This window comes from Gigantopelta aegis, chromosome 13 (assembly GCF_016097555.1).
Source record: "Gigantopelta aegis isolate Gae_Host chromosome 13, Gae_host_genome, whole genome shotgun sequence".
NCBI classification, from domain to species: domain Eukaryota; kingdom Metazoa; phylum Mollusca; class Gastropoda; order Neomphalida; family Peltospiridae; genus Gigantopelta; species Gigantopelta aegis.
The window spans coordinates 15,989,522-16,133,700 of record NC_054711.1 but is presented as its reverse complement, the minus strand read 5'-3'; the positions used below and the strand labels follow the sequence as shown (position 1 = coordinate 16,133,700).

General features: G+C 38.9%; 3 protein-coding genes and 1 long non-coding RNA gene across 5 annotated transcripts in view; 2 read left to right on the top strand and 2 right to left on the bottom strand.

Annotated features, from left to right (window-relative positions):
- Positions 1-27,761, top strand: part of LOC121387731 (photoreceptor ankyrin repeat protein-like) — a 41,235-nt gene extending 13,474 nt beyond the window's left edge. The window contains exons 3-4 of the mRNA XM_041518928.1: positions 20,089-20,229; positions 26,282-27,761. Coding sequence (XP_041374862.1) covers positions 20,089-20,229; positions 26,282-26,811 — 671 coding nt within the window. The 3' untranslated portion in view covers positions 26,812-27,761. The remainder of the gene's footprint in view (positions 1-20,088; positions 20,230-26,281) is intronic.
- An 18,882-nt stretch (positions 27,762-46,643) lies between these two features.
- Positions 46,644-74,020, bottom strand: LOC121387722 (tubulin polyglutamylase complex subunit 1-like). 2 transcript variants are annotated; one of them, XR_005959864.1, is made up of 10 exons: positions 73,937-74,020; positions 72,731-72,821; positions 70,072-70,208; positions 68,224-68,299; positions 66,183-66,298; positions 64,290-64,425; positions 61,411-61,468; positions 59,475-59,555; positions 55,965-56,102; positions 46,644-47,390 (listed from the first exon to the last, which is right to left on the bottom strand). XR_005959864.1 is itself a non-coding variant. In XM_041518915.1 (9 exons), the coding sequence occupies exons 1-9, from the start codon at positions 74,001-74,003 to the stop codon at positions 56,085-56,087; spliced, it is 780 nt and encodes a 259-aa protein (XP_041374849.1). In that variant the 5' UTR covers positions 74,004-74,020; the 3' UTR covers positions 55,925-56,084. The 2 variants fall into 2 exon arrangements, 1 of the variants encoding a protein (XP_041374849.1); XM_041518915.1 differs by lacking the exon at positions 46,644-47,390 and having other exon boundaries at positions 55,925-56,102.
- Positions 74,021-78,460: 4,440 nt separating this feature from the next.
- On the bottom strand, positions 78,461-106,593 carry LOC121387170 (transcription initiation factor TFIID subunit 5-like). The gene is made up of 19 exons (XM_041518195.1): positions 106,498-106,593; positions 103,989-104,101; positions 102,942-103,020; positions 101,251-101,329; positions 100,112-100,235; positions 99,563-99,681; positions 98,165-98,242; positions 96,950-97,053; positions 95,582-95,673; positions 94,294-94,413; positions 92,073-92,218; positions 91,274-91,411; positions 90,172-90,253; positions 89,027-89,138; positions 85,805-85,918; positions 84,738-84,792; positions 83,575-83,697; positions 82,488-82,584; positions 78,461-80,874 (listed from the first exon to the last, which is right to left on the bottom strand). Exons 1-19 carry the CDS (start codon positions 106,591-106,593, stop codon positions 80,757-80,759), a joined length of 1,989 nt encoding a protein of 662 aa, XP_041374129.1. The 3' UTR covers positions 78,461-80,756.
- Positions 106,594-108,150: 1,557 nt separating this feature from the next.
- LOC121387440 lies at positions 108,151-116,039 on the top strand. The gene is made up of 4 exons (XR_005959820.1): positions 108,151-108,218; positions 108,340-108,365; positions 111,432-111,487; positions 115,441-116,039. It is a non-coding gene; the product is annotated as an uncharacterized LOC121387440 (long non-coding RNA).
- The last annotated feature ends 28,140 nt before the right edge of the window (positions 116,040-144,179 follow it).

The following is a 144,179-nucleotide window of genomic DNA, read 5'->3' as shown; positions in this document are numbered from 1 at the left end:
AATTGCCACCTCAAAAACATCTAAAACCAGATGGGGAAACGAAACAAAGAATATATGTTTTACATCCGTATTCACGTACATTTAAAATATATTGTATGTATAGAGAATGTTACATAAGTGGCCGTTAGATACCATTCATCTTATAATTGGCTGTTTAAATGTGTGTTGCCTTATATAGTATACGTGAAAGTGAGTTGGATACCTTATTAAGCAACGAGTTGTAAGATAAATTGTATCTAACGGACAAGAATATAGTATTGTATTTCTTACTTATACCTCACTTCCGGTTTTGTGGCCATGGTTTCGCCTCGGAGGCCCCACGTCTAAAACTGAAGAGATAGCCACCAATATACTTCGTAAAGTATGGATATAACTGTTGCATATCATGACAAACTAAAGTTTTAATACATTTATATTTACGTAATTTATTATCATTATAACAAAACCCCAACTCTTTATCATATAAAGTTAGCAAAACGTGTCAATGACATTTTTAAAAGAGATTGTTTTGTTGCTGTTGTAATATATTCAGATTAACTGGTGTCACAAAGGCGGTGGTATGTGCTATCCTTTCTGTGGGGTGATGCATGTAAAATATCCCTTTGCTGCTAATTGAAAAGAGTAGCCTATGTATTGGCGAGAGCGGGTTTCCTCTCTCATTATGTGTGTGGTCCTTAAGCATATGTCCGACGCCATATAACCGTAAATAAAACATGTTGAGTGCGTTGTTAAAAAAGCATTTCCTTCTACGCGCGTGTGTGCGCGTATGTGTGTGTACACGCGCGCGCACGCACACTTGTATATATAATGTGTTTCTGGTTATTTCATATGTTTGTAGTAGACCAAACTGGATTTTACCATATACAGAATCTCACATTCTAAATACGAAAATGCATTTAATGTGTAATTTTCGTTATTAAAAAGGTTCTTGTTAATCATATTTTACTTCATGCTACGCTTATTACATAACATACATGTATTCTAATTTGAATGCTTCCACTGATATGTTTTTAACCAAATTGCCAATACATCAAACTAGAAAAGAAGACATATGAAGACTATTAAGTTTAACAGAATCAAAAACGAAATCGTAGAAGGTTGACAATAAACAAACATTCAGTTTACGTCACAAGGGAGGGCGTAATTCGGAAATACAAAAAAAATCTGAAGATTTCTTTATTTAAAATAGTTTTTAAAATAATAATAGAAAGAAAAAGAAGACAAAGATAGGATTACAGCTTCACAAACACCGCGATATTATATTGATGTGTGTGTTGCATTAGTTATAAGTATCGTAATGGAAAATGTCGACTTTCTATCAAAGTCGGCGCTAAATTATCGAATTTATGTATAACGTGCAGTAATCTCCATATGGTATATGGACGGGACGTAGCCCAGTGGTAAAGCGCTCGCATGATGCGCTGTCAGTCTAGGATCGATCCCCGTCGAGAAATAGACAAACTGGCCCACTTCTCGTTCCAACCAGTGCACCAGGAGAGGTATATCAAGAGCCGTGGTATGTGCTGTCCTGTCTATGGGATGGTGCATATGAAATATCCCTAGCTACAAATGGAAAAATGGAGCGGGTTTCCTTTCAAAGACTATATGTCAAAATTACCAAATGTTTCACATCCACTAGACGATGATTAATAAATAAATGTTCTCTTGTGCGGTCGTTAAACAAAATGAACTTGTTTTATTATTGTGTTGTTGAATAACAACGAAATAAGTAAATATTCAACACAAATGTATTTTTGTGTATGCCTTTTTTCCGCGTATTAGATCAATCTCTGTGACGTAGGTTGACAGGTATAATTCGGTCATGAAATATCGAGCATAAATGTACATTTTTACCATGTATTTTCATTATTCTATCCACGATATTAGTTATAATCCATGTAAAATGCGTAGTGATTCGTTTGAAACCCTCTATTCAGTAGCTATTTGGTGGTAATCGGTGGTGTCGTGGTTAAGCCATCGGACATAAGGCTGGTAGGTACCGGCTCCAACCCAAAGCAAGTTTTAACGACTCAGTGGGTAGGTGTAAGACCACTACACCCTCGTTTCTCTCACTAACCACTAACAATTAACCCACTGTCCTGGACAGACAGCCCAGATAGCTGAGGTATGTGCCCAGAACAGCGTGATTGAACCTTAATTGGATAAAAACACGAAAATAAGTTGAAATGAAATGAAAATTGTTGTTATCCAGCTTTACGTTCATTTTCTTTTCTAGAATATGAATATTTAATATCTGTATACTTTCCTATTCAATGTATTTTTAGCCGTCCCATTGTTAGTGATAACTCAGTATGGATTTTTTGCATACATTAATTTCGTATATAATATTTATTTATTTTTTCTCTCTTCCAAACACCAAACCAAATTTTACATAATTAGATCAAAGGGAATCTCGAATGTATTTATTGATATTTTGCATTGTAATTCAAATATTTTTTATAGGTTATATATATATATATATATATATATATATATATATATATGTATATATATATATACTGAATGACGTAAATAACGCAATGGATATTCATCGAATATTTTCTTATTAAAGGGACATTCCTGAGTTTGATGCAACTTTTAAGGTGTTATCAACTAACAGAGCCTTTTTAATGATTGTAATTATATCAAATATATTTTTCTGGATAAAATATTAGTGGCTGTATATTAAACGTGTTTCTGATCGTTCCAATAGTTTACTAGGTTTAATTTCATTTTATTTCCTAAAATATTATTTTTTTGTACGTACGAAATTATTTGAAAACAGAATCCAGTTTGGGCTTGTTACAAATATTAAGACGACCAGAAACACATTGAATATACAGACACTGATATTCTAAACAAGAAAACATATTTAATATGTAAGTTTAATCGTAGAAATATTTTATTAGTCGGAAACATCTTACAATGCAGCAAACTTTAAAATGTTGTATTATATAATATTATATTAAGCATGCGGACAAATATGATTTTGTTAACGACTGTAAATAAAAAAGGATATTGTTCAAATCGGAAAAACAAAATGATTAAGATGTGTTTCAAACACAAAAAAAAACACACAAAAAAACACACAAAAAAACCCTCACACAACTTGATTTTACTGCAACAACAGAGTTTGAACTTTTCTGAACATTTCTTATTGTGGTATATTAAAGAAAGTCAGAAAAAAACCCCATACATTTCATTTCATTTCAACTTATTTTCGTGCTTATATCCAATTAATGTTCAACCTCAGCTATCTGGGCAGTCTGTCCAGGACAGTGGGTTAGTGGTTAGTTGGTTAGTGGTTAGTGAGAGAGAAGAGGGTATAGTGGTCTTACACCTACCCACTGAGTCGTTAAAACTTGATCTAGGTGGGAGCCGGTACCGGGCTGCGAACCCTGTACCTACCAGCCTTATGACCGATGGCTTAAACAAAAAAACACACAAAAAAACCCAAAATAAAACAGCCAACAACAACAACAACACAAAACAAAACACAAAAAACACACCAAAAAACACACCATAAAACCGGTTGCATTTATAGGGAGACAGGTACAGGGAACGATGTTCATATTAGTGGTGTTCCAATGGTGGATAATAATCGAAAATTGATCGGATTGTTACCAATTTGTAATTTCACCGCATGCATACTATATAAGATCTGATATTTCTATAAGAGATTATTCAGTGAAATACCATTGCGTTATTTATGTTTCTCAGTGTATTACCCAGATGTATGGCGTGCAATAAAATTAATCTGCTGTATATTTTGATGGACTGCAAACTCGGAAATAAAGCCATTAAAATACAGCAGTGTTCCATTAGAAAACTGAAACCACACAATGCTAATGACACCGTGTTATTGTTTGGGGGCGGGATTTACCTCAGTCGGTTAAGCGCTCGTCGGAGGTGTTTACGTCGCAGGATCAAACCACATCGGTGGATCCATTCAATTGATCCGGGTTTTTTATTATTATTTTATTTTTTATATGTTCTTGTTCCAACCAGTGTACCACAACTGGTCAAAGACCAAAGGCCGTGGTATGTACTTTCTTGTCTATGGGAAACTGCATATAAAATATATCTTGCTGCTAATGAAAAAGTGTAGCGGGTTTCCTCTGAGTCAGAATTACCAAATGTTTGATATCCAACAGCCGATGATTAATTAATCAATGTGCTCTAGTGGTGTCGTTAAACAAAACAAACGTTAACTGTTATTGCTTAGTAATGCAGTCATAAGGCTGGTAGATACTGGGTTCCAATCCCGGTGACAAACTACTAAATGTCTGACATCCTGTAGCCGATGATTCATTAAATAATGCGCTCTAGTAGTGTCGTTAAACATAATAAATTAAGGGATCTTTTATACGCACCATCCCACAGACAGGACAGCACATACGACGGCCTTTGGTATACCAGTCGCGGTGTAATAATGAATAGATACGCAAACTTGTACGGAGACACATGAATGAAATTTACTCAACCTATTTGCATAGAAAGTGATTGCTGCGGATTACGCATTATGTATGCGTATTCATATTCGTATCCATACGTAGTGCGGGCAAATGAAATTTGCGACTAAATGTGTGACGTCAGTGATCGTGTGCGAGTTGGGGTTGGGTTTTTTAAAACTTTTTTTTTCTTTTCAATTTTTGTTTTTTTTAAACTTTTTTTTCTTTTCAATTTTTTTTTCGTTTTTGTTTTTTTCTTCTTCTTCTTTTCTATTTACGGCTGCGGTTCTAATTCTAATAAATACGTGACGTAGATCTTCCCATTTATATTTTATTGTTAAGGATCCTTGGGGAAACCATTGCTTGCTACAAATGACAGCAACTTTATTGCCAGCAAATACAACTTCTTTTAGATTCTTTAAATATGTGTGAACATGTTTAATCTGCAGTTAGTACTGAATGGTAGAACTACTTTAAGCGGTAAAGCACTAGCTTCATGCGCGGTCGGTCTAGGATCGATCCCCGCCGGTGGGCCCATTTGGGCTATATCTCGTTCCAGCCAGTGCACCACGACTGGTATATCAAAGGCCGTGGTATGTGCTATCTTGTCTGTGGGATGGTGCATATAAAATTATCCCTTGCTAGTAATGGGAAAATGTAGCAGGTTTCCTCTCTAAGACTATATGTCAAAATTACGAAATTTTTGACATCCAATAGCAGATGATTAATAATTCAATGTGATCTAGTGATATTGTTAAACTACTTTAAATGATACTTCACACATATGATCTAGTGGTGTCGTTAAACAAAACAAACTAACTTTAAGAAACAAATATCCTTGCCACGCACCTGCCATTTGCCATCAGCACCGGCCTCGGCGGTGTCGTAGTGAAGCCATCGGACATACGGCTGGTAGATACTGGGTTCGCAGCCGTGTACCGGCTCCTACCCCCGAGTTTTAATGACTCAGTGGGTAGGTATAAGACACCTACACCCTCTTCTCTCTTATTAACCACTAACCACTAACAACTAACAACTAACCCATTGTCTTTGACAGACAACCCAGATAGCTGATATGTGTGCCCAAGACAGCGTGCTTGAAACTTTATTGGATATAAAGCACGGAAATATGTTAAAATTAATTAATGCCATCAGCTTTTGCTGTGGGCTTAGTCTGACAACTTCGGAGAGTGTTCAGAAGTTACTTCAGGCATTGTTAAGAGACACTTGTAACCACCTACTATGCTCCCCTACTACCGGCGGTCGTTAGTTAGTGCCGTGGGCCAGACAAGCTTTATTAGCGGCGGAGGACGAGGTTGTCAGGTGGTGAAGGGAAGGAAGTACACATTCTGTTGTTATTTATTAAATAAGGAAGACGCAGTTGGACGTGCGTAACATAAAAACAGAAACGTTTACTGTGCCAAGCTTTTACTTTTTATCTTTACTAGTAGTTAATTATTTAACCACATGCAATTTAGCAATGACGTTTCACCAATGCCAATGGCACAGTTTCAAGCAGAACTTGGACAGACGCCAAGTTGTAGTCTCGGTTATTTTAGACACTAGTTCGAAGAAGGAAGGAAATGTTATATTTAACGACGCATTCAACACATTTTATTTACGGTTATATGGCGTCGGACATATGGTTAAGGACCGCACGGATATTGAGAGAGGAAACCCGCTGTCGCCATTTCATGGGCTACTCTTTCCGATTAGCAGCAAGGGATCTTTTACCATCCCACAGACAGGATAATACATACCACGGCCTTTGATATACCAGTCGTGGTGCACTGGAGTGAGAAACAGCCCAATGGGGCCACCGACGGGAATCGATCCCAGACCGACCGCGCATCAAGCGAGCGCTTTACCGCTGGGTTACGCCCGCCCAGACACTAGCCCGAGCGCACTCTTTGCTCTACGTCACCACAAGAAAGTAAGGGTTTGTTTCGCATAGTGACGTCGGGTTTCTTCTTGTAGCGTTTGTACTGGTTAATAACATGTAAGTTTAATATCATGACTGGACTCGAGAATAATCAAACTAAAGCTCTGTGGCATCTGATTAAGGAAAACAATGTTTATTTTAAACACAGTAGCTGGCTACCATTTTGTTGTCTGAGATTGCCAAAGTATTACACACATTCCTCTCTGCCCCTACCTTACAGCATATCAATAAAGGGAAGGTTAAAGGTGACTCGAGCTATTTAGACACTTGCCGAAATATAAGTTTGGAAGGGTTGCGTTTAAAACCCGATAATACCGACAAAAAAAGGTAACGGGTTTGATTAGTTTAATCTGTCACACGGACGAAAAGAGGTAACGGGTTTGATTACTTGAATCTGTCACACGGACGAAAAGAGGTAACGGGTTTGATTAGTTGAATCTGTCACACAAACGAAAAGAGGTAACGGGTTTGATTAGTTGAATCTGTCACACAGACGAAAAGAGGTAACGGATTTGATTGGTTGAATCTGTCACACAGACGAAAAGAGGTAACGGGTTTGATTAGTTGAATCTGTCACACAGACGAAAAGAGGTAACGGGTTTGATTAGTTGAATCTGTCACACAGACGAAAAGAGGTAACGGGTTTGATTAGTTGAATCTGTCACACAGACGAAAAAAGGTAACGGATTTGATTGGTTGAATCTGTCACACAGACGAAAAGAGGTAACGGATTTGATTGGTTGAATCTGTCACACAGACGAAAAAAGGTAATAATTTTGATTGGGTGAATCCTAGGACTGATTACCGTTATTTATATTTCATTTAATTTAACAACTTTACTGACAGAGTTGTTTCCCTTCCTCTTCCTCTTTCTTCTCCTTTTCCTCCTTTCTTTTCTCCTCCCTTCCTTTCTTTATTATCGTCTTTTCTCTCTCTAACCCTATCTCTATCTATTCCCCTCTGTATCTATCTCCCCTCTTTCCCTCTCTCCTCCATCCCTCTCTCTCTCTCTCTCTCTCTCTCTCTCTCTCTCTCTCTCTCTCTCTCTCTCTCTCTCTCTCTCTCTCTCCCCCCCCCCTTCTGTGGGGCGTGACGTAGCTCAGTGGTAAAACGCTCGCTTACTGCGCGGTTGGTGTGGAATCGATCCCCGTCTGTGGGCTCATTGCGCTATTTCTCGTCCCAACCAATGCACCACGACTGGTACACAGAAGGCTGTGTTATGTGCTGTCCTGTCTGTGGGATGATGCATAGGCCTATAAAAGATCCCTTGTTTCTAATGGGGAAAAGTAGCGGGTTTCCTCTCTAAGACTATATGTCAAAATTACCAAATATTTGACATCTGATAACCATTGATTAATAAATCAATGTTATCCAGCGGTGTTAAACAAAACAAACTTTAACCCCCCCCCCCCTCTCTCTCTCTCTCTCTCTCTCTCTCTCTCTCTCTCTCTCTCTCTCTCTCTCTCTCTCTCTCTCTCTCTCTCTCTCTCTCTTTCTCACCACCTCCTTCTGTCTACCTACTCACACCTCCACACTCATCTGGGATAGAGCCGGTAATAAGATTCGAACGCATTACCTACAAACCTTAAACCCCAAGACGAAAGCTGTACGCCACCGAGACCGGTGGAATTTGACAGAGCTGCTCATCAAATAACTACAAGCTGTGAGCAGATCTCATCAGTTTCATCCCTCGGGAATCTCCGCCAACAAGTCGACCAGTGACGGAGAAAATTAAATTTCGGGAAGTTACGTGAAGCATATTTATTTTAATTACCCTGAGACATTTCTGGCCGGATTCTCGTACCGACGGCTCATTATCTTTAACTAATAGTCTAGCACAGGGCATGCGATATCACGGAAGTTCACGAACGTGGAAAGAAAAGTAATGTCACGTGTCTAATTACTAACGCTTTGGTGATTTAAATTAGCCTCTGCTGACGGTATATTTATAGACAAATGTCACATTTATAGACGTCATTTCGTATTTAAAATAGGCCGTGAAGTCTAATTTATAAAACTGCGTTCTGCATTCAACATGACTGAGTAGAGAACGAATTTATAGACGTCAATTCGCATTTAACATGACCTGAGCAGACGACGAATTTATAGAATTTGTTTCGCATTAAAACAAAAGTTGATTTAAATTTGGTACGGTGTTATTATATTTAATTAAAGCTATGCTGACAACTCTGGTTTTCATATCAAATACCCATGCTGACATTAAATTCAGTCGCTCACTAAACTGTTTTTTGCGCCTAACGTTAAACAAATGTTATATGGTAGAAGACGATGGTACCAGTCAAATTGTTCGCGAGCGCTCGGCTTCCTGAACACGCTTCTGTTGCTGACGAAACATTCATAGACACCGTTACGAACCGAAACAATATGACATTGTGTAAATAAAACATCCCCCCACCCCCACCCACCCCCCCCCCACCCCAACGACACCACTAGAGCAAATTGATGTATTAATCATCGGCCATAAGATGTCAAACATTTGGTAGTTTTCACACATCTTCTTAGAGAGGAAACCCACTACATTTTTCCATTAGTAGCAAGAGATCTTTTATATGTACCATCTCACAGACATGCCACGACCTTTGATATAACATTCCAAAGACCCCTTTCCAAATTTAGAATGTGTTTACTTCAGTAGACAATGGTCTAAGACGATCGAGGTGGAAGGCGGGGGTGGGGGAGGGGGGGGGGGGGGGCTTGGGTGTTCATTAAAACTGTAATCGTGTTTTGCATTAGCAGACTTTTATAGCATAGAAAGATGATATTGTGAGTTTATTAAAACCATAATTGGGTTTTGCATTAGAAGCCAATGTTAATGGAAGCGAATGGGAGAGATTCTGTATAGTTTCGTAGTGTTGTGGCTGTGTGTTGCACCAGAAAACTGTGTTATATAGAACTGACGGACAAGACTGCAACTATTCGTAAACGTATAACTGTTAAAGTTAAGGTTTCTTCTCTTTAGCGACACCACTAGAGTACAGCGCAGGCCCACATGGACGGTATCTTGAGTTGGGAGCACCATGGCATTGGCTAGTAGAGGGTTGGGGCAGTCTCTAATGGGGTTTGGGGTGGCACAAGCCATATTTTATTTAAACAGAGAAACAAGAAATCAAATATTTCATAATTTGTTAAGCGTGACCTTGTCCTCTACATTGTTCCATTAACAGAAAGAGATCCTTTATATGCACATTCCCACAGACAGGAGGACACACTCAACACATTTTATTTACAGTTACTAGTATATGGCGTCAGACATATGGCTAAGGACCACACATATATACTAGAGAGAGGAAACCCGCTGTCGCCACTTCATAGGCTACTCTTTTTCGATTAGCAGCAAGGGATCTTTTATATGCACCATCCCACAGACAGGATAGTACACACCACGGCCTTTGTTACAGCAGTTGTGGAGCACCGGCTGGAACGAAAAATAACCCAATGAGCCCACCGACGGGGATCGATCCTAGATCGATGTCACATCAAGCGGCCACCGTACCACTGCGATACGCCCAGACAGGACTGCATGTGCAACCGACCCCTGAGGTAATTCGATCTCACGACGCAAAGAACCTCAGGCGATCGCTCTAGATACCAACTGAGTTAGATCCCGCCACAGAGGAAGTACTGTCTTATTTATGCTGCATAATTTATATTCTATTTCGGAAATACGACACCCTCAAGATATTTAGAGAAGATTCCTTCCCCCTCCCCCGAGTTGTCCAGCCCGTCCGCCTATGCAGAACTTTCTAAGTGCGCAAATGAACTGCCTACAGCCATAGAATTTTTCCCATTAAGACCAAACCAAGCGAAAATGTAGAGCTTTCTGGCCATTATTTATTTTATCGATTGGTTTGTGATACTGTGACTGATAATGGAGGAATGCCCGACAGGCTAGACTATCTGAGAATCAACCCAGTGCCAAATATAGTGTCTCTCTGCTGAGTTTAATTATTCGGTGCCAGGTGATTAAGAAGTCCCGTGCACTTGTAAGATTATGTACAATGTCTTCATTGACCATTGACTTTAAGGCTCGTAGGCATTGGGTTCGTGTCACTGTATCGGTTTCTACCTTGTGTTATTTATTTTATTTTATTTAAAAATGTTGAGGGGGGATGGGTGGGTTGGTTAACTGCACCACTAGATCACATTGATTAATTAATGATCGGTTAGTGGATGTTAACTATTTGCTAATTCCGACACAGTTTTCAGAGGAAGCCTGGTTAATGTTTGCTTTGTATTAGCAAGGGATCTTTTATATGCATTTTTCCACAGACAGGACAACACATACCACAGTTTTTTTTATTATAGCCCAGTTAGTTAGAGAAGTATAAGGCCATTACACAGAGGCGCTTCTCTCCTCTCTGTCTCTGTCTCTCTCGCTCTGTCTCTGTCTCTCTCTTCGTATGTCTGTCGCTCTCTCTGTCTATGTGTGTCTCTCTCTCTCTGTGTCTCTCTCTCTCTCTCTCTCTCTCTCTCTCTCTCTCTCTCTCTCTCTCTCTCCTCTTCGTCTCTCTTTCTCTGTCTACTCTCCTCTCTCTCTCTCTCTCTGTTCCGTTGTCCGTCTCTCCTTCCATCCGCTTACCTTTTTTCTGTCTATCTTTTACCTGTTCCTCTCCCTCCTCCTCTCCCTGGCTCTGTCTTCCTGTTGTATCTCTCTCCCATCTCTCTCTCTCTTCCCTTCTCTCTCTCTGCTCTTCTTTTGTCCGCTTCCAGCCCTTACCTTTTCTTTCTTTTTCTCTGCATCCTTTTCCGCGTGTATTTCTCTACCTGTCTTCTATTGCCTTTTATCTTTCTTTTTTCTCTGCATCTTTTCCGCGTGATAGCAAGGGATCTTTTATATGCATTTTTTCCGACAGACAGGACAACACCATGACCCAGTCCCCCCTTTGATTATAGCCCAGTTCGTTGGAGAAGTCTAAGGGCCCTTACACAGAGGCGCTTCCTTCCTCTCTTCTCTCCTGTCTCTGTCTCTGTCTCGTATCTCTCCCTGTGTCCTCCTGTCTTGTGTGTGTCATCTCTCTCTCTCTCTCTCGCTAAAAAAAAATCTCTCTCTATCTCTCTCTCTCCTCTCTCTCTCTCTCCTCTCATCTCTCTCTCCCTCTGGCACTCCTCTCTCCTTGTCCTCTTTCTCTCTCCCTCTCTCTGTGGTCCAATCCCCGTCCCCTCTCTTTCATGTTTTTCTCATAAATATTGTCGGAATTGTATAAATAGTATACGCACTTTCTAGATCATAATTATATACCTAGATTTCGCCTCTGCGCTCGATTCTTCCACTTCATCTAAAGATGTCCCCAGGTGCTATTAGCTACCTCTTAAATCAGTAATTACGAACCACATGGATTTGCTAGCACTTCAGGTAATTTGATTTATCAGTTCTTCTATATGATTCCTTTCTACCACGTGTGCCTATGTCGCCTGACCGTGTATTAGCCAGGGATCTTTTATAATCATTACACAGATAGAGAGAGAGACAGACCCGAGACCACATAGAGACAGAGGAGAGTTAGAGAGAGGTTAGAGAGAGAAGAGAGAGAGGAGCGGCCAGAGAGCGACGAGATGCGAGTGAGTGAGAGTCTCTCTGTGCTCTGTATCTCTGTGATCTCCTGGACCTCACGTGGGTGGTCTCTCTCTTTCTCTGGGTAAAATCTAAGTCTCTCAGAAGCAAAAACTCGACTCTAAACGTCTCATCTCTCTCCAAATCTCTCGAGTTCTACTCTCATACTCTCATTCAAGCAGAGTAGCCCATGAAGTCTCGGACAGCGGGTTTCTCTCTCTCAATCTGTCTGGTCCTAACTCAATGTCTCTGATCGCCAATATCTCCGTATGTTTTTCTCAATAGAATGTTTGAGTGCGGAATCGTATAGAAGTAGGATACGCACTTTCTAGATTCTTTAAATTCAAGGCATATGTTTCTGGCATTTCAGCGCTCGATTTGTTGGGAATTCTGTCCTTCAAATTAAGATCGTTCCCCAGTGTGCTTGGCCTTAATATGTCTTCACATCAGAAACATAAAAAAAAAACCTTTTTTGGGCAGAACATACTAAACAGGGAGTTTATCTTTATCATTTTCTTATATGAATTCTTCGTATATGCATACGTAAAATGTGTGTTTGTTTACCTGTACATTTATGTGCGTATATGTGTTTGTGTATAACTGTGTGCAAATGTTTGTTGTGGAGCATATGAGTTAGAAGAGAGAGACGAGAGAGAGAGCGAGAGAGAGAGCGAGAGAGAGAGAGAGAGAGATAGAGAGAGAGAGAGAGAGAGAGATGATAGAGGAGAGAGACAGAGAGACGAGGATAGCGAGAGACAGAGAGAAGAGAAGAGAGACAGAGAGGAAGAAGAAGAGCGACAGAGAGAAAAGACAGATATATGAGAGGGAGAGCAGAGAGAGACACAGAGACACAGAAAGACCAGAGACACCGAGAGAACGCTGTGGGGAAGGAAAGGTTGGGAATATGTTGCCGCTGGGCTCCATATGCTTCTCCTAACGATAAACACGCAAGGAGTCCCTTTTATAATATACACTTTCCAACCGACTGGTACATTGCCTTAATTAAAAGGGTGTGCGTTGGCCTATCGTACTGGTGGAGGCGGGTGGGTGTGGGGGCGGGGGTGGTATGTCCTCTCTCTCTTCTCTCTCTCTCTTCTCTCCTCTCTCTCCTCTCCTCTCTATCTCGCTCTCTCCTCTATCCTGTGTGTGTGTTGTGGGTGTGGTGTTATCTCAATCCATAGTGTGGGGGCGATCGATCCTACAACCAATCAATTTCCGCAAAGAGTACATCCCACCCCCATAGCTTTTTTTTTTTTGCTTCGCTCGTTTTACTTCAGTGTCCAGTAGCGTTTTAAATGAACCCCTGAGTGGTGTTTTTTCTGAACTAATTATAGAACCCGTTCATAAAATGAAGAATGAAGAAAACAATTTTCCTTATTACTTGGAAACCACAGGGACATTGTCGCACGCGAAAACGTTGTCTAAGCTTTATGCAAATGCCCTCTACTCCCACTCCCACTCCAACTCCCACTCCCCAAGCGTGAAAATATATTATCAAAAATATTTTTTGCTATTTGTTCACGTTATTAATAGGGTGCTCGTTACAAATAATAATAATAATAATAATAATAATAGTAATAACAATATGAAATAATAATAATAATAATAATAATAATATAAAATAATAATAGTAGTAACAATATAAAATAATAATATATAATATATAATAATAATAATAACAATTTTATTATAATAATAATAAAAACACTAATAATAATATAAAATAATAATAATAACACCCCCACCCTCGTCCACATCCCACCCTCGTCTACACCCCACCCTCGTCCACACTTCACCCTCGTCCACACCTCACCCTCGTCCACACACCCACCCTCGTCCACACCCCCACTTGTTTGACCAAGACTATTCCTACCATTGCATTGAAGGCTGGTAGGTACTGGGTTCATATCCTGGTACAGTCTTCAACACAGAATGGTCAGATTAGCACAGAGGCGTACACTATTAAAACAATGTCTTTCTTAAGCCAAGTTTCCGCAAAATCTGCAGCTGGGTGCCAACCGACGCAGACCAAAGAAAATATGTACGGAAAGGGGACAGATGGGCGGCGTCGTACAGGTCCATCCAGGGCTTGATCCAGGATTTTGTAAAGGGGGTGGTGGTCATGAAAGTAAAAGAAAACGTTAACGTTTGTTTTATTTAACGTCACCACTAGAGCACATTGATTACTAATCATCGGCTATTGGACGTCAACCATTTGATCATTCTGACATAGTCATAGAGGAAAACCGCTAAATTGTTTCCCATTATTAGCAAGGGATCTTTTATATGCACCATCCCACAGACAGGATAGCACATACCACGGCCTTTGATATAGATAAAAAAAACAAAGGCAGTTTGAGTATGTAGAAAGCAAATGTCTCGAGTTTACAAAGGGAGTTAGATCTGTAGAACGGTTCTGGAGTATGCTCACCAGAACATTTTAAAATAAAGGTGCTCAGAGACGCGTTTTCTGAAGAAAAAAAATCAATGGTAAAGCGTCCGCTTGATTCGCTATCGGTGTTGGATCGATCCCCGTCGATAGATCCATTGGGCTATTTCTCGTTCCAGCCAGTGCTCCACAACTGGTGTAACAAAGGCCGTGGTGTGTACTATTCTGTCTGTGGGATGGTGCATATAAAATATCCCATGTTGCTAATCGAAAGAGTAGCCCATGAAGTGGCGACAGCGGGTTTCCTCTCTCAATATCTGTGTGGTCCTTAACCATATGTCTGACGCCATATAACCGTCAATAAAATGTGTTGAGTGCGTCGTTAAATAAAACATCTCCTGCCTTCTGGAAAATTTAGTGTTGTATAGTTCATACTTAAATTTAAAAAACAAACAAAAACAAACAAAAAACAACAACAAAAACCCCCAAACAAAACCATCATTAAAAAAGGCAGGGGCGGGAGGTCACCTGTGACCCACCCCTCTGGATCCGCCAGTCTGCGACAATGTTTCGACAAATGTTTTCTTTGATATACGTCAGTCTGCGTTGTTCGTTGATCTGCTGCAGATTTTATGAAAACCAGTGCGGATAAATAAAGAGTTACGTGTTTGAACTTCGAGTGGATGAAAAGACGAAAAGAAATTAAATGAATTAAATCTATCATTCTTAGTAATGTGGAAAAAATCTTTAAAGAAGCCACCAAAAAGCGTGTGATGAATGTTAAGTGCATGTTTTAGAAAAAAAAAGATATGTATAACGAAGCGAGGAAAGAACTCTTTCGCGAAGTAATCTCCCTTTGATAGGCAGGTAGATTATGGAAGACTTATAAGCACCAGGCCAACTTAATCTCTGGATTTTTTTCTTGCTTAAATTCGAAGCTAGAAAATAAAATATAGAGCGAATTAAATTAAAAAGGATGAAATTAAAAAAAAAAAAAAAAAAAACTCAAACCAAGAGGAAAAAATGGCCCATTGATTTTTTAAAGCCAAGGTCATATCTAACATGATAAAGGAATGGAAGATGATTAACTAACAGAAAAAAACATATTAAAAAATATCTCTTTGATGTGTGTTTTAAAATCAAAACAAATAACAAACCGACAGAAGCTATTGTATTATATGTTTTTAATACATTGGTAGTCCAGGGGCCCGTTCCACAAATCGATCTTAGCACTAAGATCACCTGAGTGCATAAGGTAGCTGTGCACTTAAGGTGATCTTAGGGCTAAGGTCGCTTTGTGGAACGGGGCCCAGAAAGTGAACTTTTATTAAAAATTGAATTGCTACGTGGAATTGTCGAGGTTAATATTGCACAGAGAAATAGACAGAAGCTATTTTATTATATGTTATTTACTACATTGGTATTATTTAAGACCGGAAATTGAAAGTCCAGAAAGTGAACTTTTATTAAAATTGAATTGCTACGTGGAATTGTCGAGGTTGCACAAAGAGACAGACAGAAACTATTTTATCAGATGTTATTTACTACATTGATATTATTTAGAATCAAAGTCCAAAAAAATTCAGCCTCTTCTTCGTTGTCCTTTGATTAACTCTACGGAGTTATTCTTTGAGTAAATTCTTCCAAATTTGAACGTAATCCTCGACAAGAATGAACCACGGATGCAATCACTTCCAAGTCCCTTTGCGCTTAACGTATTTATCCGCGAGGACTGGCAAGTGTAAACATAATGAGCCTCTTATCACCTAGGTCCAACTGAAAGATGAAATTACAACACAAGGCAGTCAAAGAGATTTACCATGAATATCCCAGGACTAACACGAGAAATGGGAAAAAAGGACGGCTGTTCTTGAAGTGAGAAAATTCCTTTGAAGACATACGTCTGGGAAATCAATAAGGGAGAGCATTATTGAAAATGACAAGGATTCAGGGACTAATTCTTGCGGCTCCGCGGCAAATAAAATCCTCAGTTTTCAATGGACATTGTCTCGTCAAAGTCATAAAGACGTGAGAAGGTCTTCACAAATCGCTTTGATATGTTAGTAACTAATTGCGAGGGTCTGTCGCGGTAATACTGTATTTTAAAATGTACTTTAAGCCTCCATTTGGCCTCATCATTTGCTAATGTTACCACATAAGACACAAATGGAGTTTTAATAAACTAGGGTGTTTGGAACATTGCTTGAACATCGATTGTATATAATCAAAGACAATTTTAATAATAAAAAATAAGTTTGTTTTGTTTAACGACACCACTAGAGCACATTAATAATCGGCTATTGGAGGTCAAACATTTTGTCATTTTTGACATAGTGTCTTAGAGAGGAAACCCGCTACATATTTCCATTATTAGCAAAGGGACTTGTATATGCACCATCTTACAGGTAGGGTAGCACATACCACGGCCTTTGATATACTAGTCGTTGTGCACTGGCTGGAATGAAAAACATTAAAGGGACATTCCTGAGTTTGCTACACTGTAAGATGTTTCTGACTAATAAAATATTTCTACGATTAAAGTTACATATTAAACATATTTTCTTGTTTAGAATATCAGTGTCTGTATATGCAATGTGTTTCTGGTCGTCTTAATATTTGTAAGAAGCCCAAAGTGGATTTCGTACGTACGAAAAAATTTATTTTAGGAAATAAAATGAAATTTAACCTAGTACAAATATTAGAACGATCAGAAATACGTTTAATACAGAGCCAGTAATATTTGATGCCGAAAAATATATTTGATGTGTAATTACAATCGTTAAAAAATCATTGTTAGGCGATAACATCTTTAACATTGCAGCAAACTCAGGAATGTCCCTTTAAGCCTCAATAGGGCCTCAATATTTGCTAATGCAAACACACACATACGCACAACTGTAGTTTGAATAAACTAGGATGTTTGGAACATTGCTTGAACGTCGATTGGGTATAATCAAAGAACATTTTAATAAATCCCCATCATTATGATTGTCGACGTCTCATAATAATATATCGTTTTAATGTTTCATTTACGGTACAAACACGCTGTATTGAAATCTCAGTGTCTGGTGTGTGTGTGTGTGTGTGTGTGTGTGTGTGTGTGTGTGTGTGTGTGTGTATTTAGGTGTGTGTGTGTGTGTTTAGGTGTGTGTGTGTTTAGGTGTGTGTGTTTAGGTGTGTGTGTGTGTGTGTGTGTGTATGTGTGTATGTGTGTGTGTGTGTATGTGTGTGTTTTGTGTGTGTGTGTGGTGTTAGGTGTGTGTGTGTGTATTTAGGTGTGTGTGTGTTTAGGTGTGTGTGTGTGTGTTTAGGTGTGTGTGTGTGTTTAGGTGTGTGTGTATGTTTAGGTGTGTGTGTGTGTGTGTGTAAATGTGTGTCTGTGTGTGTACATGTGTGTGTACATATTTGGTGTGTATGTGTGTGTGTGCGTCCGTCCGTCCGTGCGTGTGCGTTAGAGATAAAGATAGAGAGGGAAGTGGAGAGGAAAGTGAATGAGTGAAGCACAAGAGGAGAGGGAGTGGTGAGGGTGGAAGAAAACAAAGATAGAGAGGAAACCCGATGCTGCCACACACGCTACTCCTCCTAACAGCAGTAGATCTTCTATATGCACTTCCCCTTAGACAGTACAGTACATATCATGAGTCATGACCTTCAAAGTTCCAGTCGTGGAGCACTGCTATGTGTTTTAATCTTCTATTTCGAGGTCACGCAAACGTTGTATGTATCCTCCGTGACATCAGTTGCAAAGCAAAGAAAACTACGTTAAATAAATATATATATATATGTATATATGGTGTGTGTGTGTGTGTGTGTGTGTGTGTGTGTGTGTGTGTGTGTGTGTGTTGTTTCAACCCTTGCTTACAAAAAACAACAATCAAACAAACAAAAAACAAAACAAAACAAAACTATAAAAAACCCAACAACAACACAAAAATGTTACTATTTTCAGGCCATACAGACATTGTATGAATCCTTCGTAAGTACAGAGGCATCGAAATCCACCTTTGAAAAAAACAAAGGAAAAAAAAGCCGACCTTTGATATACTAGCCGTGTGACACTGATATATGTTATGGGCCCATTGGGCTATTTCTCGTTCCATCCAGTGCACCATGATTTGAATTTCAAAGGCCGTGGTATGTGCTATCCTGTCTGTTGGAAAGTGCATACAAAAGATCCCTTGCTGCTTATGAAAACAATGTTGCAGTCCTCTCTAAGACTATACATCAAAATTAAAACATTACCAAATGTAGCGCGTCTCTCTCTTTCAATATTTTCAACTCTCTCTCTCTCTCTCTCTCTCTCTCTCTCTCTCTCTCTCTCTCTCTCTCTCTCTCTCTCTCTCTCTCTCTCTCTCTCTCTCTCTCATTATGCATTATATTCTCTTGAGTGTGTAGCTTTAATTATGTATTGTTTATGTATATACAATAATACGATGTACAGTAATGATTCAAGGCACCCAACCTTGACCTTGCTCATGTTTCTAGGGGCAATAAGCAAATTAAAAAAAAAAAAACCAAATGTTTGAAACCCAATAGCTGATGATTAATAAATCTATGTGCTCTAGTGGTGTCGTATAACAAAACAAACGTTAAAGGGACATTCCTGAGTTTACTGCATTGTAAGATGTTTCCAAATGATAAAATATTTCTACGATTAAACTTACATATTAAATATATTTTCGTGTTTAGAATATCAGTAAAGTTTGTTTTATTTAACGACGCCGCTAGAGCACATTGATTTTTATCTTATCATCGGCTATTGGACGTCAAACATATGGTCATTCTGACACTGTTTTTAGAGGAAACCCGCTGTCGCCACATAGGCTACTCTTTTTACGACAGGCAGCAAGGGATCTTTTATTTGCGCTTCCCACAGGCAGGATAGCACAAACCATGGACCTTTGTTGAACCAGTTATGGATCACTGGTCGGTGCAAGTGGTTTACACCTACCCATTGAGTCTTGCGGTGCACTCACTCAGGGTTTGGAGTCGGTATCTCGATTAGAATATCAGTGTCTGTATATTCAATGTGTTGCTGGTCGTCTTAATATTTGTAAGAAGCCTAAACTGGAATTTATCTTCAAATAATTTCGTACGTACGAAACAAAAAATAGGAAATAAAATGAAATTTAACCTAGTACAAATATTAGAACGATCAGAAACACCTTTAATATACAGCCACTAATACTGTATGCAAAAAAATTCGATATGTAATTACAATCGTTAAAAAGTCTCTGTTAGTCGATAACAACTTAAAAATTGCAGCAAACTCAGGAATGTCCCTTTTTAAGTTCACGGTTGTGTTTAAGCGGGATTTCTTTACCTCTGATTCTGGCACATGTATTTTCTGTCCAGCGATGCTAACAATGTTATTAGTGTGATTGGCTCAGACTGGCTCCTCGTGGTTGGTAGATTTGGGCGCTGTGTTTGGAATATCATTTCCCTGACGCTGGCCGTGTTCTTGATGGCCCTTTTCTAATATATATGTCGCAAAAGCAGATCTAGGGGGGACAGGGGCTCGACCCCCTTTAATTTTGCAACACTTATAATTTTATAATATATTAATTTTTATTTTTTACGATCCCCCCACCAAACCTCCCCCAAAGTTCCCTTGGCATTCCGCGTCTTGTCATTGGGACCTCTCCTAAATGGATTATCTGGATCCGCTACTGATGTGCATGTTATGTTTGGAACCTTGCTTTTTAAAAGCATGATATTTATCTTCTATTTCCAGGTCATTCTGACGTTGTTCGAATCTTACTCCAGGACTACAAGGGAATCAAAATCGATCATGCAAACAAACTCGGCTTCACAGCGCTGATGAAAGCGGCGATCCAAGGACGAACAGACTGCGCGCGGCTTCTTCTTTACGCTGGTCAGTATACTGACCACAGGGTCAAGGTCGAGGTCAAGGTTTAGGTCACAGTTTTAACAATAAATGTACAATTCGTTTTGATAAAAAAAAAAGGTAAAAATAAAATTTAAAAAAATGGCTGGGTTCCTAGTAGTGCAGGGCGCACATTAAGTCATTACCTTTCTTAAAGTGCAGGTTGAGCTGCTTTCCACTATTTAGCAAATTTAAAATGGCGGGCAAATGTTTTATGTTATCGTTGGAAGATTTGTTGTGCTAATAATAACGCAAGTACTCAGTCGGGATTTAGTGAGTACGGTAGGTTATACATTTTTTTGGTTTGTGTGTTCATTTGTTGCACTGTTTCGGTTGAGCAACGATTGAAACATGGTGTCACAAGTTTTGAATACCAGCTTAATATTCAGACGTCGAAAGAACCAAAACTGTCTACGTCCCTTTGGACTAGGTTCGTAGTGAAACTGTCTACGTCCCTTTGGACTAGGTTCGTAATAAAACTGTCCAGAAATGGTGTGATCGGAATCTGTTACAATGTCGGGGGCGGGACGTAGCCCAGTGGTGAAACGTTCGCTTGATGCATGGTCGGTCTGGGATCGATCCCCATCGGTGGGCCCATTGGGCTATTTCTCGTTCCAGCCAGTGTACCAGCCAGTGTACCACGACTGGTATATCAAAGGCCGTGGTATGTGCTATCCTGTCTGTGGGATGGTGCATATAAAAGATCCCTTGCTGTTAATCGAAAACAGTAGCACATGAAGTGGCAACAGCGGGATTCCTCTCAATATCTGTGTGGTCCTTAACCATAATTTATGTCTGAGCCATATAACCGTAAATAAAATGTGTTGAGTGCGGAAATAAAACATTTCCTTTCCTTTCCTGTTACAATGTCATCTTAGGTCATCGGTTATCATCATTGTGCACCATTTCATTTTGGTTATTTTAAGTTTTACTTTTGTTGTTCTCTTTTGTTTTTGTTTTTTGTTTCTTTTTTCTTTTTTTCTTTTTTTCTTTTTTTTGTGGTTGTTTTTCCCCGCCCCTCATTTTAGCTTGATTTTTCATTCTTATATTCAATTATGGTTCAAGCATGCGGGCCTGGTAATGTATTAGCTATGTAGGGTGTCTGTACAGAACAATGGATTAAAGTTTTTTCAGTTTTCGTTTTAATGCGGCTTAAAGGATTTTAAATAATGTGATTTTAATATATCAGTCAGTTTTAAAAGTTAAACGATCATTTAAAATAATATGCATATTTTTTCGGGGATCGTGGCCCCCTGAACCCTCTGTAGATTTCATTCCCTTTAGTCTGGCTCATTTGCCGCCAGTAAACTCAATATTTTAAAACACTTATGACACCCCCCACCCCCCCCCCCTCTTTTACAAAATCCTGGATTCGCCCCTGGTTGACGAGCTTGAAATAATTCATAATTGGCGATTTATCGAACGCCCTTTCCAACATGTGTTCCAACTGCAACCCTACATTCTCACCTTCTTTCTATTGACAAGATTTGGCCTTCGTGCAAATTAAGTTCACACCAAACTGCCAATGGCTTGTTTTGCAACCTATTAAAGTAGCCTGTTCGACTTAGATGACGCTGCGAACCGGTAGTTGTGCCCTGGGGAGGGATGAAACCAAACGTCATTGTCAGCCTCGATTTTTCAGGGACACTTGGCGAACCCGATGTGGAACCGAAAAGCTAGACAAGAAACAGAGGCCATTAACTCACAGTTGACGTCTTTGAATAATATATATATATGTGTGTGTGTGTGTGTGTGTGTGTGTGTGTGTGTGTGTGTGTGTGTGTGTGTGTGTGTGTATGTGTGTGTGAGAGAGAGAGTGCGCGTGTGTGTGTGTGTGACGGCGCAAGAAATAAAGATATTTGAATAAAAGTACATCATAGATATTTGTATCAGAGATTTTTTAAAAGAACTTTAAATTGATAAAAATGGTTGTAGTAAAACGGGAGGGAGGGGAGGGGGTCTTGCGGTTTAGTTTGCTTGGGTTCTGAACAACAACATCTGCAACTTATATATTAAAGTTTAACTTAGACGATGTTGCGAGCTAATGGTAGTTGTGCCTTGGGGGAGATGGGGGAAAGAAGTTATTGCCAGTGTCTGTTTGTCATATACACTGTCGAACCCGGTGTGCAACTGAAAAGATAAACAAGATGGAGAAACAATTAGCCCACAGATGACGTCTTTGAATATATATATATATATATATATATATATATATATGTATGTATGTATGTATGTGTGTGTGTGTGTGTGTGTGTGCGTGTGTGTGTGTGTGTGTGTGACGGCGCTAGAATTAAAGACATTTAAATAAAGGTACATCATAGATATTTCTATCAGAAGTTTCAATTTCGAACACACTATTTGGTGCGTTTAAATTTTATAAAGGTACATCATATATATTTCTATCAGATTTTTTTTTTAAGAACTTGATAAAATGTTGGTAGTAAAACGGGGGAGAGAGTAGCGTGTCTTGGGGTTTTGTTTATTTGGGATTTGAACAACAATGTCTTTAAGTTATTTATTAAAGTAGCCTTCTTTTTTTAAACTTTATTATCCCCAGATCAATGACATTGTCAGGGATGGGGAGCCCTGAATAACTGCCTTACAATCAGTGCCGGATTTATAAGGGGGCAAGGGGTCTATTCTTACTATCCTTTTTACTCCTTCTATTAATCGAGGTTTTTTGGTGGGGTTTTTTTGTATTTCATCCAATTGTTCATCGTCATCAAAATGTCTATCAGAGAACTTTAAATTTATTAGGTGATGGTTGTAAAAGTTAAAGTTTGTTTTGTTTAACGACACCACTAGAGCACATCGATTAATTAATCATCGGCTATTGGATGTCAAATATTTGGTAATTTTGACTCGTAGTCATCAGAGGAAACCCGCTACATTTTTCATAATGCAGCAAGGGATCTTTTATATGCACTTTCCCACAGACAGAAAAGCACATACCACGGCCTTTGTCCAGTTGTGGTGCACTGGTTGGAACGAGAAAAAACCCTAATCAGCTGAATGAATCGACTGAAGTGTTTCGATCCCTCGACGCATGCACCTCAAGCGAGCACTCAACCGACTGAACTAAATTCCCCCTACCTGGTGGCAGTAAAACTGGGGTGGTGGTGGTGGTTGGGTGGAAGGGTACCTTGGGGGTTAGTTTGCTTGGAATCTGAAACAGTGCACAAGATGTTTGTATTACAAGTTTGTTTGTTTGGGTGGTGGTGGCTTTTTAAAGGAGAATATTCACATAAACAGACCGTCAAAATGGTCCTACGGCGTTTAAAGGGACAGACCCTACTTTTTAAACACTACAGCATATTGTTCACTATTACAGCCGATTATGCTGACTGAAATCAAACTTTACTTATATTTTATTGTTTAGATAATCCATTTCCGTACAACCGTGTTTCTGGTCATCCTGGTGTTTTTAACACAACAAAGATGCATTTTACACGCGCGTCTGAGAAGTAGCGGTTATTGATTCGAGTTCTAGTCTATTTTTAAGGATATTTTCCGGTTTTAACGTCACAGACTCTTCTTTCACTCTGTTGAAACTTTATCCAAATGTGTTACAGGTTTGTAGATTAACTGAACTTGGTGTTAAAACTAGGGTCTGCGCCTTTAATTTTAACAGGACAGGACGCAAAAAAATGTGTTTCGGAAACCAAACCCTACTTAGAAAAAAAAGGCCGATCCTATTTTGTTTTCAAAATATTTGGTTATCTAAATTTTTTATGTGTATGTGTGTGTGTGTATATATATATATATATATATATATATATATATATGTTAACAGTTTTTAAAAATTAAAGTTTGTTTTGTTAAAAGACGCTACTAGAGCACATTGATTTATTTTCAGTTTTAACTTATTTTCGTGCTTATATCCAAGGTTCAAGCACTGATTTATTAATCATCGGCTATTGGATGTCAAACATTTGGTAATTTTGACTCGTAGTCATCAGAGGAAACCCGCTACATATTTCCATTAGTAGCAAGGGATCTTTTATATGCACCATCCCATAGACAGGAAATCATATATCACGGCCTTTGACCAGTTGTGCCATGTGGTGCACCGGTTGGAACGAGACAAAACACACAATCAGATGAATTGATTCACGGAGGTGGTTCAATCCTGTGACGGAAAGCGCCTCAGACGATAGGTTAAACGAGTACATACGTAATGTATGAACCCGTCGGTGAATGTAATTTAAAGAAGAAGAAAAAAAAATAAAGAAAAAATTAAGCCAACCTACTTTACCCATTTTATTTTTATTATGATTATTATTATTTATTTATTTATTTATTTTTTTTTTTTTTTTTTTTTTTTTTTTTTTTTTTGGTACGTTCCAGGAAACACATAATGTTTTTTAAGTCTAAAGAACCTACTAGTCTATTTAAAAATAATTATGGGTCAGCCACTGGCACATGTTAATTGTTCTCTCTCAATTGTGTTTCCGCGAGTTCTAACGAATTTCATCAAATATGGATGAAAGCGATTTTCCGCCTTCTTAATTTGAGGCTCCGCTGCTCACGGTTTCCAATAAATACACGTACATATTGATTCAATTGATTCGTTCTAAGTTATCTCCCATGAAGAACTCTTCTGTGCTATGAGCAAACACGTTTTCCCTCTATGCGGTATCTTATTCATTCGATTCTTTTGTTCACGCGGTATTTGACAATATCCTATAAAAGCTGCTGTTTCGAGACTTTACAGAATTTCAATTTGCGCTCAAATGTGAAAAAAATGGTTATGTAATGACAGCCTGGATAGGGAAATCTGTTATGGACAAGATTCAATATCGTTTCAGAGGCGGATCCAGGAGAAGGGGGGACCAGGGGACCCGCCCCGCCTAAATATATTCAAGTGCCGCTTTTTCTGGATATTAAATTTTAAAAATTCCATTGCGTTGCCCTTTTCACGAGATGGTCCATGTGCCCTTTTTTCCATAGTTACTCCCCCACCCCCCTAAAAGAAATCTTCTGAATCCGCCCCTGCGTTTATTTGTAAATTTGACATTTGGTTTAAAGTGCCCACTCTCACTGTGTAGGATATTCTTTTTGGAAAAAAAAAACGAATGAATTAATGAAGGCATGTTTACAACATGTTACTACCCCCTCGTCACCACCCCCACCTCCCGCATACGCGCCTTCTCTAGGAGATCGGAGACTATTTATCTGATCACCAGACCGTACTTATTGAAATGGTCAGTATTGAGAGTGTATACCAGTTGACGGGCTGGGCGATAGGACCATGCTGGTCCTCCAGTACCCTCACAAAAATAAACCGGCCTCGGTGGCGTCGTGGCAGACTATCGGTCTACAGGCTGGTAGGTACTGGGTTCGGATCCCAGTCGAGGCATGGGATTTTTAATCGAGATACCGACTCCAAACCCTGAGTGAGTGCTCCGCAAGGCTCAATGGGTAGGTGTAAACCACTTGCACCGACCAGTGATCCATAACTGGTTCAACAAAGGCCACGGTTTGTGCTATCCTGCCTGTGGGAAGCGCAAATAAAAGATCCCTTGCTGCTAATCGGAAGAGTAGCCCATGTAGTGGCGACAGCGGGTTTCCTCTTAGAATCTGTGTGGTCCTTAACCATATGTCTGACGCCATATAACCGTAAATAAAATGTGTTGAGCGCGTCGTTAAATAAAACATTTCTTTCTTTTTTCACAAAAATAACAACTCCAACAACAGCTGACTTTGGAAACATGACACGTGGCCTAAAACGTTTTATTTTATTGTAAAATAGAAACAGATATAACATGTTATTATGACAGTTTACCAACATATCTGAAGTTAGCTGACAGTAGCTAAATATCTTCCCCAAGTTCAGCCAGCAAACGTTTCGATAACGATCGCGAAAAGTTTGATTGGTTCCCGAAGTGGTTTTCGGTTTATTGTATGGCGTAAAAATCAGTCTAGCGAGCGTTAGCGAAATGCGGTTCACTGAACTTACCGCAGTTACCTAACCCAATGACCAATTTGGATTTCTTCGTCTTCTTCTTTTAATCTCTTATTTATTTATTTTATATTCCAGGGGGTGACCCTAAACTTCGAGACCATGGGAGAAAGCTTTGCGCCGAGGAATGGGCCCGCTATGTGGGAAGGACAGAATGCTCCGAAGCGATATCGAAATTCTCCAACACTAAACGTTTTTACTTGAAATCGAAACTTGCTCAAACGGAACGCTCCAGTAGCGTCCCCGACCTCGCTACGGACGTTGTCAGCAACGATGTGCAAAGCAAGGTAAAAAAAAGATGTTCTCTGCGACGGAAAATAAAAAGTGTACTTCCCGGTTCGCATCACGAATCGCTCAGCTTAAATGTCTCCAATTCCGGAAGTCCTTTCGCGGTTATCGCCCGTTGCGTTTCGACTCCCGCGCTTCCGGAAATGATGTCACCGACGTCTGCGACGGCCTTAAAGCGACCCGTTAGCACGGACTGCATTCCGCGTGTCGAAGTCACCATCCCGTACGACGACGATGCTTTTCCGCGATCGGAACCGGGAATGATTGCCAGAAAGAAAGCGGCGAGGAAAAGTATTCTTCAAGATTTCCATTCCACGTGAAAGTTAAAACCCAGGAGGGTGGAAGGACGGTGGTAGTGAATACATGGTGTGTTAGTCTCGATCGTTCTGATCTCTTGGTGAAACAAAGAGTCTTGGAACATTCTGTATATAAAAGAAGATGTCAGTTGTCTCGATCAGCACGATTCGAAAATTTCAAAACATAGATAAAAGGAATCGTGTACGAGACTGTGCTTCGCTATCTGAGGAATTAATGATGGTTTTAAGACTTTGATTCGCTGTATAATGGATATCACATATGCTACATAACGAATAAATGATGTTTTAGTACTTCGACGAGTTTTACGACTGTACTTCGCTGTAAAAGGAATAACTTACTGTTTTAAGATTGCTTCGGTATACAAGGAATAAAATACGAATTTAAGTTAGCGCTTAAAGCTTTACTACAGAAAGAATAAAAAACGGTTAACACCTTCGAGGCTAAATTGGGTTCTAAGAGTTTACTACACTACAAGTATTTATACAGAACAAATTATGGTTTTACGACTGTGCTACGCCATATAAGGAATAAATGTCTGTTTTACAACTGTTCTTCTTAAACATTACATAAGGTGTTTTTAAGACGGTATTTCGCTATATGTAAGGAATAAATTATGGTTTTAAGTGATGGTCTTTACAGTGCGCTACACTTTATAAAGGAATAAATGGCGATTTTAAGTGTGCTACGCTTTATAAAGGAATAAATTATGGTTTTACCATAAACAGTCTATCGGCGCAACTCCTTTTCTACCTGGTTTCCGGTGTTGCACTACTTTATATAAGATGTTCCACTACTTGTTTCGATAAGGATCGGAGTGCGATCGAGACTAAAGGCATGTGAATAGATGGACGCATTCTCACCTCATGTTACGCCACGATGTTAAACGACAGTGTTCCAGTCAATAGTATTATTATGTGTAGGTTTAACGGATGAGGACTGGTCGAATGTTTAGAACTTCAGGGCGTACCCTGATCAAAATCCGGGGGTGGGGGGCACTACTGTTTATAAACAAATGAAACACTATACAAATTAAATCCTGAGATGTGTATGCTATTTTCAGGAGTAAAAAACAAAACAAAAACAAAGTGAGATTCTCAGGTGGGCAACTGTCTCCCCCCCCCCCCCCCCCCCCCGGAGGGTTACGGGCCTGAACTTATGTCCAGAAGCAAAGTATTCGTTTACACTCCACATATAGGACATACCCCTTAAAGGTACCTGAGTCTCAAACAATATATAGTCCGTTTGTGTACAGAGATCCAAATGTATCTAAGTTAAAATTCATATAAAAACATACCACATGTATTATGTTTTTAACCCAGACGAACTCGAATAAAATTTTTTTAAAAAGGTTTAGTATAAATAAAAATGTTTCTTTACAAACTATAAAATTAGATTACATTTTTGTTTTATGTACAGGTAAGGAAGGAAGGAAGGAAATGTTTTATTTAACGACGCACTCAACACATTTTATTTACGGTTATATGGCGTCAGACATATGGTTAAGGACCACACAGATATTGAGAGAGGAAACACGCTGTTGCCACTTCATGGGCTACTCTTTTCGATTAGCAGCAAGGGATCTTTTATATGCACCATCCCACAGACAGCCCAATGGGGCCACCGACGGGGATCGAACCTAAACCAACCGCGCATCAAGCGAGCGCTTTACTACTTGGTTACATCCCGCCCCAGTACAGGTACGAAGGCAACTGATGGAACAGCCACGGTAAAACACACGTAGTTCTGCCATTGGTCAATGTGTACAGCATTTCTATTACTTCAATGACAATACAGGTCATTGGCTATTCTGGCATTTTGTCTTCACCCCTGTATTAAAAATGAGATATAATCTATATAATTTGATGGTAATTTGTTAAGATTTAAAAAAAATGATTTACACTGATTTGTTTTCCTCCAAAAATGTTATTTGAGTTGGTATGGGTTTAAAACTTAATCATATGTTTTACGTGAAATTTAACTTTATTCATTATGAAGCTACATACCAATTCATCGTTTCCCTTTTGATAAAAACGGGCTATGTATGGTATTTCTGTTGAAACCTTTTTTGTTTCTTTGAAATAAGCGCACGCAAGACGGTTACATCAATTTCAACGAGAAGCAAGATATACAGTTTTTAAAGATCCACGTGTCTTTAAAAAACTGTCCTGAAGTTTGTTGACATTTTAAAGAATGTTTTAGACAAACAGTCTTTTAACGACAAAAATTGCATATTAAAGGGACAAACCCTAGTTTTTAAAGACTGGTGAATGTTTCAATTTTGGAGCTGTTTTTTTTTATAATTAAAATCAAACATTACTTATATTTTATTGTTTAGAATATCCATTTCCGTAGAACCGAAGTGTTTATGGTCATCTTGGTGTTTGTAATGCCACAAAATACATTTGTAATGATTATTTAAAACGCACGTGCGTCTGAGAAGTAACGAGAGACGAGTTCTAGTCTATTTTTAGGGCTATTTCTCCGTTTTAACGTCACATACTCTTGTTTCAGTTTATTGTAAATTTATTCAAAAGTGTTACAGGTCTGTAGATTATCCAAACTTGGTGTCTATTTTCACGGGTTCAAACTAAGGTATGCGCCTTTAAGGCAGAGGGGTGTATATAGGTCCAATTTTAAGGGCGATGTCACTTATTCCTTTATTAACTTTGAGAGAGAGAGAGAGAGAGAGAGAGAGAGAGAGAGAGAGAGAGAGAGAGAGAGAGAGAGAGAGAGAGAGAGAGATACAGACAGACAGACAGACATACACACAGAGAGACAGACAGAGGAAAGAGAGAGAGAGAGAGAGAGATACAGACAGACAGACCAGAGAGGGGAGAGAGAGAGAGGGGGGAGAGAGGGGAGAGAGAGAGAGAGAGAGAGAGAGAGAGACAGACAGACAGACAGACACACAGAGACAGACATACAGAGAAGAGAGAGAGAGAGAGAGAGAGAGAGAGAGAGAGAGAGAGAGAGGTTTTCAATCGGAGGAATACTTGAATTTATTGTGTTACAAAAAATACACGAAATGAAGTTATATTTACCCAGCAGTAGACCTCGCCATTTAAGGTGAGCTATCACTCCCACTCCCTCAGACTAGTTTAAGGCGAGTGATTTTTAGCTCCTCTTAATATTTGAATTTATATGGCATCGATATGGTCATACCTTAAATCCCCCCCCCCCCCACCCCCCACCCCACATCCTACGTTAGGGCTGTAATTAATTGAGGTCTGCAATAATTACTAAAAAAAAATAATTTTTAAATGTTATTAAATACTAATTAAAATTGCGTTTAAAATGTCAATGGCACATTTTACGTTTAGCTATCTGTGACCATGTCCCATGGTGTTATGACGCACGGGTGTCCATTTATACACTAAAATAAATGACACCTGGCTATTATCTATGACGGAAAACCATTCACACAAAGCAAGTGGCCTCCACTACTTTTACAAGGCGACCTCAATGCAATGTTAGGACATCAGTGTCTGTAAACTCAATATGTTTCTGATTGTCATAACATTTGTAGTTACTCAAACGTCATGTTATTTCATAATATATATCTTTTTGTACGTACGAAGTTGTTGCTGTAATTCAGTTTGGGCTACTACTTACACATAAACATACTGAATATACACATTGATGTTCTAAAGTGAGAAAAGTTATAATTAATATGCAATTTTAGTCATTAAAAGATTTTATTAATCGGAAACGTGTTAAAAGGGTAGCAATCGCAAAGAAGTTGGAAATGGATCAGGCATATTTATGCCCAAAACACAACGCAGCTGGATGTGGGTCTGGTGAGTATGGTTGTAGTGCCCACAAATGTCGCAGAATTGACATAAAACACTCAGCAATCAGCATTGCGACATTTGTGGTTTCCACGTTTGTGACATTTGCCATCGATTGTGTGACATTTGTCAATGGAGAGGACACTTTGTGTCCGAGAAATTGCGACATTTGTCGTCGAAATGATATTTGTCAATGTTGCGACATTTGTGGGCATTATATATGGTACCAGTCGAAAAAGAAACGCCCTGAATCGAATGTGATCACTCGCACGTCATCTGTGAACCAAGCGCGAACTACAGATCTGGCAGAAAACTACATAAAACACGTATATGCTGGGGCGTAGCCAGAGAGGAAAAAACGCCGAGACTAACCCAGACCTGTAAAATAAATATCAGTGTCATGGGAAAAAATCAAATAAATCTGGGGAAATTCCAGACGAGGCAATCGCCTCGTCTGCCTCATGCTGGCTACGCCATTGACATGTACTATATGTTTACAGCGCCAGATTGACCAGTCTCAGACACTGCGGTGTATTTTGGGCCGCAGGCGTCCAACATGGCCAAGTTATTGTACAAGTTTGAATTAATTCCTTATTCAAAAGGTAACACATATTCATGAGGTGAAATGCATTGATGATGTGATAAAATGGCATGTAATATTTATTTTCTTGTAAAAAGCTATTTTATAAACTCTACATATTGTAATTTTTATCTCTCTTTGATGTTTGATAATTTTATAATTATTTATATGTGTGTGTGGTTAACTGATTATTAAATTAATGTAAATAGAAAACAAATGGTATGAGTTTGCTATATTTGGCAGAATTCTTCTCAGTATTGTCCAGCTGTTTTACTATGTGAAATCAGTGGCGTAGCGAGGAGTAGGTGGGGTGGGGGTTGGGGTACACAGGGGAAATGGCCTGCCCAAATAAAACCATTTAAAATATATATGTTGTAAAATTTAGGGGGCGGGACCCTGCATCCCACCCTCTTAGATCCGCCACTGGCTTTGTCCTACTATTCGCTTCATTATATACGCTTCCGAATTAGTCCATAATTTACGTAATCTACAGCCGTCTGTATTTAATTATTTCTTGTACGGAGAACGCACTGGCGGACCCTACAGAATCGCGGGAGAAAATTGCGTCGTTCGTTAAAATCATTGAATTATATACGTCATAGACGGCCATCTGTTAGCCTACCAGCTGCAGTCGACTTCAAACAACGATATATTCACCGTCGTAAATATACTGAGATGCATAAATAACGCAATGGGTATTTCACTGAATAATCTCTTATAAAAATGTAAAATCATCTATATTAAGCATGCGGACAACTGACATACTGGTAATAACTGTAAGTGAAAAAGGATTTTGTTGAAATCAGAAAACAAATGGAATAAAATGAGTTTTCAGTAAAAAGCATAACTTGGGTGTTTATTGCAGCAACACAGCATTGCTTATGAAACTCTGTTTGCCTGTGCATTGACTGCTCTCGTCTCCCTATAAAAGCAACCATTTTTTGTGTTTTCTGAGTTTGTTTTTTTAATATGCCAAGGTAAGTAATGTTAAAAAATTGCTGTTTTATTGCCAAAAAAACAAACAAGTTGTGTGTTTTGTTTAAAACCGCATTTCATGAAAAAGAATCCCAATTTAAACAATATTTTCGTTCTGTTACAGTTGTTACTAATATGTCATTTGTCTGCATGTCTAATATAGATGATATAATATTTCTATAAGAAAATATCAGCAAAATACCCATTGCGTTATTTATGTCTCTAGGTTTACATGGTACTGACGCCTGTAGAACATACTGTCACGTGAAATCAAACAATATAGATTCACCCACTTAATTACGTGTCCATTTTCAGAGGCGTCGTCTAGTCTAAAGGTATTGATTTGTTTTGTTTAACGATAGCACTAGAGCACATTGATTTATTAATCATCGGCTATTGGATGTCATACATTTGGTAATTGTCTTAGAGAGAAAACCCGCTAATTGTTTTCATTAGTAGCAAGGGGTCTTTTATATGCACCATCCCACAGGCAGGGTAGCACATACTACGGCCTTTCATATACCAGTCGTGGTGCACTAGCTGGAACGAGAAATAGCCCAATGGGTCCACCGACGGGGATCGATCCCAGACCGACCGCACATCGAGAGAGCGAGATCGATCTCAATCGGTAGAGCGCTTTCTTTAGGTGTTTTCGTCGCAGGATCGAACCTCGTCAATGGACATATTATCTGACTGGGCTTTTGTGTTTGTCTCAGCCAATGCTCCACGACTTGTATATCGAAGACGGTGGCCTGTGTTGTTCTGTCTGTGGGAAAGTGCATACAAAATATCCCTTGCTGCTAATAGAAAACAAAATGTAGCGGGTTTTTTGGTCAGAATTACCAAATGTTTGACATCCAATAGCCGATGATTATTAAATCAATGTGTTCTAGTGGTGTCGTTAAATAAAACAAATTTTTGTATTCATTCCTCTCAACTAAAAAAATCATGATAAGATCTGGTGTAGTGGTTAAGACTGGTAGGTATTGGGTTCGCACCCTGGTACCGGCTCCTACCCAGAGCGAGTTTATCGACTCGATAGGCAGGTGAAAGGCTACTACAAAGACTTCTCTCTCACTGACAACTAACAACGAACCACTAACTCACTGTCCTAGACAGATGACCTAAATAGCTGAGGTGATTTTCAAACTAAAAAAGTACATGTTCGGAAAACCTGTGTATATGTGACCAACTGTCCTCGCCCCTACCCACGCTAGTTACGTCCCTACATATACACATAGAATGAATTTACCATTTACGTAATTCATCTTTATCATCAAAAATATATTCTATATTTTATACTTATTATCATTATACTTATTATTATACTTATACTTATTATTATACTTATTATTATTATTATACTTATTATTATACTTATTACTATTATTATTATTATGCTTATTATTATTATAATACTTATTATTATTATTATTATTATTATACTTATTATTGTTATTATACTTATTATACTTATTATTATACTTATTATTATTATTATTATTATTATTATTATTATTATTATTATTATTATTATTATTGTTGTTGTTATTATTATATTACACTAAGATTTTGTTTTTAAGTTCAGAAGATTGAAAGTTAACGATTCAATGTAAAAAAAAATCAATAAAAAAAAATTCATTATTCAGTAATTTCGCAATGCACTTTTGCTTTTGTACGTCAGACAAAGTGCACTGGAATGGACTTTGGACTATTAATCTTCATTCGGAAGTCTTCAGCTTATTATATGATTCATGATTACTCAGACGTATCTCAACAACTTCTTTTCGTTGCCATGCAACCCTAATAAAAAGAATACTGTTCCCATGACAAACCCGCTTCTTCAAATTTACATAATTTAATTTACAAATGCTGTCTTTACTTTTTATTCCTTTAATGTCCATATTTGTTCTTGTTAAACTATATAATAATGTCTAGTATATGCGAATGCTAAGCAATGCAATTAAAATTAAAATCTGAAAATGTTCGGTGGATCGATGTGCAATGGAAGACGAAAAGAAGAAAAATGGTTTATTTAACGACGCACTCAACACATTTTATTTACCGTTATATGGTGTCGGACATATTATGGTTAAGGACCACACAGATACTGAGGGAGGAAACCCGCTGTCGCCACTTCATGGACTACTCTTTTTCGATAAGCAGCAAGGGATCTTTTATATGCACCATCCCACAAACAGGATAGTACATACCACGGCCTTTGTTACACCAGTTACGGAGCACTGGCTGGAACGATAAATAGCCCAATGGGTCCACCGACGGAGATCGATCCTAAACTGACCGCGCATCAAGCGAACGCTTTACTACTGCGCTACGTCCTGACCTTTTGTTAGCAATAGAATAATGCAGTTGTATCCGTTAAAGCTCATATGGAGTGGATGCGGAGCGTGCGTGCGGTCCGACTGTTATGTCTGATGTGTCTGCGGTTTGTGTTTTGGTCATACACACCTTATACGATGCTTTCATTGCGGCTGGCCGCATGCGTTTTACAGACACACGCATCGCACGCATCCAGTCTAGACGATCTCATTGAAACTAATGTATTTCGATATTTTTAGCCCAACCGCACGCACGCGCCGCACGCGCCGCATCCAGTCCATCCAGTCTATATGAATCTGTATGTATCATTGGTCTTACAACTCGTTTTTAGATGGTCTTACAAGTAATTTTTATTCGTTAAAAAGCGCTTTGAAGCAACTCGATGTAAAATAAATGATATTTAACCGTATAACGACCAATCATGTAGCATACTCTATTTCCATACTTCGCTCGATGCGCGGTCGGTCTGGGATCGATCCCCGTCGGTGGCCCATTGGGCTATTTCTCGTTCTAGCCAGTGCACCACGACTGGTACATCAAAGGCCGTGGTATGTACTACCATGTCTGCTGGATGGTGCATATAAAAGATCCCTTGCTGCTAATACAAAAAAAGTAGCCCATGAAGTGGCGATAGCGGGTTTCCTCTATCAAAAAACTTTTTTTCTTTCTCTGCTCTGTTTCCATACACCCAACGTATGAATCATAGAATTGGGCGAAGAATTCCGAATATGGATAATATATATACACTGTCGGCAAAGATCAGATTTTCTAATCTCTGTACAATTACCTCACACATATTTATAAATATACCCACAATGCACTGTTTAAACGACTGGCCTATTTAATCCACAGCTTTTTTTAAAATACCATTATGACTGACTTTTTAACTCACATTTTTAAACATTTTCTTTATGTTTTTTATATATCTTTGTCCATTAACTGTATTTTGACATTCGAAAATGTGTTACCATGTCAACACATGGTTTAATACCGTTATTGATCGTTGTATTTAAACATTGTATGTTTTAAATTTAGCAAAGGAATAAATAATTTATGTAGCACACTCTGCTGGCAGCATATACGATTTTTTAAAAAAATGTTGGTATTTAGAATCAAATTTTATAACCAAAAACAGTCCTATGAATTCGGAAATACAATGTTTTTCATATATGGTGTATCATTTACTGTAAATTGGTATGTCGAATATTTTTTTATATATAACTAAAAGAGTCCTATTAATTCAGAGATATAATTTCTTTCATATTTGGTGTTTTATTTACTGTAAATTGGTATGTAGAATTACATTTTTTGTTTTAAGAAAAACGGTCTTATTAATACAATTTTTATATATGTAGTGTATCATTTATTATTAATAGTTTTACAGTCTCTTAAAACATATTTCATTCACTGCAACCCTTTCTATAATTTTTGCATTGGGTTGGTCGGAATGTAGGCTATTTAATATAGTATTAATATTATTTTTTGTACTATGAGAAAGAAAAGAAGGTAGAAAACATATCGGTAAGGGGCCGTTCAACAATTACGTAACGATTATTGGTGCATTCAAAATTAATATGGCCAATAAAGCGTTGAAACGGGTTGCAAAAGCGCCAGATTTTCGTTACATAATTGTTGAATTATGGCCAAAACCAAACTTGAGTCATGGTAAGTTTTATTCCCACCCTCACATTGGGTCTAAGCAAAGGTACTTTGACACCAAAGGTTCAAAATGACAACATATTTTGTCAAATGAGGTGCGCATGGATTGTGGTGGGGCAAAGGAGTCCAAAACGAAAACTTTTGCTCAGGTTAGTCTATTATAGTATTATATGAAATTCTGCCTTGTTCTTGTTACACACTATTTGTGATACTTGTCAGTACATGGTTGTGAAGTAAGTGAGGACCTAATGTTTATACCGTGATGCTTATATAAAGTTGTCTGTCGTGTTTTGAATGTATTTTAACTTTCACGTTTATCTATTTGTTATGCAACTATGAATAAAAGTATTTAAAGTATATGGACTAGTCTTTATTTCTTTGGTAATTACTGAAAATACGTGGGTCCAACCTGGAGGGGGGTGTTTTTGTAAACCTCTTTTGAAGCATAAGGGGCGGGGCGTAGCCCAGCGGTAAAGCGCTGGCGCCTGGCGCCGAATCGATCCCCGTCAGTGTGCTATTTCTCGTTCCAGCTAGTGCACCACGACTGGTATGTCAACGTCCGTGGTATGTGCTACCTTGTCTGTGGGATGATGCATATAAAAGATCTCTTGCTACTAATGGAAATGTGTAGCATGTTTCCTCTCTAAAACTATGTCAGAATTACCAAATGTTAGACATTCCAATAGCCGATGATTAATTAATCAATGTGCTCTAGTGGTGTCGTTAAACAAAACACGCGTGTAAGACATAGGCTTTGTAAATTTGGCCGACGATGTTTTGTGAAAAGGGGCCCCAGGCCTGTAGCACTATTTGGATCACACGGGTTCACCAAGGACGATAGGTCTTAGGAACCTTCGCGTCGTAGATGAGCTCTCTACAGCTAATCTCTCAACAACAACAAAAACAAAATTACTATCGAAGACATGCAAGCAGTCTAGCCGTAGGTACGTTCAGTCAACCGCTACACAGATATCATCTGCCATTGAAAGCCATGTTAAATTGCCTAACTTCAAATGAAGATTGCCAATAGAATGGGTTCTCGTTGGCACTAACAACATACACTATTGCGAACATACATTATATAAGCATTTATTTTCACTCCAAAATTGAGAACATTTCCGTGTCAGTTTTTTGCTGTATGACCGCATCTGGCTGTAGTACCGGTCCGAACATGTGGTTCATTAACCGATTCACTCCGGCTGTCTCTTACGCTATACACTCATGTCCCAAAAGGTCGATGCACAATATTACAAAATACCATGGGCAAATTACAGCCAGAAGGCTTACCATTAAACATACATATTGTCTTAATTCTTCACCATTTCCTAGAAGTGAATATGTGAACCATACCTTGTGTCACAATTAGGAACTATAGTGGACGTCATCAATGAACTCTCACCCGGAAGTGATCTGTGTAGAGATACCTAACATCCGCCAGACTGGTTTATTCGTTGGGAACCAATCAAGTAGTTCGCAAACGTTCCCTGGCTGAACTTAGGCCTGGTGTAATGACCGCTTGTATCGAACAGCCAGCTGTGTTAAGAGGCCTCATTTTTATTCTCATAAATAATATAGTCACCTGTGGGGCGTGATATGCTCATCTTTTGCGAACACCTGGGCCGAGTTCAGCGAAACAAAATAATAACCCGCAAGACTACTGTATTGCGCATCACGTAAACCAAATGGCAACGTCAAATAGTTCGCGAACGTTAGTTGGCTGAACTCAGGGCTGACATCATCACTGCTCTGACAGTGATTCACGAGTGCATGTCATCACAGATGTCAGGTCTTAGTTTTGATTTAGTAGACTAGTCTGGGGTGGCAGTCATCTTTGTGGCGGTGCAAGAAGGATGAAATTTCTCGGGAGTGTATGTCCTCTATACTACCAGGACTTCCTAGAAGTTTGATCAAATCCACTAGCCATGAGATCAGTTATTTTATTTTTTTAATTTACTAGCCACGATTAAAAATTCACTAGTCCTACTTTAAGTTTTTTGTTGTTGTTTGTTTGTTTTGTTGTTGTTGTTTTTTTGTGTGTGTTTTTTTTTTTGGGGGGGGGGGGGGGGGTGTTAAACGCCGAAAACATTTAAAACAGAGACAAAGAATTTTTTATATTGTTTTGGAGATTACAAACATGGATGATGATGAGATGAATTGCGAAGCCGCAGTATTTCCATATTCATATTAACAAAATAAGACTTAAATGCAGCATTTGACAACTCTTTTTTTCCCCTACCCGTCAGGCATGGCAATAGTAGTTATTTACTAGCCCAGCATTGAATATCACTAGCCATGGGAAAAAAGAAAGAAAGAAATGTTTTATTTAACGACGCACTCAACACATTATTTTACGGTTATATGGCGTCAGACATATGGTTAAGGACCACACAGATTTTTAGAGGAAACCCGCTGTCGCCACTACATGGGCTACTCTTCCGATTAGCAGCAAGGGATCTTTTATTTGCGCTTCCCACAGGCAGGATAGCACAAACCATGGCCTTTGTTGAACCAGTTATGGATCACTGGTCGGTGCAAGTGGTTTACACCTACCCACTGAGCCTTGCGGAGCACTCACTCAGGGTTTGGAGTCGGTATCTGGATTAAAAATCCCATGCCTCGACTGGGATCCGAACCCAGTACCTACCAGCCTGTAGACCGATGGCCTACCACGACGCCACCGAGGCCTGTCACTAGCCATGGGAGTGGGGATACCATAATATAGAAGCCCTGAGTACTACAGACAAGACACTAGATGATTCATGGAATCAACCAACATTTTCCCAAATGACCATTCGACTCTGCAGAGATACAGCCTTCATCGTGTAGTATGTGTTTTGTCGTTCAGATAATATAAACTGTCCTATATTAAGCAGCCCCCTGTATTCAATGGGTCATGTTCTGATACTAACACCTTTTGGTGGCTGTTTAACACGGATGTGACTGTATTAATGAAGACAAATGGGACGTGGGCAGTACACTTCGATTTTACATACATTGTACTCTGAGCGAACCGTTCATTATAAACATCTGGCAAATTTATGCAATTTGTATCGGCCGTAAAGAAGATTATAATCTAAATGTAAATTATGGAGTTGAAGAGTATTTTGTACAGAGAGGGGACGGGGTATAATCATTGTTATTAAGAGAGAGAGAGAGAGAGAGAGAGAGAGAGAGAGAGAGAGAGAGAGAGAGAGAGAGAGAGAGAGAGAGAGAGAGAGAGAGAGATATAGAGAGAGAGAGAGAGAGAGAGAGAGAGAGAGAGAGAGAGAGAGAGAGAGATTATTTTCTGTGATTGTATGTTTGTGATTGGTGGATTTGCGTGGGTGGGTGGGTGTGTTGTGTTTTGTATGGGTTTGTGTGGTAAATGTAATAAAATGATGAGTTCAGGCGCAAAAACCGATAAACGCCATTTTATCCAAAGCACTACTTCTGCTATCATAACTCAATTCAAGGCTTAGGGCAGAATAGAATGAAAGAATGAACGAATGAATGTTTAACGACACCCAAGCATGCAAACACTATTAACAACAGAAGATCGCATGTTACTTACTTGAATGGGTAGCCGATGATTAATAAATCAATGTGCTGTAGTGGTGTCGTTAAACAAAACAAACTTTAACTCACTCTTGACAGCACGTCACTTCTGATATTCTCAATTCATTTGTAAATATTTATCAAATTAATTTTTTTAAATTGCAAAAATGGTATATGCAACATTGATTTTTTTTATCTTATCATCGGCTATTGGACGTCAAACATATGGTCATTCTGACACTGTTTTTCAGAGGAAACCCGCAGTCGCCACATAGGCTACTCTTTTACGACAGGCAGCAAGGGATCTTTTACTTGCGCTTTCCACAGGCAGGATAACACAAACCATTGCCTTTGTTGAACCAGTTATGGATCATTGGTCGATGCAAGTGGTTTACACCTACCCACTGAGCCTTGCGGAGCACTCACTCAGGGTTTGGAGTCGGTATCATTATTAAAAATCTCATGCCTCGACTGGGATCCGAACCCAGTACCTACCAGCCCGTAGACCGATGGCCTAACCACGACGCCACCGAGGCCGGTCACCAGAACCACTTCTGGTGTACAAGTACATGTACTTCAATTTTAAAATGGCTTTCATAGTGAAAGATATGTTGTAGTGTTTAAAAACTAGAATCTGTCACTTTAGAATATCCATGCACACTGACAGCAGAGGCGGATCTAGGATCGGGGGGGGGGGGGGAGAGACTCCAGGGTCCCGCCCCCCCACCCCTAAATTTTGCGACAGTTATAATTTTATATATTAATTTTCATTTATTTTACGATCTCTTCCAAAACTCCCCCAAAATTCCATTGGCATTCCGCCTCATGTCACTGAGCTCCCCCCCCCCCCCCCCCCCCAAATGGATTTTCTGGATCCGCCACTGGACAGGCTAATGTACTTATACACATCGTGTGAACAACAATAAGGATCTTGAAAGAACTGCTTTTATTTCATTTGTGAATCACGTTTTTGTCGATTAAATTTATTAACTAAATATATTCACTGAATTAAACTCCCTAGGCTCATATGTGAAGACAGCGTGGGAGTGGGAGAGGGGTGTGTGTGTGTGTGGGGGGGGGGGGGTTGTCGGTGAGCACAAGCAGATTTTTTTGGTCTATACGTACGCCAAGACAAAAACGTTACTGATTTGGGTCTCAAATGTGAAGAAGCTATGGGATTTGATTTGGTGTTATACACCCTATAGGGGACTGTGTACTTTCAACCTCTGTTCTAGACAGAGGGCGATTGTAGCCAGGTGGTGTGCCCAGAAGAGCGCACTAAAACATCTGCCCCCGATTAGGCCCCTGGCTTCCCAGAGACCGGCCCCTGGCTTCCCAGAGACCGAACCCTAGGCGGGCATGCTCGAAACCTTCGTGGTATATGAGCATGTTAAAGTATTACGCACGTACGCATTAAACCATTAACAGTAGTAAGGGCCCCACTATGGGGCATATCGATTTCACTATTGCATCATCCAAGATGGCCGCCAATCTGCGTAGTAAAGGGGATGATGCCATACTGACGTCACTAGGCCCCGCCTCCTGAAGGGTGTATACATCTTTATTTTAAGAACTGACTGATGCAATGCTGACGTCACTAGGCCCCGCCTCTAGAAGGGTGTGGGCACATTTATTTTAAGAATTGGTGTAATACTGACGTCACTCTTACATTGTACATTCCAGTTTTTCTTTTAAGAACCGATGTAATGCTCAATACAGTAGTTTGTCCAAATGTGTATTTGAAGACAATGGTTACTTAAAAGACGTATGTTAATTAATATCCCCCACCCCCTTTGTTATTATATAGCAGCTTATGAAAGAGACCGTTCGTCGCACCCAACATTGAATACAAGTGTACGAGAGAAGAAATAAAGAAAGAATGAAGAGTTGTGAAACGTTAATAAATGATACCTTGATATTTGTATTACACATTTATGAATGAACTGAATGCTGGAACGTTCGGAAGTCTTGCCAATGTTGTACTCACCTAAATTAGAATAATATCCATAGGAAAAATCCACATACTTGTGAGAATTATTTTAGCAACTAATCTTATACGATGTAAGGCCCCACAGTCTGGGAGTCAAATTGAAATGTGATATCTGTCAGCTGTGAATCGTTTCGTTGATCCGCATCCCGGTAATCTAAACTAGGTGTGAGCCCACTTGAATTTTGTTTACTCCCCTCCCCACACCCACACACACACACATCTCGATGACGATAATATATATATATATACATATATACACAGTGTTGGATGTAGGGAAGGGGGGCGGATAGGGCAGGGGGAGAGCGGTGTGCCCCTAACGTACATATTTATTTATTTGAAATAAGATTTTTGTTTCTTAATATAATATATACTTACTTTTGAAGATACAATACATCTTTAAGTATATCCGTGTAATGCATTTTTTAATCCACTCCTCAATACACTGTTTATCACAGTACATGGCATACACTTATGCTAACAGAGAGAAAAATGCAATTGAAACATCCGATTCTGAATGGGATCATATTATTATAGTGTTAACGTTCCAAGACGGTCGGTAATGGAGGGGGTGCTAATATACAACGTTTGTATAAGCTGAATGGGTCGTGTTTTATGATATTCATTACTGCTTGATGCTCTGGCCCTAATATCTGACCACTTAAAGAATTTTGAGAACTGATTTACAGAGTGCGACTGAAACCGGATACGCACACTTGCGTTTGAACTCTAAACGTGATAAAAACCAGAAGCAATTCTGAAGGGGAGAAAACGAAACAAAACAAAGACCCTGTGTGCCACATTGTACGTCCATGTATGTTTCTGCTATGATACAATATAAGTGTATGGGTTTTAACAGGTTATTTCGATATAAAAACCAGAAGTAATATATTGTTCACACACACACACACACACACGCTCACACACACACACACACACACACGCTCACACACACACGCACACCTCCCCCATATTCCCCCCCCCCCCCCCCCAAGTTGGAATTACTTGTATGAAAATTTATAATATATTCCGTCAATGAATCACGTCTTAGTACAATGTTTGGCACCAACATTTCAAATGCAATCTGACTCCATAGTTTGTAAGTTTGCGGCGGGGGCGGCGGCGCGGCGGCGCGGCGGGACGGCTGCGGTAAGCGGCGCGCGGCAAGACCGATGGGATGTCGCGGCGGGACGGACGGGGCGGCTGCACGGAGGGGGACGACGCAATGGCGCGGGCGGGACGGAGGGGGCGGGTCGTGGCGGTGGCGGCGATCAGCAAACATACATGAGATTGCTTTTGAAAACTGGGACGTCAGCAAGAGAAGCGAGTGTCGTGACATATACAGCAAGAGCGCTCTTTTGTGTTTCCACACTATCATTATCTAACAGGCAGAGTAGAAAACACCGATGTCATTCACGTCTATATAAAGAGCCCCACGGGACACCCTTCTTCATTTATCGCCGGATCCGTCGTCGTGACACTTCATCTCAAGCCTATGCCTTTCGGGTTCTGATCATCATCATGAACTACAAACTGTACGTTCCCGACACAGAGAAATGGACTCGCTATTATCAGTTGCAAGCTCAAGGTAAATGTATGATATCTCCTCGGACGGGTGAAAGGATGGACTTGGATAGCTTCTTGGAACTGTACGACAAAGATTACAAGAAGAGTAAGAAGCCCGAAGAGTCACACAACATCAACCCTCCGGTCCTTATGACTTCTCCCACGCAACAGGTGGTGGAACAGGCTAAAGCTCAACTCAAACGCCAAAGGCAACATAATCAACAACAACAAAGTGGTGGGGGATACAAGCGTAACGCCTCGAAACGGCAGAGGCAATTTTAAACTGTATAAAAGGAGCCACGGAAGACGGACATCGTCATTTCAATTTGAATCGGCGGCGCTGTCACAATGTATCAGAGCTCGTGTCCTGAGTGTGAAAAGATATTTTCCAGGAGAGATGCCATGATGCGACATCTAAACACCAGTCATCCACCACCACCACTGCCACCACCACCACCACCACCACCACCACTGCCCCCACCACTGCCACCACCACCACCACCACCACTACTGCCCCCACCACCACCACCACCACTGCCACCACCACCACCACCACCACCACCACCACTTGAATTGCTACATCCTTTCACGATGATCGTGTCGGGACCCACGTCGTGTGGGAAAACATTTTTGGTGTACAAACTACTGAAGAATGATAGAATCAATCCACCTCCCTAACGGATTATCTGGCTCTACAAAAGATGGCAACCGCTTTACGACATCATTGGGGCAACGGTTCGAGTGGAATTCGTCCAAGGCATACCTACGAATTTGGAAAACGACCATTATTTGGATCCCAGAATTAGAAATCTCATCGTGTTAGATGACCTGATGTCTACGGCCAATAAAGATTCTCGCATCACGGACCTTTTTACAGAAGGGAGTCATCACAGAAACCTCTCCGTGATTGCCATCAATCAGAATCTCTATCAGAGTAAAGACCCGACGCAGAGAAGAAATTGTCATTACCTGGCGCTGTTCAACAATCCCATCGACAAGCAACACGTTCTGACATTGGCACGACAGATGTATCCAGAAAACACTCGTCATTTCATGAAATATTTCGAGGGAGCTACCCGTAGGCTCTTTGGACACCTCATGGTGGACCTCAAACCTACCACGCCCGAAATGTTACGCCTTCGGCCTAACGGCCTAGAGACGGGAACCTGTGTGCCTGAACGATATAAAAGCGTAGACGCAACAGCAAACATTCCAGACGACTTGTCACTAGCATCGGAAAAACAGCTCTGCGAGTGCAGCTACTACAGTGGATCCAAAATCATGCAAAACGGTGCATTTAAGAGGAAATTACCAGGCATACCCGCCTACGAAAGTGCTGACGACGAAGACGATGATGTAGAGCCATTTTTGAAAAAGGTCAAGAAACTGCAGTCCTGCGATACGTGTGGGGTCGTCTTTAAAGACGGGAGAAACTTGCAGCGACACCTGCGCTTGAATACATGTGAAAATGACGAGGAGAAAGGAGAGACCTCTAATGATCTCGAAAACGAGGGCATACGTCAGATGATCGATCGTGAATACGATATAAATCGTGACTATTTTGAAGACAAGAAAAACAACGTTTTCGAAATAGGAATATGTCTCAAGATGACATCGAAAAACGACTGAAGGCTCTAAAATGGAAATTGTTTAAAGAAACGTACTCTCGAGTTTTGACATACATGTACTACTTTGACAAAGGCATGAACTCGAGAAACATTCTACAGTCGGTGGATCCGAAGACAGATGTTAGAACACAAATTCGTTCCAGATTAAACAAATATCGTTCCTGGATCAATGAATATCTGGACGAAGCAGACAGTGCCGACGACGATGATGATGATGCTACCAGTGGTGATGAGGACATTGATGATGACAATTATACTAAATAAACAGTAACTCTATTTTGCCGTACGACCTCTGAATGTGACCTTCTGTATATGCGTATCTTATGTCCACTGATTGTGAAATAATAAAATCAAGATATGACTCTTACCTTTCTTTTTATTTTTACTCATCCTCATGTATGTTTGCTGATCGCCGCCTCCGCCTCCGCCACGACCCGCCCCCTCCGTCCCGCCCCCCGCCGTCCCGCCCGCGCCATTGCGTCGTCCCCCTCCGTGCAGCCGCCCCGTCCGTCCCGCCGCGACATCCCATCGGTCTTGCCGCGCGCCGCTTACCGCAGCCGTCCCACCGCGCCGCCGCGCCGCCGCCCCCGCCGCAAACTTACAAACTATGGAATCAGATTGCATTTGAAATGTTGGTGCCAAACATTGTACTAAGACGTGATTCATTGACGGAATATATTATAAATTTTCATACAAGTAATTCCAACTTGGGGGGGGGGGGGGGCGGGAATCATGGGGGAGGTGTGCGTGTGTGTGTGTGTGTGTGTGTGAGCGTGTGTGTGTGTGTGTGTGTGTGTGTGTGTGTGTGTGTGTTTGTGTGAACAATATATTACTTCTGGTTTTTATATCGAAATAACCTGTTAAAACCCATACACTTATATTGTATCATAGCAGAAACATACACGGACGTACAGTGTGGCACACAGGGTCTTTGTTTTGTTTCGTTTTCTCCCCTTCAGAATTGCTTCTGGTTTTTATCACGTTTAGAGTTCAAACGCAAGTGTGCGTATCCGGTTTCAGTCGCACTCTGTAAATCAGTTCTCAAATTCTTTAAGTGGTCAGATATTAGGGCCAGAGCATCAAGCAGTAATGAATATCATAAAACACGACCCATTCAGCTTATACAAACGTTGTATATTAGCACCCCCTCCATTACCGACCGTCTTGGAACGTTAACACTATAATAATATGATCCCATTCAGAATCGGATGTTTCAATTGCATTTTTCTCTCTGTTAGCATAAGTGTATGCCATGTACTGTGATAAACAGTGTATTGAGGAGTGGATTAAAAATGCATTACACGGATATACTTAAAGATGTATTGTATCTTCAAAAGTAAGTATATATTATATTAAGAAACAAAAATCTTATTTCAAATAAATAAATATGTACGTTAGGGGCACACCGCTCTCCCCCTGCCCTATCCGCCCCCCTTCCCTACATCCAACACTGTGTATATATGTATATATATATATTATCGTCATCGAGATGTGTGTGTGTGTGGGGAGGGGAGTAAACAAAATTCAAGTGGGCTCACACCTAGTTTAGATTACCGGGATGCGGATCAACGAAACGATTCACAGCTGACAGATATCACATTTCAATTTGACTCCCAGACTGTGGGGCCTTACATCGTATAAGATTAGTTGCTAAAATAATTCTCACAAGTATGTGGATTTTTCCTATGGATATTATTCTAATTTAGGTGAGTACAACATTGGCAAGACTTCCGAACGTTCCAGCATTCAGTTCATTCATAAATGTGTAATACAAATATCAAGGTATCATTTATTAACGTTTCACAACTCTTCATTCTTTCTTTATTTCTTCTCTCGTACACTTGTATTCAATGTTGGGTGCGACGAACGGTCTCTTTCATAAGCTGCTATATAATAACAAAGGGGGTGGGGGATATTAATTAACATACGTCTTTTAAGTAACCATTGTCTTCAAATACACATTTGGACAAACTACTGTATTGAGCATTACATCGGTTCTTAAAAGAAAAACTGGAATGTACAATGTAAGAGTGACGTCAGTATTACACCAATTCTTAAAATAAATGTGCCCACACCCTTCTAGAGGCGGGGCCTAGTGACGTCAGCATTGCATCAGTCAGTTCTTAAAATAAAGATGTATACACCCTTCAGGAGGCGGGGCCTAGTGACGTCAGTATGGCATCATCCCCTTTACTACGCAGATTGGCGGCCATCTTGGATGATGCAATAGTGAAATCGATATGCCCCATAGTGGGGCCCTTACTACTATTAACGAGTAAGTACGAAAATAAATTACAATGAATGGATGTTTTGTAGTGTCACCATTACAGAAATAAATTAATGTGAATGAACGCCTTGTAATGTCACAAGCAAGAAAAATAAATTAATGTAAATGAACTTCTTGCAATGTCACAAGAAAAATAAGTTAAACTCAATGAACGCCTTGTAATGTCAGATATACTACTGTCAGGTTTTCAGGAAGAGGTTAGCAGGACGCTCTAGACGGTTACACGTACTCTGGAACCTGAAAGGTAGACGACATATGTGTAAAGACTGGCTTCCATAAAAGCTGACACAGATCGACACAGAACAAGCAAAATATTGTATAGCATTTCATCACTGTTTTTACATAGCCGAGCATTCGAATATTAGAAATTAAAATGAAAAACTCTAAGCAAAATGCTCTACATTACAATAAAATAATAGCTTATGTGACATTATTCTAATAAAAATAATTAATTACATATATATATATATATAAAATCAATATAAAAATTTAAAAAACCTTTAAAAAATATATATATGTATTTTCTAAATTTAAAAACAAGGTCGCCACCTAGAATTTGAAATATTATCATTCTTTACTTCGATTGGTCTGAACTGGGAAGGTCATTAAACCTCCCTATACAGGCAACACACTACATGCTATATATCAAGGTTCATTGAACTAGGACTTAGATAATTATAAGAATGGGCCTAGGGAAACGTAACAATGAAAACACTTGTTAATTAATTTAAAATAATAATAATAATAATGAACATACGTGTAACCATAAATCAAGTTTCACTTATCTATAGTCCGTCCCATCCTCTCACAAAAATGTTTTTTGTTGTTTTAGTTTCGTTTGATGTAAAAAGAAAATCCCTGTCCCGAGTCAGACCCCCGATCCTATCGGAGGCCGGACTCGGGATAGGCGTGTTCGAAACCCTAGTGGTATATGGACACGTTAAACAAGTTACTAAGCTAAGCTAAGCTAAAAAGAAAAGTAAAAGTGTTTTGACCCACCCCCCCCCCCCCCCCCCCCCCCAAAAAAAAAGAGAAAAAAAAAAAACCCAAACCCCCCCCCCCCCCCCCCCCCCCCCCCCGAACAAACAACAACAACAAACAAACAAGCAAACAAACAATACATCCCAACAACAACATCAACAACAAAAAACCCACCAACCAACAAAACAAAACATCTGGGGGGTTTTAAAACTATTTTTGTCCAATGTAGAAAACAATCTACTCAGACATAAGTAACGTGTAGTAAATGCTATAGTATGAAACACACGTATCCTGTGGAACATACTACAGGACTTATAGTTTTTTTAAGAAATGGGGCTGGACAAAAACACAAAAGTTGATGCAGGCGCGTGTGAAGGGTGGGGTCTAGACTGTGGCAAGCGAAATTACTACGGGAAATTTATTTTGAGCATTGACAGTTCGATAAACCCCCACCCCCACCCCTCCAACCTCCCCCCTCTGCACACGCGTCTGACACGCCAATGCCGAAGCAAAAAGGTAATACTTAAATCCCGTCTTTTTTAATTCGTAAACGCGAGACAAAGATTAAATGTTAAAAATGTGTTACTGACCCTGGATAGAAAATAGACCTATGCTCTAATAAACGGTGAAACCTACCAAATTTAAATCTGTCGATTACAACCAAAGATCAATAAGAAGCCCACAGACATTCGACCTTTCGAAATCGAAAAAACAAGAAGAAAAAAGGCTGTTTTGCAACAGGTTACGTACTAAATGGGTCAGCAGAATATCGACTGAAAATACTTTATGGAACGTTTCAGTATGGGCGGATGCACAAGCGTCTTGTGACCATCCCCGCCTTTTGGAAGTGCCCCTTTTAATTACTTTTGGTTGTTTTTAAATATATAACACTAACACGCGCCTTTGATCTGTGTTTCATTTCCATGGATCATGTCCCCGAATCCCATAAGGGTACGAGACGGGGAGGGGCAGAAGGAGAGGGGCACAGCTGCCCGCTGGTGCTGGAATATCCTCAAATTTAGGCAAAAAAGATATTCGGACAAAATAACCTGAGACCTTTTTAACACGTATTTCCATCGTTCTACCAGCAACATTAGTTTGTAATCCATATAAATATGTGTAGCGATTATTTTCTAACCGTAAGCCTTACATAGATGTTTGGCAGTAATGCTAATACGAATAAAAGTTGTTATGCAGATTCGGGCATTTTCGTTTAATTCGGGCAAAAGCCAGCCTCCCCCCCCCCCCCCCCCCTCCCCACCACCTCCTCCACTCACAAAAATGGGAGCCCGTACTACGGCTATGGTCAACAGACCATCGACTGAAAATACTGTATGGAACAGTTCAGCATTGGCGGATACAAAAGATTCTCGTGACCCCATCCCCGCCTTTTGGAAAAAAAGAAAGAAATGTTTTATTTAACGACGCACTCAACACATTTTATTTACGGTTATATGGCGTCAGACATATAGTTAAGGACCATACAGATTTTGAGAGGAAACCCGCTGTCGCCACTACATGGGCTAGTCTTTCCGATTAACAGCAAGGGATCTTTTATTTGCGCTTCCCACAGGCAGGATAGCACAAACCATGGCCTTTGTTGAACCAGTTATGGATCACTGGTCGGTGCAAGTGGTTTACACCTACCCATTGAGCCTTGCGGAGCACTCACTCAGGGTTCGGAGTCGGTATCTGGATTAAAACTCCCATGCCTCGACTGGGATCCGAACCCAGTAGCTACCAGCTTGTAGACCGATGGCCTAACCACGACGCCACCACCTTTTGGAAGTGCCCTTTTTAATGACTTTTTTGTGTCTAATTATTATTTAGTAATCATCCACAATATACAACACTAAAACGCGTCTCTGATCTTTATTTCCAGGGATCATGTCCTCAAGTCCCATAAGCGTACGGATGCGGTGGGCGGAGGCAATGCCCCCACCCCCAACCAGTACTGGAGTAAATAATCGAATTCGGGCAAAAAGGATAGAGATATTCGAGCTAATATAAGACCTTTTTAACACATCATTTTACCAGCAAAGGGGACGGGATTTAGCTCAGTCGGTTGAGTGCTCGCTTGATATGCTTGCGTCGCAGGATCGAACCATCTCGGTGGATCCATTCGAATGTTTTTTCCTCGTTCCAACCAGTGTGCCACAACTGGACAAAGACCATGGTATATGCTTTCCTATCTGTGGGATGGTGCGTATAAAAGATCCCTTGCTGCTAAGGAAAAGATGTAGCGGGTTTCCTTGGATGACTACAAGTCAGAATTACCAAATGTTCAACCTCCAATAACCGATGATTAATTAGTCAATGTGCTCTAGTGGTGTCGTTAAACAAAACAAACTGTTTTAGTTTGTAACCCTATATAGCTGTTTGCTAATATGCATTTTTGTTTCATTCGGACAAAATCCAGCCTGCGACCCCCGCCCCCACCCCCTAAAAAATGGAAAGCCCGTACGCCTATACCGAATCCCCTACAGATCTTGCTTTGGTTGCTTGACTCATCTGCCTTCGAAAAACTCGAATTTCCCTTTTTAAAACGTTGTGCCCCCAACTACCCTCCGACTCCCTTACACGGTCCTGGATCCGCCCGTTTCAGCTGTTTCTTTCTGTGAAATATAAAACACGCACTTAATGTCTGTCTTTAACGCTCACGTTAGTGTCAAGGCAGTGTGGTCTGACATTTCACCTACTTAGATTGACACAAAAGAAAACTGCCTTAAACTAATTATACAGTGTTAGTATGTAGAATTTAACAGGCCTCGTTGGCGTCGTGGTCAGGTCATCGGTCTACAGCCTGGTAGGTACTGGGTTCGGATCCCAGTCGAGGCATGGGAGTTTTAATCCAGATACCGACTCCAAACCCTGAGTGAGTGCTCCGCAAGGCTCAATGGGTAGGTGTAAACCACTTACACCGACGATGATAAGATAAAAAAAACAATGTGCTCTAGTGGAGTCGTTAAATAAAACAAACTTTACTCTTTTTTTTTAATGTAGAATTTAAATTATTCCGGGGGGGGGGGGGGGGCGGGACCTAGCCCAGAGGTAAAGCGCCCTTGATGCGCGGTCGGTCTGGGATCGATCTGCGTCGGTAGGCTCATTTGGCTATTTCTCGTTCCAGTCACTGCACCACGACAGACATACCAAATACCGTGGTATGTGCTATCCTGTCAATGGGATAAAAATATATCTGCTACTAAAAGGAAAATGTTTCCTCTCTAATCCAATAGCCTATGATCAATAAATCAATATGCTCTAGTGGTGTCGTTAAACAAAACAAACTTTATCTTATCCCCAAAAGTACGTCATGCTATATAGTCATCAGGCGCCGCAGGGATCCAGGAATTTGTGAAGAGAGGTCGGGTGAGCGTTTGAACAAGCTTTTATTTATTTTTACATCGGCGAAAAAATAAGAGGTGTGGGGGGGGGGGGGGGGGCATCCTCTGTGTATCTCCCTGCGTCTACATCTACGTCTGGTCATCATATCCCATTTCTTAATTGATAATGTTTGGCTTATTATAACTGAATTAAAGCTGCATAACCATCACGAAATCTTTACTTCATTTAGCAGAGTACTCGCCTGAGATAATTTAATGGTAAGATCTAATTACACCCTCCTCGGTGGACCCATTCTCTCATTAGTTTTCCCATTCCAACCAGTGCCAACGACTTGTATATCAAAGGATGTGACATGTGCTGTTTGAGTGAAAATCCATTCAAAAGATTCCTTGCAGCTAATGGTAAAATATTGCGGTTTTCTTCTGAAGACTATATGTCCGGAATATTAAATGTTACACATCCAATAACCGATGGTTGCTTAATCAATGTGCTCCAGTGGTGTCGTTAAACAAAACAAGCTTCAACTGTTTAATCACTTGGGGTAGCAAACATCTCTATTTTACCACCAAATACGTTTTCCTCGATCTATGGCAGATGATATTTTATATAAATACCTTCTAAGATTGTGTGCGGCTTGAAACACTGAAATATTCACCATGTTCCCACATCAGCTGTCGGCTACCGGAAGCCGTTTTGTAGAAATTTTAAACAGATATAGTCCAGGAGTAATAGGTTAAAATAGCCAAAACATAGAACAAATTGGTAACAATCTGAAATTGTCAGAAACGTTGTCTTAGACTATGATAAAACACATACCAAACGTCCCTGCAAATCCACGAAGAACTAACTCGGGAAGTTAAGATGGCGTTCAAAATGGCCACCGTTATCTATTATCTTTGCAACCAGACAAAGTAGTAATGCAAAGAAAAAGTCTAAACATAGGTTTTTCACAAACTATACATCTTAGATCAACGAAACGTGGTTTATGGTTGCGCCTATGGATGTTCATCACAATGCACCGAAAATACTTTATAGTAGGTGAGACCTTTAATTCTGTGGAATTCTTGTTTCCATATATTTACAATTCCTTGTTGGAAATATTATGCTGTGAACAATATCTGCGCAAATCCTTTTTATGGATTTTACACCCAATAGCCGATGTATTTTTTTCGTACTGGGGTGTCGTTAAACATTCATTCGTTCATTCATCCATTCACTCATTCATTCACCAGGGGTGAGAATTGGTGAACTGCAAAAAAGAGGAAATCTAGATGGGTCACGGAAATTCTTGAAACCCTAGGTTAAAATCTGTACCATCTGACACATTTTGGAGGAGAGGACGATTAAAATGCGAGAAAATGCAATGTTCCATGAGTGGAAAACAGCGGATCAGAGGAGAATTGCCACATTCATTCATCCATTGTATTACTGAGGCTGTAGAACGGATTTAGGCGCATGTACCGGTGTACACTATAAAGATCCGTCCTCTTACAATCGGAGCTGCAACAACATATCTTGGTCAAGGTTAGCTCAACTCAGTATACAAAGCACTGGACAACGAACGTCATTTAGAATAGCATTAGTCTTTAGGAGATATATGGAAATGAATATGCTAATGGCCGATTCATAACTGTCATTTATGTTACTGCCTCTGTAAAACATACTAAAACTTTAAAAATATGTTTTGTATATTACTAGAGAAGATTAACACTCACTCACTCACTCACTCACTCACTCACTCTCTCTCACTCTCTCTCTCTCTCTCTCTCTCTCTCTCTCTCTCTCTCTCTCTCTCTCTCTCTCTCTCTCTCTCTCTCTCTCTCTCTCTCGCTCTCTCTCTCTCCATTCCCACCTACAATCTTCATTTCTTGTCCATCTGTCTACCTGATGTTTTAATCAATTTTATTAAATTGTTGTCTGCCATAAAAATGTGTAATTGTAAAATATAGGGAGATATCTTAATGTTGGTCAATCTCTGACATTAATACAAACGTTAACAAATATTGCTTTAAAAAAACAAAATGAACACACATTATCGTACATTTTCTCAGAAAACAAAAATCTTTTTGAGGGCAAATCAGCTTTATTAAGAGATTTAGACCTAAAAAAATAATGGGGCCAACATAATTTGAGTCTAGCTATAAGCAGGGCCGGATTTAGACCCTGGGGGGGCCCCGGGGCACTTCAGGTTTGGGGGCCCCTCAACATTACATGACAAATTAAAAAAAAAGAGAACTAATTTTATAATTATTACATTTTTTATAACGTCATTAGTCGGGGGGGGGGGGGGGGGGCTCTGGCAGGGGGCCCCAGAACAACTGTCCCCTTTGCCCCCTTATACATCCGGCACTGGCTATAAGATACAAAGGATAGAGGTTGGGCTTCTGAAATCTGGATCTACAGAACAATGCAAGATATCTGTGAACAAAATGCTCTTTCCTAAATAAGCTTGAACATATTAATGTTGACAACTAAACTATTTAACGCAAAGCCACTAAAATTAAGTCTAAAAACCCTCCAGCATATTATATTGGTTCTTTTAGAAAAGATATTGCTGTGCTCAAAAACAAATATTCTTTCACACCCGTTGGTGAGAACATCATGCGTTATTTTTGATAACAATTTCAAGACATACGACTGGCTGTTCCAAGGTGATGACCAGGTCACCAGTGCCATGCATCCAATGAAAAACAACACGATGGAAATAGATTAAACTGATGTATTGTTAACCTGACAATCATGTGTCTGTGACACGTGAGTTAGCTACAAGTGCAAAGGCTGTAAATATGTTTTAGTCGAAAAAGATGTTACAATGTGCTTAAAACCTGTTTTTTGAGGATATATAAGAAATAGAATAATACATTTGTGTCCGTTAGATACCATTTATCTCACAACTTGTTGTTTAAAAATGTATCAAACTCGCTTTTGCTCATTAGATATATTTTAAAACAACTCGTTGAGATAAATGGTATTTAACGGTCACTCATGTATTATTCTCTATTTAACATTCCATGTTCAAATATGGAAAATCTAAAGCCCTGCAATAGCCAATGCTTTAAAATTGTAATAGTTTTTATCACCTAGAAATATTACATTTCTCTAGATTAATCCAATGTCTATTCTAATGACTACAGACTAATTCCATGTAGGGAATCTAAAGCTCTGCAATAGCCAATGCTTTAAAATTGTAATAGTTTTTATCACCTAGAAATATTACATTTCTCTAGATTAATCCAATGTCTATTCTAATGACTACAGACTAATTCCATGTAGGGAATCTAAAGCTCTGCAATGGCCAATGCTTTAAAATTGTAATAGTTTTTATCACCTAGAAATATTACATTTCTCTAGATTAATCCAATGTCTATTCTAATGACTACAGACTAATTCCATGTAGGGAATCTAAAGCTCTGCAATAGCCAATGCTTTAAAATTGTAATAGTTTTTATCACCTAGATATATTACATTTCTCTAGATTAATCCAATGTCTATTCCAATGACTACAGACTAATTCCATGTAGGGAATCTAAAGCTCTGCAATGACTAATGCTTTCAAATGTTTTAAATATACAGAACTTCACATACGTTGTTTTCGTTTTCTATTTATTGCACTAGTCTATTTATTGCACAAGAATAAACGAGTGCAATAAATAGGAAGTGAAAACAACATATGTGAAGTTCTGTATTTATTACATACCGGTACCTTCTTTTATGTTTTACAAAAACGTTTTTTTAATTTAACATCATAACAACACTTTATTTAATATATGATCACAATTCCTTTCATGGATTTACTTAACATTAACAATCATACTCTGCGTCAGCCTTGTGTAATGTTTCAAGTACATGTGACATCATTTGTAAATCATAATATGACATCAGTAAATAAAAGGCGATAACTGCAGTAAAAAGAAGGGAATTCCCCATTTAAAAGTTCTGGTCCGTATTGCACACCCATCCACCAAACAAATGCAACAACAAAACTACTCACTGTAAAATGACAGTTTAGGATTTTTAATGACTCCATCAACAGGCAATATCTGAGCTCTACAATAAGGTTTGTTCAAGTTGAAGAACTGGTTTTGGGTGGAAGACAAGTAACTGGTAAAACACACCAATTTTCTTGAAATTTGATATGAGGATTTAAATTTTAGATACATACACAGAACCTAAACTTGTCCCCAGAACACAATATATTAACAAAATGATCTTTTATTCATGAATAGTTTTATTTTAAATGAACAGATGTTTAAATTCTGCTTTCTAACTACAGACTCGTTCAACAGCAATATTTGGGTGAGACAAGCACATTTCAGTCATGACTAGTAAAAATGGTGAGAACAGGTGGATGTTACGAGTTAATTTAGAACCCTGGCAATAAAAAAACACTCAAAACGTTATCAATGCAATCAATCATGTTTGAAACAAACAAAATAAAAGTTCAATTTCTTAAAAATAAGTTTTAATACATACATATATACATACATTTACACACACACACATTACCATGGCAACAACAATCCGTGAGGTGAGGTGTGTATATAGTACAAGATGACGAGTGATAAACCAAAGTCACAATGAGGTGAAGCCAAGACAAAGCGAGTGTCAGGAATTCTTTTTAACCTGCAAAACAAACAGCAATCTCCGTTACGAGCTTCTCCAGAAACGGTCACTGGGGGGTGGAGGTGGTTGTAGGAAGGTGCTACTCCAGAAACAGTCACTGGGGGGTGGAGGTGGTTGTAGGAAGGTGCTACTCCAGAAACGGTCACTGGGGGGTGGAGGTGGTTGTAGGAAGGTGCTACTCCAGAAACGGTCACTGGGTGGGTGGGAGGTGGGGGTGGGGGAGGTGGTTGTAGGAAGGTGCTACTCCAGAAACGGTCACTGGGTGGGTGGGAGGTGGGGGGTGGGGGAGGTGGTTGTAGGAAGGTGCTACTCCAGAAACAGTCACTGAGGGATGGGTGGTGGGGAGGTGGTTGTAGGAAGGTGCTACTCCAGAAACAGTCACTGAGGGATGGGTGGTGGGGAGGTGGTTGTAGGAAGGTGCTACTCCAGAAACGGTCACTGGGGGGTGGGTAGGGGACGTGGTTGTAGGAAGGTGCTACTCAAAAAAAGGTCACTGGGGGGGAGGGTGGAGGAGATGGTTGTAGGAAGGTGCTACTCCAGAAACGGTCACTGAGGGAGGGGTAGTGGGGAGGTGGTTGTAGGAAGGTGCTACTCCAGAAACTGTAACTGGGCGGGGGGGTAAGGGAGGTGGTTGTAGGAAGGTGCTACTCCGGAAACGGTCACTGAGGGATCGGTGGTGGGGAGGTGGTTGTAGGAAGGTGCTACTCCGGAAACGGTCACTGAGGGATCGGTGGTGGGGAGGTGGTTGTAGGAAGGTGCTACTCCGGAAACGGTCACTGAGGGATCGGTGGTGGGGAGGTGGTTGTAGGAAGGTGCTACTCCGGAAACGGTCACTGAGGGATCGGTGGTGGGGAGGTGGTTGTAGGAAGGTGCTACTCCAGAAACGATTACTGGGGGGTGAGTGGGGGGCGGTGGTTGTAGGAAGGTGTGACTCCGGAAACGGTCACTGGGGGGGTGGGGGGGGGGGGGGGTGGTTGTAGGAAGGCTGGGAAACACCAGATATCTTACTCTAATAATTAGTTTTTAGATGTGTTAATGAACTTTTATTTAATTAGCTTGACCTCATTAATTCAGACATCGTCTAATAATATGGTACCTAGATGATTGGTGTTTTACAATCACTGACTGGTATATCAAAGGGGGTTAGGCTGTGGCATGTGCTGTGCTGTCTGGGAAATGGGTTAAGTGGAGGAGGGAAACACCAACAATATCTTATGTAAATTCCACACAGTTTTTTCACACCATTGCCACAAATTTTCTTTAAATTGTTTTTTTTTAATTATTGGTATCTTGGATACATACACAGAATTCAAAATAAACTTCACTTTGATCATTAATTAGGTTTAGATGGATTAATGACCTTCTGTTCAATTAGCATATCCTCATGATTTCAGACATCTGTATCTCTGATATGGGGGGAGGGGGGGGGGGGGGGGGGGGGGGCAAGATGTAGCCCAGTGGTAAAGCCTTCACTTGGGATCGATCCCCATCAGTGAGCCCATTAGGCTATTTCTCGCTCCAGCCAGGGCACCACGACTGGTACATCAAAGACCGTGATATGTGCTATCCTGTCTATGGGATGGTGCATATAAAAGATCCCTTGCTGTTAATCGAAAAGAGTAGCCCATGAAGTGGCGACAGCGGGTATCTGAAGCCTGATGCTTTCTTCACCAATGATTTCGTTTTTAACATGTCAGTAATGGCAACTGTTTTATTTTATGGGTTTGTATAAATTACTGTCAACATCTCTGGGAGGTGGGATGTAGCTCAGTTTAGTAGAACTCTGTGATCCCATCAGGGTTTTCCCCCATCCTAACCAGTTCCCCACGACTGCTACATCAAGGGCCGGGATTTAGCCGAGATGGTAGTGTGGTCACCCGAGATGCCCGGGCATAGGATCGAATCCCCTCGGGTGATCCACTGGGTATTTTACCAGCCAACTGAGAACCCCACAACTGGCATATTTAAAGGGACACACCCTAGTTTTTAAACACTAAGACATATTTTTGACTATTATAGCCGTTTTTGATAACTAAAATTAAACTTTACTTAGAATTTATGGTTTAGATTATCCGTTTCTGTACATTCAAAGTATTTTTGGTCATCCTGGTGTTTTTAATATCACAAAATGCATTTCTCATATTTTTAAAAACGCACGTGCATCTTACAAGTAACAGTTATGGAGTCGAGTTTAAGTCAATTTTTAGAGGCTATTTCACCATTTCAAAGTAACAGACTTATGTTTCACTCAGTTGTAACTTTATCCAAATGTGTTACAGGTGTTAATTTTCACGGGTTGAAACTAGGGTCTGTCCCTTTAACTAAACTTAGTGTTCATTTTAACGGGTTGAAACTAGCGTCTGTCCCTTTAACTAAACTTAGTGTTAATTTTCACGGGTTGAAACTAGGGTCTGTCCCTTTAAAGTCTGGGATAGTTGCCACCCTGTCTGTGGGAGAGTGCATTTAAAGATCCACTTTTTGCCAATGGATAAATGTAACAGATTTTTTCTCTCAAAAGACTACATGTATATGCCAGAATTACCAAATGTTTCACATCCACTAGCCGATGATTAATTAATCTATGTGCTCTAGTGGTGTCGTTAAACCAAAAAACAAAACAATGTTAAGTCATTAAGACTGATTGGTACTGGGTATGCACCCCTACTCCCCAAATCTGACCATGTCTGGAAAAGCTCTAAAGAAAACTCAATATTGCAACATTCAGTGGTAATATTAAAATCAACTCGGTAAAGCCAGACACACAGAAATAAGCAGTGTGCCACAATTAATTCCCTTTGAACGGGCTTGACGATTTTGGTATCAGAATTTTGACTGGTTCATTAGTGCATCAACAACCACCGGTCTAGAAGGGATGTAACTCTGGACTGTAATCAGTTGTAAATCGATTGCAAAGCTTCCAGTCGAATAACTGATTAAATGGTCCAAGCGAGCAACATTACTATTAATTACTAATCAGCTAATTGGCTGTTACAAAGGCAAAACTATGTAATTCGACCCATTTAGAAAGCATGTTAATTAAGCAATGTCAATAATTTACTACCGGGCCAAGCAATTAGCTGTTCATAAGGTAAATTACATCAACTAATAATTTATAATCAGGTTACTGTATGTCATAAAAGTCATGTTTATGGTTTGAAAATTGTTGGTGAGCAATAAATTGCTCTCCTGAAATTATATAGGAGAGCAATTGCAATCAGTGTTCGAGCCACAGTAATTTTAGGTAAAATAAATTAACAATATCAGCATGTGATGAGGTGAGCAGTTTTTCACCCACGTGGAAATCGTTTTGTGTGAGCACACGTGAGTGAGAGCCATAAAGACTGATAAAAAGGGGCATGTTTAATTTTTTACCTTTGTTAGAAAGGCATCACAAGCTTCCATTACAAAGTTGTCCAGTGTCTGAAGACTGTTCGACCTCTCCCGTGTTAATGCCTGAAACAAAACAAACAAAAAACATAGGAAAAAAGAGACAAGAAAAAATTACTATTTGTGTAATGACACATCAAGACATTTTAAAACTAGAGTTATTACATACATAGCATATGATCAATAAAGCACTACCTGCCTCAGTGGTGCAGTGGCTAAAGGGATATATCCTAGTTATTAAACACTTAGGCATATTTTTGACTATTAGAGCCATTTTTGATAACTGAAATCATACTTTACTTAGATTGTATTGCTTAGTTTATCCATTTCCGTACATTCGAAGTGTTTTTGGTCATCCTGGTGTTTTTAATATCACAAAATGTATTTCTCATATTTTTAAAAACGCACGTGTGTCTGAGAAGTAACAGTTATGAAGTTGAAGTTTTAGTCTATTTTTAGAAGGTATTTCACCATTTCAAAGTCACAAACTCGTGTTTCACTCAGTTGTAACTTTATCCAAATGTGTTACAGGTTTGTAGATTAACTCAACTTAGTGTTAATTTTCACGGGTTCAAACTAGGGTCTGTCCCTTTAAGTCATCAGACCTAAAAATGGTAGGTACTGGGTTCACACCCCGGTACCGGCTCCCACCCAAATCAAGTTTAATGACTCAGTGGGTAGGTGTATGGCCACGACACCGACTTCTCTCTAACTAACAACTAATCGGGAATTGTTTTATTTGAAGAACACACTCAATACATTTTATTTATGGTTATATGGCGTCAGACATATGGTTAAGGACCACACAGATATTGAGAAAGGAAACCCGCTGTTGCCACTTCATGCGATTAGCAGCAAGGAATCTTTTATATGCACCATCCCACGGACAGAGTAATACATACCACGACCTTTGATATGCCAGTCGTGGTGCACTGGCTGAAACTAGATATAGACCAGACACGACAGCGCATCGAGTATGCGCTTTACCACTTGGCTATGTCCTGCCCCTAACAACTAATCACTAACCCAGTGTCCTAATTATGGTCCAGATAGGTGAGGTGTGTGTGCCCAGGACAGATAAACATGAAAATAACTATAAAACGAATCAATGAACACTTAACGTAGACAGTGACAGAAGAAACATTGCTACCATAGGGATGGAGTCTATCTCAGTCGGCAGAGTGTTTGCATGAGGTACTTAGTGATTAGGGTGTAGGATTGAAATCCCTCGGTGATTAGGGTGTAGGATCGAAATCCCTGGGTAGATCCATTCTCCAAATAGGTTTTTCTCCCAGTGTCTCATGACAGGTATATCAGTTTAAAAGTTTGTTTTTATTTAACGACGCCACTAGAGCACATTGATTTTTTATCTTATTATCGCCTATTGGACGTCAAACATTTGGTCATTGTGACACTGTTTTTAAGAGGAAACCTGCTGTCGCCACACAGGCTACTCTTTTACTACAGGCAGCAAGAGATCTTTTATTTGCGCTTCCCACAGGCAGGTTAGCACAAACATGGCCTTTGTTGAACCAGTTATGGGTATATCAATGACTGTGGTATGTGTTGTCCTGTCAGTGACATAGCCACTAACAGGGAACTTTGAAATTTGCTATATGTACATGTATGTAAGTTTTAAAATGGCAACACAATTCTAAAATGTTAATAGTTGTTCCTCAATTTTCAAATTGTTTAAAATTAAATGAAATTCCAGCTCACTATCTTGAGGCATTACCGGGGGCGGGGGGGGGGGGGGGGGGGGGGGGGGGAGGGTGTTGGCAATCTGAAAAACTATATATTGAATAGATGGACAGACAGATGAATGGAGACAAAACCTACAGTCCCCTGTGGCTGTAACAGTCAAAAGTACTTTACACAACAAAGTAATTAGTATCAGTGCTTTTAAGTTTTCTAATCTTACCCGGTCTAATGCAAGATGCAAGCCATCAGGTCCGAGATTGTATCCTGATTCCATGATTCTGTGACGAGAAATATAAACATTACAATTCATTCACAACATTCATTCGTTCGTTTGTTCGTTCATACATTCATTCCGTGATCCTGTAAAGAGAAATCTGAACATTACAATTCATTCACTACATACATTCATTCATTCCGTGATCCTGTAAAGAGAAATCTGAACATTACAATTCATTTACTACATACATTCATTCATTCCATGATCCTGTAAAGAGAAATCTAAACATTACAACTCATTCACTACATACATTCATTCATTCATTCTGTGATCCTGTAAAGAGAAATATAAACATTACAATTCATTCACAACATTCATTCGTTCATTTGTTCGTTCATTCATTCCGTGATCCTGTAAAGAGAAATCTAAACATTACAATTCATTTACTACATACATTCATTCATTCGTTCATTCCGTGATCCTGTAAAGAGAAATCTAAACATTACAATTCATTCACTACATACATTCATTCATTCTGTGATCCTGTAAAGAGAAATCCAAACATTACAATTCATTCACTACATACATTCATTCATTTGTTCATTCTGTGATCCTGTAAAGAGAAATCTAAACATTACAATTCATTCACTACATACATTCATTCATTCATTCTACTTTTTTAATTTTTTAAATATTACAATTCATTGACTACATTAATTTATTCATTCATTCATTCTACTTATTTTTGTGCTTATATCCAATTAAGTTTCAAAGACGCTGTCATGAGCACACACCTCAGCTATCTGGACTGTCTGTCCACGACAGTGGGTTAGTTATTAGTGGTTAGTGGTTAGCTGTTGGTGACAGACAAGACAGTGCAGTGGTCTACACCTACCCATGGAGTCATTAAACTCACTCTGGGGGGGGGGGGGGGGGTGGGGGAGCCAGTACTGGAATGCAAACTCAGAAACTACCATCCGTAGGTCTGATGGCTTAACCACTACAGAACTGAGGCTATAAATTAGGTACATGTAATTAGGCATTAATTACCATACTGACATGTGTTTCACTATTTGTTTGAAACAACAGACACAATTTGTTATTTAGAAAAATATAACATAACATACCAAGCAAGTTAGTGTCACATACACAGAGAGAAAGACACACACACTCAAACATACACACACACACATATACACAGACACACAGAGAGAGACACACACACACACACACAGACACACACATGCACAGACACACACACACAGAGAGACACATACAAACACAAACACACACACACACACACACACACACACAGAGAGACACACACACACAGAACAAAAAAGGTAAAAAAAAGAAAGACAAGAACACGTGTCTTAATGAAAATCTATTTCACATCATTTTTCAACAGTCACTGCACATCCTAACACGTTTTTCAAGTCATTTATCATCTTGATATTTCCTTGTAATACAAGCATTTTAACATTTCTCAAACCACCTAAGTAGTCCTTGTTTAATTTACTTCCAGGCTAGACTCATATCCAGTTAAAAGTTAAAGCATGCTGTTCTGGGCACACACCTCAGCTATCTGGACTGTCTGACCAAGTCAGTGGTTAGCGAGAGAGATGTGGGTTTAGTGGCATGGGTTGGAAGTCAGTATCGGGGTGCATACCCGGTACCTATCAAAGTAAAGGTTGTTTTATTTAACGACGCCTCTAGAGCACATTGATTTTTATCTTATCATCGGCTATTGGACGTCAAACATATGGTCATTCTGATATATTTCTTAAGAGGAAACCTGCTGCCGCCACATAAGCTACTCTTTCTGATAAGCAGCAAGGGGTCTTTTATATGCACTTTCCCACAGACAGGACACCACATACCACAGCCTTTGATGAACCAGTTGTGGACCACTGGTTGGAATGGAAAATAGCCCAAACTGCAAATGGGTTTACTGAGAAGGATCGATCCGATGACCGACCGCTTCCCAGGCGGACACGCTGCTGCTGAGCTACATCCCGCTCCCCGGTACCTATCAGTCTTAATGTCAATGACGTAACAATTTATTTATATTTTAAAGACACCACTAGAACACATTGATTGACTTATTAATCATCGGCTGGCTATTGCATGTCAATGACGTAACAATTTATTTATATTTTAAAGACACCACTAGAACACATTGATTGATTTACTAATCATCGGCTGTCTATTACATGTCAATGACGTAACAATTTATTTATGTTTTAAAGACACCACTAGAACACATTGATTGATTTATTAATCATCGGCTGTTTATTACATGTCAAACATTTGGTAATTTTGATGTATAATCTTAGAGAGGAAACCTGCCACATTTTTCCATTAGTAGTGCACCATCCCACAGACAGGATAGCACATACCACGGCCTTTGATATACTAATTGTAGCGCACTGACTATGACTTAACTGTAACTGGGCAGGATTTAGCTCAAAGTACTAGCATGAGATGCTTACTACATTAACCATCTACATGAACCATCTAAGTGGACCCATTCTCCGATTGGGTTTTTTCCCAGTCTCAACCAGTGCACCACAACTGGTATATCGAAGGTCATGGTATGTGCCATCCTGTCTGTGAGAAAGTGCATATAAAAGATCTGTTGCTGCTAACTGAAAAATGTAGCGGGTTTCCTCTAAGACTGAATCAAAATGATGTTTTGACATCCAGTAGCCGATGATTATTCAACGTACTCTAATGGTGTCGTTATACAAAAGAAATGTAAGCGTTAACATTTTTTAAAAGTCATTTATAATTTATGATCATCTCTTCCAAAACCAGGAAATAAGACAGTGATTCAAGGAAGAGAGTAACAAATGTGTGTCACTGTGAAAAATGCTACCAGCCTTTTGACGTCGTTTCTCGAACTTCCCAGTGCAGTCCTCAGCTGATCCAGCACTGCGTCACACAGCACCTTGTTGGCTTTTCCCGATTTCTGTGAGTCGAGTGAGTCAAACAGGTGTGCCGACAGTGCGACGTAATCTAGGTGAAAAAAACAACAACAAATGAAAACATCTCCGCACAAAATAGATTCTTAAATGTGTAGTAACACAGGCCTCAGTGGCATTGTGGTTAAGCCATTAGACATAAGGCTGGTAGGTACTGGGTTCACATCCCAGTACTGGTTCCCACCCAGAGCGAGTTTTAATGACTCATTGGGTAGGTGTAAGACCACTGCACCCGACTTCTCTCTCACTTTCATTTCATTTCAACTTATTTTCATGCTTATATCCTATTAAGGTTCAAGCGCACTGTCCTGGGCACACACCTCAGCTATCTGGGCTGTCTGTCCAGAACAGTGGGTTAATTGTCAGTTGGTTAGTGGTTAGTGAGAGAGATGAGGGTGTAGTGGCCTTACACCTACCCATTGAGCCCTTAAGCACTCGCTTTGGGTTGGAGCCGGTAGCGGGCTGCGAACCCTGTACTTACCAGCCTGTAGTCTGATGGCTTAACCACGACACTACCGACCACTAACCACTAATTACGAAAGGAAAGGAATGTTTGTTTAATGACACCCCAGCACATTATTTAATCAGTACATATTAGGAAAAGGAAGTCTTGTTTAATACAACCCCAGCACACTGTGCAATCAATGGCTATTAGGAAAAGAAAGGAATGTTTGTTTAATAACTAAGGGAGAAAAACCATGAATGACTAAGGGAAACAACACCAGATGATTAAGGGAGAGAACTATAGATGACTAAGGGAGACAACCATGAATGACTAAGGAAGATGATTAAGGGAAAAAACTACGGATGACTAAGGGAGACAACCATGAATGACTACGGTCTCACTACACAGATGTCATCTGCCACTGATACTCATATTAAATTGCCCAACTTCAAACGAAGATTGCCAATAGAACGGGTTCTCATTGGCACTAACAACATACACAATTGCGAACATACATTATATTTAAGCATTTATTTTCACTCCAAAATTGAGAACATTTCCATCTCAGTTTTTTGCTATATGACCGTATCTGGCTGTAGTACCAGTCCGAACAGGTGGTTTATTAACCGATTCACTCCGGCTGTTTCTTGCGCTGTACACCCATGTCCCAAAAGGTCGATGCACAATATTACAAAATAACATAGGTAAAATACAGCCAGAAAAAAAGAGTAAAGCTTGTTTTATTTAACGACGCCGCTAGAGCACATTGATTTTTTATCTTATCATCAGCTATTGGACGTCAAACATATGGTCATTCTGACACTGTTTTTAGAGGAAACCTGCTGTCGCCACATAGGCTACTCTTTTTACAACAGGCAGCAAGGGATCTTTTATTTGCGCTTCCCACAGGCAGGATAGCACAAACCATGGCCTTTGTTGAACCAGTTATGGATCACTGGTTGGTGCAAGTGGTTTACACCTACCCATTGAGCCTTGCTGAGCACTCACTCAGGGTTTGGAGTCGGTATCTCGATTAAAAATCCCATGCCTCGACCGGGATCCGAACCCAGTACCTACCAGCCTGTAGACCGATGGCCTGCCACGACGCCACCGAGGCCGGTCCAAATACAGCCAGAAGGCTTACCATTAAAAATACATATTGTTTTAATTCTTCACCATTTCCTAGAAGTGAATATGTGAACCATAACATGTGTCACAATTAGGAACTATAGTGGGCTGTGATCAATGAACTCTCACCCGGAAGTGATCTGTGTAGTGAGACCTAAGGAAGACAACCATACATGATTAAGGGAGACAACTCTGAATGACCAAGGGCGACAACTTACCTTGTAGAACACAACAGGTGAACACTGCTGACCGGAACACATCGTAGGGGACGGCCTCGAAGTCAAAACACTGAATCTTCTTCATAAGCTTACTGGTTATCGCTGTCGGAATGTCACTGATAATACAAACAAAAATTACATATATTTATTTCAATTTTGTCTTCTTCTTTTTTAACAAGACTGTGCAAAATGAAATCAAAATTAGAATGGCTCTTTGAAATTTTGCCAAAGTCCATCATAAATATCTGTTGTCAAGCTCATTGCAACTCTTGGTCTAGACAGTGAGAGAGGAAACCTGCTGTTGTCACTTGAAACTACCAAACAGCACAGGTCAACACATGCCATGACATTTGATATATTAATCATGGGGCACTGGCTGGGAATCGGGAGAGGGGGAAGAAAACCAGGTCCTATCAGAGTTAAATCCTTGGTCCCATCATACTTCACGTGGACTCTAACCAGTCAACTACATCACTAAAATGTGTAAAAGAACAACAACAAAATTAAATTTTAAAAAACCTGTTTTGTTTATAGAACATTGATTTCTTAATCATCAGTTACTGAATGTAAAACTTTTTGGTACCCTAATTCTAACAGACAGAGGAAACCAACTCCATTTTCTCACTAGTTGCAAGAAATCTTTTATATTAATTTTTTTCACTGACAGGACAGCACATACCATCACCTTTGATATACTAGTTGAGTGGCACTGGTTGGGACAGTAAAAAAAAACACAATCAGAGAGTGGGTCCTCCAAGGCGATTCGATCCAATGACGCAAGCACCAAGAACCTTAAGCAACTACTCTATCAACTGAGCTAAATTGAACTGTAGTTTAAAATGTGCTGGAGTATCATTATACCAATTTATCCTGAAACCACCATTTCTATTCACAGAATATGAACGAAGGAAATGTTTTATTTAATGATGCATTCAACACATTTTATTTATGGTTATATGGCGTTGGACATATGGTCAAGGAGCACACAGATATTGAGGGAGGAAACCTGTTGTCGCAAATTCATGGGCTACTCTTTTCGATTAGTGGCAAGGGACCTTTTATATGCACCATCCCATAGACACGATAACACATACCACAGCCTTTGATGTACCAGTCGTGGTGCACTGGCTGGAACGAGAAATAGACCAATGAGCCCATGACGGGGATCGATCTCAGACCGACTGCGCATCAAGCGAGCACTTTACCACTGGGGCCCAGAATATGATGACAAATAAAGCAAAGTCATATCTAGCTACTAGCAGGATATGACTTTTGATGTCACTCAAGTGATGTCACACGCATACCTACATTACAAAATCACTCATTTCACCTCTAGGTCATCGCACAATGTGGCTGAAATAAAGAAAATAATAGCTTTTCCCATTAATTTCTATGGTCTGCAGGATAAAGATGACAACTAGTTACTGACGTTGGATATCTGCTTTATCCGTCGTTAACTAGTTGGGGGCAGGATGTAGCCCAGTGGTAAAGCACCCGCCTGATGCACTTTCGGTCTAGCCAGTACACCACAACTGAGGCCGTGGTATGTGCTATCCTGTTTGTGGGATGGTGCATATAAAATATCCCTTGCTACTAATGGAAAAAATGTATCGGAATTCCTCTCTAAGACTATAATTATGTCAAAATTACCAAATGCTTGACATCCAATAGCCGATGATTACTAAATCAATGTGCTCTAGTGGTGTCGTTAAACAAAACAAACTTTAAACTTTATAAAACATCCCTTGCTACTGATGGAAAAATGTAGCGGGTTTCCTCTCTAAGACTATATGTAAAAATTACCAAATGTTTGACGTCCAATAGCCGATGATTAACAAATCAATGTGCTCCAGAGGTGTTGTGTAACAAAACAAACTTCTTGTTTTTATTAACTAGTTATTCTCAATATCACCTTCGCATCCTTTGTGAGGTAAAACACTTTTTTTTTTAAATCAGAAAACAAGTCCACTGTGGGTTTGATCCTATGACCAAAGAAGCTCAGGTGAGTGCTCTAACGACTAAATGAAGCTAACAACAATACCTGCACAACATGTACAGTACATCGGTGTACATGGCTCCGGATAGACCACTCTTCTTCTGAACCTTGCTCGCTGGACCTGAACAATAAAGGAAAGGAATGTTTGCTTAGAGTTACAGGAAGGAAGGAAATGTTTTATTTAACGACGAACGTAACACATTTTATATGGTTATATGGCGTCAGACATATGGTTAAGGAACACACAGATATTGAGAGAGAAAACCTGCTGTCGTCACTTCATGAGCTACTCTTTAGGATTAGCAGCAAGGGGTATTTTATATGCACCATCCCACAGACAGAATAGCACATACCGCGGCCTTTGATATACCAGTCGTGGTGCACTAGCTGGAACGAGAAATAGCCCACTGGGTACGCCGACAGGAATCGATCCCAAACCGACTGTGCATCAGGTTATAGTTGCAGTATCACAGCCCAATCTTTAGCCAGAGTAGCCATTCGAGAGTTAGGCACACATTTGGATGGCTGTGGTCGCTCTCTCAGCCAGAGATAACTTGATAGTGAAAACATGGAATGGCTGCCTACCTACTCTAATACAACAATAACCTTATATTTTTCACTAAATACTATTAAATGGATCATTTTCAAGTTTGCTTAAAAGAAATACTTTACATATTAATGACTAAAGTTTGTTTTGCTCAACAACACCACTAGAGCACATTGATTTATTATTCATCAACTATTGGATGTCACACATATGCTAATTTTGACATACTGTCCTAGAGAGGAAACTCACTGCATTTTTCGATTAGCAGCAAGGGATCTTTTATATGCATCATCCCACAGACAGGATAGCGCATACCACGACCTTTAATATACCAGTCGTGGTGCACTGGATGTTAATGACTAATATACACACTACAGGAAGAGCCCAACAGCACCCCCTTTCAATACTGCTATGGTTAAATATCTAGGTGCCAATGGGTTTCTTCCTGTAGTGTATGTAGTACCAACGATTTGTCCTGGATAATAACAAACGGCCCATTCCTTTCCTAAAGCTGACGCAAGAGAGGCAATCCATTCTGATTGCAGCCAAAATTCAACAGTAGGCTATGAGTTACCTCCCATGTTCAAATGTAAGTTGTATTGAATTTGAAGGTTCCAATAGACCAAATCAATATCTACTGCCGATAATGTTAACGTTTAATAATAAAACTGATATAAATAGTGCACCAACACACCCAGGCAGTACACCAACAAAAAGTGTGGCACCTCACATTTAATCTACCTGCGATGCGTTGTTGACTCTCAAACACCGGCCTTACTAGTCACCAACATAAACAGATGAATTAACCCGTTGTTTTAGGTTAGCTGAGAATGTCATATACGACGCGTTGTTGACTCTCAAACACCGGCCTTACTAGTCATCGACATAAAACGGATGAATTTAACCACTGTGTTAGTTTGCTAAGAATGTCATATATGACGCGTTGTTACTCTCAAACACCGGCCTTACTAGAGATCAACATAAAACGGATGAATTCACCCGTTGTTTTAGTTTGCTTAGAATGTCATATGTGACGCATCGTTATTTTCAAACACCTGAATCCCATTTCACTAAACATCGTAAGTGTACATCTGCTACTAGCAGTTATACTGGTCTTGCATTTGCAAGTGTTTGGCATCAATTTCACACAGAAAATTACATCACTACATCACTACAGAAGCTGGAGTATTTTAAAGAAGAAAAAAAAATTAAATATGTGTTCTTCTAACTGTATTTGTTGCACTATAATAGTAGATTTACGTTTACATGCAAAACGAAGCTTACAATGTTTTGTGAAATTGGACCCAGGCCTTACTAGTCACCGACATAAAACAAATACAATTTACCCGTTGTTTTAGGTTTGCTGAGAATGTCGTAGGCGACGCGGACGTTCGACTCAAACACTGGACGACTGTGGTGAGTCATCTGGATCACCTGACATGCTCTCTGAACGTTCGTACTCTGCTCCTCCTGAGACACGAAACTGTAACAAATATACATATATATATAGAAATATCACATTCTGTTAATGGTATGGGGTGGTGTACTGGGGTCTGGTGAATGAATGAATGAATGAATGAATGAATGAATGAATGAATGAATGGATGAATAAATGAATGGATGAATGAGTGAATGGATGAATGAATGAGTGAGTGAGTGAATAACTGAGTGAATGAATGCATGAATTATTAAATAAATGAATGGATGAACAAACTAACGAACGAACGAACGAACGAACGAAAGAAAGAAAGAAAGAAAGAATGATCGATCGAATGAACTGTCGTAAGCTACTGAAGTTTTTCGTCAGTTGCTTTTTTGTACACACAATGCAGATCATTTTCTTTGATATCCAGTGTGCAGACTTAACACAACAAATTTTGTTTGGAAAAAACAGTGTGCATTTGCAAATAGTGGAGATAGGTGCTGTAAAATATAGTATGGTGTGGGAAAATAAAGAAGGACGCAGAAAAATAAAGGAGGGTGGCAGAACGTGAAAGGAGGGCGGTATAGTGCAATCGTGGGATGGGCCACCCTGCTTAAATGGAGTAGCGAGAACACTGATGAGTGAATGATGGAATGAATAGATGAATCAATCAAAGAATGAGTGAATGTTTCAATGAATAAGTGAATGAATGGATGGATGAATGACACACCAGCACAAAAAAATACAGATCTGCTATTGGGTACAGTGTTTGAGATTAACGGTATCCCGATATCCCGGGGATACCAGAATTTAATTTTGGATACCAGACTTCAAGAACCCAGTATCCCACTGGGATGCCATATTATACTAAATTCTCAGGTGGGATACCAGATTTTGAAATGTTAGTATCCAACTGGGATACTGGCCAAAAGTTTTAATCTCGAGCACTGGGGTATCAAACAAAGGTAAGTATATATTAACATTATGATTATTTCCATTAAAAATAAACATTATATGAGTGTGTAAAACACAGTGTAAAGAACTGTGTGAAAAATACAATACGATACAATAAAAATATGAAGGTCAGTACATTTTAAAATGCAATTCCGCTCAATACACTGCGACCAATTAGGTCGCAAAATCGGTCGCATATGCGATCTTTTTTTTTCTTTTCTGTTCGGCGACTAAAATATTCCATCCTATCTATATAAAAATACAAGTAGGCACCATCTGGCTCCTAGATGGAAAAGTTAACATAGAGGGCTGCAATCATGATTTTATTTCTGAAATTGAACTTAATAACCACCGACTGGATCAGACTTTGGGAACATCACTAACATGACTTCAAATAATATATAAAGTATTGAACACTACCAGTTGACTGACTGGGGATTTGCATTCAAACAAAGTGTGCTCATGACTGCTTGAAGATAAGAATAACAAGCCATGGCTGCTACACGTAAGCTTGTAAACATAACATACATATAAAAAGTTCAGCATAATTGATTAATTACTAGTAGGCAAAATCCAATTCCTTCATATACATGCAGTCCTTGGTTTTTGAAAATTATAGGCAAATGGAAAATCACACACCTCAATATGCTAAGGCGAGTGAAAAATCACACACCTCAATATGCTAAGGCGAGTGAAAAATCACACACCTCAATATGCTAAGGCGAGTGAAAAATCACACACCTCAATATGCTAAGGCGAGTGAAAAATCTTGGCAGTGTAGCTCCAATTGGATTATGACTGGTACGTCTACAAAACTGTCTATTAAACCAGTATGTCCCGATTTGTTCAACAAAGAGAAATAACAGTTTAACGACTGCATGGAAGTCACTGACATTTTTTATTTTTTTGTTGTTTTAATAAAAGAACCTTCCTATCTGCTAAATGAGCTATGAAAACTGTTACTTTTTGTAAACAGTGGAAATAAATATACCCATCTATTTTACATATGCTGTTTGTTCAAATTGTCAAGTGTAATGTGCGCTGTTTTTCACACTCGTCAGATTGAAATTACATACATGCGCTGTACAAGCGCGATCGCACCCGTGCACTTAAAAAGCATGGTCTGTACATGATGTACAATCTTACTAGTTTGGCTTAGACTGAATTTTAGTTTTGTTCTCTAGTCTTTAACTAACCTAACATGACAGGCCTAGATACACAATATACACCATTACAGGCATCAAAATAAGCATTGTGTCTGGTCACCTATTTACAGGTTACCACAAAATATAGCCTGGTAACCTATAGGTTACCACATTGGTACGAGAAACAAAATCCGGAAGTAAATTTATCTAGTGGACACTGCTTAAATGCAGAATGACTATAATTGCTTGCAATTGCACAAGTGCACGCAAACATCGATGTAATTCCTAACAAGAAATTGAAATGCGAAAGTCCGGAATGCATTGCCTGGTTTATGTTCGGAAACGAAACTACTGTTTAACATTGAAATTTTTGTCAAGAACGAAATACCGTTCTCAACTTTTCTTACATGTGGTAACCTCCTGGTAACCTGAACGACCGTTCTCGACTTATTTCGATGCCTGCATTATCACATGTATACTTACTACGTAGCTAGGAAATCTATTGGGTCTGCTGGTCTGTTTGCTACAATTTTGGCGAGAACATCTCGGACTATATTACCAACACCCGTTCTCTCTGTAAATGATTTAAATACAAAATAAATTCAAAAACACAGAATATAAAACATGTTGTAAAATTTTTGCTTGTAACTATTCCCTTTTCACTCCCCTGAGTAATAGTCAGCTCCCCTTAGCATGGGAATATATATGGCATCAATATGGTGATATCTTAAATGGTTGAACCCCATTTGGAGTGGGGAGTAATTAATCACTCCCCTCAGTTTTTTCACATTGGAGTTTTTACCTGAGTAAACAATAGTTTGTTTTAACAACACTACTGGAGCACATTAATTATCGGCTATTGATCAGAGGAAACCCGCTACACTTTTTCTAATGCAGCAAGGGATCATTTATATGCACCATCCCACAGACAGGATCACATACCACAGCTTTTGATATATACCAGTCGTGATGCACTGGCTGGAATGAGAAATAGCCCAGGGGGCCTGCATTTTTATTAGAGATACAAAAAATGCTACATTTAAATCAGGCATGTGTGCATATAGGGTTTTGAGGTGTCGAAGTGTCTCTAGCTGGTTCCAAGCAACTTTTCTTTTTCTAAAATATATTTTTCAGGGTAGCTGGACTCGACCACCATACAAATTTTTCTTGCCACAGTACAAACTGTCCACTGCACAAACATCTGGTTTAAATGCGAAGTTCTAAATGTCAACACAGTGAACTGGAGTAAAACCATGGGGGGGGGGGGGGGGGGGGGGGGGGGGGTTAAGAGTAGGGGAGTACTCGAATACATGTAAACCTCCTCTTGATCCTCCACTGTTAATATTCAAGCTTGTTCATTTTGTCATACCCCAGTGTCCAAAAAAGGGAAAAGTATATTACACGAAATTCCGAATAAATCATTTCATTTAAAAACATTTAAGACTCAGTACATTTTTTAAAAATCTATAGTTAACTTAAGTTAAACATATGGATATTATGACACTTGGTCTACAAAATACACTAGATCAAAAATAAATTCAGCCAAATATAAGCCTTTTGAAGTTCAAGCTGGTGCAGCAAATTCAAGAAATTGCAATGCCGCCGCTATTATGTGTCCGTTGGGTATTTAAAGAAAAAAAGGCGTTTTGACCACCTCCTAAATAAAATATATTCTATAGAGACATTTACCAAGAAACTGTCTGTCAGTTTCTTGTATTCTTTCTTCAGACGGGACAGGTTTCCGTCTATCCGCCATGTTTGTTGATGATGGATACGTGCAAGACGATTGGCCAATACTCAATGGGCAGATCTAATCAACGAACACATTAAAGGTAGCATCTAATAAACGGATCAATGTATAGGAAGTGAAAGTAAATGTTCTTTTATTTAAACACTTAACTTTCTTTCTTTTTTTAAACAACAGCTATCTGGAGTCTATAAAGTATTTATTTTGAGGGTTATCTATTCTGATCACTTATTAATATTACAGGAGGATAGGGGATTCATGCCAGATAGAGCGTACTTGGCTTTAGTAGCACCAATGGTAATTGTGACACTTAGACTAGTCTTCAGAGTAGTTGTTATATATTTTTGCCATTAGCAGCAAGGGATTTTTAAAATTAACTTTCCCAGTAAGGGACAGCAAATACCACATTTGATATACCAGTTGTGGAGCACCAACTGGGACAGAAATGGTCTAGAATAAAGAGAAGAAACAGGCAGTTCTCATCAAGTGGCAGCAATGGATCTTTTACATATGCCTTTATTCACAGGACAGTACATGCCACAGGCTTTAAAACAAGTCAATGGTTGCAATGGGAATATTTAAATTCATCTATCCACTGTCGAGAATCGATCCAGTGATCTATGGGAGTAGTGAATGGTGCTCTACTATATAGCCTGCCCAGTGGAAATAAGTGTGGGCTTAACACCTCCTTAGCCACGATTAATATTTTGTTCTGCCATCATACTCCCTTCCTTTCTATTTCATGTAGCCAAGTCCAAAATCCTTCCCATCTCATAATTTTTTTTTTTTTTTATTGTTTTAAAAAATCTAACAAAACAAGAAAAAACAACCCCCCACCCCCCGTTTCCATCAGTTTTCTAATGACAAAAAAACTATTACATAAAAATTATTCAAAATCAGATATTTGCACAATGCACTGAATGCAGTCTGAAGGTTAAAGTCTGTGCTGCTTAAAGGGACATTCCTGAGTTTTCTGCAATTTTTAAGATGATAGTGACTAACAGAGACTTTTTAACGATTGTAATTAGATATCAAATATAGTTTGCTGCATAATATACATGTCTGATCATTCTAATATTTGTACCAAGTTAAATTTCATATATTTCATCTTTTTTTTTGTACGTATGAAGTTATTTGAAGACAAAATCCAGTTTGGGCTTCTTACAAATATTAAGGCGACCAGAAACACATTGAATATACAGACACTGATATTCTAAACAACAAAAATATAATTAATATGTAAGTTTAATCGTAGAAATATTTTATTAGTCAGAAACATCTTACAATGTAGCAAACTCAGGAATGTCCCTTTAATGACACAAGAGCACACCATTTATTCTTCATCATCTATTGGATGTTAAACATTTCATAATTCATATATAGAGATTAATAAACAAGCTTGTGTGTCATACCGAGTTTACGAAACAAGCATCACAATTTTTGTATTGTCAGAGCGAGAACGAGGGCAATACATGAATCTTGACAAGAGTTTCGTAAAAATTAGTACGACTCGCACAGGAGTGTAATAATTTCTTTATTATCCATATTATTATTTTTTTTATAATGAATAACAAAGACCGCCTCAAATTGTTTCAACCACAGATAGGAGACAACGAAATGACATCGTATTTAACATGCAGAGTCTGAGCTAGGACTGGGGAAGCAATGTCATGTTATGAAGGAAGGAAATGTTTTATTTAACGACGCACTCAACACATTTTATTTACGGTTATATGGTGTCAGACATATGGTTAAAGACCACAGATATTGAGAGAGGAAACCCGCTGTCGCCACTTCATGGGTTACTCTTTTCGATTAGCAGCAAGGGATCTTTTATATGCACCATTCCATAGACAGGATAGCACATAGCACGGCCTTTGATATACCAGTCACAGTGCACTGGCTGCAATGAGAAATGTCATATTGTGTCACTTTCCCAAAATTGCATCATTACACTTATTACGTGTGCTTTGTATGGGTTTTATTACTCTACTCCCTTTTCCCCTTTTCTAAATACTCATAAAAGTGCACCTGTTTTCCAATCACTTAAAATTCTTATATAAACAACACAACACATTTGATAGTTTGTTTTATATACATTTATACATCACAATGTCATTTTATTTACATTTTTTGCAATGTCGTTGTAAACTGTCAACATCATATTAAATTGTTTGAAATAATATTGTAAGTTCTCTATGCTTACTCTGATCTCATAATATCTAAAGGTAGGTTTAAGTGACGTTATAATTGAATACTCATTTAAATACATGTATTAACAAAGTTTGTTTATCAAGTTTGTATTGTTCAACACCACCACTAGAGCACACTGATTTATTAATCATCGGCTACTGATCATGTCAAACATTTGGTAATTTTGACATATAGTCTTAGAGAGGAAACCTGCTACATTTTTCCATTCGTAGCAAGGGATCTTTTATATACACCATCCTACAGACAGGATAGCACATACCACGGCCTTTGATATACCAGTCGTGTTGCACTGGCTGGAACAAAAAGTAGCCCAAAAGGCCCACCGATGGGGATCGATCCCAAAGCGATCGCACATCAAATTAAGCGCTTTATCACTGGGCTCTGTCCCGCCCCTTACTACTACAGTATGACCTCACGCAATCTAAAGACTGGTTTATGTTTAAGTGACCTTTCATCTGTGAATACTCATTTAAATATTAACTAGATGTCACTACTAAAGCACATTGCTTAATTAATCATTGGCTTTTGGTCTTTGATATATACCAGTCATGTGCACTGGTCGAGATGGGGAAAACCCAATCTGAGAGTGGGTCCACTGAGGTGGGTTTTTATCCTATGACCCAAGCACCTCGGGCGAGTGTTCTACTGATTGACTGACTGTTCAGATAATTATTGTCTACATTTTTTTTTTTTTTTAATTTTTTTTTTTAATGAATAAAATGCTAACATAATATAAGTTGTAGAAGCATCATGAGGGGTATATGGCTTTTTATGTACCCTCTATGTGTTCTTTTACCCCGAGCCGAAGGCGAGGGGGTAAAAGAGCACACAGATGATACATAAAAAGCCATATACCCCGAGAGATGCTTCTACAACGACTTTATCTTGCCGACATGTTAAACCATATAGCCAAATAATCAAAATAACGCCAGACAATAATTGTTAACAATTTATTAACGGAGCCGTACCATGCGGATGCGAACGAAATCACTTGCCAGTGACGAAAAATAGTCCACACTAGAGCACACTGATTTATTAATCATCGGCTATTGATCATGTCAAACATTTGGTAATTTTGACATATAGTCTTAGAGAGGAAACCTGCTACATTTTTCCATTCGTAGCAAGGGATCTTTTATATACACCATCCTACAGACAGGATAGCACATACCACGGCCTTTGATATACCAGTCGTGTTGCACTGGCTGGAACAAAAAGTAGCCCAAAAGGCCCACCGATGGGGATCGATCCCAAAGCGATCGCACATCAAATTAAGCGCTTTATCACTGGGCTCTGTCCCGCCCCTTACTACTACAGTATGACCTCACGCAATCTAAAGACTGGTTTATGTTTAAGTGACCTTTCATCTGTGAATACTCATTTAAATATTAACTAGATGTCACTACTAAAGCACATTGCTTAATTAATCATTGGCTTTTGGTCTTTGATATATACCAGTCATGTGCACTGGTCGAGATGGGGAAAACCCAATCTGAGAGTGGGTCCACTGAGGTGGGTTTTTATCCTATGACCCAAGCACCTCGGGCGAGTGTTCTACTGATTGACTGACTGTTCAGATAATTATTGTCTACATTTTTTTTTTTTTATTTTTTTTTTTTTTTAATGAATAAAATGCTAACATAATATAAGTTGTAGAAGCATCATGAGGGGTATATGGCTTTTTATGTACCCTCTATGTGTTCTTTTACCCCGAGCCGAAGGTGAGGGGTAAAAGAGCACACAGATGGTACATAAAAAGCCATATACCCCAAGAGATGCTTCTACAACAACTTTATCTTGCCGACATGTTAAACCATATAGCCAAATAATCAAAATAACGCCAGACAATAATTGTTAACAATTTATTAACGGAGCCGTACCATGCGGACGCGAACGAAATCACTTGCCAGTGACGAAAAATAGTTCAATCAATAAACGAGTTTTTAACTTCAAATGTTTGTAATACGAAATTGTCTGAAACAGATATTACTAACCAAAAAAAAATTAAAAAAAAACCTTTTTTTTTTTATCAGAAATGTATGTAGTAAAAAAAAAAAAATATTAAAAAAAAAAAAAAAAAACAACAACTGATAACACCACGACCGTAATTAGGTGGCCGAGTTCAACATTGCAGCTTTTAAAAGTATTGAAATAGTGTATTTTATAGTAAAAATAAAATTAATTATGTATACTTGATTGATTATCAATGTTATTTATAATCTAATTATTGCTTTAGCATTAACTGGGGCGGCTGGAAACTGTTGGAAATTACAGACGGGGTATAAGAGAATTTGGCTCCGCCCACAGGGGAATAAGGGATTTGTCCAACGGCAAACAACCAATGAGATTAAAGAATTTTACATGAAGGCGAGATAACAGTTTTTGTTCAACAGTTCCTCAACTTGTTAATCTGTCGGAATGAATGGATGAATGAATGGATGGATGGATGAATGAATGAAGATATGAATGCAGGCTTAAGATGGATGAATCGATGGATGGATGGATGAATGAATGAACACATGAATGCAAGCTTAACAAGAATGAATGGATAAATGGATGAACGGATGAATCGATGGATGGATGGATGGATGAATGAATTAATATATGAATGCATGCTTAACACAAATGAATGAATGAATGATGGATTGATGGATGGGTAGATGGATGAATGAACGAACATATGAATGCATGCGTAACACAAATGGATGAATGAAAGATTGAATGAATGAATGAATGAATGATTGATTGAATGGAATGAATATTAACATCACTCAACACCAATGGGTATTGGCAGTGTTCGAGATTAACGGTATCCCAGTATCCCGGGGATACCAGAATTTAATTTTGGATACCAGACTTCAAGAACCCAGTATCCCACCGGGATACCATATACGGTTCTTGTTTTTTTTAATCCTGCATTTTTATTTTTTGCTGAAACAGTGAAAGTCATCATTTACTGGTGAAGTTAAGTAACAGTATTTTTGAGCTCTTACTCAGTCTCATGCTATGCCGTAAAAAATATCTCCCCCAACTCGTACTCAGTCTAATGCTGGGAACCGATAAATCGCTATTGTTCTTGTTGGATGTTTCCTCCTTTCAAATTTTATTGAGATATTGATCGATTCCACATCTGCAGAAAATTGATACAGGTAGGTTTATCTTTAGTAATGTCACAAACACTTATTGATTACGGTACTGCTAAATATTAATTTATGTCAACATTACGCAAAAATAGATGCAGCAAATCTTTTTGCCAATTCCGTTTGATTGCTAATTTCACGAATTCTGCGATTTTGATTGCGGTGTAGCAATAGATTGGGAACGAGAACGGTGTCGTCCAAATTTGTTATGATGTTATTTATGAATTTCATTTAAGTGGGATACTAAATTCTCAGGTGGGATACCAGATTCTGAATTGTTAATACGGTATCCAACTGGGATACTGCCCAAAACTTTTAATCTCGAACACTGTATTGGGTGTCTAACATAGGGTAAATGTGACTGCTGCCTCAACAAAGATTATAAGACTACACCAGTATACCAGTGACACATGCAGGAGACCGAGCAATTGTGAACAATTTGACTGGTACCATTGTCTTCTGTCACATCACATTCATATGAGGTTAGGTGCAAAAACCAGTGTAGCGAGCAACCACATCGCTCACCCTCTCAAACATGACTCAGTTGTGAAGCACTAATTATAAAGGGAGACAACTCCTTGAAATCTTCCTGCACCACAAATGCTTTGCCAGTATTTCTGACAGCTCATCCATTGAGCAATATAACTTCCTCCCGAGTCCTTCCAAGCCCACACAAGCATGCTGAATGCATCATCTTTCATTTGAATTTTTTTTTTTTTTCCCCATGCTTGTACGTTATTCCAATTACGGGCCAAGCACACTACCCTGGAAGCACACTGGTCAGCTATTTGGACTGTCTGTCCAGGACAGTGGTGACTGCTTGCTTATCACCTTTTCAAATGACATGAGTCATCTTCAGCTCTCCTTTATTTATATGACAGCTTATAAGTTCACGTTTTAGCAATGATAAGGCACATCAAGGCATTAACTCCATGTCAATCTAAAGATATCACCAGTCCATCTCCATATTAAAAATTCAACTTGAGCCCAATGAATCTTTGGACATCAACATGGAAGTTTATATGCATACTTTTTCATCTCTGTGGTGAAACTTGCACATTTATTTTTTTCATTGTTTCTGATGAAGTGATAAGACTTGACAGCTGCGGTGGCAGTACTCATGGTGGGTGCCACCGGTGGGGCAGGATATGCTCACCTTTCGCGAACACCTGATATCACCACTGTTATGACAGTGATTCATGAGTGCATGTCATCAGACATCACTGTACCGCTACATCAAGACATCAACTCCAGATGCAGTGAGTGTTTGGACATCAAGATTAATCTTGTAGGTGTCCAACTTGCCATTATTATGGCACAATCTGCTTAGCAACATCAAGGCATCAGTAGGAAGTTATCAAATTGTCCTCCACATCAACTCAATGCCCAGGGAAAGAGACCGGATACATCAAGATGGAACTAAAGCACCACTTGCTAGTAGGAGATTCCTCCGAGTGAAATGTAAAGCCAGCACTGGTGTCGCCTTGGTATAGTAGGTGTCGATCAGCAGAGATGGATTGTCATTTCTGAAATAGAAAGAAAAAAAACTTAATTTTAAAGACTACTATATCATATAGCAATTGTACATATATAGGCAGGACTTTTTTTAATCAGAGATGGTGTGTCCAGGGACTTTTTGTTTGGGGGGGGGGGGGGGGGCAACTCAGTAGTTAATAGTCTAAAACTCCGTAAATGGTTAAGAAGAGAATTTTCTTTAAGTTTCTATAATTTATTTCTGAAAGTTTTTGCCTGGTGTCATTTCTCAAATGGAAATTTAAAAAAAAAAAAACTTTTCTTAAAAATAAAATAATATATAGCAATTGTACATGCATAGAGCTTGTGATTTTTAAATCATGACTAGTGTGTTTTAAAAGTGACTGATCCCGTGGTTAGTGTCAAGAGAATTCTATTCCACAGGACTTGAAATCTGTCCAACAACCAAAGGTCTAAGTAGTAAGTCTTCATTATAGAATCTAACCAAAGCCAATGTTATACCATAGGCAGATTAGTTTTCATTCACTTCATTCAGTAGGAATGTTCACTGCAAAATAAAGTTAACGTTTGTTGGACTTATTAGTCATCAGCTGATGGATGTCAAACATTTAATAATTATTACATACAGTCTTAAGATGAAGGAAGAAGGAAATGCTTTATTTAACGACGCACTCAACACATTTCATTTACAGTTATATGGCATCAGACATATGGATAAGAACCACACAGATATTGAGAGAGGAAACCTGCTGTCGCCACTTCATGAGCTACTCTTTTTTATTAGCAGCAAGGGATCTTTTATATGCACCATCCCACAGACAGGGTAGTACATACCACGGCCTTTGATATACCAGTTGTGGTGCACTGGCTGGAGCGAAAAATAGCCCAATGGGCCACCGACAGGGATCGATCCCAGACCGACCGCACATTAAGCGAGCGCTTTACCACTGGGCTATGTCCCGCTCCTGTCTTAAGATGAAACCCAATAAATATTTCCCCTGACAGCAAGAGATCTTTTTTATGCACTTTCCCCAAGGACAGAACAGCACATACCACAGCCTTTCTCTCTCTCTATTTCTGTCTTTCTCACTATATATATGTCTCTGCCTTGTAGTAGTAAAGTGCTCGTCTGATGCATGGTCAGTCTAGGATCGATCCCAGTTTGTGGGCCACTGGGCTTTTTTTCATTCCAGCCAGTGCACAACGACTGGTATATATATAAAGGCTATGGTATGCTCTATCCTGTCTGTGAGATGGTGCATATAAAATATCCATTGTGACTAATGGAAAAATGTAGCAAGTTTCAGGTCTAAGACTATATGTCAGAATTATCAAATGTTTGACATGTAATAGCTGATGGTCAATAAATATTAATGTGTTCTAATACTAATGGTATTGTTAAAAAATCAACACACTTTTAACTCTTATCTCGTGACTCTTTCTCTGTCTTTTTCTCTCTACCTGTCTGGCCTGTGAATATTTTTTTTATGGAGCACTGGCTGGAATGGGAAATAATCAAATGGGTCCACCAAGAGGACATGATCCCGTGACCCATCACACTCCAATGGAACCTTTGAATCATTAACAGACAACCCGCTACAAACCGAGTGAAGTAAAGGAAAGTATTGTTCAAAGTAAAACTCACATGACTACTGCACTGGGAATTGTGGGGTCGGCTTCAGTATCTTGTTCTTCGTAGATCTTGTGGATGTCCCACAGCTTTACTGTGTTGTCAAGTCCACCTGTAACAAGTGCATACATATACAACAGATCAGAAACACAACCAGACCGAATAAAAAAAAATTGGGGGGGGGGGGGGGGTGCAGAAGATTATTTTATATGCCCACCACACACAAAATTTATTTTTATTTAATTTATGTAACTCTTATGAAAAATAAACAAATCTCCCTATTGTTCAGGGCCCTGTTTCATGAACCAACCTTAGCTCTAAGATTATCTTAAGTGCACAACTACCGTATGCACTTATAATGATCTTAGCACTAAGATTGTTTCATAGAACAGGGCTTTTTTTTTTTTTTAAATTAACATTAAGGGTGTATCCAGCTTATCCTTTAAACTATTGACTAATTTATGACCAAAAAAACATGTTGAAAAGGTATAAGCTTATAACCTTTGCTCACATATTTTCACTTGACAAGTTCATAAAATAATGTTCATATGTGAAAGCACAAGTATTTGGCTAATTCTGTGGGATTTTTAAACTGTAATAATATTTTAGAATAATAAATATTGTACAAAATTATGCAAATAAATCGATAAAGTTAGGCTTACTTTCACACATTAGTGACCAGATTACTGACCACAATTCAAACGCTGATTGAAAATTACATATTTGTGAAACAAATGGCAATGATACAAGCACCTGTCGCGATTATAGAGACAAGGACTGTGATGTGGAAGTGGGACAGCAAAAGGAGTACAAAGATAGGAAGAGTTGCCAGAATGAGATGGACAAATTTAAATCAAAAGAAAGGAAAGGGGAATATAAGATGGCAACAAGAGACAACCATCTGTAGCAGTTATAGAGACAAGGACTGTGATATGGAGATGGACAGAAAAAGGAATTGGAAAAACAGGAAGAATTGCCAGAATGAGGTGGCATGAAATGGAATTAAAAAAAAAAAAAAAAAAGTAAAGAGAGAAGTGGAATTCAAAAAGGGATGAAAAAAATACACCCACACCACCCCACCCTGATCCTACTAGTTTATTACCTGATGCAAGTACTGCTCCATCCCGACTGAAGCACAATGAGTACACGGTTTGTTTGTGACTCTTCATCTGGGCTATCATGTTACCACTGGCCAGGTCCCACATAACCACCATCTGATCGGCACCTACACAGAAAGGCAAGAATGCTTTAAAGGCATACTATCACAGATTTAAGGACATTATCTCTCTCAAAATGGATAATAAATAAAAATTACATTAATTATTGGAAACCAAATCTAGCTGTCACATCACCGTAACTGAATCATGATGCAGTGAAATCCATATCATCCCTCTTGGCAATTTTATTTTTTGAATTATGGACCATCTCCATAATTCAATTATTTTTACAAAATGTCATTAATAAAGGAGTATGGTGTTTATGAAGATGGTTGAATAAAGTACATTTAGAGACAAATCAAATTATTTTTCTTCAGGTAATACTTTGTTAGACCATTAAATAAGTCAGTGGTCTGTGACAATATGCCTTTAAATTATGGCTATTTGGTGTCTGACTGGAAATAGAAAATAAAATCTGGATAAATGTTGGGGTTTTTTTTGTTCCTGCTAAGAAAATATGGCCTGCTGAAATAGAACAGTATGGAATAATGGGAGGGCTTGAGATAGTGTGTAGAAAAACACAGGACCTCAGAAATATATTTCACAGCATTATGGAAGGAAGGAAATGTTTTATTTAATGACGCACTTAACACATTTTATTTATGGTTATATGGCATCGGACATATGGTTAAGGACCACAGAGATATTGAGAGAGGAAACACACTGTCGCAACTTCATGGGCTACTCTTTTCGATTAGCAGCAAGGGATCTTTTATATGCACCATCCCACAGACAGGATAACACATACCACGGTCTTTGATATACCATGGTGCACTGTTTGGAGCGAGAAATAGCCCAATGGGCCCACCGATGGGGACCGATCCCAGACCGACCGTGCATCAAGCGAACGCTTTACCACTGGGCTATGTCTAGCCCCAGCATTATGGAATTATGAACTACCATAAATACCAAATGATATAATCGTTTTTCGCAGACTGCTTTTTTTTCACCTTGAACATATGGTTATTTTGACACTCCAAAATTATTTATTACATCAACAGATTGAAATGAAAGCCAAGGTTTAATGGGTTTTCAAAGACAGACTTACCCGAAGAGACCAAATACCGTCCATCTGGTGAAAAGCACAAACAGTAAACTGCATCCTAGAAAATACAGTAAAAACGTAATTAGAAGTATAACACAAAAGGATTGAATAACTGTTACAACTAGCTTGTCTAGTATTCCCCTTCACTCCCCCACCACCATCATACGAATCAACACATTTGATATGAAGTTTGTGATGTAGCACTATTTTCTTACACACCCGATGGTGAGAACATCATGTGTTATTTTTGATAACACAGAGTTGTTTACATACGTATGTGTGTTAACAATTTCAAGACATACAACTGGCTGCTCCTAGGTGATGACCAGGTCACCAGTGTCATGCATCCAATGAAAAACAACACAGTGGAAATAGATTACACTGTGACATATAGTTAACCTGACAATCATGTGTCTGTGACACATAAGTTAGCTACAAGTGCAACAGCTGTAAATAACTTTTAGTCGAAAAAGATGTTAAAATGTGCTTAAAACCTGCTTTCTGAGGATATGTAAGAAATAGAATAATACATTTGTGTCCGTTGGATACCATTTATCTCACAACTCATTGTTTAAAAACATATCAAACTCGCTTTCGCTCGATAGATACATTTTAAAACAACTCGTGAGATAATTGGTATCTAACGGCCACTCATGTATTATTCTCTATATATTACATTTGCTTTAAAAGATTCACTGTCAGCTGAATGTTTGATCTAGCAGTTACAACAATGTTGAAATGTTGAAAAATTAAAGTTTGTTTTGTTTAACGACACCACTAGAGCTCATTGATTAATCATCATTTGCTATATAGTAATTCTGACATATACTCTTGGAGAGGAAACCCGCTAATTTTTTTCATTAGTAGCAAGGATCTTTTATATGCACCATCCCACAGACAGGATAACACATACTACAGCCTTTGATATACCAGTCGTGGTGCACTGGTTGGAATGAAAAACAGCCCAATGGACCCACTGATGGCGATCAATCCTAGACAGTGCACATCAGGCGAGTGCTCTACCACTGGGCTAACACTGAATTGCACGTTGCTCCCAGTATGTTAATTACCTTGTGACCGGTCATTATCCGAACACACGACCCATTCAGCACATCCCAGAGTCGAACACACTTGTCACTACTCCCAGTTGCAATGTAGTTGGAATTCGGGTGAAACTGTACACACTGTAATGGAAAATTCATTTAATGAGAACCAAAAAGAGTGAGGGAGAAAGACAAAAGATGAAGTCATATAAAGTAGGTATCTTGATATAATTGAAGATTAAAGCCATCTCATAATGCTGTTGGGATGTTCAGACTGAATGCACCCATAAATCTAGATAGGATGTGAAAAGAAACCCGCCGTATTTAAATGAATACAAAGTTCCTGCTGTTATAAATATATTTTACTCTATTTTGATAGGATTACCGTATGTCGTTAAAAAATGTACTGTCATCCTTCGATAAACCTCACGAAATGATGTCATTATACCAGTTGGGACGTCACTACGTAAAACCGGTCATGGAAAGGATGTTAAACTGATTTATGTGCGTTTTTAACGAAATAGGTTGCTATTTGTCAATATAAGAATTGTTTGTCCTTTTTTTTGTGAATTTACTGATGTATAACAGTCACAAATTTAGTATAAAACTGCTTCTATGTGATGCAGTTTTATAGAATTTGTGACTGTTATACAATAATAAATTCACAAAAAATGTCAAATAATTATAAGACTTATAATTAAAAAAAACATTAAAATTATTCTGGTAGAAAGAATTATGGGAACACTTTGTAATGTAAACTAAATTTTAATTAATTACTTGTTTACTAATTTAATGCAGAAATACATGTATGACATATATTGATGCAAGTCACTGTTTGAAAAAGCTATATTCATTACGCTCTTATCTTAAAGTGCTGTGCCAGACCATACACTAAAATTTCAAATTCCACAATTAAATGCTTTCTTAATTCATTGCAATAATATTTTACACCGATATGTAAATCAATAATTACGAAAATGCCCCATAAAAGTATTAAAACATCACTCCCGTAGAACACTGCCGGAAACGACAGAGTAAAATTCTCGGTAAAAACATTTGCCTGTAAATAGCCATGACGTCACGAAGGGAACGCGCTTCACAGAAACCTACCACGAGATGACTTCCAGCGCAAGCGAAAGTGGGACCGACAGCGACTGCCAAGCTCATTGATCATGCGATTCTTCTTTCGATAATGAATACTGTAGTAATGACGACTGGACTAATATTTGTGCAACACAACAAATAATGCCTTATCAGTTTGAACCTGGAACATCTTCCGACGAACCACCGGCCTGACAGATGACGATGAAAATGGTCGTGGAGACAGCTTACCACTAATTTACAACTTTTATTCTTGTTTTGTTCTTTAGCTTTTCGTGCGAATTATTTTGCTACACTGTATGTTCTAATACTTGTGATGTAGTAGAGAAGACGATAAATAACTCTTGAATTCTACGAGTCAAGTGGACCCGATATCGGTAATTTTAAGAAATAAACAAAAACGACTTTTAGTCCGTCCCATCCCTCTATGAAGATGGGTTTTTTTTTAATGAACAATTTCAGTTTAGTTTGACGTAAAAAAAAAAGTAAAAGTGTTTTGGAAATAACAAAACAATACTATTTTTTTGTGTGCAGTTGTGAAAACAGTCTGCTCAGAAATAAATAACTTATAGCACATTCCATAGTATGAAAAAAGGTTTTCATTGTGGGAAGGTATAGTAAAATTAATTTAATGTATTTATAGTCTGTTTTACAGGGAACGCCTTTTTTCATACTATGGAATTTACAAGTCATTTATTTCTGAGCCGATTGTTTTGGGGTTTTTTCTTTTTTACAAAAAAACCCTACATTTTTGTAGGATGGGACGGACTAGGCTATTGATACTTACTTGTTTGTACTTTATTGTTTTAATGTTTTCGAACTGTAAAGAAAAATCTCACAAATGAACGAGATGCAAACAACAACAAATCGGATCTCGATGATTGCACGAAGCGTGCATGAAAAAACAAACTGACCGGAGTTGAAAGTATAACGCAATTTGGGACATTGACGATATGCACCCCAAGGTCGTTTCGGTGTGGATGGCATCGGCTGTTGTCATTTGTTTTGTGTCGCAGAAAAATTGTTGGTACGGCATCTTTTTTTAAAAGTCATAACACATGGTATTCCCATATCTCGCTTAAGCCAACAAGCCAGTTCGGACGAATCGAAACTAAAGTGCCTGCAGTCAACGGTCCCCGGCATTTTCTTCCTGTCCAGTATTTTCACGTTGTTTTAATCAAATTCACACACAGATTATTCACAGCAACATTACTAGGAAATGCGTGAAGACTAAATTTATCGGCTTTTGTATTGCTACAGCTGCCAACAACACGCCGTTTAACCATAATAAACACAAAAGAAGCAATGAACAATGGCGCTGACTATCGAAAGGAGTTCCCTTCATGACGTCACGGATCAAATCTTACGGAAATTCCCGAAACGAATTCAGCTGGTTCTGTTTTTCAAGGGAATATTTTTAAATGGAAAATATACCGGTATATAATTTTTTTACATTTTTTTTTTTAATTTTCTAATCATATTAAATAATATCTTGATTGATATAGCTCAATACATCATACATCTGGAACAGCACTTTAAGTCACCCCAACAATAAACTTTAACTCTAAAATAGATATACGGTAAGTATACTAAGTTAAATCAGTCAAGACACATTTTATACAATTTATGATTGCCATTATTTCACAACAAAAATATCCAAATATACAACCAAAAGTCAAAACAAACAAAAACAATGATATACTGGCTTAACCAAAAAAACACACAACTTTTTTACAGAAAATTAAGAGATTATGTGAGAAAATTGTAAATGAGTTTATGCAATATTTACATGTAGGTATGGTTCCTTTTTTTTGGCAATGAATATTAAAATTGACTTTGGTTTTCTCTTTTTTTATAAAAAAACATCTCTGACACATACACGTTGTCATCCGAGGACACCCACTATATTTTCCATTAGTAGCATGGGATCTTTCATATGCACTTTCCACAGACAGGCAAGCATATACCATGGCCTTTGTTCAGTTTAGCGCATTGGTCGGAATGCGAAAAACCCCAATCAGCTGAATGGATCCACCAAGCTGGTTTGATCCTACAAAGCAAGCACCTAAAGCGAGCACTCAACCAACTGAGCTAAATCCCACCCAAAATTGGAGAGACAGGACAGAGTCGTATAAAATAACATCTTACGTCGACATCAGACAAATGACCCGCTAATATCCTGATTGGCTGGTAGTGGTCAGTCGTCCATAATCGAGCTGTGCGGTCATGTCCACTTGAAACGAAGTAGTGACCATGAGGACTTTTAAGAAAAAATGGAAAAAGAAAAAAAACAATTATTAAAATATAGACAATCATCTTTATGTTAACCTCTGCAAGGTTTCTGCCAGAGGGTTAAAATGGGTATGGCACCATACACAAATATTTTTGCAGATTTAATTTTTTTTTAAGTTAACCTTTTGACAAAATTGATTACTCTTAACATTATTGTAGGATTTTTTTAAAACTCTAACCCTTATTTTTAACCCATTTTCTTTCTGGGGGAGGAACCCCCATACCCTCTGAATTCAATTCCATAGTGCCACACCCAAAAATTTCTTTCTGGCAGAAACCCTGCTGTTATTTCAACAGACTAGGGTATCTCAAAGTTGAGAAATTTTTCTTCCTGGTATAATTTTCACTAATAAATGTTAGTGTCATGCACCGGCCTCGGTGGTTAAGCCATCGGACATAAGGCTGGTAGGTACTGGGTTCACAGCTTGGTACCGGCTCTCACCCAGAGAGAGTTTTAACGACTCAATGGGTAGGTGTAAGACCACTACACACCCTCTTCTCTCTCACTAACCACCAACAACTAACAGCTAACCCACTGTTCTGGACAGACAGCCCAGATAGCTGAGGTGTGTGCCCAGGACAGCGTGCTTGAACCGTAACTGGATATAAGCACGAAAATTAGTTGAAATTAAAAAAGTATTATGCTTTTTGTGAATACTTAATCTGACCACCAACCTATTGCATTTTCCCCTATTCCTACTGGCCAAATCATCAATGGATCTCTTTTGGTAGTGATATGTATGCATGAGCACAAAGGTAAAGCTTATTTTGTTTGACACCACCACTAGTAAACATCAATTAATTAATCGCCAGCCATTGGATGCGAAACATTTGCTAATTCTGACATATAGTCTTAGATAGGAAACACAATACATTGTTCCATCAGTAGCAAGGGATCTTTTATATGCACTATCCCACACACAGGACAACACACACCATGACCTTTGATATACCAATTGTGGAGCACTGGTTGGAATGGGAGAAAAACAAGTATACCATACCTAAACTGAACATCCCACACCGGGTAGTTATGTCCCTTGTAACAAACTAGACTGGTCCATGTCAGCAGACTCCAAAGTCGAACTGAAAAGAAATAATTTTAAAAACCCCACTTTTTTAATCATGTAGAAATAAAAAATCTTTATTTTGCAAGGGATATTTTGATCGATGTTTTTGTTTGTTTGTAATTTTAAAAACATGCACTAGCATTAACACCCCCCTCACCTACCCTAACTAGGGAGGGTGTAACATTTAAAAAAGGCACCTGTAGTATATAGCCATGGGTGCAACATTTGAAAAGGGCATATACAGTATTAGAAAATACATTAACGTGCGTTACATAGATGACAATAATTCCCTGAAACATCAAGATGGTACTTTATCCACACTAAAAACAATTTCATAATTCAGGATTTCTGCCAGATGGTAAAATGGGTATGGCGCCATACCCAAATTGCTTTGCAGATTTTTTTTTTTTAAGTTGACCTTTTGACAAAATTAATGACTACGATTTTCTTAACCCTAACCCTAGACCTAACCCATTTTTTTTCTGGGGGAGGTCCCTCCTCCCCTCAAAACTCCTACCGACTGCGATTGTATTCAGCACACACATTGTAAATTAAAATATTCAATTCCATAGTGCCATAACCAAAAATATCTTTCTGACAGAAACACTGTCATTTTATTTTTTTCTCAAGGCACTTCAAAATTGGAGGAAGTATGTAGGGGTGGGGGAATGGATGGAAGTGGTGGACACGCAAACATCATCCCCTGGATCCGTGTCTGGCACTTGTGAAAACTGTTAATGACTGTAAAGGACCCCTTATACCCCATGCTTAACCTCAAGTAGCATGTAGGTAAGCCATTAATTACATTGTGGACAGAAAAGCTTCCATTAGTATATCACAAACTGACAAGGCTAGCTCTTATCTATTTAACATCAAAACTTGCAAAAAAAACCCACCTTTATTTTCCAACAAAATTTTAATTTCAAAATTACAACAACAAAACCCCAAGTATGAGTTATCAAAAATAATGAATGAATGTTCTCACTAACGGGTGTGTAAGAAAGTACTTTTAATCGTCATTTTTGAATGTACTCACTTGTTCCGTCCTCCGAACAGGACACCAGGTAGTTCTTGTCGTGGCTGAAGCTCATCGAGTAGACCGGTCCCGCGTGACCCAGCAGCACCTTCGAGTCTGACGCCGTGTCGCTGTCCATCATACGCTCCAGAACATCGTCTGCAAAAGAAAGGAATGTTTCATCAATGAACGTTAAACTCTGTTTTGTTTGAAGAGACTTTCCTGAGTTCTCTATCATTATAAGATGTTTTCGATAAACAACTAAAATTACACTTTAGATAAATGTGTCTATAACCAGTGTGTTTCCGACCTGCCAAGAAGACTTGTATACCGGAGCATAACATTTTGATGAGATTTAGTTGAAGTGCGTGACGTCAAACTACATCTGTGCTAATCACAATGTTATCAGTGATGTGACTTCAGAATTTTAATTTAGTAAATATAAAATTAAAATATTATTTTAGAAGTGTTATAGGCAGTCTTGACAAATGCTTTACCAACTCAGCTAGATCAGAAAAAGTTGGTTTTGTTTAACGACACCACTAGAGCACACTGATATATTAATCATGGGCTATTGGATGTGAACCATTTGGTAATTTTTACATAGTCTTAGAGATGAAACCTGCTACATTTTCCATTAGTAGCAAGAGATCTTTTATATGCATCATACTACAGACAGGGTAACACATAACACAGCCTTTGATGTACCAGTTGTGGTGCACTGGCTAGAACGAGAAATAGCCCAATGGGCCCACCGATGGGATCAATCCTAACAGCTAGATGAGACAACCTTCTTAAGCAAATAACGACATCAACTGACCAGCCTCTCTGTCAATGATTTCCAGCTCGTCCGGAGGTTTCATGGATCGCAGTTTATTCGGCGTCAAGGTGAACACACGAATCTTGGAGTCAGCAAAGCCAGCACAGATTAGTTTCGAATCCTCCGAAATGTCTACTGATGTCACTCTGGGAGACAAAAACCATTAACATTTTATTAAAACTGCTGTATCTTGAAAAAATATTTTTTTTATTATATATAAGCATTTTAATTAAAACAAATGATTAACTGTTGTTTAAATCCTGAGTTATGCTTAGTGATGTTCTTAGGTTGACGACAGTCACTTTCCGCACCCTTGTTTTGGCTTCGTACACAATAAATATAGCATATCTACACATATTTTCACTTGAAATCCATATTTCGTAAAAGGTACAATTTTTTAATTACAAGATTTTCTTCAAACAAATCCAGGTGCATTAGTAATGTGCAAACAGAAAATTTTCAATAGCAATTTTGCATTGGTATTTTCCCAGCATTATGAAAAGGCTGTTTACAGGTGGGTATTTTTTATTTTTCATAATTCTGGAAAAAATACTATGTTTGAATTTTAAAAGATGAAAGAAATAAAAAGTACCTTTTGTCGAATATATCATATAAATAGATTTACTGTTGGATATGTTATATTTATTGTGTTCGCAGCCAAAACAAAGGTGAGAAAAGTGACTGTCGGCGACATTAATGATCAATTATAATCAAAATTTGATTTGGTGGAATTTACTTATGTTACAATCAATTACAAACATCCATAATTGATTGTCATGAAAACAATTACCGGTAACTGTAACTGTTCCTAAAGCTTAGGTGAGGGAATTGCTGGAGTTTGTGTTTCTTTTCAAATATACATAAAAAAAGACGTATTGATTAGGTTTTAAAGATAAAAGGAGTGATTTGTAAGATCTATTCAGGGAACATTTTGTTCAGTATTGTGCTGCGATTTCCCACACAAGTTTTAGAGATCACTACACAATTTTACAAAACATTAAACAGTAGTTGCTAATCATTTTTCAATTGACCAGAGACCTAATTCACGAAACTCTCACAACTTTGCGATCTCACAGTGCAATGCTAAAAGTTTTGCAAAGAGGATGCTTTGTTGTCTAACACAGCCTAAGAGACCTTTGTGAATTAGGCACCAGAAATGTCCCTAATCAAAATTTTCAAAACAAAATGTTCCCTGCTATTTCAGTTAAATGATCGGCAGAGGTTTGATCCTATGACCCACTGGCCTTGGTGGCGATGTGGTTAGGCCATCGGTCTACAGGCTGGTAGGTAATGGGTTTGGATCCCAGTCGAGGCATGGGATTTTTAATCCAGATACCGACTCCAAACCCTGAGTGAGTCTCCGCAAGGCTCAATGGGTAGGTGTAAACCACTTGCACCGACCAGTGATCCATAACTGGTTCAACAAAGGCCATGGTTTGTGCTATCCTGCCTGTGGGAAGTGCAAATAAAAGATCCTTTGCTGCTAATCAGAAAGAGTAGCCCATGTAGTGGTGACAGCGGGTTTCCTCTCAAAATTTGTGTGGTCCTTAAACATATGTCTGACGTCATATAACCGTAAATAAAATGTGTTGAGTGCGTCATTAAATAAAACATTTCTTTCTTTTTCTTTTTGATCATATGACCCAAACATCCCAGGCAAATGCTCTATCAACTGAGGAAGGAAGGAAATATTTTATTTAACAACGTACTCAACATATTTTATTTACCATTATATGGTGTCGGACATATGGTTAAGGACCACACAGATATCGAGAGAGGAAATCCGATGTCGACACTTCATGGGCTACTCTTTTCGATTAGCAGCAAGGGATCTCTTATATGCACCATCCCACAGACAGGGTAGTACATACCACGGCCTTTTTTATACCAGTCGTGGTGCATTGGCTGGAATGAGAAACGGTTATATGGCATCAGACATATGGTTAAGGACCACACAGATATCGAGAGAGGAAACCTGCTGTTGCCACTTCATGGGCTACTCTTTTCAATTAGCAGCAAGGGATCTTTTATATGCATCATCCCACAGACAGGGTAGTACATACCATGGCCTTTGTTACACTAATTGTGGAGCACTGGCTGGAACGAGAAATAGCCCATGGGCCCACCGACGGGAATCGATCCTAGACTGATCGCGCATCAGGCGAGCGCTGTACCACTGAGATAAACTCCGCCCCCAACAACAGAAATGACAGACTGTTACCCCTGATTGGAGTTGAGTAAAGTGTAGAAGCAGACGGATGGCGGGTGGGTTCGGTCAACTTTAGCTCTCTTTGTGGCCTCTCTGAACGCACTTATCTTCTCCAGCTTGTCACAGTCTTTACTGTAAAACAAATAACACACATCATGTACTGCAAAACATAAAACTCACTCCATGGCCAAAACGAACAACAGCATCAAATACTATACATTTCACATCTTATTGTCTGGTTTGGTATCTGGTTATATGTGTTGGGGTAGGGCTTGGTGGGGGTGATTAGACTGTCACTAAATAACACACAAGATGGCCTAAACAGACCATAGAAACATAAACATGTACATACCAGTAATTAAAATTTTACATCTTATTGTTTGTGGTTTAATATGGTTATCTGTGTTTGAGAAGGGGTGGGGTGATGGTGGTTAATTGTCACCAAATAACACACAAAATTGCAAAAATAAAACATAGAAATAAACATTACATAATTGACATTTTACATCTTACCAGGGTTTGAACTTAACAGCAGCACCGACAGTAATTGCCGTCATTGAGATATAAATTGCCATAGGTAGAGAGCATCACTGATGGCACTTTTGTGCTGTTGATAAAGCTCATCAACAATGGCAAAACATACACACCTGGTGTACATTATCTGCCAGTATTTAACATTTGCACATTTGAAATGTCTACATATAACATGATAGCCTTTCAGTCAGGTTTATTTGCTGCAAATATAACTTTTTTTAAATTGCCATAGGCAGGCTCAAAACTGCCGTCGGTGGACTTTTTCACCCATGGCAATTCTTTTAAATATTGCCATGGGAGACAAATTCTTAAGTTCAAGCCCTGTTTTATTGTCTGTGTTCTTGTGCATTATCTATTTAGGGGCAGGGGTGGTAGTGGTTGGTTTTTTTCCACATCAACAAATAAACTCGTCTTTTACAGACCAGAAAATCATGGTCTGACACATTAGCCGTTATTAATTAAATGCATGTGCAAGAAGAGGTGGTCTGCAGTGTAACGGTCTTAAAAAGCTGCAATCTGTAACAAGAATTTTGCAGAATTAAATGTCTCGCCTACCATTAAAAAGAATGTGGTGCATGTTTGAGATTATGTCATAAAGACGTTATTACCCATGTGTGTTTCAGTATCGTCAATATCACATAGTAGAAATAAACATAATATATGATATTGATGATACCGAAACACACTCTGGTAATAACCTCTTTCTATTGAGTTTCCCTAATGCTAGCTATCTTCATGGTTGAAAACAGAGGGTCAATCTACTTACAGTTCGGGGAGAGGTATTCGTGTATTCGATGGAGCATTTGGGTCGTTTTTAGATTTTCTCATGAGCAAGGGATCTTTCTTAGCTTTCTTTTTCTGTAATATGAAAATAGATAAAACTTTTATAACAATACATCTCTTACAAAATCTTATTTGTTAATTTCTTTTTCTGTAATATGAAAATAGATACAGCTTTTACAACAATACTGTGATCTATTACAATATCTTATTTGTTAATTTCTTTTTCTATAATATGAAAATGTGTAACACTTATGCCAACATCAAATAAAAAGTTAAGTTTGTTTTGTTTGAAATCACTAGAGGACACTTTCAGATTTGCCTTTACTTAAGTTTGACACCCAATAGCCGACGTATTTTTCATGCTGGGGTGTCATTAAACAATCCTTCATTCATTCATTCATTCACTAGAGGACACTGGTTAATTGGTAATTCTGACACATGGTCTTCAGAGGAAACAAACTCCATTTTTTCATCATCAACACCAAGGGATCTATAAGCACATTCTCACAGACAGAACAGTCCATACCATGGCCTTTAATGTACTAGCAACGGGACACTGGTTGGGATGGGAAAATAACTTGTCTAATGATAACCCAACATATTTTAATCAACAGCTATTAAACATTAAACAAATAGCAAGTCCAACATATAGTCTGCAAAATAAAAGAAGAAACCTACAGCCTTCACATAAGCTACACTTACGGGGCAAAGGTGCCTTTCATCTGCCCTTTCCAATAAACAGGACAGCACATACCATAGTTTTTCAAGGACAAGGGGCACTTGTTGAAACAAGAAATAGATAATGCCAATATGTCTGTAAAAAGCTTTAAAATTCTTTGCTTCATACTATTTTATATATATATATATGTCTGAAACAAGCAGGGCTTGAATCCCCTGCACCCCTCCCTTGGATGTTAAAGTTTGTTTTGTTTAACGACACCACTAGAGCACATTAATTTATTAATCATCGCCTATTGGATCTCAAACATTTGGTGTTTTTTACATATAGTCTCAGAGGAAACTCGCTACATTTTTCCATTAGTAGCAAAGGATCTTTCATATGCACCATCCCACAGACAGGACAGCACATACCACAGCCTTTGATATACCAGTGATGGTGTACTGGCTTGAACGGGAAATAGCCCAATGGGCCCACTGATAGGGATTGATCCCAGACCGACCGCGCATCAAGTGGGCACTTTACCACTGGGCTACGCCCCACCCTTGGCTAGAACAAGATCCCTGACCGACCGCGCATCAAGCGAGCGCCTTACCACTGGGCTTCGTTCAATACCCCCACCCCCCACCCCTCCACCCCGGATGTGCTCCTGCTATAGTACACCCACTCTACCTTTGGCTTGTCTGTTTCTCCTTCAGCTGCCTCCTCATCCTCTTCTAGTGGAATATTCAAATCTGGCTCCTTAAGGAGTCCATAGTACACTTTAGATCTGTTTGCTAAGAAAAAGAAACAGGAACAAAAATGTACAAGATAAAAATGGAACAAAACTTTATCCTGAAATTGTTTTAATTTTTTTTTAATAAGGAAGGAAGGATGGAAATGTTTTATTTAACGACACACTCAACACATTTTATTTATGGTTATATGGCGTCATATGGTTAAGGACCACACAGATATTGAGAGAGGAAACACGCTGTCGTCACTTCAGTTCATGGGCTACTCTTTTCGATTAGCAGCAAGGTATCTTTTACATGCACCATCCCACAGACAGGGTAACGAGAAATAGCCCAATGGGACCACCGACAGGAACCGATCCTAGACTGATCATGCATCAGGCGAGCACTTTACCACTGAGCTACGTTCCGCTCCTTTTTTAAAAATAAAACACAGAAAACAAAAGGAACACGTGACTGTCGATTACAGCTTGCCACTCTTATAAAACTAGATGTAACTCGTGCTATGCATGGGAAAGTTTAGATGAGTAAAATGGCTTAACACTGGGGTTTCACCCAAAAATATGACCTACATTACAGTTGTACGCTATAGGTAGTACCAAACCAAATAACATCCGGCTGAATCAAAGTTCGAGATGCACCAAACTTTTGATATCATTGGTGATAAATGTAAATGAGTTTGTCGTAAACAAAAAAAATAGTGTCATCTAGGTAAAAAATGTATGTAATTTTATTTCATCTAGTAAAACTGTGTCAAGTAGTCTTGTGCTTGAAACATGTATGGTGTATCCGTAAATAAAAGTACTCAAAGTTTGTGTGGAACTAGGGTAGGCATAGATGCTAACTATTATCTCTGAAATGAGCAGCTTAACCCCCAATTTTTTCTGATTTACTTTAAGGGTGAGGGGTGGTAGTATTTATATCCGTGGTGTATATGTCGATTGATGTTTTAATCACAACTAGGAGATGACAAAATAACGTCATATTTGAATATTTCACATGCATATTCTTAGCTAGGACGGGTGAAACATCAACATGTTATGACGTCGCTTCCCAAAATTATGTCATTACACTTGTTATTACACGTGTTTCGTAATGATTACTATCGACTCGGTTATGTTGAACCATATGAATAATAAAATCCCTAACTCACCATCTCGTATAGATTCTCCCAACTGGCTACCAGATGTCGCCTGAATCTGTTGCTTGTTCCGTGGGACACCATCAAACACTGAAAAATGTTTCAAACAGACAAGAATAAATTAAGGAGCACAAAATACCCACAAATTTTAAATAATGTTTTGTACTACATGCAGTGTTCGAGATTAACGGTATCCCAATATCACGGGGATACCAGAATTTAATTTTGGATACCGGGATGCCATATAATACTAAATTCTCAGGTGGGATACCAGATTTTGACATGTTAGTATCTAACTGGGATACTGGCCCAAAAATTTAATCTCGAACACTGTACATGTGCACTTTTTTTTCACAGACGCAATTATCTATTAAGTATCATTACTACTAATTATTACAATAATTATAATTGTTATTGAGGGTGGTTGGAGAGACAAGGACTGGGATGTGGAGTTGGACAGGGAAATATGTGAAAGATAGGAGTTGCCAGATTAGGGAGGAAATGAGATGGAATTCAAAGGAGAGAAAGGACTCAGGGCAGTGGGATATATAAAAAAAAATAATAATAAAAATAAAAAAAAATGATTGGTGGGGGGATTTAGCTCAGTCAACTGAGCGCCAGTCTGAGGTGCTTGTGTCACAGGATCGAACCACCTCGGTGGATTCATTCAACTGACTGGGGTTTTTTCTCATTCCATCCAGTGCACCACAACTGGTCAAAGGATGTGGTATGTGCTTTCCTGTCTGTGGGAAAGTGCATATAAAAGATCCCTTGCTGCTAATGGAAAAATGTAGTGGGTTTCCTCTGATGACTACAAGTCAGAATTGCCAAATGTTTGACATCCAACAGCCGATGATTAATTAATCAATGTGCTCTAGTGGTGTTGTCTACTTGTTCAGTTGCACTAATATATCCATAGTTACGTAAATGGTACAGTATTCAAATACCTCTAACCTATGGCACTTGAAAAACATGCACGGATCCAGGAGTGGGGGGAGGGAGGGTGGTCGAAGGAGTTTGGACCTCCCTGCTCATGACAATTTTTTTTAAATAAACAACTTTCATTAAGTAGTTGTATTTTGACACCCACCCACCCCTTTAAAAAAAAATCCTGGATCCACATCTGAACAGATTTTGTTGTTGTTTAACGACACTACTAGAGCACATTGATTTATTAATAATCGGCTACTGGAAATCAAACTGTTGTTACAAGACAGGAAAACACATATTATGGCCTTTGACCAGTGGTGGTGCACTGTTTGGAATGAGAAAAAACCCAATCAGATGAATTGATCCACCGATGTGGTTAGATCCTGTGATGCAAGCACCTCAAGCGAGAGCACTCAACCGACTGAGCCAAATCCCACGCCCTCGTCTGAAATGAAAACCATTAAAATGTAATATGAATACCATCTATGAAGAGATGCTCCTGTATAATGTTCAGTAGTAGATTCAGCCTCTTCTCCTGCAGATGGCGCTTCAAGTGAGTGTACGAGTCACGCGACATCCGGATCACAAATTTGCTAGACCTACAAAACACAATGTTGTACAATTCATATACAATTACAACCACGTAACATAACAATTTATTATATATTTACAGACAATTGAATTAGTACATTATTTAAGTCAGTAAGATTCACAAATAATATGTTATGTATGCTATGATTTATTTAACTCAAAGAGATTGTTAGAGAACCAAAAGAAATATTTTTAGATGGTGAAGGGAAGACAGGAACCAGGATGGAACTGGAGAGAATGAAATAGAATGATAGGAAAGGGAAGGGGAGGGGGGGACAGGGAGGGAAAGGGAGGAGGGACAGGGAGGGTATATCAGTATTGGTATTGTGTCCATACTGAATACCATGCCGATACAGAGATAAATGAACCCAAAAATACTGATATCGATATCGAACCTGAAATTTCAATACCGCCCAGCTCTTTAGAAACAAAACGTACTTGAAATTTTCCATGATTTCATTTCCCTTCATGTGTTCCTTCTTGCAGACTGTAGCCAGCTTGACAAGGTCATCATGGTAATATTCTTCCTGGTCCTTGGAAAACTTCTCAAAAAATATTTGTGCTGAAAGAAAACAAGAGATTACAGATAAAGAACTATTGAAATTATTATATTTAGTATTATAATATTACATGACATCAGAACTGGCACAGCAAAACATTGTAGTATTTAATAAAATAAGATACACGAGAAACACACAAACGATTTTGTTTTCGTAAAATTGAACATTAACTGTGTTAATATACACATAACTTAAAAATTAGAAAAAAACAAACAAAAATAATACTTACCCTTATGAAAATTATGTGTTTATAAACTTTAACGTGAAAATAAGTGAATACAAGTTATAAATATGTACCCAGGGTTTAAGCTGTCGCTCACCAAATTGCCAAATGCGAACAAAAAGTTGAATTTGGGGAATATATTTCAATACTAATTCACCAAAGAGATAATTAAAAAATTGTATGCTGTTTACAGATGTACCGCCATTTTTGCTGTTTGGCTAATTGAAACTTGAATTGGGCGACAGATTTTATTAGCAAATTCGCCAAATTGCTCATATTTTACGGGCTTCTGCCTAAACCCTGTGTACCCTCTCAATGTCAAAAAATAACGGCGGAAGCAAGAAGACATTGGAGTTGCTGACTGAAAAAAAGAAATGTTTTATATAACGACGCACTCAACACATTTCATTTACGGTTATATGGCGTCAGACATATGGTTAAGGACCACACAGATATAGAGAGAGGAAACCCACTGTCGCCACTCCATGGGCTACTCTTTTTGATTAGCAGCAAGAGATCTTTTATATGCACCATCCCACAGACAGGGTAGTACAGGGCCTTTGATATACCAATTGAGGAGCACTGGCTGGAGTTGCTGATTGAGAACGAGAGCATAACACAAGGTTTCTAGGGGGCTCAGGGGTAAGTAAGATTCATCTCTGCCTTAAGATTTACTGCCAATAATATTTTTTATTTAGAATTATTGTGCACACACACCCCGTTCCCCCCCCCCCTCCCCCGATACTCACGAAATATTAGTGTGAACATATTTTCATTGACTATATTACACTTACAGTGCTTTTCGTGGCCATTATACACCAACTCAAGGTACATGTGAACGAACACCGGATACAATATTGTAGCCAACTCGACCTGCAAAATACAAAAGGCATTATGAATGACCTGAAATGAAATATAAAAATAATTTACTTTTTAAAAAAAAAGTGGAATCATGGAAGGTCACCAAAGGCATCTATCAGATGCTGGAAGTTTTCCAGAACAAGTGCCTCAGGAGGATTCTGCGCATCTACTGGTCAAACACAATCACCAACAAGGAACTCCAAGAAAGGACAGGCATGCAGCCCATCTCTCTCGAGGTTAAAGGCTGCAGATGGAAATGGATTGGACACGTCTGCAGAATGCCACTGACATCCATCCCAAGAGTGGCCATGCGCTGGACCCCTGGTGGCAAGAGAATGAGGGGGAGACCCAAGGAGACCTGGAGAAGATCAGTGGAGTGGGAGATGAATGCTCTTGGGTGGAGTTGGAGCCAGGTGACGAAGCTTGCAATGGACAGACAACATTGGTGTTCGTTGGTGTCGGCCGTATGTGTGACTGCACACGAAGAGGATCAAGTAAGTAAGTAAAAGCCATGATCAGGTTGATTAGGTCAAACAAAATAAATTTCTGGTCTCTGGTCAGCATGCGTGTCGATTTTGACCCTCGAGTATCAGCGTTTAAAAAACATTTCCTGCAGTATAACGTCGACTTTTTCCCGGGCTTTACTTGCCATGATGTCAAACTGCCTTTGGAGCCAAAATGCCATCGCGCATGAACTAGGACATGCATTCTGATTCTAACTTAAATATGCCCCTTATCAAATATACCCACCTTTTCTGTGCAATCCATGCTTTAAAAAATAACAATAATAAAACAATAATAATAATAATAAAATAAATAAATAAGTAAATAAATACATTTAAAAAAATTAAAAAGCTGCATCGCTGCATCAATTCTGGAACTTTGGTCTGACCAGAGACTTTCTTTTTTGGCCTTACCGTAAAAATACTCAAATTGTTAGTTTCTTTCCACTAATGCATTTACATGTATGTTAAATGTTGAGAATAGAGGACTTCTTAGCGAAATATTCAGTAAAGACACTACAAAAAAACCAGGCCTACAATGATTTGGATGAACATTCAGTCAATCATGTTTCACTAAAAGTTTGCAAACTAGCTTGACTGGTTCCCAAAGTGGTGGTGGGGGGGGGGGGACGGTATGTAGCCCAGTGGTAAAAGTGTTCGCTTGATGTGCAATTGGTCTGGAATCGATCCCCGCCAGTGCACCACGACTGGTTTATCAAAGGCTGTGGTATGTGTTATCCTGTCTGTGGGATAGTGCATATAAAAGATCCCTTGCTGCTAATCGAAAAGAGTAGCCCATGAAGTGGCGACAGCGGGTTTCCTCTCTCAATATCTGTGTGGTTGTTAACCATAATTCAAACGCCATCTAACCGTAAATACAATGTGTTGAGTGCGTCGTTAAATAAAACATTTCCTTCCTTCCCAAAGTGGTATTTCGGTTTAATGCATAGCTTATCAACCAGTGTATCAAGTGTTAGCGACAAATGATTGAATGAACTTATCCCAGTTTCTATTCACTTTTTAAATCCTTAAATTTGCTTTGCAAATATTCTTTAGCAAAAAAATATATATATATATAATTATATATATTATATTAATTTCTTAAATACTATGCTTCAAACCTTGTGAACATCTAGACACGAGTCTATGAAGCCTTTAATATCAGTGTAGAAATCTTCATACAGAGAAGGGTCGTCATCGCTGAAATAAAAAAAAGTAATGTTAATTTAGTTTGTGATAAATGACTTATACCACGCCTGTAACTGACATTGCAGGACATGATAACAGCAGTGCAGAAGTCTAGAGACAAACATGTATCAAGTTTATGATTTATGTATATGCAGGGCTCGAAACGGCCTGTGGTCAGGTCGCCAAATGCAACAAATGTCCCGTTTGGGCTACTTAAATATTAAAAAATAATGGCTTTAGTCGCCCAAATAATATTATCTTCTTTAGAGCTAAAACATATGAGCCACTATTAATATTTGTATTCCACATTAAAATCTTGCTTGTGGTTCTCTTACCATAATTTGCCAACATCCATTATTATTTTTTGGGCCACCATATTTTTTGGCGAGTTTCGAGCCCTGTATATGCAGTTCCAATGACCTCGGACTTACATTTTGTGAGAAAATTATTCAAATTTTTATGCAAAACTGTAACTTAAAACTTTAACAGAACAGTTGATGTTGTCGCCATCACCATTTAAAAACAATTACCTATATCTCACCTTTTTACTCTGTAAAGGTGGTGGTGGTGGTGGGGGGGGGGGGTGAGACGTAGCCCAGTGGTAAAGTGCTCGCTTCATGTGCAGCCACTCTAGGATCAATACCCATCAGTGGGCCTATTGGGCTATTTCTCGTTCCAGCCAGTGCACCACGACTGGTATATCAAAGGCTGTGGTATGTGCTATCCTGTCTGTGGAATGGTGCATATAAAAAATCTCTTGCTACTAATGGAAAAATGTAACAGGTTTCCTCTCTAAGACTATGTCAAAATTACCAAATGTTTGACATCCAGTAGACGATGATTAATAAATGTGTTCCAGTGGTGTCATTAAACAAAACAAACTTTTAAACTTTTTTGTAAAGTCGAGGCAACAAGACATGTGACGTCTAAGGCTATTAATTGTCTAACTTGTGGTAATTAAATTTATTAGGTCTCTGTACCTTTTATAAGCTGCGAGTGCGTGTGACACTTCAGACTCGGTGGGTGCGCTGGTATCAGACTGTACTTCATCTTCACTTATCTTTGCTTCCTGTTTGAGCAAGGCTTCTGTGCTCTGTAACAAATTAAAATGTCACAACTCACTGACAAAACTTTAAAATTACATTATTTTTTGTAATCAACTATCATAATGCATCTATCATTTACTTTTCTTACGCACCTATTGGTGAGAATTACATGTGTTATTTATATCAGTTGGCAATAACAATGTATCACTGATGACATAGAGGGCAGGAAACACGTTGCTCTTCAGTGAAAGCCTAAACAGAGGAGGTGCATTTTCGATCAAGAGCACACATGCATCTTGTTCCCATCTGACAAAAGCTTCATGCATTTCCACTGAGTAAATGTATAGGGTCAAATACTTGACATCCATACGCATCAACATCCAGTAAGGGCCTGTCACTTTTTGGTAAATTATACCAAGAGCAATGATGATAGCATCCAGTGAATCACATTTAGAATCAAACATAACACTTTCTTGTTTCAAGTTCAAGGTGGGCATGTAACTTTGAAGAAAGCTGATTAGGTCATCTCTATGATGATGTAGAGAGGCAGCTGCCTGAAAAAGATTGTTAAATCTGTTCGATTTGAAACTCGTGATTGTTGAATGAATCCCTTGCATATTACAAAATGCTTCCCACATATATTTGCATCCACTTTTGTCATCACCGCGAGGACCAAGTATGTCAAAAGCTGTTCTAATGAATCGGGACCCTGCATTTTCTGTAATGGAGAATCTCTAGAATTTTTCCAAACAGTCACGGCCAAATTTATGTTGATGTTCCATCTCCCATTCTTTTAAAACTTTGTCTGATGCGGTACTTAATCCAAGAAGAAAATGTGCACTGCAATGTAGGAATTCCATATTTTCATCCACCCCAAGAATACTTTTTCTCTTTTCATTGAAAGCTTTATTAAATGACTTCATAACACTAGCTCTGTCACTCATCAAACCTGTTAAATTTTTCAACATGGACTGAAAAATATGGTCTGCTTCACTATCATCATACAATATAGCCAAATGAAGCATCGAGCCAATTGATTTAAGGCCCTTACATGATGCCAAAGCACTTACTTACATACCTCAGGCATAGTGGCCCCCTACGCCATATGCCTCTGGGGAAACACTAGCCCGAGTACTCTGACTGTAAGAGAGCTAGACGGACATTTGGACATAAACACGCTCTCATTACAGTCAGAGACCAACCTATGTCTTTTTTTGGCAATTCCTGACTACCAAACGGTAGGCAACGAGTCCCGCTCTAATACCACAACAATCCTATGTTTGACGTCAAATACCTTTACATCAATCATTTTCGAGTTAAGTGATACAAAAAAAACCATATTAATCACTAATACACATACTACAGAAAGAAACCCGACAGCACCCACATTCAGCTACGCTTCGTGACACTCCGTCGCAACAATTACAAAGCTCGGCGATCTATTTCGAGACTGGGCGATTCCGCCTTGTGCAGCAGTTACAGGGGTCATCTCATAAGAGGAGGCAGTACGTAGCACATACTTTTGCCGTATCCTGTCGATAACACCCCAAATGTATCCTTCAAATTCAAAATGGAATCAATAATGTGTAATTGTTTTGGTTTAATGACGTAATGAAATCCAAATTCATCCAAAACGGCATTAGCCAACTCTTCCATCTTGTAACTTCGCTTGATATGAGACGGCCCCTGTAACTGCTGCACAAGGCGGAATCGCCCAGAGCGCGATCACGTGGTCTATGTCTCGAAATAGATCGCCGAGCTTTGCAATTGTTGCGACGGAGTGTCACGAAGCGTAGCTGAATGTGGGTGCTGTCGGGTTTCTTTCTGTAGTAAGTGTATTAGTGATTAATATGTGGATTTTTTTGCATCACTTAACTCGAAAATGATTGATGTAAAGGTATTTGACGTCAAACATAGGATTGTTGTGGTATTAGAGCGGGACTCGTTGCCTACCGTTTGGTAGTCAGGAATTGCCAAAAAAAGACATAGGTTGGTCTCTGACTGTAATGAGAGCGTGTTTTATGTCCAAATGTCCGTCTAGCTCTCTTAGTCAGAGTACTCGGGCTAGGGAAACACCTGAGGGTATATCACAATTCGACTAATTGTGGATATGATGGCATGCCGCTATTAGTTTGACAACATGAACAGATTTAGTCCATGTCATAATTCCAACAGAAACATAAATCGGCCTACTCGAAATAGGTTAATTAGTGGACTAAAATTAAATGTATGGTGCAAGCAAGTTTATAAATATTCATCATTCATTTAATCTCTCCCCCCCCCCCCCCACTCCCCCCCCCCCCCCCCCCCCCCCCCCCCCCCCCCCCCCCCCCCCCCCCACTCTCACTCTCTCACTTTTTCAATCACTGCTGGATCAGTTATCAAAGTAACTGACTATACCAAACTGACCCTAATGAAAATAATAACTGGTTCTACTAGCTACCTTCAAATTATGTCTTCGAAGAAACTGCAACACTGCAAGTAGCGTTTGTTTTTCAGATTTGTCCACTTTGGGATCAACTTCTATGGTGGCGGCCATATTTAATTCTTGGTGGGGGGGGGTAGGTAAATCCGTTTCCGGTAAAATTATTTTCTGTAAATAAAATAAAATAACAAAACTTTACAAATATAGACATCTTAAAATCCATATTTCCTAATATTACTATGAAGCAGTCAGTATTCACTAATAATAATTACAATAAATAAAAATTAATACAAAGAACTGGTACTAGTTACTATACAGCATATATTGTTTATTCATATATATATATATATATATATATATATATATATATATATATATATATATATATATATATATATATATATATATATATATATATATATATATATTTCTCCTAGGCCCCCCCCCCCTACAATAAACATTCTGGCCCATACAGAAGAAACAAACACCATATAATTGCATACAGTCAGTGCCGAATATGACCAGACGAGCTTTATTATAACAACAATCTTAACCATATTATCAAGACTTGGTCAGTCTCACGACATAAATACAGACTCTTCAACACGTATTGTAAGGGTTCGTCAACCTCCTTTAGAACCAACTCCGATAATAATCTGCAACATGTAAAAAAGATTTGTATGTTATAATGTATAATTCAAAACAAAACATATTATAAAGACTTGTCAGTCTGAGAACTCTGTTCTGAACTTAATACGTATTATAAAGGTTCGCCAACCCTGAACAGCCCAAGTACAGTTATAAAAAATAATATAATAATCTATTCATCATTCTGACTGCCGACCACTGAACTGAGAGAACTCATCACATGATACATTGCCTTTTATACCACATACATAACGCCCTCTATAAATACATATTACCTCCCTTGTTTATTTCCGTATACTAGGAGAAATAAATTTCTTTCTAATTCGGATCTCAAACGAAAGAAATTACATGTATTACATGAAAAGTTTGTATTGCTTAATGACACCAGTAGAGCACATTGATTTATTAATAATTGGCTGTTGAATGTCAAACATTTTGTAAATTTTACAGCATAATCTTAATTATAGGTCCATTATAAGTCCATTTCAATTTTCCCTTTGCAGCAAGGGATTTTTATTTACACTTTCCCACATACAGGGCAGCACATACCACGGCATTTGATAGACCAGTCGAAGGACACTGGTTTGGATGGAAAAACGTCAGAGAATTGGTCTTCGGTGGGGGGGGGGGGGGGCACGGAGATTTGATTCTATATGACGCAATCACCTCTGGCAAGTGCTCTACTGGTTGAGTTAAAAATAAAATAATAAATATTTTATTTAATGATGTTCTCAACATATGTTTAATCTGTGGTTTTATGGCATTATTCATACGGTTAAGTACCAGACAGATAATGAGAGAACACCCGCTTTAGTCACTTCATGGGCTACTCTTTTCGATTGGCAGCAAGGGATCTTTTATATGCACCATCCCACAGACCGGATAAGCAGATGCAGACTAGCTTATATAGAAATAGTATGTGACATGTTAAAATAATCACATGCCAAAATAGAACTTATATTTAAATAACTTATTTTGTCCTGTTCCAGGCTTATTTTCCTAAGTTAAATCTGGGAGTAGTTTTCCCGTCAAATGTATGGTTAAATATTATACGTCACTTCCTCTTTCTTTGGAAACTTTACTCGTGTGAAGTGGGTTTTGTTTTGGAATTTCATGTGCAAATTAAATCGACTATCATCTTTGCAAATGTTTTGAATTTAGCTTGTTATATATTTTGCAATGAATGTTTAATTACTTAATTTGCATTTTCAGGTTCCATTTTGACGATGAGGGCAAAGGTATGTATTGAAAACTAACTTGGCAAAATATGGTTTTGATTATCACAGGAAACAGTTCCCTCAACTTTATTGTAATTTTATACGCTTCATTTACTGCAAACAACAACGAGTATTACTTTTTAATTTATTTATTAATTCGTAAAATGGCGCGTAGGCCTACACATTTTGTGTTTTAATTGTAAAATGATGCGATGGGCACGTTATGCATTGCAGCTGAGCATAAAGTTGATGAAGTGAGACCCTGATTCTAAGATTTCCTCACGATTAACTGACTTCCAAATGTTCCAGGACTGTTCATTCAGGATTCAAGTTTAGATTTAGTGTAGTTCATCAAGATTAACTTTGTCTACAAGTGCAAGCATTACCAAAGTTAATCCTGGGGACGAACAACGCCATTCTGAACGGAATTCAATCAGAATTGTGGTCAAACTAAAAGAAAAGGACTGTGATCACGTTTTTCCACCAAAATCGTGTACTGTGATCTATTTCGAGCATATGGACACTAAGAAATATTTACTTTATTTTATTAACTTTAATTAATTTTTAGTTTTATGGTTTTTGTTTTATTCATTATGGAACGAGAAATGACTTCACGGATCCTTTTCCACATACAAGATTGTTCCGAGTTTCATTTTCCTCCCCTAATGCACCGCATGTTTTAAACAAGTCGTACAGTGGGTCGTTTTTCCTTTAATTCAAAGTGAAGATCATTTCTTAGTGTCTATATGCTCGAAATAGATCAGTTAGTGTTAGTGATGGTATAATAGTATTTGCATGCATGTTGGAACTTTAAGAAATCTTTTCGATGGAAATATTGTCATTAAATAAGTTCAGTGCAAGTTTTGGGTTGAATGGGTAGGGTGAAAATATGAATCTGCTTGTGGTTGCCAGTCTTAGAAATATTAATATCAATATATTGTTGTGTGTTGGTAGACCGAGAGAAAAGGCATACTCGTCTTTTAATTGAACCGAAGATGATATCGATCTGACATTCACGGGCAGTTCCGGTTTTGCTGGACCGATCAAAATTTTAATATTATTTTTAATAAAGATTTCAAGATAAACGAAAAACAATAAAGATGTTTGTAAAGTGATCTCCTGATGTCAGATACATTTTTGTTATTTCCATCTTCATCGAATGAATTGATAGCTGTGATAAAATATCAGCTGATAAAAAGTTTTGTTTTTTGTAAAGGCGGTGTATATATTATTTGGCACTCAAGATAAATGATTTTAATGATAAACACTACCACTTCCGTTGTTTTTATAAGCATTCATATCCCCTCAACATGAAAAGTTTACAATATTTTATAAAGAACTGCTGAATAAACAGAATAACAAAGTAAAAATCATCAGTTTCAACCAATTATATCTGCAATTGAGTACAAAATATCAAACGATAGTGGAAACAGAAGACCGAATGACTGTTCTGATCACGTGACAAATTTGGCGCCAAATAAGGGTATTTTTCAGTCTGAGATTGCCGAATCTGTAAAAAAAATTAAATGTTTTCATTGCTTACATAAAATATAACTTTTATTGTGTCTATCAAACATACAAATGGATACAGATATTGGACAAAATAGAGGCTGTTAAAAATACTGTTAAATTACTTTACGGTAACTGTCGTAAATGTTTCGTCAATTGCTTTTTCGTACACAACGCAGATTTTTTCCTTTGATGTCTAGCGTGCAGACTGATCGTTGTTTTTTGTGGGGGAAAAAAGTGCATTTGGAAATGGCGGAGATGGGTGCTGGGACATAAAGAGGGGCGCTCAAAAATAAAGGAGGGCGGCAAAATGGAATAGCGGGACGGGGCGCACCGCTTAAATGGAGCAGCGAGAACACTGGGATATTCAGCACATATCCAGTTAGCTACATGAGAATATGGAATTGCGCAACTAAAAATGTATTTTATACCGTATGTGTTTGTTTCCTTCAGTCACACACAACATGCCCTTTTAGCTTTGTAAGTATTAAATTGCAGTGTTGATGCGAACTGGTACCTTTGCGATGGCTAACTGGTTATGCACGTGGGGTCGAACTGGCTAGGGGGCGAAGCGTCTGGTATCCTTCCTTCATGATTCACTGTGGTTGAGCGCTTTACTACAGTACCAATGGTTTGGAATTTGAATCCACACTAGCACTGTCGTTTGTAGTACTTGTGCAATATTCAGTTGATAATGCTAATTCGGTATCCCAACCAAAAGTGGCGAAAATAAGTAACTCTTATCTGTCTGTGGGATAGTGCATATAGAAGATCCCTCTTATTTTCTCCGTAATAATTAAAACAAACATTTGTTAGAATTAGTTTACGGGTTAGCGATAGTTATGTACAATACCTTTTAAAACAATTTGTTCTATAAAACCAATATAATGTTTATATTTCGTAATCCAGTATCACAATGTTTAGCCTTTGAAAAATTAGATATTTTGACTATTCTGTGTAAAATGTCCTACACAAGGGTGCTTTTGGAAGACAGAATGAAGCATTAAGGGACTAAATATTTGTTTTATTCCGTAGACATTGGTTCATTCTGTCAAAATACACCCGTATGAGATTTATGACACCAAAATCGCTCTCTGTACAATATTGAGCTTTATAATCCCAGATTTCCCGTGATAAGTGATCAGCTCGGTGAACATATTCCAGGGATATCTCTGGGTGAGCAAATTATTTCGTCAAATTGTCTATTATACTTCAGAAACAAAGTTATTTTCTAAAAAAAATTCACTTATTGCATGCACTTATTTCACCAAATTAAAATAAAATTCGCCAACTGCTTTCAAAATCGCAATTGGCTAATTTGACGAATGCCCGAGCTAGCCCTGATATTCAGAATTTGCATTGCAATATGTTAAGCACATTTCAGATATTGCTGCATGCATCTCATTTTCTGTATAGCAATTTGTTGGTAATGTTCAGTTAATGAAACTGGCTTATTTTGGCACATTTGTATTTTTAAACCTTACTCTTTCTGAGGTGGCAAAATATTTCATGCTCCATAACATCTGTATAATAAATAAAATAAAAATCCAAATTAAATGAATTTTTATGATTTTTCAGTGGAGAAAAAAGCGAATGCGAAGGTTGAAGCGCAAAAGGAGGAAGATGAGGGCAAGGTAATTATTTGTTCAACATAATGTCTGGAATTTTGTAATAATTTACAACTTATATTAGAACTGAAAATGAATTGGGGAATGCACCGTGTACAGTATGTCGACTGGCGTGACGTCGGGCGAGGTATCTCGCCTACAGTAGTTGGAAGGGTCAGGTTACAGTGTACACACATGCAAGGTTGGTGTGTATATTACCAAATCAAATCCTATAGATGACAATAGTAACGTGGCTAAAATTCCTACCTGCAGCGTATCAATCGACATAAACGCCACCGATATAAATACTATCGCCCCTCACTCTTAAATAAGATAATTGGTAGTGTCGACGACTACCCTTTTTCTGCACAAAATTAAGAGTACTTTTTTTTTTACATGTACCCCTCACATGTTTCAAGCACAAAGCTAATTGACACAGTGCTACTAGATAAATAAAATTGTATACATTTTTTGCCCAGATGAAACGTTTTTTTTTTTGTGTGGGCTTTTTACAACCAACCACTCGCATTTATCAAAAATCACAGGACTTGTAGTGGTCACTTCTCTCTCAAAACCGGCCTCGGTGGCGTCGTGGCAGGCCATCGGTCTACAGGCTGGTAGGTACTGGGTTCGGATCGCAGTCGAGGCATGGGATTTTTAATCGAGATACCGACTCCAAACCCTGAGTGAGTGCTCCGCAAGGCTCAATGGGTAGGTGTAAACCACTTGCACCGACCAGTGATCCATAACTGGTTCAACAAAGGCCATGGTTTGTGCTATCCTGCCTGTGGGAAGCGCAAATAAAAGATCCCTTGCTGCCTGTCGTAAAAAAGAGTAGCCCATGTGGCGACAGCGGGTTTCCTCTAAAAACAGTGTCAGAATGACCATATGTTTGACGTCCAATAGCCGATGATAAGATTAAAAATCAATGTGCTCTAGTGGCGTCGTTAAATAAAACAAGCTTTACTTTTTCTCTCTCAAAAGTTTGGTGCACCTCCAACTGACCCAGCTGGAAGTTATTTGGTTTAGTGCTACCTGCAGGGGCTCTACATAGAAGTAAAATGTGGCCTGTTGTTGTTTTTAAATAAGCAGTCCGTCCGCCCCCCGCCCCCCCCTTTTTTTTTTTTTTTTTTTTTTTTTTCAAAATGGCCTGCTGGAAATAAAATAACACTAGGTATGAGGAAGGTTTGGAATAGTCTGGAAAATATAAGACCTAAAAGTATAGTCTTATTCAACTTACTGTGCTAGCACAACAAATATGCTATTCAACCTGAGTCATACCTACACACTGCAGAATTCTCTCCCTTGCCGGATATGCGCAATGCTATCCTTGCACGGGCTACCTGTAACTTCATTCTCAATTCTGCAGTCCACCTGTTAACACCTGTTAAGCTTTGGCAAAAAGTTTTCTTACTTGTAATTTTGTGTTTGTTTTTTTTTGGTTGAACTTGACATACGGTTGGTAGTTGGGAATTCTGTGTTGAATTTACCATGTCCGACGCGAGTTCGTTGACAGCTAGCGCACGGAAAGTTTGTGCGCGAGATGGTTGTCCATTTCCTTTACCACGTAAAGACACGCACGTGTTGTGTCCGGACTGTCGGTCTTGTTCTCAAGACCGTCAGTGTGAGATCTGCGCCACGTGGTCTCCTGACCAGTGGGTTCGGTTCGGTTCGCAGACTCAGGTTTCGGGTACCAGCAAAATCTTGTCGTCTGCTTCGGCAGTAGTCGGCAAGTCGGACTTAGTGGGTAGGTCCCATAAGTCTGTAGACACTTCGAAAAGTGTCCGGAAAGGGGGGAAACACAAGGGTGTTTCTTCGGTCCGTGTTACGAGTACAGTTACAGATACTTCGGGAGCGCGCGCGCGGCCCCCCCCCCCCCCCGGGCTCCTATTGTGAGCCGTCTTCGTTAGTGACGGCGCCTTCTTCTGTTTGTGTGGCTTCGTCGTTACGGTTACCTTTACAAACAGAAGGGGGGCAGGGTGGAGTCGTCGCGGCACCAGTTTTGACGACTTCATCGGTTACCGAGCACATGCACTCCGTTGTGCATAGGTCCACTGCTTCGTCCGCAGAGCAGGTGGCCCCGACTTTGCCTTCGATTGCTGACAGTCGCTTCGGCACCTCAGCATTCTCAAGGCCCGAGGAGAGTTCTGCCAGTTTGCTTCGAACTGAGCCAGTTGTTCCGATGCCGGGATCCGTCTCTGATGGCATCCCGACCGATGTTTACCGTTGGGTGGAGGACTCATCCTGTTTGGGTCCTCCGTTTGTATATGTTTACCCCAAGGGTCCGGTGACTTCGGTAGCAACGGACATCTCCTCACAGTTTGCACCGTCTTTGGTCCCTACTTCTTCGACTTTACTCGATAGAGGACGAGGTTCGCGCAGATACCCCTCAGCTGGGGGTACTCTGTGGCCGCAAACTACGACCGTTAGGCTTTCAGGAAACGTTGTTTCGGAGTTTTGTGGAATTTTTGAACGCTTCGCCTCAGTTGGGATCATTGCTTTCGCAGACGGGACCGTCGGGTGCTGCTCCCATTCCTCTCTTTCTCTCCTCCTCCTCCTCTCTCTCTCTCTCTCTCGTAGGATCCAGACAGTCATTGCGGCTCAACACGTCGTGTCTGTGCGCAGGGCAACGGAAAGGAGTCGACCTCTTTTCCGTCTGACTGCCATCGATTCACGCTTCGGACATGTTTAACACTCCACTCTTTTCTGAGGGATGGGTTTTTTTGTAGTGTTGCCTACCGTTTCCTCTCCCTGGGGAGATGTTTTTCCTCCCTTTCATGGGGATGAGTTTTTCTTTTGGGAAGCCCCTTTTTATTCCCAAAAGTTTTTTGACTCCTTGTTGCCGTATGTCGTGGTTCGTCCTATCTCCATGTCATTACTTCAAAGGAGCTTTTTGGGTACGGGTAAGTCCTCTATTTTCTTACCTCCTCCCATTAATGTTGAATTCACGTGCTCTAACGGTGTCGTTGCACGTCCGTTATAGCATATTTGTTGTGCTAGCACAGTAAGTTGAATAAGACTATTAGAAAATTTGTTTCTAATTTTCATTATTATTCATACTTACCTAGTGCTAGCACAACAAACTATACCTCCCACCCACCCCTATGAGGCTTTCCCTCGGTGGGTGGACTTTGAACCGAGAATGAAGTTACAGGTAGCCCGTGCAAGGATAGCATTGCGCATATCCGGCAAGGGAGAGAATTCTGCAGTGTGTAGGTATGACTCAGGTTGAATAGCATATTTGTTGTGCTAGCACTAGGTAAGTATGAATAATAATGAAAATTAGAAACAAATTTTCTAATTTTAGAGCATTGTAGAATTAAAATATAACATGATCACAAGCTAAATAGATGAGAGAATGCAGTCTTATGATTACCAACCTGTGATTAGTGGTTTTTGCAGGTGACTTTTCCATTTCACCTGCCACGCTTTTCGCAGGTCATTATTTTGAGCCCTTAATCGGCTTTTGTAGTTGCTGTTGACACCCAGATTACAAGGCTCGAAATTAATTTTGTTGATTGGGAAGCAATCTTTGCTACTCCAATTTTAATTGTGAGGCTTTTCAGCTAGCATTTTTTTGCTAATGTTCGCTAGACTAGTTTTTACGCTACATGTTAAACCGAATGACCACTCCTAGAACCAGTCATAATAGTTAACAATGTTTGCATCACTCGCTGTCGCTGAAAAACTAATCTGTTGATGTGATCCGAATGAGTTTCGAGAATAATGTTGGTAGATAATTCTTCCAATATAAAATGGCCACGTCCACTATGTCGGTACAAATGATGTAATTTTAAAAATAAGTTCTTCAATTAAAATGTGGAAAACTTGTTAAAAACGCGAATCAAGAATTCTGGGATATACTGGATTTTTTTTTTAGAAATAAGATGGTGAGCAAAAGCTCTGTGTGCAACTGATTATTGGAAAGTGTTTTGAGCGGCGTTTTCCCATCTGCTGAATAATTAAATTAATTTTTTCAGATCCAAGTAGACGTTCGTCCATTCCTTTGTTGTTTAACAAACCTAAGCCGATCGCCCACCTTAGCGGAACAAGTCAGCAAGTGTGTCCCTAGTGTTTCAGCGTGGTTAGGACACTATCCAGGCTCAACATTTTAAATACTGTGGCGTGACACTTTGACAAAAGACAGGCCCGGTATCATGGTCATCAACAGTAGCAGCGGCATCATCAGCAACAGCAGCAACATAATACTGCGGTGTGAACTTCCACAAAGACAGGCCCAGTATTGTCCTCGTCCATGGATGGGCGGTTGTAGCAGTACAGCTAACACTGCAGTGTTGGTCCTTGATGGAAGAGGACTTTGTGTCATCTCAGTCTGTACAGCTTTAGGATCGAGAGAACCTATGCTTACAAACTTGGGGACATTCTGTAGTTTAGATCCATACTATATCCAGTCGTCGTCGTGATACATGGATGGGGATTTTGAGAAGAAGAGAGATATAGAGAGGAAGAAGAAAAGTGTGTGTGCGTCTCTGTAGCAGGAGAGGCAACACATCTATACCATACTTGTTGCCTTTGGTCCACTTTGGTTTGTTGTCCAACAATTAAAAATAGAAATAAAGGTTGATTTTGTTTGTATTTTATTTGTTCAGTTTTGGTGGATTTATTTCAATTTAATTGGGTTAGTCATTGGTATACTTGTGCATTCCGTACCACGAAGTGATCTTAGCTCTAAGATCACCTTAAATGCAATGCCATCTTGTGCATTTAAGTTGATCTTAAGGTTAAGATCACTTCGTGGAACCGGGGCTGTAGTAAAGATGGAACACGTGGTGTTTCAGACCAATTTTTTTATCAACGATTTTGTCTACATAAAATGGGTAATGTGCTTATAATGGTACATATTTATCTCTTTTTGTGCTCGCGGATTTTTATCGGATATGCAGTGGGCTAATGTTTATGATCGGTGTTTTAATGCAGTTTGCATACTAGCTGCAGACTGCAAATTACGACTGAACCACATCAACGGCGGGTCCTTCTGATTTAAATAATTTTGCCCTGGGACTGGTATATCGAATGCTGTGTGCTTGTCTGTAGCAGTGTGTATAAAAGGTTTATGGAGAAATGTAATTGGGCTTTTAGCACATCTTTGTTAATATTTAATACACATGTACATTACAATTGTTGAACTTGATGGTTTGTAAAGTGGAGCTGCCTGGGATCGATCCCGGTCTGTGGACCTATTGGGCTATTTATTGTTCCATTTGGTGCACTATTTATTGTTCCATTTGGTGCACTTATGTCGATAGGTCTGCAAGATGGTGAATACAAAAAATGCCTTGCTACTAACGAAAAAAGTTTTTGACATTCAATAACCAATTAATAAATATGCTCTAGTGGTGGTGGTGGGGTTTTGTTTTAATTGTATGTGTAATTGCATTTTAATCCAATCGGCATTAGGAGGTGGGAATTTGTGTTTTGAACGATTTCTAAACTTTAACGACACTAGAGCACTGATAATTGGATGTCAAACGTGACAGGATCTTATATGCGCCATGCCACAATCGGGATAGCACATACCACGGTCTTTGATATACCAATCGTACTCTGCCCATATGACATCAAATAGCCGATGATTAATAAATCAATGTGCTCTAGTGGTGTCGTTGAACAAAAACTGGCAGGAACGACAGACCGCACATCGAGCGAGCGCTTTACCACTGGGATTTCTTGTTCCAGCCAGTGCACTACGACTGGTACACCCTGTCTATGGAATAGTGCATATAAAATCCCTTTCTGCTAATCGAAAAGAGAAGCCCATGAAGTGGTGACAGCGGGTTTCCTCAATATCTGTGGTCCGTAACCATATATCCGACGCCATATAACCGCAAATAAAATGTGTGGAGAGCGTCGTTAAATAAACCCTTTTCGTTCTGGGTGGGAACTGGTACTTGCCAACCTTATGTCCGATGATGTAGCAGTCGTGGTGCACTGGCTGGAACGAGAAATGGCCCAATGGGCCCACTAACGGGGATTGATCCCAGACCGACCGCGCATCAAGCGAACGCTTTATGACTGCTATGTCCCGCCCTGTAACTCCCGAACAAGACTATCTCTGCACAATGCTGAATGGAATGGCAGTGCTGTCTAAGTCTCGGCGCGAGACTCGCACATTTGAACGTCGTGTTACGCTCTCACGCCGGTACATAGCAAAAAAAAAAATATATATATATATACATCTATATATTTCTTCTTGTTCATTCGATCTCGACGACCGACAAACAAGCCTGCGACTGCCAACCGGCCCGGTTAAGCATCGCAAGACATTAAAATCATATAATCGGTGACGTTGTTTATTGGTCAGAATCTCGAACCGTGACCAATTGTCAGCGCGGCCACTCCCGATAATATCCTTTACTGGAGACTACATCCTTCCTGCACCGCTCAAAAGAGGACTGCCACTCTCAGACTAGTATACTAAATTAAAACTAACAGGACAGCTTATTGGAATAAATATAACTAATGACATACACTCGCGGATCCGGGGGGAGGGGGGATCGTTTAATGCAACTCATTTTGGACCCAATTGTCACTTCCTTTTGCCGCAACAGGGCAGACTTTCCTCCTAGAAGAAAAAAGAAAGAAAGAAAATCCACCCTTTTTAACTAGCTCTAACTAACAGTATATAATAAGCTCGAATTCGCACCAGTGATAAATGTGGCAAATAGAATCATAGTTTTAAAGTGTTTCACTTGCATTCATTTATTTTATTTCAACTTATTTTCGTGCTTATATCCAATAAAGTTTCACGCATGTTGTCCTGGGCACACACCTCAGCTATATGGGCTATCAGTAGTGAGAGAGAAGTTGGTGTAGTGGTCTTACACCTATCCAATGAATCGTTGAACCCGCTCTGAGTGAGAGCCGGTACCGAGATATGAACCCAGTACCAACTAGCCTTAAGTTCGATGACTTGACCACTCCACCACCGATGCCGGTGTTCAACTTAAAGGATCAACGAACACGCGATTTACTAATTTATTATTTATTTATTTCAACTTATTTTCATGCTTATGTCCAATTAAGGTTCAAACACGCTGTCCTGGGCACACACACCTCAGCTATCTGGGCTGTCTGTCCAGGATCGTGTGTTCGTTATTAGTTGGTTAGTGGTTAGTGAGAGAGAAGATGGTGTAGCGGCCTTACACCTACCCACTGAATCATTAAAAACTCGCTCTGAGTTGGAGCCGGTATCGGGCTGCGAACCCTGTACCTACCAGCCTGTAATCCACTGCGTAAACATTGCGACAGTAAGGCCGGTGATTTACTTATAAAAAGAGAATACAAATACATGGGGAATAACTGCTACAAGCTAAAATATTTTATAACGGTGATTACCTCCCTTGTGTTGAAGACTGACAATAATCAAACCGTGTACTTTGGAAATGTCCCATTATATATTTAATGTTACTAGAATACTATACCTCAAGGACCGATGTATTTAGCCTGCCCCAAAATGGAAAAGATCTTTTGGTCGCAAACAAATACAAACCAATTTCTTTAAAACCCAGTTTATGAGAAACAATGATAAATAACCAACTGGCCCACTACATAGAATTAAAACAATCGATTACTGATTTCCAGAGTGGGATCCGCAAAAATCATAGCGCCATAGAACAGCTGATACTTTTCCAAACAAACATACATCAGACTCGGTGTTTTCTTTTTTAAAATTCCTCTTATTTATGTCCCAAACTATTATTAGTATGTGTATCCTGGCCTCTTTTAATACCGGGGGGGGGGGGGGGGGGGGGGGGGGGGAGTAGCTTAGTGGTACAGTGCTCGCCTGATGCGCGATCGATCTAGGATATTCCAACCAGTGCTCCACAACTGTTGTAACAAAGGCCGTGGTATGTACTGTCCTGTCTGTGGGATGGTGCATATAAAACATCCCTTGCTGCTAATCGAAAAGAGTAGTCTATGGATTGGCGACAGCGAGTTTTTTCTCTCATACCTGTGCGGTCCTTAACCATACGTCCGACGCCATATAACCGTAAATAAAATGTGTTGAGTGTGTCGTTAAATAAAACATTTCCTTCCTGCCTTCTTTTAATGGTTAACGTTTAACTTGGTGCTTGTTTATTAATTTTAAATTAATTGTTAAAGTTTTAACAAATCGCAATGTATGTATACACACATACACATACACACACACACATATATACACACACATACATACACACACACATACATACATACACACACATACATGCACATGCATACGCACATACATACATACACACGTACATACATACACACACACATACACATACATACACACACACATAAATATACATACATGCATACATATATACATACATATAATACACACATACACACACACACACATACACACACTCACACACATGCATACACACACACACATACATACACACATACATACATACACACACACATACACACACACAAACACACACAGACACGCACATACACAAACAGACAGACACACACACACATACATACATACACAAACACAGACACACACACACACACACACGCAAAAAGAGTAGCCTATGTGGCGACAGCGGGTTTCCTCTAAAAATCTGTGTGGTCCTTAACCATATGTCTGACGTCATATAACCGTAAACAAAATATGTTGAGTGCGTCGTTAAATAAAACACTTCTTTCTTTCTTACATATCAAATATATTTTTTGCATGCAATATTAGTGGTTGTATATTAAACATGTTTCTGATCGTTCTAATATTTGTACTAGGTTAAATTTCATTTTATTTCCTTAAATATTATTTTTTTCGTACGTACGGAATTATTTGAAAACAAAATACAGTTTGGGATTCTTAAAAATATTAAGACGACCAGAAACACATTGAATATACAGATACTGATATTTTAAAAAAGAATATATATTTAATATGTAAGTTTAATCGTTGAAATATTTTATTAGTCGGAAACATATTGCAATGCAGCAAACTCAGGAATGTCCCTTTACGTTAATCCCCACCCCCAAAACATAAAACAAAAACAAAACAAAACAACAACACAGAAACACACAAAAAAAGAAAACACACACACACACACACACACACACACACACACACACACACAAAACCCCCACTCCAACCCTAAATAATCAAACAACAACAACAAAAAAGAGGAAATAATCATATCTTTGACACCAAATAGCCATAGCATAAAATGTGCTGTGATGTTAAAGAAATATTCCTTTCACTTATTTCTTAAAGGGACTGTCCCGAGTTTGCAACTATTGATGATGTTTCTAACTAAAATAGCCCCTCTTTTTGCGATACAAATTACATATTAAATACTTTTTCGCATTTTTAATACCAATGTCTGTATATACAATGTGTTTGCAATTCTGTGTTAATGTTTGAAGCAGTCACTGTTCATTTTCTTCGTAATACACCTTTTTTTTCGTACGTACGAAAACCGGCCTCCCGCCTGTTACCGACCCCAATCGGGCTCTCTTGTACTTGCCAGTGCAGGCGGTCCCTTCTACCACCCATCGAACCCTTTCCTATCCCGGACGGAGGACCCATGACAGGCGTGCGCTACAACAGCTTGCGAAAGCCGGGTGTCGTGGTTAAGCCATCGGACATAAGGCTCGTAGGTACAGGGTTCGCAGCCCGGTACCGGCTCCAACCCAGAGCGAGTTTTAACGACTTAGTGAGTAGGTGTAAGACCACTACACCCTCTTCTCTCACTAACCACTAACAACTAACCCACTTTCCTGGACAGACAGCTCAGATAGCTGAGGTGTGTGCCCAGGGCAGCGTGCTTGAACCTTACTTGGATACAAGTACGAAAATAAGTTGAAATGAAATTACTGAAATTATGAAGGTAAAATCTGGATGAGCTACTACATTTCATTTCAACTTATTTTCGTGCTTAAAGGGACATTCCTGAGTTTGCTGCATTGCAATATGTTTACGACTAATAAAATAGTTCTACGATTAAACTTACATATTAAATATATTTTCTTGTTTAGAATATCAGTGTCTGTACATTCAATGTGTTTCTGGTCGTCTTAATATTTTAAGAAGCCCAAACTGTATTTTGTCTTCAAATAATTTTGTATGTACGAAAATTGTTTTTTTTTAGGAAATAAAATGAAATTTAACCTAGTACAAATATTAGAACGATCAGGGCCCGTGCTTATAAAACTTAAAGTCTAGACTTTAATAAAGTCCAGACTTTAACGTTATGCTATTTGAATGGCGTTGCCATGACGTTAAAGTCTGGACTTTATTAAAGTCTAAACTTTAAGGTTTATAAGTATGGGGCCAGAAACACGTTTAATATACAGCCACTAATATTTTATGCAGAAAATATATTTGATATGTAATTACAATCGCTAAAAAGTCTCTGTTAGTCGATAACATTTTAAAAATTGCAGCAAACTCAGGAATGTCCCTTTAAAGATAAATAGTATCAAACGGCGACTCGTGTATTATTCTCTATAATACATACAGAAGATAATAATATTATTTTTAGGGTGCCAAATATGTCTGTAATACAAACTTCTTTACAATATCTGAAATCTGAAAGCATATCATAATTACGGAATCTACAGAAATTTATTGATTGGCAAAAACAAAACCCACTAATCGTATTTATAACTTGAACCTGCATTAAAAGTTCAGCGCCTTGCTCTATATTCAGCTTGGGGATGTGGATACTAGTTACAAAAATATATCGGATATTAATAAAGTAATATTCAGAGAAAGAAAGTATGAATGGTTTAAAAAAAAAAAATTATAGCTGTTAGCTAGAAATGCGGTACTACAGTTTTGAATAGTGGAATCTAAACAGTTTAAAGAAAAACCTATTTGTGGTATCTTCTTGCGTTTCTATTGTTTGTTGTTGGTTTGTTTGTTTTTGTGGGATTTTTGTGTGCGTGGATTTGTTTGTTGTTGGGTTTTTTTTTTTTTTTTTTTTGGGGGGGGGTGGGGGGGGGTGGGGGGGGGTGGGGGTGTTGCTTTTTCTATTAGAATAATAGATAAATGACCCCTTCATAGTCCATTCCTTGACGTGGTGAGGGGGTTTGTATGTCTCAGTGACCCTAGAGAGCTATGTCAGCAGGAGCATGGCTTCTATTAGGGACATCCAAGCTGGATTGGTCAATGGGTAGAGGCTAGACTGATATGGACTAAGGGTGAGGTAACCCTAACAGAAACCTCGAGTGCTGAAGTCAGAGGTATTGGGCCGCACGGCGCACTCTAATAGACACACCATGCATCAACAGCTATTATGACTACATAGATAAATGTTATGTGGTGAACTTGGTAGAATGCCAGTCGAATTGACTATATAAAACAAACTCACCTTAATTTGTTATTGGGCACGAGTTATCTCAGGGAAACAATCTAAACTATTTCTATTATTATGCAAATCAATGATGAAAGTCCACATTAGCAATGGAACTATCTATTACTGGATTGCTGCTGTTAAACATATTTTAGATCACCTAGAAATGAGTAATATATGGCTATCACAAACCTTTCTATCTGTAAAATGGCTATCGCAACAAATTAGCATTAGACAAGCCGACAAGTATTTATAAACATGAACAAAATTATATTTCAGTCATCGAGAGGTAAAACCAACGAACTTTTCAAAGAGCAACTAAATTTCTTGAAAGGTTATGAACCGTTACAATAAAATTTAAGACTTCTATCCACTATTTACCTGTTGATACTGGACGTTGGAATACAATTACTTTGGAAGATAAGACTATGTACTATTTGCGATGAAAACTATATAGGAGACTAATTTCATTATTTATTTATTTATTTGTATGTAGTTTTTTTCTCTCAATAATACCCAGAAAGGATGTTTAAGGCATACTGTCACGGATTTAAGGACCTTATTTCTCTAAAAATGGATAATAACTAAAATTAATTGTTGGAAACCAAATCTAGCTATTGCATTACCTTAACTGAACCATGATGGAGCGAAATCCATGTCAACCCTCTCGGCAATTTTAGTTTCTGAATTATGGACCATTGCCATAATTCAATTATTTTTACAAAATATCATTAATAAATGGAGTATGGTGGTTATGAATATGGTTAAATAAAGTACATTTAGGGACAAATCAAATGATTTTTGTTCAGGTAATACTTTGTTTTGATCATTAAATAGGTCAGTGGTCTGTGACAATATGCCTTTTACGCCCACGCTCCATACTATTATATCCGCCCAAATATATATAAATTTGGAGAATTTACGAGCAGTAAAAGAATAAGCACACTAAATATTATTTAGCAAAATTCATTAATATAATGTTTTAAGTATTTTAACGCCCACAACAACACCAACAACAACCAAAATGACCATACTTTAATCAGCTGATTAAACTGAACGTAAACATACAATTACACTTGAAACATTTTAAATTATAATTTTACGTCTTTAGTGCTAATTTATGAAACTTTTTTTCTACATCTAGGTATACACATTTATAAAAAAAAAAAATGAAATGCACTAAATATTTATATACTGTAATATCAAGCAACGTAAAGCACGCCGTTGTAACTGAAATATTCTGAATAATTATATTTTACAATATATCTCTACTCTGTTACATCACGGATTGTATCTACATTGTTAACACACATATCTTTATAATGTGATACCATGTATCTATATTGTTATTACACATATCTCTATAACGTAGTAACATGTATCTATATTGTTATTACACATATCTCTATAACGTAGTAACATGTATCTATATTGTTATTACACATATCTCTATAACGTAGTAACATGTATCTATATTGTTAATACACATATCTCTATAATGTAATGCCATGTATTTATATTGTTATTACACATATTTTTATAATGTAATACCATGTACACAAATGTATATCTATTGTTAAAACACATACCTCTATAATGTAATACCATGTATCTATATTGTTAACACACATATCTCTATAATGTAATACCATGTATCTATATTGTTAACACACTTATCTCTATAATGTAATACCATGTATCTATATTGTTAAAACACATACCTCTATAATGTAATACCATGTATCTATATTGTTAACACACTTATCTCTATAATGTAATACCATGTATCTATATTGTTAAAACACATACCTCTATAATGTAATACCATGTATCTATATTGTTAACACACTTATCTCTATAATGTAATACCATGTATCTATATTGTTAAAACACATACCTCTATAATGTAATACCATGTATCTATATTGTTAACACACATATCTCTATAATGTAATACCATGTATCTATATGATTAATACACATATCTCTATAATGTAATACCATGTATCTATATTGTTAACACACATATCTTTATAATGTAATACCATGTATTTATATTGTTATTACATATATCTCTATAATGTAATACCATGTATCTATATGATTAATACACATATCTCTATAATGTAATACCATGTATCTATATTGTTAACACACATACCTCTATAATGTAATACCATGTATTTATATTGTTATTACATATATCTCTATAATGTAATACCATTTATCTATATTGTTAACACACTTATCTCTATAATGTAATACCATGTATCTATATTTTTAATACACATATGTATATAATGTAATACCATGTATCTATACTATTAATACACATATCTTTATAATGTAATACGATGTATCTATATTGTTATTACATATATCTCTATAATGTAATACCATGCATCTCTATAGTTAACACATATATCTCTATAATGTAATACGATGTATCTATATTGTTAATACACATATATCTCTATAATGCAATACAATGTATCTATATTGTTAATACACATATCTCTATAATGTAATACGATGTATCTATATTGTTAATACACATATTTCTATAATGTAACACCATGAATATTTATATATGTACCAAGACATGTATTCCTATTATTTGTATCCTCCTGTAAACCATCTTGTCAAATTCCGACCAATATGTTAGTTCCTCTTACGCCGTTGCAGAACGACCTAAGTGTAATAAAATTCTGTTCTGTTCTGTTCTGCTAATACGTGTTCTACATTTTGTGGTGTTTTTGTTTGTTTTTTGTTTTGTTTTTTTCGTTTCTTTTAGGTGGTTTTTTGTTGGTTGATTGGAAGTATATTGTTTTGTTTCTTGTGTGTGTATGTGTGTGTGTGTGTGTGTGTGTGTGTGTGTGTATGTATGTATGTGTATGTGTGTGTGTGTCTGTGTGCGTGTATCTATGTCTGTGTGTGTGTATGTGTATGTCTGTGTGTGTATATGTGTATGTCTGTGTGTGTATGTGTGTGTGTGTGTGTGTGTGTGTGTGTGTGTGTGTGTGTGCGTGCGTGCCTTGTTTTTTCTTTTTTCTTTTGCTGCTGTTGTTTGTTTTTCTTTTTTTCTTTTTTTCAAATGTTAACTGATTAACAAAATAACATAGACAATAAACTATTGACCTGAACACTAACAGCGCTTTAAATCAGGATATTTCGACAAATTTTTAGCGTGCTTTTTCACGGTATCCATAACTTTATTCTGTCGGACGACATAAAATGATCTTGTAACCGAGGCGCCTATTTCTTAATAGTTGTAGGTTTTTGGTTTCTAATTTATTTTCAAAACACGAGCCATGAAGATCTATTCCTTCGGTATAAATCGGAACGTCAAGAGATACAAGAAAGGGTGGTGTTAATTTGAGAGAAAACTGTCATGGCGCCTATATGCATAAAGCATTTAAACTCGCAGCTGCTATGGGTGACTCTCAAAACCATATAATTATTCTGACTACACCTCCACGAGACCTCAGGGTGGGGGGAGAACGCGACACGCGCATTTCCGCGCCCCCTAATTTACTCCAGACACGTGGTCTATCGTTCAAACGAAAAGAAACCTGGCCGGTACGTAAAAATCTCGCCCGTTGTTGACTATTGGAGGACTAATGATGGGGTCCATGGTATCGTTTACATCCAAGAAACGCCTCACAGCCATTGGTTTTCAATAGACTTAATGAGCTTCCTAAGTCGATTAATTTAAATTTTGACAATAAAATATCTGAGACATCAATTTTAAATTAGCAGCTAGCGATTAAAGTGCGGAGAGTCGCACCTGTCGTTAAAATACTTGACACGGCGTCTGACCATTGCCGAATTTGTACTTGATTCGCAAAAACGCAAATTAATGTAATTTTGTCGAAATTGTTCTTAACCTTGTCGCTTTGAAAAAAAAGCAAATTAATGTAATATTTTTCATCGTTTTTCTTAACCTTGTCTCTCTCTTGTTTTTTAAATCGTAAATTAAAGTAATTTTGTCATCGTTTTGCTTAACCATGTCGCTTTTTTTTTCTTTTCTTTTTTAACCCACGCAAATTAACGTAATTTTGTCAACGTTCAATTTCCTAACCTTGTCGCTTTTCAATTGCTATATCGAATACTAAGCGACGTATTTCATTTTATTGACTTGACTTTCGCAACCATCCCTTTCTATGAACAATCCAACTCCATTGTTTATCCTACAACGCAATTCGTGTTAATCAAATGATTACGGAGTTGTGAGTCTGCGATAGTCTGTAATTTTCAAAGATTGCGTGCAAACTAGACAGGAGGAAGGGAGGTGGGGAAGGGGTTGGGGAAGGAGGGGTGGGGAGGGGAAAGGTGGAAGAAGGAGGGTGTGGGAGGGAAAGGGTGGAAAGAGGAGGATGTGGGAGGGGAAAGGATGACCTGGGAGGGACAATGAAGGGTTTACTGACACTATAATTCATAGTTGTCGTCTCTGTTCATGTGGGTTGTGGAATTAGCGCTTGGTAAATGGTTGTTTAGTAAATATCACTATATTTCTATCCAGAGTAAATCTCTCTGTCCCCGAAAGTCGTATTTTTAATTTCATATTGTTTTGATTTTTTTTTTATAGATTGCCGGAAAACTCAAATTTAATCCAAATATTTAAAGGTACACAATCCTTTAAAAAAATTTAAGTTTGTTTTGTTTAATGACACCACTAGAACATATTGATTTTCTTTTTGTAATCATCGGTTAATGGATGTGAATAAATTGTTAATTGTGGCACATATATTTTCTTGTGAGGAAACCCGCTACCTTTCTCCAGCAAGGGATATCCGATCTCAGTGTTTCTGCCAGAAAGATATTTTTGGGGTATGGCGCTGTGGAATTGAATGCAACCACAGTCAACAGGGACTGGGGGGGGGGGGGGGGGGGGGGGGTCCCAAGAAAGAAGATGGGTTAGGTTTAGGGTTGGGGTTAAGAAAATCATACAGTAATGATAAGAGTAAGAGTGATTAATTTTGTCAAAAGGTTAACTTAAAATAATAAAATCTGGAAAAAAAATTGGGTATGGCGCCATACCCGTTTTACCCTCTGGCAGAAACCCTGGATCTGTTATATACACCATCCCACAGACAGGATAGCACATACTATAGCCTCTGATAGACCAGTCATGGAGTACTGGTAGGGACGGGGGAAAACAAAACAAAGAATGAGTTCACCGACATGTGGAATCAAATGAGGGTTTAAGTATATATTACTATAAACTGAATAACCAGACTATCCCCGAAAGTGATATTTTTATATTAGAAATTTATTTTAATTTATTTTTAAAAAGTGTTTTGTTCAATGACACCACTAGTCTATAGTCTTAAAGAGGAAACCCGCTACATTTTTCCATTAGTAGCAAGGGATCTTTTATATGCACATACCGCAGGCAGGATAACACATACCGCGGCCTTTGGTGTCAGTCGTGGTGCACTGGCTGGAACAAGAAATAGCCCAATGGGCTCACCGACGGGAATCGATCCCGACCGCGCATCAAGCGAGCGCGTTACCACTGGGCTACGTCTCGCCCCTAATTTATTTTTATGACTTGTATTTGTATTTCTTCTTTCTTTAATTGACAGAACACTAAACTAACAAACATAAATACTTAAAGGTACACAACTTTGGTTCAGACTTGCGGTTTCTTACTGCACATCCAATGTATTTTTTATTGTTCGGGGAGGGGGAGGGCAACGTTGCCTAGTGGTAATGCGATCGCTTGATGCGAGGTCGGTTTAGAATCGATCCTAGTCGGGCTATTTCGCATTCGAGCTAGTGCTCCACAAGTGTTGTAACAAAGGCCGTGGTATGTACTATCCTGTCTGTGGGATGCTGCATATAAACGATCACTTGCTGCTAATCGAAAAGAGTGGTCGCAGCGGGTTTTTTCTCTCATTATCAGAGTGCTGCTTAACCATGTCTGACGCCATGTAACAATATATAAGATGGCAGACAGACAGACAGATAATTTATTAATGTCTCACTTTATGTACGTCATACATATACAAACTAAAACCAACATAAACGTACATAAGAAATTGCTTATGAAATTATGAGAGACAGTATAGTTAATTAATAATATATCGCCACAGATAAGATGTTTTGTGCGTCGTTAATTAAACCATTTTATTTATTTATTTCAAGATAAGGATGAGGCAGGATTTAGCTCAGTCAGTTGAGTGCTCGTCTCACGTTCTTGCGTCGCAGGATCGAATCACCTCAGTGGATCCATTCAACTGATTGTGTTTTTCCTCGTTCCAACCAGTGCACCACAACTGGTCAAATACTGTGGTATGTGCTTTCCTGTCTGTGGGAAAGTACCGTACATATAAAAGATCCCTTGATGCACATATAAAAGATTCCTTTCTGCATTAGGGAAAATGTAGCGGGTTTCCTCTGATGATTACGAGTCAGAATTACCAAATGTTCGACATGCAATAGCTGATGATTAATTAATCAATGTGCTCCACTGGTTTCGTTAAACAAAACAACATTCTTCTTCAAGATAAGATGGAACATTTTGGATAGTGGACGAATCTGTACGTGAGTATACACTCATAAATACATTGTACAGGAGAAGAAATCATTATTTCAATTAATTTTCATTCGTTTATACTTATTTTCGTGTTTATATTCAATTAAGGTTCAAGCACGCTGGCTTGGGCACACACCTCAGCTATCTGGGTTGTTTGACCAGGACAGTTGGTTAGTCGTTAGTCGTTAGTGAGAGAGAAGATGGTGTAGTGGTCTTACATCTACCCATTGAGTCGTTAAAACTCGCTGGGTGGGAGCCGGTACCTGACTGCGAACCCAGTATCTACCAGCCTTAAGTCCGATGGCTTAACCACGACACCACTGAGGCCAGTTTTCAAGATAAAAAAACAACCACCACCCAACAGTTTTAATAATATTTTTTTTAATACCATACAGTGTGGTAATATGACAAAGTACTTTTAAAAAAAATCGTACAAATAACTGGTCTTAAATAATATTTTTTAAATCTTTACAATTCCCTCCCCCCCCGCCCCCCCCCCCCCCCCCCCCCCCACTAAACCAGTTTAAACTTTTAAAAATATATTCGACGTTTCGCCAGTATAAATCCAAATTCATCAGAAGAAAAAACAAACAACATGGTGAGCATGAAAATATTATTAGAAAATAGTAAAAAATAATATTAAATTATATTGCTTGTTTTAGTATATAATTTACAGAAATATTCATCGACGGCAGTTATAAATTACGAATAAATATGCATATACATGTTCGGGATCGTATTTATAAAATGACTCGGGACTCCTACTAGAAACTTCGATCGCCATAGTCTGGATACCCCCCCCCCCCCCCCCTCCCACCCTCCTCCCCCACTCCCCTCCAAAGCCCCACATATTTCCCTGTATAGGCGCCTGTAAATATTTAATTTCGGTCAACAGTGTTTAACTGAGATTTTGCTAACCAGGACACAGAAAGACAAAGATGTATTTTTCGTGTGAAAGACAAACACGATGTGTTATGAAACTCAGCAGCTGGAAATTCGAAAACCGATACCCGCGACCAAAGAACAAAAACATTATTTTACAGTAAAACGGTTTAATTTTTATTGGAACTGACGTCTCCCACAAAAGGATCGCAGAGTCACCTGCTATGCAGAGGCCAATTTTTTCTACCTCCTTTACCAAAAATCTTCAGAATAAATTATGTGAGAATAAACGGTGATTTGTTTTACAAATATTTACGTACAGGCATCTCAAACCGCCAAACAAGAAAAGAAATCACATATTTGTTACTCCTTCCCTTTGTGGTTCACCCGACCGTGGATAGCGGAGATCAAACTTAATTAAATTAACGCTCAGCCCGACAAAATGGGACAGGTAAAATTATATCCCAAATCGGGCTGTGTAACAATTTTCACACCTTGCGCTAAATCCCCGTGTTAACCCGTCTGTCAAAATTTCGCACCCTGCGTCAGTCGAAACCGGCTCGCGCGCACGAGCTGGAGACGTCAGGGAATCCCGTCCCTCCAGGGGGGTTGGTGGGGGTTGTGACAGAACCAGGGGTGGGCGCTGTTATAGAAGTCTCCGGAGGATCTTAAGGATGGCTAATGTAAAATCAAATTACCCCAGTAATGAAAAGGCCTGATCTCCGATTTCGTCTTCTAGTTGTAATTGATGCGGGGAAGATACGGGTGTTTGCGAAGGGTCACGTGAACAATACTAGTAGAGGGCAGCACGCAACGGGAACCCTCAAACAAAGATTTTGAGGTAAGGAATGCCTCCAATAAAGTATCCTTTCTTCGCCGATACTTAATTCAACGCCGCAGGCGGCAAAAAGATGGATGGCCTTATCCGAGAAGAGGTTTCAAACGGATACACTCTGTTCCCGGTTAGTTTTCACCAAGGTCAGATTGGACTGACATCTAGACAACTGCTTCTGGTTTTGGATAGCGTGTTTTGGCGAAATCCACCCGACAACTTGATCTTTCAAATTTGTGGACGTTATTCCTGTCTGACCTTGATGAGTTCCAAGTTAACGAGGTGTCAAAATAAAGTCTAATTGTCCGTAAAATGTCGCCTCTATTCGCGGATCTGATGATCGCTGAGATTAAATATTTTCTCACTGGTGTTTCTTCTCACACCTCATGTACTTTACAAACGGTGCTCTGATTTGGAGTCCAGGAATGAATGAATATATCTCTGTTCTGGGCAGCAAGTCCAGACATTGATCTGCGTGGGACACTGAGCTGTGTAGGACACTGAGCTGTATGGGACATTGTATGAGACATTGAGCTGTGTGGGGCATTGAGCTGTAAGGGGGGGGGGGATATTTAGCTGTGTAGCTAGGACAGTATAGTTTGAAAGTTTGTTTTGTTTAACGACACCACTAGAGCACATTGATTGATTTATTAATCATAGGCTACTGGATGTCAAGCATTTGATAATTTTGACATATAGTCGTAGAGGAAACTTGAAAAACCTCTATACTACTACTAAATGATCTGTATTTATGTATAAAGGGTGGCGTCTTAGACTGCACTATTTACGCACAAGAATTGTCATGCCATATTTAGTAGGACCCCGCACGTGTTTCGGGCACAGCGGTAGTTGGTACATTGACACTATTTCAAATTAATTTACAGCAATTTACTGGTCAGAGGAACCAATATTTTATCACAACAAACACTGTCACATTTATCACCAATGACAGGACGTGTGGTATTAACTGCTCTAAAGTTGGTGCACCTCGAACTTTGACCCAAACGGATGTTATTTGGTTTAGTACTACTTTAAGAGCTCCCCCCACCCTTTTTTGTTTCTTTTGTATACATAGAACCAAGTTAATGGTTTTGTTGTTCTGATTTGAACTTTTAAATGGATTATTTCTCTTTCGTTTGTTTCTTTTCGTTCCGTTTCTTTTTTTTTTTTAATGTTCTCTTCTGTCTCCAGCTACGTAATAAAGAAGCGATCGCTGGAACGAAGGACTTGATGTATCTGTTTGCGGACAGGCTATCGCGTGGTATAATTGAGAGACACTCCTAAACACTTCTATAAAGTTGATGGGGAAACGATAGTTCTTCGTTAGCACCATTAGCTCTTTCACTCAAATGTTTTTACCAGAATCCGCTGGGATTTTGCTTCCAGCGAGAAAAGTCAAGTGGCTTAAGTAATGGAATTGGCAACCTCTTGAGACCGATTTTAAATCTCCGTCGCCAAGAGGCCTCATTAGGGTGGGGGGAAATGAATTATTTCTTTTATAGTAAACTGTATTTATTTATTTACTTACTTACTTACTTACTTACTTACTTACTTATTAATTTAATCAAATTAATTAATTTGATCATTCATTAGTTTAACTATCCATCCTTCCATCCATCCATCCATCCATCCATCTACCTGTCTATTATCTATACTGCTTTATCATTATCATTATCGTGACAAAAGAAGTAAACTCACAGTCGGAAAAGAAAATATGTACATGGTGCATAATAAACCTCATTAGCTAATAGAAATTTGTTTTCTTTAACGACACCACTAGAGCACATTGATTAATCAATCATCGGCTATTGGATGTCAAACATTTGATAATTCTGACTAGTTGTCATCAGAGGAAACCCGCTACATCTTTCCTAATGAAGCAAGGGATCTTTTATATGCACTTTCCCACAGACAGGATAGCACATACCACGGCCTTTAATATACCAGTCGTGGTGCACTGGCTGGAACTAGAAATAGACCAATGGGCCCACCGACGGGGATCGATCCCACACCGACTGCGCGTCAAGCGAGCGTTGTACCACTGGGCTACTTCCCGCCCTCACCAGCCAATAGCGACAAACGCGCCAGATTAATCTAAAAGGTTAAATATGTCTCTAGTATAAAACTGAAATAAAAAATATTTAAAAATTAATTATAACTTTACTAGCCAAATGTTTGCTTTGGCTTGTATACATACGACGTTAAGGACTATACGTTTTGTTGTTTCGCTTATCAAAGTGAAAATGCATGTAATGTATTGATATACAAATGTGCAATTTAAATTTTAATAAATTTTAATAAATGTGCAACTGTTAATTTTATCTTTAATTCGTCCATTGTCACAGTTGATTCCGATGCTTGCTTTGTGTTTTGTTTAACGACATATCGATTAATTAATCATCGGCTATTGGATGTCAAACATTTGGTAATTCTGACTTTCCAACAGACAGGAAAACACATACCACGGCCTTTGTCCAGTTGTGGTGCACTGGTTGGAACGAGAAAAAACATGATGCGTAGAACTTTATTCAGCAAAAGAAAACATGAAGAAGAAGAAGAAGAAGAAGAAAAGAAGTTTAACATTCATTAATAATTTTGTTTCTGGTTATGATTTAAGTGAAAAAACGTATGATAATAATATAGCAAATGTCAACTTCTAAACACTGTTCTAACACAATTGAATACCAAACTCAAACTTTATTTTATTGTCGTTCATGATTTTCCAAACACCCCAAAAGGGCCCTTTTGAAGAACTCTGTGGAGTTCTACAATATTGGCGGTAGAAGGGCAACGGGCGCAAATAAAGAGCAATAATTCCACTTGAAAGCGATACTAGTCTAAGTGCAAAACCGTAGATTAACAGCATGTGATAAAATAAAGCATTCTCAATGCATCCGCTTCAGAAACAAATTTACGGATTTGTTCCTTTTATTGGATTAATAATGAAAATGGTTTTCCACTGGTTATTGACGTCGACTTAGACTGGAACATCTCTACGTATTACGCGCTTCCCTTAAGCGTGAGGAGGAATTAAATACGCGTTTATTGAGATAGTTTTGTCGTGTCTCGTTCATAATCATTTATCCAGAAAACGTTAACTTCCAAGTATCCGAATTAAATTTATTAACTGTGTCAACAGACGGATTAACGAAATCTCGTCGCCGCGAGAACTCGGTGCTTCTGTAAACACGGCTGCGATTGGTCCATCTGTCATCGGTCATTGGAATTGAAAAGAAATTCATTGGAACTGAAAGGAACCTACTTGAAAATATGTGTACTTGGCATGCGATTAAAATTTCGCGTGATTCTTCTGCAAGTGCATGATGGGATGTTTCTTTTCTTCGGCTGTACTATTATTATGTCGCGTCGACTTCGCCCATCTGGTGTCAGGAACTATTTTCATGATGACATTAGAGGGAGTCAGACAGAAAGTAAATCAAAGTGCTAAGACCGCCAAGCTAATTATGCGCATCTGTTTTCAATGAACGGAGTACAAATTACCGATCGGGTAATCACGGCTATAAAATGAGTCCCGGGCATGAATATTAAAAACTTCTGGAATCTACCTTTGAAGATTATAAAACGAAAACAAAATAAATGAAATACATATACACCAATGCACTAGGGCTTTGGGGTGAATTTCTAATCCCGAGTCATAATATTAATTTAAAATGATGAAAACCGTAATGAATTCTGATGAAAAAAAGATGACAGACAGGCAGGGGAAGGGAGAGAGTAGAGAAGAGAAAAAAGACAGAGAGAGAGAGAGAGAGAGAGAGAGAGAGAGAGAGAGAGAGAGAGAGAGAGAGAGAGAGAGAGAGAGAGAGAGAGAGAGAGAGAGAGAGAGAGAGAGAGAGAGGGGGAGGCAGGCAGGCAGGCAGGCAAGCACACAATAATAAAGAGGAATAACAGAGAAAACAGAAATCGTGGGAGAAAAATAAGTTTGATTTCTAGAGAGAAAACAAGCTCATTAAGAAAGGGGCAGAGAGAAGAACACACACATTGACTGCTTTAGTTCAAGAAAGAAATGTTTTATTTAACGATGTACTCAACACATTTTAAATTACGGACATATAGTTAAAGACCACAAAGATAATATATAATTAGAGACGAAAATTTATATGAATCATCCCACAGACAGGATAGTACATACCATGTTGTGGATCATTGACTAGACCGCGCATCAGGCGAGGGCTTTACCACTTGGGATAAGGACTTTTTGTTTTGTTTTTAAACGACACCACTAGAGCATTGATTTTTTAATCATCGGCTACTGGATGTCAAACATTTGGTACTTTTAACATATAGTCTTAGAGAGGAAGTCCGCTAAAAATTTTTTTTTTAAATTGTTAGTAGCCAGGGGTATTTTATAAGCACCATTTCACAGACACGATAGCGCACACTACGGCCTTTTGGTATGCTGGAATGAGAAATAGCCCAATGGGCTCACCGACGGGGATCGATCCCAGGCCGACCGCGCATCAGGCGAGCGCTTTACCACTCCAGCAAGTTACGGAATGAGTTCAAGCGACGGAGGGACAACTGACCACTCGAGAACACTCGTTAAAGAAAATAACCACAACTCGACTCATAACCCCGGCCAAATTGTTGATGCTGCCAATGGCTGGGGCGGGGAACAACAACAACGATTAGTTTTCGAGTACGCATGTCCTGGTAAGCGCGTGTTTGGAGATTCGTTCACCCGTTTTCATAGGAAGCAGTCGGGCAACTTCAAATTATTCCACAGTCCTTTTAAAACACCCGTTTAGCTCCCGGCGGTGGAGTCGCGCTACATTGTTAGGCGAAACGCGAGGACTGCCGACTATTTGTCCCTCAATGCGAGGGTTAGACCCAAATTTCCGCCATATTGTTTGATTTATTGGAACGAGGCGTGAAATCCTGGGGTTACTTCATTAGGTTGAATAACACACAGACGAAGCGCCGCCTGTGGGAAGAAGTGATGCGTTCGAAAGACGTGGCATAAAAACAAGATGGCGTTACTTCTTTCAAAAAAGAGGAAAAAAGTTTTAAAGTTTGTTTTATTTAACGACACCACTAGAACACATTGATTTATTAGTCATCGGCTATTGGACGTGAAACATTTGTGACATGTAGGGCCACATTTACAAAGCCTGTTTATGTCTTACAGGCGTTATAATTGTATACAATTTGAAATCAACTTAAAATGATAATAATCCACTAATAAGACCACCCCGCTAATAAGACCATATTTATTAAGTCCCATGGGTAGTCCTAATAGCGGGAATTCACTGTACTATACATACAATTACAATGCTGAAACACCTGCGTTTAAGAAAAACTTGCTTCATTAATTTGGCCCAAAGTCTTAAAAAGAAAACCCGCTACAATTGTTTCATTATTTCATTAGGGATCTTTTATATGCACCATCCTACAGAGAGAGTAGCACATACCACGGCCTTTAATATATCAGTCGGGGTGCACTGACTAGAACGCGAAATAGCCCAATGGGCTCACTGACGGGTATCGATCCTAGATCAACCGCGCAACAGGCAAGCGCTTTACCACTGGGGTACTTGCCACTCTCTTTAAAAGAAAGCGCAGAACCGACAACAACTTATCATTAACCAGTCTTGAATATATATAGCTGGTCCCCGTTCCACGAAGCGATGTTAGCCCTAAGATCAACTTAAGTGCATAAGGTAGCTATGCGCTTAAGGTAATCTTAGGGCTAAGATCGCTTCGTGGAACGGGGCCCTGATTTGTAAGCTCGATCTTCCTCTAGCGTTATTATATTAGACTCATTCTAGCCAGTGCACCACCACTGGAATACCAAAGGCCATGGTATGTGGTATCCTGTCAGTGGGATAGTGCATATACAAGATCCCTTGCTACATGTGGAAAACAAATAAACGGGTTTTCTCTCTAAGACTATAGGTCATAATTACCAAATGTTTGACACCCAACAGCCGATGATTAATAATCAATGGGCTCTAGTGGTGTCGTTAAACAAAACAACCTTTAACTTTATTATATTACAGTGACGCTAGTGGACACTCGAACTACTGATTTGTATGCCGCAGACAGCGTGCTTGAACCATAGATGGATGTAAACTAGAAAATAAATTATAATGGAATTGGACGAATTAGGTCTTCTGCAGCAATTAATTACTTCCGTCATTTTTTTTCATATCGAGGTCTGTTATATACTTTAATATATAATTTCTCTCGTCCCAGCCAATGTCTTGTGACTGGTATATCAAACCCCTGGTATGTGATGTCCTGTCTGGGCAAAACTGCATATTGATAGATCCCTTGATACTAATGGTTTTGTCTTAAGACTATTGTCAATTTGGCATCCATTTTCTAGCATTAAGGTACCGGTATTTTGTATTAAATAATACTTTTTTGATGCCTTAATTTCTGCAAAAGAGGTTTTTGGGGTGGTTTTTTTTACAGTAAATAATGTTCGCGAAAGTAAAATTACACATAAGTCTAACTTCTATTGCAACTGGGTGTTTTTTGGCAAAGACCATTACGTTTTTGTTGAAATACCAGTATGATATATGGTAACTTATTGTCGCTTACTTAGCTTTTGTAAACAGTCATCTACTTCCCTGTCTAGCACGTACATATTTTGCCTTGGTACCCTGTTGGTTTCAAGCAGACGACAATAAAACTGTCAGGGAGGTGGGCGTAACAAAAACAAGTTTTCAGTGTATTGTGGTTAAGCCTCAGTCGACCCTCTTCCGCCCAGTACCTCCCTCCTTCTTTATACCACACCAAGAAGCACCCATTATGGCAAGAGGAGGGGCCGAACGACCTATAGAACTTTCTACTTCGCTTGTCGCAGGGACTCGAATTTTAGAATCTTCACATTTTGGTCAATAAATATTACGTGCGCAACAAGAGACACGCAGATTCACACGTTACGTAACGGTCAAAATGGCATGGGAAAATGAGATGTGCTATATAGATTTGATTCTTTTGGTTTTGTGTCTTGGGGAAAGTCGTAAATCAAGGCCGTTCTTAGCGGGTGGCAGAGGATGGTAGTTATACTCCCCTTTCCCCGAAACTCCCCCCAAAAAACAAAATGTGATTTTTAGGTTTAAAATGCTATTTTTATTTTGTCTAGCTGGCTGGAGTCGGTCGTTTATCAACGTGATCTGTTTGGTAGGTATTGGGTTCGCATCCCGGTACCGGCTCCCCCAATCTCTCTCTCTCTCTCTCTCTCTCTCTCTCTCTCTCTCTCTCTCTCTCTCTCTCTCTCTCTCTCTCTCTCTCTCTCTCTCTCTCTCTCTCTCTCTCTCTCTCTCTCTCACACTATTTGATTGGTTCCCGACGTGACCATTTGGTTTACCGTGAAGCACATAAACTAATCTAGCGGACGTTTTCTTGCTCGGTCTGGCTGGACTCGGTGCAGGTGTTTCTAACCTAATACCACGAACTATTTTTCATAGTTTTAAAAACACACGTACCTCTGAGAAGTAAGGGTTATGGAGACGAGCTGTAGTCTATTTTTAAGGGTATTTCCCATTTTCAATGTCACAGTCTTGATTCACTCTATTGTAACTTTATCCAAATGTGTTAAAATGTTTGTAGATTAACCAAACTTAGTATCCATTTATATGGGTTGAAACAAGGTTCTGGGACTTTAATACTGTTTGATAATGATTGATAATTGAATATATTGGTAGTGATATAATGTTTATAATTTATTAGTTTGTACCCGAAGCATTAAGTAAAGAAAAGTTTCATTTAAAACGTACGTCATGCTGAGTTATGAAGTAACGTGTGTAATAACGTTATCTCATAGATTTATCGCATATCCGTTTACATGGTTTTTTTAATTATGATGGCAGTAACAGCTTCCTACAAGAAAACTGCGATAAAACGCAAATAATTGGTATATTAATTATAAATTTAGCGTCACGAAATATGTAGCGAAAATCGAACTGGGACTAAGATTTGAACTCATAAATTTGAGAACATCAGTGTGCCAAGTACATCTCGTGTACGCGTGGCGTTAATTAGCCCAAGTCCCGAGTTACCTTTTGATTTAAATTTCGGCGACGACAAAAACATAAGCGAACATATGTCAAGCAATGTTTAAAGACGTAATTTAGTTTTTGTGTCTTGTGACTTCATCTCTAAGAGCAAAATACTAGCTAAGATAGCTTTTCTGATTTGTTTTCTTCTCCTTCTCTCTCTCTCTCTCTCTCTCTCTCTCTCTCTCTCTCTCTCTCTCGCACGCAATACTAGCTAAGATAGCTGATTTGTTTTCTGCACACATACACCCCCCCCTCTCTCTCTCTCTCTCTCTCTCTCTCTCTCTCTCTCTCTCTCTCTCTCTCTCTCTCTCTCTCTCTCTCTCTCTCTCTATATATATATATATATATATATATATACATATATATATATCGCTGTCTTACTAACGACTAAGCATTAACCTCTCTCCTGACAATCTCATCTCCGACTTCCAAGACAGGAACCTTTGTTAGAAAGCTTCAAAATTTCAAAATACATGAAAATAAAAACGTTCAAACCTTTACTGGGAGCAAACCAAGTACAAACAATAGCGTTAACATTTTCTGACAAGAAAACCTTGACCAGGGCAGCTAACATACCCAGGACAATGAGGACAGATTACCACCTTCTCAGCCACTTGGAACAAGTAATTCTGATGGGGCTCCGTACAGCCCACAGCAGACTGCACGCTATCTTCTTTAAACAGTTCCAGCAAGCACCTTCACCAACCTGCAGTTGTGGACTGGAAGACCAAACAACGGAGCAGATCCTACAGAGATGCCCACCCCGTCAGTCTGAGTGGTTCACCGAGACATCCCTACACACCAAGCTCTATGGTGACAAAGAATAACTGGGAAAGACTGGTTAATGATTTATTAAGCATTGGCTGTCAAGCATTTGGTAATTTTAATACGTGGTCTTCAAAGGAAATCCACCTTTGTTTTCCATTAGCTGCCAGAAGAACCTTTATATACACTTTCCCACAGACAGGGAAGGACATATCATTTGGTATACCAGTCATGGTGCATAGGTTGCATGGCATAGAGAAGAAGAAGAAGAAGAAGAAGAAGAAGAAGAAGAAGAAGAAGAAGGAGGAGGAGGAGGAGAAGAAGAAGAAGAAGTAGTAGTAGTAGTAGTAGTAGTAGTAGTAGTAGTAGTAGTAGCAGCAGCAGCAGCAGCAGCAGCAGCAGCAGCAGTAGTAGTAGTAGTAGTAGTAGTAGTAGTAGTAGTAGTAGTAGTAGTAGTAGTAGTAGTAGAAGAAGAAGTAGTAGTAGTAGTAGTAGTAGAAGTAGAAGAAGAAGAATGAAGAGGAAGAAGAATGAAGAGGAAGAAGAAGAAGAAGAAGAAGAAGAAATTTATATTGCATAATGACAAAAATATATAATCACTACCACTGGTTACATGACAACCTTTAAACAAATATAATACGTAAGACGCGGGGGTTGGGTTGGGGTGGGGTTGGCTGTGGGGGGAGTCAGTCACGTGAGTCAAACAAAAAATAAAGTATAATACAAAAAACGCCGGAACACTTTCACGTTCTTTCGGAGACAAGGAAAAGTGGATTTTGACTCTCGTGGAAACTCCGCCATTAGACTTGCTTTTAAATGGTGATAATATAGGATCTGGAATGTGTTCTTCACAAACGTATTCAATTAAAGGCGCTCGACCGTCGTTCGGTAGGCGGGTCCGCCGAGACCGCAGTTCAATTGTCACACTTTAACTGCCGGGCCGACCCCATTGCGCATCTGTTTCGCGTAAATTCCTGACAATGACAGTTTGCAGGGGCTCGAATCTTTGCTGTAATTTGGTAAGTGGTTTAGAGCCGCGTAGAACAGGCTTAATAAATGGCGGGAGCAGGAAGGATGTTATCGACATAGCTTCACTGAGTGTGTGTGTATGTCTGCAGACTTGGGTAAAAAGTAGCAGTACACCAAGACAGCACTCCCTCCCACATCTCTCTCTCTCTCTCTCTCTCTCTCTCTCTCTCTCTCTCTCTCTCTCTCTCTCTCTCTCTCTCTCTCTCTCTCTCTCTCTCTCTCTCTCTCTCAATTTACTGAGAAGTCCTGTCATTGGTGATAAATACGATAGTGTATGTTGGTCATAAAATGTTGTTTCATTTCATTTCAACTTATTTTCGTGCTTATATCCAATTAAGGTTCAAGCACGCTGTCCTGGATACACACCTTAGCTATCTGGGTTGTCTGTCCAGGACAGTGGGTTAGTTGTTAGTTGGTTAGCGGTTAGTAAGAGAGAAGAGGGTGTAGTGGCCTTACACCTACCTATTGAGCCCTTAAGAACACGCTCTGGGTTGGAGCCGTTACCAGGCTGTGAACCCTGTACCTACCAGTCTGTAGTCCGATGGCTTAACCACTGCGCTACCGAGGTCAGTAAAATGCTGTTTCATCTGGAAGGGGGAGCATAGGGATACCACCTGGTATGTCCCCGTTCCTACCATCTATTATATATGCCAGTCGCTCCACTTGCCCAATGGTATATTAATTGTAATCATTGACTGAAGCTCGTGGTTCGTCATGTGATAAAACTAGAATCAACAGACCCATATACAATGTGGTTGACACTGGTTGTCCCCACCCCCACCTCAAATGTCAGTGATTCCCCAAAATATAAAATCTAGCCTACGCCAATGAGAAATTAAAGAAACTGCAATTTCAAACCGAGGTATGGTGTCAGAGCCGGTTTATCCTAATAGCACATGTAGAATGTGCTACGGACCCCGCGTTTCGCGGGGGGGGGGGGGGGGGGGGGGGGGGGGGGGGGGGAGGGGGGCTGTGATGTGTACATTTTATTTTCTCCAGGTAATTTTTCCCCTCTTCCCGAGAGAGTTGCAAAATATATATCCTGGGAAGGGGGACCCGCTGTTATTTGTGCTACAGGCCCCGCGGATCCTTAAAGCGGGTCTGTATGGTGTAAAGCCTTTTGAGCCTTAACCACGATTGGTAATAAGAAACAATAAATGAAGAAAGGAAATGTTTTATTTAACGACGCACTCAACACATTTTATTTACGGTTATATGGCGTCAGACATATGGTTAAGGACCACACAGATATTGAGAGAGAGGGGAAACCTGTTGTCGCCACTTCGTGGGCTATTCTTTTCGATTAGCAACAAGGGATCTTTTATATGCACCATTCCACAGACAGGATAGTACATACCACGGCCTTTGTTACACCAGTTGTGGAGCACTGGTTGGAACGAGAAATGGGAATCGATCTTAGACCGACCGCGCATCACGCGAACGCTTTACAACTGGGCTACGTTCCGCCCCAAGAAACAACAAATGAAACATTTAAAAAGAAATTAATTAATATTTAAAAAAACAACAACAAACAAACAAACCAGCAGGACTATCGCAAATGAACACAACCTAGTTAATTCACCTGTATAGAGAGTTTCTCATGATAAGCACATTGTAACAATTTGGTAATGTTTTGAGTACCGTAACCACAGTTTATTGCTGGTACGGTAACCATGTGTTCATGTTGAGTATCGTAACCACAGTTTATTGCTGGTACGGTAACCATGTGTTCATGTTGAGTATCGTAACCACAGTTTATTGCTGGTACGGTAACCATGTGTTCATGTTGAGTATCGTAACCACAGTTTATTGCTGGTACGGTAACCATGTGTTCATGTTGAGTATCGTAACCACATTTATTGTTGGTACGGTAACCATGTGTTCATGTTGTGAAATTATAACCACTGATCTTGATATCTATGCTGTTTAGATCGCTCGCCTGAGGTGCTTGCGTCGAAGGATCGAATCACCCCAGTGGACTCATTCTCTGATTGATTTAACCCCGTCCTAACCAATGCCCCACGACTGGTATATCAAAGGTCGTGGGAAAGTGCATATAAACGATCGCTTGATGCTAATGGGAAAATGTAGCGGATTTCCTCTAAGACTACATGTTAAACACTACCAATTGTTCGACATCCAATTGCCGAGGATTATTAAATCAATGTGTTCTAGTGGTGTCGTTAAACAAAACAAACTGTGATACACTGAAAGTTTAAAAAATTTGTTTTGTTTAACGACACCACTAGAACACATTGATTTAATAATCATCGGCTATTTGAAGTCAAACATTTGGTCACTGTGACACTTAGTCAGAGGAAATCCATTACATTTTTCCATTAGTATCAAGGGATCTTTTATATGCACTTTCCCATAGACAGAACAGTACATACCACGGCCTTTGGTATACCAGTCGTAGCGCACTGTTAGGACGGGGGGGGGGGGGGGAACAATCAGAGAATTGGGTCCACCGAGCGGATTCGATCCTTCGACCGAAGCATTTCATTGAAATCATTGGCTCATTATGTGGAAATTGTAACCATTATCCCATGATATATTTTAATCACTTGTCTATTATGTAGAAATTGTAACCACTTGATATGGAAACTGTAACCACTTGATATGAAAATTGTAATCACTTGATATGGAAACTGTAACCACTTGATATGGAAACTGTAACCAATTGATATGGAAACTGTAACCAATTGATATGGAAATTGTAACCACTTGATATGGAAACTGTAATCACTTACTCATGGTTTGATCATGGTTATGTGCTTATTGTTATATGATGAACATTGTAACCAAAAGCGCGTATGCTCAATGGTATCCGAGGCGTATTTCTTGGTTATTGCATTGTCTTACCCTTTCGGATAAATCTGAACGATATTTGCGTTCCTGAGAAACCAAGAACAATCAAGATAAACAAAATACGACGGATCATCAGTACCAATAATTAATAATCCAATTGATATTGCTACCTACAGCCGTTACAACAGGACCCGTGTGGTTCATTGTTTATTAAGCTTTTAAAACACTTTGGTGTCCAAATTACTGGGGATCTGCAGTCATCGTTTAAAAGGTGATCACTGTGCCGGATTTGGACATACTCCACTATATGTATGTATGTCTAGGTTGACTGTTACATACATAGATATTAACACACTGGCGCAGGGGTTAATTAAATCCTTTCTGGTCTCACAAATTGTCCCATGCCGTTGCTGGGATTCGAAACTATGGCACCGAAATACCCGCAACTTGCAAACTTGCCACGATACCTTTTGAGGTATTGAGGTATTGAGGCATCCATAAAAAA

What these genes read in the sequence shown, in the direction of transcription:
- LOC121387722 (XM_041518915.1), bottom strand. Translation starts at nt 74,003, where the DNA reads ATGGCGGATAGACGGAAACCTGTCCCGTCTGAAGAAAGAATACAAGAA. An exon ending in ATAGATTTCCTAGCTACGTA is followed by an intron (nt 70,209 to 72,730) that starts GTAAGTATACAT and finishes TATTTGTTACAG; the next exon opens with TTTCGTGTCTCAGGAGGAGC. An exon ending in CACCTGTTGTGTTCTACAAG is followed by an intron (nt 64,426 to 66,182) that starts GTAAGTTGTCGC and finishes TTTTTCACCTAG; the next exon opens with ATTACGTCGCACTGTCGGCA.
- LOC121387170 (XM_041518195.1), bottom strand. Translation starts at nt 106,593, where the DNA reads ATGGCCGCCACCATAGAAGTTGATCCCAAAGTGGACAAATCTGAAAAA. An exon ending in GCACTCGCAGCTTATAAAAG is followed by an intron (nt 103,021 to 103,988) that starts GTACAGAGACCT and finishes TTTTTATTTCAG; the next exon opens with CGATGACGACCCTTCTCTGT. An exon ending in TTACTCAACTCCAATCAGGG is followed by an intron (nt 92,219 to 94,293) that starts GTAACAGTCTGT and finishes TTTGTCTCCCAG; the next exon opens with AGTGACATCAGTAGACATTT.